The following is a 121896-nucleotide window of genomic DNA, read 5'->3' on the forward strand; positions in this document are numbered from 1 at the left end:
TCCTACGTTATTTCAGTAATTTGGAGGAAGCAGGAGAGAACCACCTGTCTCAGTTCTATTGGCCTGAATGTCCTCCCAACACCTGTGGCCATGCTTGTGTCCTCAGTTCTTGGTTCACTTACGAAGACAAGTCTAATGATCTATCCCTGGCCCCGTTCTACTCTGCACCAAACCACTGCACTGAACCAGGCCATGCCCAGCCACGTTCAAAATATAACACAAGATGGCCATGGAGCTTAAGGAGATAAAGTGAGAATGAGTTATTTGCTGATGTAAAGCTTGGGTCTGTTCATCATCTAGGATGAAGGACAAGTTTAAATAGACCCCAAACCCAACACCGTATTCTGAAAACACATCATAGTCACACACATAGATTTTATAAGATGGGCACCTGCTGCACAGAAGGCCATGGACAACCACAAAGAAAATTGCAGCTCAAGAGAGGAGACTGGAGCAGCCTTCCTCTGCCAGGCGTGGGGGGAAAAGCCCACCTAAGAAGCAGAACTGGGCACAGCTTGGGAAGAAAGGATTTCAAATCCATTACCTGTGTCTCCATACTCTCCAAAGATATTGATGAAGACATCAGCATCAGTCCCCGCACCAATGACATCACCAGTGTACACCTTGACTTCATACTTGTTCCCTGGAAATGAGGACAGAGAAAGCCTCAGCTTCTTAGGATCCTGAAGAGAGAAGAGCAAAGGCCCCAAGGTAGCTACCACACCACCTACCCATTCCTCCAACACAGCCTGAAGTGTCACCATTGCTGTCAAGAACACAGCAAGAAATGAGCTGCTTGACATTGGTTCCAAATTGTCATTGCCAGGATATATGTGTGTCAAGTTAGTGCACCACACACCTTAAACTTAGACAATATTACATGTCAGTTATATCTCAATAAAGCTGAAGAAAAAAGTCAAATGGTCATTGCTAAATGGTATACACAGCATACATCAGGTAGACGGAACTTCTGTTTTCATCTACTAACATGCTGCCTTGGGACACATGAATCAGTCCCAATCCAGATGCCTCACTGAACCAGACCACCAGCTGATCTCCCCTGGATATCGAACTGCTTCTTACTGGGCCCACTGCCCATCTACTCTGCCCTCTCCAATCTGTTACCACATTTCATCACAGTGTAAAAATGCACTGGGGAAAATAAATTCTGCGAATGAAAATCGAATTTATATGTAAATTGTCAGGACCATAACCAACTCAAAGACTAGAGGCACCAAGAGTAGCAGCAAATGCATGCCTAGTGGTTACCTCACTTAAAGATCTATATGGTTTCCCGTATCTTTCCCCCATTCACAGAACCCCATGCACTGTAATCCCCAAATGCCTCAGCCCCGGCCATGGCCTTGTGAGGGGGATGGGCTCAATGTAAATTAGACAAAAGGCTGAGCTCTGCCTAGGTCTCCCCAACTGGAGCCTGCCTTAGAATGGGGAGCAAAGGACAGGGGTTGCTGTGCTGTGCAGGAAGGAAAACTCCTCAAGACTCTCTTTGGGTGTTAACCATTCTAAGGCTGGGGCAATTTTCCCAACCCTTTCCCCTTCCTTCAGTGACTTTTTATATTTTATGTAGCAGAATTCTGTTCAGATTTCTTGTGCGCAAGATGTGAAGTTGATAAGAATTAGATTTGTTCCATTAACTCTAAAAGATATCTGTATCCCCATGTCTAATGCAGCATTATTTACAACAGCCAAGACCAGGGAAAAAAACCTAAGTGTCCATCAATGGAAGGAGAGATAAAGAAAGACAGACAGACAATCACACACATACAGGAATATTATATAGCCATGAAAAAGAAGGGAATCTTGACATTTGTAATAACATGAATAGAACTTGAGGGTATTATGCTAACTAAAATAAGCCAGTCACAGAAAGACATATGCAGCATGATTCCACTGATAACGTGGAATCCGAAAAAACAAACAACAAGAAAAAAAAACAAAAATACCCCTAAAAATCCTCTAAACAAAGGCAAACAACCCCAAAGCCAAAGATATGGACAACGGATTGGTGGTTGCCAAAACTGGGGCATAGGAGGTATATGAAATGGGCTAAGAGGGTTGAAAGGTGCAAACTTCCGGTTGTAAGATAAATCATGATCTGTAATGTACAACATGGCAACTATAGTTAATAGTATTGTATTGCCTATCTGAAAGGTGCTGAGAGAGTAGATCTTAAAAGTTCTCATCACAAGGAAAAAAATGTATAATTATATGTGGTGATGGATGTTAACCAGACTTTTTGCAATGCTCATTTCTCAATATATACACAGAGCAAATCATTATTTTGTATACCTGAAACTAATATAATGTTTTATGTCAATTATACCTCAATAAAAATAAGTTTGAACTGTTTTAATTGAGGCCCAGAGTTCCAGACCCTCTGCCCACCCACCTCCTCCCTAGGGCCTTCCTTGATGTCCTAGCCCCCAGGGGCGTTCTCCTCTGCATTCCTGGGCTCTGCCATATTGTCTGTGTCAATGATTTCTAAGTTCACCATCTATCTATTGCTGTTTTCTGCAGGTGTGGCTTTCAAGTTCTTGAAGAACTTAAAAAAGGTCTGGGCAGGACCTCCTTCTCATGCATAGCCCCCCCACCCAAACAGCCCCTAGCCTAGTACTGGGCAATACTAGAATCTCACCAAGTATGTTGGAAAGCAACTTGATTGGCATTTCCTAAAGCTCAAAGTCCCAGGGAAGTAACTCAGGACAAAGGAGTGAGGTAGGGGAGATAATGAGAAAACTTCATTTCCCCCAGTCCCTATCTTGAATCCTGCCCAGCAGCTGCCATCTAGAGATGACACAATGTAGAGTGTTGCAAGGCACAAAGAGAGACACCCCCACTTAGACACAGCCTGGAAGGCTAATCTTTAAACCTGTGAGAACCTGAGCCAGGAGGGAGCAATTCTGTCCTCAAACCTCACTCGGTGAGATCCAAAACAAGAGAGGGAAGACCCTCCATTTGTTTGTCCCCAACCAGGGATGCCAGGATGAAGTGGGGGCCTGGGGAGGACCTAAAGGCCACTGCTGAGCATCATGCAGTCAGAGAGGGCAACGGGACTCCAGAAAGAACTGGGCGCAGCACAGCAGGAGGAAAGGATGAGGGGGGCTGGGGAGCCCTTGGGGGAGGAGCAGCAGACATTCTGCATCATTCCAGAAGGCAGAATTGGACTTAGCACTTGAATTATAAAAAAGGATATTATAGCTCACCTAAAGAAACGTTTTCTAGTAGCTAGGGCTGTCCAACAAAGGCATGGAATGCCCTTGGGAGAGTGAGTTTCCCATCCCTAGAGACATCTCAGCAGTCACTTTGTGACAAACACACTGGTGGAGAGCCATCTGTCAGGGAGCCTATAAAGAAAAAGCCAGAGGTGAGAGAATGTGAGAACACTAAGGGTCCTTTCAGTCTGCAAGTCCTTGACATCTGACCAGGCAAGGCAGCCTGCAGACGAGAGAGGGAAGCCAAGAGATGGGGGCGGGGGGAGCCTCTCAGCAGGGGAGGAGTCACAGGCTGGTGTACACAGGCCTGGGGAGCAGGATCCCACACAGGGCTCTGGGAACACACAGCATCCCCGTCCCAGGAAAGTCCAGAGAAGTAGCATCAGGGTCTGAAATGAGGCAACAAAAGAGACAAGGGTGGAAGGAGCTTCCAGAACTTTCCAGCTGAGGTCAACAAGGCGCCCAAGCCCAGGGGTCAAAAATCAGATGAAGAGAATGCAGGAGAATGTCAGTTCTGGAATTAGGCTGGACTGTTCTCTAACCTCTGCAGAACTCTCTATGGCAAGATGGGGCCCTGGGTCCCCATGTAGCTGACTGGGTGAAGGGAAGAATGCCCGTGTGCCAGACGACCTCCTATCATGCTGGAGAGGGGGTGTGAGCGGCATCAGGGGGGCAGGCCCACCTCAGAAAACTGCTCTTTAAAGGGCCCTGAAGATGGACAATGAGGCTGATTATATTACTGTTCTCCCTGCTTTTCTTCCACATTTCCTCTGCAAGCAGAACCCCATCTTATCTGATGCGCCGTTTTTCCAAACAAGGCCCAGGGCCCCGCGCCAACCGTAAATTGTGATCAAGTGCGTATATTGTTGAAAGAGCAAGACGGGCTAAAAGCAAGGCTTCATTCTCTCATGGCTGGCACACTGTCAGCACAGTGCATCAAGCCTTCCTCCCAAGTGGTCATGAGAGCCCCCCAGGATCCCGTGACCAGAATTTCAATGAGCACAAACTTGCCATTCTGGTCACAAGCGGGTTTGTATATGTTCAATTCACCCCTTAGATCTGATGGTCCGTGTGAAAGCAAAATGCTCATCCTGGTGAAAGGACCAGCCAGAGGGAAAGTCCCAGCCCTGCAAAAATCCCTGCCCCAGAGGCCAGGAGGAAACAACTCGGGGGGCCAGAGAAAGCAGATGAGAGCAAAGAGTTCTAACAGGATGGCCAGGGCTGGCCCCCTTGCTCAGGGCAAGTGATACTCAACGGTCATGCAGGCCTTGCGGCTCACGAGGCCCCTGCATGTTCTTGATGTCATTGGAACCATACAATGGCCACACGATACGGGCAGGACAGATACTCTTGCCGTTCTCATTTACAGACAGCGAAACAGAGGCTCAGGGAGCCAGGCTCCTTGTCCAGGGACACACAGCTGCTAAATGATGCAAGAGGGGCCTCAAAGCCAGGGCTCTTGTCTCTGAAGCCAGGGCTCTTTCTAGAATGCGACATGGCCTCTCATTCTCTGTGCCATGTGTAGGCAATTTTTTTTTCTGTAAATTGCCAGATAGTAAATATTTAAGGCCTTCTAGGCCATCTGGTCTCTACTGCAAGGACTCCGCCCTGCAGGAGTATCATGGAAGCGGCCGTGGGCCATAGGGTAGTCCCCTGCCCCTTACCTGCGGGGCTACCACGGAGACCCCAGCGGATGCCTGCCACCCTGGCGGACAGCCAACCCTACAGAAACTAGGATATTTCCTATTTACTCCTAGACATACTGGGATACAGTTTAACTTCTACATTAGGCCTAGTGAGAGTCGACCAGCAATAACGAACGATGTTACGAGAACTGCAATAATCCGCTGTAATAAAAACGGTGGGAAAGCGGGCTCCCTCCCTCAGCATTCCTTCCCGTCCCGGACTCACCCCTCTGGAGCGGATGCGAGAGGACAAACGCCGGCGTCAGGACCCCGTGAGGAGAACGACGCAGGCTCCAGGACACTGAAAGCTACTACTACCCGCCTTCTGATCCCTGGTCACAAAGAGGAGCCTCCGGAGTGCCTGGGTGGCTCAGTGGTTGAGCCTCTGCCTTTCGCTCAGGTCATGATCCCAGGGTCCTGGGATCGAACCCCCAGTACGGCTCCCGGCTTAGCGGGTGGGGGGGGGCTGCTTCTCTCTCTCCCACCCCCTGCTTGTGTTCCCTCTCTTGCTGTGTCTCTGTCAAATAAATAAATAAATAAATAAATATTAAAAAAAAAAAAAAAGGAGCCTGCACTCTGGAGGCGGGCTGACCTGCAACCACCCACAGAGACGACGGGGGGGGATAAGGGGATGCTCTGGCGCAGGCGCGGCCCACGGCGTAAAACTACGTAAGCGAATGGGCGTGGCCTTGTGCCAATAAACTTTATTTATGGATACGGATGTTGGCACTTCTTAGGACTCTCCTGTGTCATCAGATATTATACTTGTTTGATTTCTTTTCAACCGTTAAAAAGTGTAAAAAATCTTTGTTAGCTCCAGGTCCTCGCAAAACTACACGTAGTCGGCCCACGTCCTGTTTGACGTTGGCCACCCGCTGCTCCAAGGGGTCTCCTTCTTTTGGGCACTGTTCTGTGTTTCTAGGCAGGGGACCGCAGGCAACCTTCCACTCGGTGGCCTGGAATGGGAGAGGAGCTGCTTGGTGCAGGCATGGCCAGCTGCTGGTCAGGGGGAGCACAGCACACTCTGATCACTAGCTTAAGCAGTGCAAGGCTCTAAAGACTGGGGAACTGTTACCCTTTTCCTGTCAGGCTGCAAGGGGTCAGAAGGAACATATCCTGTGCCCAGTGTGGGTAGGGAGGGCCAGTTTTCCCTGCCCCTACAATGCTGGGTAACTGGGCTGAGCTCAATGTTTCTGAGTGCAGTGGAGAATAGGGGCCCAGGTTGCAATGTCCTCAAGGTGGGGACAGATGGAAGCATCAGTTCTGCAACCTCAGGCATTGCGCTTTCAGCTCCCAGCCTGGTTGAGGGCGAACAAGGAGCAGAGATGGAAAGAGAGGTGGAAGGTCAGGTTGGAGGAGGGGCTGGCAAGTTCACTGTCCTTCTTGAACAAGCGTGGGACCAATAGGACCTAGTGATGGATCCCAGGACTTGTTGCCCAAGACAGTTCTAGAGTTGGCCAGTTCTCGCTTGAACTGATTTCTCTCTGGCCTTTCAGTGGGTAACCATTAGTTCATAGGGTGCCTTTCTACAAATTAGAAAAAGGCTTCCTTCCTCAAGACACTTTACTGCCATCTGTTGGATAATTGTCATAATAAATACACAAACCTACAACCTCTATGATGTGAAAAGTGTCTCCTTACATAGTCTCAGTTGTGCAGTGCACAACCTGTGTATCCAAACCCAGCAACACTACGTTTCAGAGAGTGGTTGCCTTTCCCTGAATATTAGTGAGAGCTCAAAGAAGCCAAAGTAGTTTGAGGATTAATGTGAACAATATATGATAAGGGAAACACACCAGAGCTTAAGATAATCCCAGGGTACCTTCCAGAGCCAAACAGAACTGCATTGGGGTACTACAGGGATGGCATTTGTTGCAGCTTAAAGACAGGTGGCCACCTGAAGGCCACAGCACAGGGTTGTCTGTGCCCTGCTTGCCCTGCCCAGGGGATCTACCAGCCGAGGCTTGCCCCCTCTTTCCTCAGCAGCCTGCATGGCAGAGGCACAGCCCTGCTCCCTCCAAACAGGAACCATGTCCTCTGTGGGCCAACCGGAAGCTGCCTGTGTGGGCTTCCAGAAAAGGCAGGCCCTGGCAGGCCTGAGCTGCCGCCTGCGCCTGGTGCGCCAGCCGCCTCCACAGCCTCGCCTGCGCTCTGTCTGGAACAGTCAGCACACATCAGCGACAGGACACATCTGAGAGAGCCACCCTGGGCGTCCGGGAAAGAGGGTGTGGGGAGGCACAGTCACAAGTGGGCCGGATCCCCCAGTTCTCGGTGCTGAGCCGCGCTGAGCTGCTCGTCACGTTCCCGATGACAGAAGTCAAGCAAATGCCCGGAAACGAAGCCTCGGTCCCGCTTGCCAAGGAAGGGACCATCCCACACCCAACGTGATCCGAGGCTCCCAGCAGCTCACGTGGCCCGTGTTTTTTTAGGAAGCAGGGAATCATGAATGGAGCGCGGCTGAGTTGACGCCCCGCGTTTCTCTCCGCAGCCTCGCGCCTTCTCGGGTCCTGCGTGGTTAGAACGCGCGGCTTCATTCCCTCGGGCGGGTGAGAGGGGGCGAGCCGTGGCCGGGGGCTGGCGGGACTTGACTTGGGCCCCCTCTCCCCCTGCACCCTCCCCTCCCCTGTGTCCACAGCTGCTCCCTGGCACCCATCGCTTCCGCTCAGCCCGAGCCAGACGCTGCAGAAGCGAGATCTCACCCGCGCCGCGGAGGAGGACACGGAACCGAGTGAGAGACACCGGCGGGGCTGCCCCGGGAGTGAGGATGAGCAGAATGTTCTCCCCCAGCCACGGAAAGCCCCTGACTCAGGCCTGCCCCGGTGCGGGGAGGAGTGTCGGGAGACCCCGGCGGATCCCGTGCTGGGGGCTGGGCCACAGCCACTGAGCAGGGAACGTCCTGCCAGGTCCAGAGCCTCGAGTCTACCACGCCCCTTGCTGTCTCCAAAAGTTTCTTCTTCCTTCCCTCCGGTCCAGAGGTCCACATCTCTCACCCAGATTCACCTGATTCTTCAGTTAGAACTGGAACATCTCTGCTTTCCCCGATAATGCACTCAACCTTGCGGCCCCTAAGGACACACGCACTTAGCAAAGCAGTTAAGAGCCTCTGATGCTTACGGAGGCCCGACATGGGCCCGCCACATCTCTTCCTCCTGTCATCCTCACAATGGCAGACCATATTATTACTGTGGTCACCACTTGCTGAGAAAGCAATGGAAGCAGCAGGTTAAGAAACCTAATCCAGTTGCCACAGCTGGAAAGAGTGAAGCCCAGATTTGGCCTCAAGAGGTCTGGGCAGGAAGGTTCTCTCTCAGCTGTCATGTCGCCCACCTGGCCAGGTTGAACATAAAACCCACCTCCGAAGCCCGAGGTCCTCCCCTCCAGAACTCTCCAGGCGTGTATCACTTCTTTGGCTCCTAACACGTGCTCAAGCCCATGCTGAGTCCTGTTACACAAGGACACTAAAATATCACTTAGTCATTAACGGTTGCTCCTGGGCGGTAATCAAAAAAAACCATCCCTTGTTTCACTGCCAAATCTCGGACAGCTAGTATATTTGCCTAAGACACTGTGATGTAAGCCTATTGTTATCAGGGGCTAAAAGGCGGGAGTAGGATGGCTTTCACTCCTTTTAGCTCGATGTGCTCACACCCTCATTCAATTCATTGCCAAGCCCTGGAGGGCCATTTGCACACGTCCCTTAGACACTCACCTTCCTCGGCTCCTGCTCCCACTGCTCTGCAGTAGACCCTTCCCTTCCACCTGCACACCCCAGCAATCTTGGCTCCATTTCTTCCCTTTCCACCCCAGACTCCACTCCACTGCTGGGAAACCAGCACTTCTCGTCCCCTGCTGGAGGAACCAGAATGCCACACAGCCTTCCTGGAGGGCAGAGTAATACCTGTCAGAAGGCTTACCATTCTACAAGCCCCTTGAATGAACAACCCAATCCCTGTGCATAACAATTCATTTACACTAGGAAATAATTGTGTTCATAAATGACCTATAAAGATGTCTATCACAGCATATCACAGCATCGTTAATAATAAAATATTGAGAGCAGCCTAAAAATACCTGAAATGGGCAATCACGGAGGTAAATTATCATATTCACCCATGCGACCATTTTAAATAATGGGTTAGAAGATTGTTCAATGTTATTATATAGTATTAAGTGGTAAAACCTGCTTACAAAGTTGACTGTAATATAGTACCATTGATCAGTAGGTAGTGTTTAATGCATTCATACATAAAAAAGAAAAGGAAGGAAATTTGCCAAAATGTTAATAGCAGTCTCTCCAGGGCTCTCCTACACAGCAATTAAGTTCAAGCCTCTGGGTTTATTCTTGGGTCCATCACTTCTATGCAAATCACTTCTCTGTGACTTAGTTTGCTTCCCCAGGAAAATGGGAATAATAGTAATAATACAATAATAATAATAATAATAATAATAAATCCATCATGGCAATGTTGTGAAGATTAGATAGAGAGTGATTAGAACAATGTGTGACATTGAGTGAGTGTCTGATAATATTAGCTATTATCATTTTGGGATAATGGGGTTATGGAAGATTTGAATCTTTTTCTTGCTTATTTATACATATGACAATTTTTACAATAGCCATGCTTCTTCCCTTGTAATTGAAAACTGAAAATTGAGGTCACCTAAAGCCAACACTTGAATAAGGAGCTGTTGAGAACCACAAGTCGGAAAGACCCACCTAAGGAAAATCTACACACTTGATAGACACCCTTCTACCCTTGAGCTGGCTTTGGTACCAGAAACCTTTGAGCTTGCTGGTCAGGGAGGCTAGAGGGAGGGTTGAGAACTGGACTAAGGCAGAGAAAAGACAGAGGCAGGGGCCCGCCAGATAGATATCCAGCCCAGGTAGGTGGGAACCCTTTCTCTAATACCCTGCTCCACTCTGGCCAACACTTGGAGCTCAGGGCAAGGGTCCATCAGGAAACCAATAGTGGCTGGAATGGTCACCCACAGCTGGATCATTGCCAAGGCAATGTTTGTATTAGAAGTTCCAATTTTAATGCATACAAAATGCAGATCTGAGAAAGTGCTCTCTACAAAAAGGAAAAAAAAAGGTTATTATAAACACCTATTTGAAAACTTCATTCTGTTTGGAAGCCCAACAAACTCCTTCTCAACTATGAAGTCTCAATTGGGCATCGCCTCCTCTATGAAGCCCTCCTGATTCCTCCTTCATCTATGCTTCCACTGGTCTAGGTAATTCCTTATTTAGAACATTCTATCTTTTTGCACTGATTATTTACTGGCTTGACTGTCTCTTTTTAGTCTCTAAATTCCTAGAGAGAAAGACCTGTACATATTTACCCTGAGCAAAGGATCTACCATACAATATTCCCAACAAGTTCCCATTGAAACCCTGAATGATATTGGAAGAGCACAAGGTGACATCTGGAGCCCAGGCCACTAGCTCTGCCCAAACTGGGTGACCAAGAACCAGTGGCTTAACTTCCTGAGGCTTCTGTTTTCTCTTCTAAAAAATGGAGGAAGAGTTGAGTTGATAAGGTCCCTTCCGGTCCTGAAATTCTCTGATATTCCTCACTGGAAACAGTTCTCTTCCTCCCACTCTTTCCGGAGATGATTTTCTGCAATGTTAGGTGGGAGCAGATGGGGTGGGCGGGGAGCTGCTGTGAAGTTCAGAGAAGGAGAGCGCTGTAGGACTGGCCCAGCTCCTCACCCCACCCCAAAACCCTCACAGCTCTGAGTCTGTGGGCCCAGGCCCAGCTCCAGAGGATTTGCAGGAACAATGACTCCCAGGCAGCATCCACACCAGAGCTCAGAGGGGTCTGGATCATGTGTGAGCTGGGGTAAGGGGAAACATCAGGGAGAAGGAAAAGTGTGAGGAAGAGAGGTTCTCCCTGCAGGCTTCCACTGAAATCAAGGTCATGAGTCTATTTCCAGTTGTCTAGATGAGCCTGGTGGATCCTAGAGGGGATCCTGGCACTTGAGGGCCTCTGAGAGGCCATAATCTTGAATCTGAGCATCTCAGAGTCATAATAAGCCTGGATGTGGGGGAAGAAGAAGGGAAAACATCAGGAGGGTAACAGGTACAATCACCGCAATGCTGGTGTCATTTACTGAAGCTGTTACTCTACGGCCAGCATTGCATTAAGTCTTTATGTTCACTTCCCCCCAATGAATCAGCTCAACCACTTTATGAAGTGGGGATTCACATTATCCCCATTTTACAGATGAAGAGATAGAGGCACAGAGCTTAAGACATCTGCTCCTGCCCTACCCAACTAGTGCAGTGGCAGAGCCAGGTCTGGACGGCAGAGAATGAGGGGTCCAGGGACCTTGCTCACAGCAGGGAGATGAGAACTGTGCAGAAGAAGGCTAAGTATTGGGGGGGGGGGGGGCGATGAGAAAGAAGTATCCACAGCAGAAGAGAGGACACCAAAAGCCAGTTTCCTCTGTCCCGTGGAGGAGGGCTAGCCCTGGATCCCTCCTGCTCTCTTCAGGCATGCACTCTGTTAATCCTAAAAAGACCCTCAGAAGCCACTACAGAGGAAGAAGCTGAAGATGGGAGCAGAATGGAGCTCTGCCCCGGGTCTCATCACTACTGGTGGCAAAGCCAGAGCTAGAACCCAGGGTTTATAGTTCCTTGTGCTTTCTGATCCAGAGAGCTATTTTTTTTTTTAAAGATTTTATTTATTTATTTGACAGAGAGAGAGATCACAAGTAGGCAGAGAGACAGGCAGAGAGAGAGAGGGAAGCAGGCTCCCTGCTAAGCAGAGAGCCCAATGCGGGGCTCAATCCTACCACCCTGAGATCACAACCTGAGCCAAGGCAGCGGCTTAACCCACTGAGCCACCCAGGCACGCCCAGAGAGCTATATTTTTAAATCAATTATTTGATTGCTCATCGGTATCGTTGATAGAATGTGGGAGTAAGTCGAGGCTGCTGGGTTATTTGGCAGAGCCGCCATGATGGGCGCTTTCTGCATCCATCAGCCGGGCTGCTTGCGTGCTGCGTTTGCTTCTGCACCGGGCCGGTCTCTAGCAAGCCCATCACTACCCACCTCAGGTCAGTGAAATTTGCCCATGCCCCAAAAATGTTAATCACGATCCCTCTCTTGTCCAATCCCTTCTTCTGATGCACTGTGGGCACCATGCCCAGCACAGTCTTGCCAAGACCGGGTGCACATCTGGAGCTGTGTGATAATCACTGTGCCGCACCGTGTGGGCTGTAATGAAATGATAACCCACTTGCCTGATGAAATCACTGGGAGTGGAAATAGTGATTATGCCGGACAAACACAATCCCATTTCTACCTGTTCCCTGGCCTCTGGGCAGCTTTCAGCCCAGCATTACCTGTCCCATTTGCTCCATCAAGAAGAAGGAGGAAAAGGACAGGAAGAAGAGGGAGGAGGAGGAAGAGGAGGAGAGGAGGAAGGGGAGGAGGAAGAGGAAGAAGAAAAGAAGGAAGAAGGGAAGGGGAAAGAAGAGGAAGAGGAGGAAAGAGAAGAAAAAGAGGAAGAAAAGAAAAGGAAGAAAGGAGGGAGCGGGGAGGGAGGAAGCCAGACTAGGAGTCAGGACAAAAGGTCATCCACGCCTCCCAACCTCCCGGCCACCCCCATGCTCCTGGCCCACCTGCTCAAGCCGATGCTACTTCTGCAAGCAGCCCTTTCGTCTCTCTGGGGCATAGCACAATACTGGCTCCAGCCACATTTACTATTAACACACTAAAGAAGATAAAACCTCCTTAAGGAAAGGGTTGTCCCAGAGGAAGCCTAGGGTACGGGCTCAGCTGGGAGAAGGGGAGGGGCAGGATCCACTTTCTGAAGCCAGCCATTCTGGCTGGAACGACCCAGCCATTCTGAAGACAAGGGCCTCCTCTGCTGCCTGCAAGGCCTGGGTCTGAAACATCGATGAGCTGTTGTGCCTGCTTTCTGACAGCCCTGGGGTGCGAACAGCCCCCAGGCCAGCTGGAACTCGGCTCTTGGCTTCGGAGGCCTGTCGCATTGCCAAGTTGGCAGAACTTTCCCCGAGTGATGTGGTGTGGGCTCAGTACTAATTTAAGCCACGTGATCTTCTCAGTGCTTTTTAAGGTGGGAGGGTTTGTGGGCGGGTGCTGGGATGAGGACAATTACTTGGCCGGAAAGCAGGAAGTGACATCATATTAGCAGTGAGAAAGCCAGGCAGGGTCTGTCCTAATCAGGTCTGGCCCACTCCGGCCTCAGAGATGTGTCCTGAGCCGCCCTGTGGCGGGAGGGATGGGCAGCCCTGTGCTCTCAGCCCGTGAAACTCTGCACCGTACTCACAATAGCACCTGAGTGCTGGGTCCCAAGAATGTCACACCGGAAGTAACAACATCAAGGTTTGGGGACTGAATTGAGGGAGCCAGGGAGGGGAGACAAGGAGCCATTGAGCTAGCAGAACACCAGAAGAAAGCCAGCGCTACAAAGGACCTCAGAGCACATCTAGTCCAAGCTTCTAGTAAGATGAGGAAGCAGTCTAGAGGGAACCAGTAACCTACCTAAGGCACCTAGTTATGGAAAGGCAAGACTAGAAGCCAGTTATCTGCCCCCATTCCCTGGTAGATCTCTTTCCACCTACCTCTGCTGCTGGTCTGCATACACGGTCTACATGTGACCCCCCACCAACCACCACACACACACATACACACACATGAACCTGTTTCTTACTAATCTCATTCAAGCCCCTGAGTCCCAGTGGCCAGGCTAGCAGATATGAATGAAATCACCGGGTGGGGAGAACCCAGAGAAAACTGAGCTTGGCTGGAGAACCCAGAGACACTCATATCCAGCAGTTAGCACCCAAAGAGGACAACAGCAGTCTTGGAGATGTGTATCCATCTTAAAACACCTTACAACCCACCCCTACAGCCACAGTGGCTTCTTCTGGCCATAAATTAGCCAGATCATGTCTAAATCTCAGAGAGCAGGCTGAAAAGTTCCTCCTCCCTGCCCGTGAGATTCTCTACACATCCCTGGCGGGCAGCTGGGCTGGGGGAACCCCTGAAAAAACACTTCTGTGGGTGGCACAGACTTCGATTTCTCCAGAGTCTGAAGGGGGAGAACCCAAGGCGAGGGAGCAGGCAGTGCTTTCCGGAGAGCCGGGGGCTTTACCCCCCCACCGCCCCCTTGCTGGAAAGTGAAGCACAGGATGAGGGAGAGCACACGGGTTGGGGGGAAGGAACTGGCTCTGATGTTTCTTCTCACCCTGAAATATGCTTTGTTGCAGTCTCCTCTCTAACTGGCTCAACGCAGAAGTCTAGGAGCAAGGTTAACCCTTCCAGGCAGCAGTCAAGTAGGACTCTAGGGCTCCTAGGTCCTGTGGGGCTTGAGAGGACAGGGCATGAACCCCAGAAACCTCTGTCAGCAGTCTGGCTTCCAGGACACCATCAGAGAGCAGGCAGGGAGAGAATGTCTCATCCTCAGACCCATTTCCTATGGGTCCCTTGAAACTTCCTCATGGTTTATGAGTGCTGGAGAGAACAGCTTTCAGATCCACAGTCTGCCAGACACTGGAGCCAACACAATCTGAGCAAACAAGTTGAGAAATGGGAACTGCTGGTCCAGGACTAAGAATAAGAGGGCAAGGTGGGAGGTGGTCTATGCACCCTTACCTTGACCTTGATATAGGTATAAAATGGGGACAATAATAAATCTCAACTCCTAGGGGCACTGTGGATTTGTACAGTGTATGCATATGAAGACCCAAGACTATAGAAATATTTTGTCCAAAGGTCACCTGGCTAGAAGGTAGTATTTGGAGGATTTGAACCTAGGACCCTTATGTCTCAAGACATGGAGCTCTGAACCATGTGATGCCCTCCCCTCTCCTTGAGGGTAGCTCATACTGTAGCATTCTGTAGCTCATACTGTAGCTCATACTGAATTGCAAGCAACTGGAGTGCCAGGACCATATCCTTACCCCAGACCCAGCATTTAAGAGCAGCTTGGGGAGTTAAGGGGCATGACCCATGACAACTGCTAATAGCAATGCCTCAGTTCAAGGCCTGGGAGACTGTTTTAAGATTCTGGCCAGCAGCCCTCAGTGTACAGATGTCAAGGCAGGTACTGTGCCTCTCTGGGTTCTGGTCTGTCAAGAGAGGGAAGCCTTTCTAGACAGAAATCCTCTAGGAAGAGTGTCAGACATCCATGGCAATGGGGAGATGCCAAGAGGCAGATGGAGGGATGGAAAATTCACTATAGTTCTGGAGCTATTCAATAGCCAAGACTGTATTCCCAGGGATAGTCAATCCAGACATGCTGAACGAGTGGCTGCCAGCCTTCTGCAGGCCCCAGAAGAATGCCAGGACCCCTAACACCCACTCTAAGCATAGAGATGACTTCTAATTCCCTAATGGGACATATGTATGTCTGAGATTATTAATCAGGAGGTGTGAAGTCTCCTGGACCATTCAGCTCAGATGTGGAGGGGAGCCAGCCAAGAATAGGACACCCACTCCTGCTGACTCACGTGGGAATGAGTCAGGAGAATCCAGGTTGTTTCTCCAGAAGCCTTGAAGTCCTGGACAAGAATTGAGGACTTGGGGTGGAGACAGCATTCTTGTCTTTTCTTCCAGGGGAGTAAGAGTCCTTTGACTGAAAAGTCAATGTGGTGTATTGTCACCATGTTATATTGGGTTAATGGAAAGGCAGGATTGGTTATAAGAAGGGACATGAAGGACATGAAGGGAGCCTGAATATCCAAACAATCTTAAAAGAAAACACTAAGGTTGGAAGTCTTACACATCATGGTTTCCAAACTTCCTACAAAGCTATAATAATTAAAACAGTTCAGTGACTTAAGAGCAGACATTTGGGTCAATGAACAGAATAGAGAACCCAGAAATAAGCCCTTGTGTATATGGTCAGATGATAATTGACAAGGGTGCCAAAACCATTCAATGGGGAGGGGACAGTCTTTACAACAAATGATGCTAGGAAAACTGGATCTCCACATGCAAAAACACCAAAATTGGACCCTTATTTCCTACTGTATACAAAAACTAACTAATAATGGATCAATGGCCTAAAAGTAAGCAGTAAAAGTATAAAACTCTTAGAAGAAAACATGGGTCAAGATCTTCATTGACATTGGGTTTGGCGATAATTTCTTGGATGTGACGTCAAAACACAGGCAACAAAAGCAAAAATAACAAATTGGACTTCATAAAAATTAAAAGCTTTCATGCGTCAACACAACTCTTTTCAACAGAATGAAAGGCAACCCACGGAATGGGAGAAAATCTTTGTGAATCAATCGTACCAGCTCAGAGGTTAATATCGACAAATACATTCTGGATGGACCCCTACAACTCAGCAATGAAAGCAAACAACCCAATTTTAAAATGGGCAAAGGACTTGAAGGGATGTTTCTCCAAAGAAAATGTACAAGTGACCCATAAGTGCTAGAAGAGATGGTCGACATCACTAGTCACGGTTATTATTTTTAAAAACCCAGAAAATAAAACACTGGTGAGTATATACAGAAACTGGGACCCTCATGCATTGTTAGTGGGAATGTGAAGTGATGCAGCTGCTGTAGAAAACAGTATGGCCATTCCTCACAAAGTTAAACATAGAATTACTGCCTGAGCCAGTAATTCCACTGCTGGGTCTGTACCCAGAAGAAATGAAAGCAGGAATTTGAATAGCTATTTGTATACCAACGTTCATAGCATGATTTACCATAGCCAGAAGAAAGAAACAACCCCAATGTCCATCAACAGCTGAATGGATAAACAAAACAGGGTCTATGCATGTAGTGGACTATTATTCAGCCCTACAAAGAAATGAAGTTCCCATACACGTTGTGACAAGGTAGACCTTAAAGACATTATACTAAAGAAAAATAAACCAGCCACGAAAGAACAAATAGTCTACGATTCAACGTATATAAGATCAAGTAGTCAAATTTATAGAGATGGAAGGTAGAGCAGAGGAAATGGGAACAGGGAGCCAATATTTTATGGGGACAGTTTCAGTTGGGGAAGATGAAGAAGTTCTGGAGATGGATGGTGGTGATGGTCGCACAACAATGTGAATTTACTTAATGCCACTGAATTAGACATTTTAAAATGGTTAAGATAATGAATTTCATGTATGTTTTACTGCAATAGTAAGTTTTTTTTAAAGATTTTATTTTTATTTATTTGACAGAGATCACAAATAGGCAGAAAGGCAGGCAGAGACAGAGAGAGGAAGGGAAGCAGGCTCCCTGCTGAGCAGAGAACCCGATGCAGGGCTCGATCCCAGGACCCTGGGATCATGACTTGAGCCGAAGGCAGAGGCTTTAACCCACTGAGCCACCCAGGTGCCCCAATAGTAATAGTTTTAAAAAGGAAGTAGGTTGATGGAGTCAGGGAGGCGTCTGCACTCTGTTCTGGGGAGGCCCCATCTGGAACACTATGTTCTCGTCTAGGAGGTCCATTCTCGGGGAGCACTGGCAAACCAGAACTGCTCAGGGAGGCAGGCGGACATGTGCCCCAAGAGGAGAGGCCAAGAGCAGCCTGTCTTCACGCAGCTGAAGGGCAGACAGGAAGACGTACAGGGCGTTTGTCGGCAGTGGACTGCAACAGACAAGGCTGTCTGGGGTTTAATTTCCGGCAGATCTTTCTGACAACCAGTGCCATTTAGCACTGGAATGGCTGAGCTCGGTGATTGGGAGCTGTCCACCGCTCAAGAAGGCTGGATTCAAGCCAAGGTCGGAGAAGCAACCGGTGCGGACACACGTGGTGAAAGGGATCCCTGTGACTATAGGAGACTGGTCCCCCTGCCCTCCAGGCGCCCTAGCTGTGAGCCCTCAGGCCCTGATCTCTTAGGGACCAGTCTGATTGCCCTGCCCAGGGAACAGGCAGGAAGCCTATTCTGAGAATTAGGAGCCCTGCATCCTAGTGCCAGCTGCATCTGTGGTCGGCTGTTTGATATTAGATGAATCACCCCCTCTCTGAGCGTCAGTTAATTCATCTGCGTAACCAGCACCTGCCCACCCTCCTTCACGTTGCCTCCCCCAGAAGTACGGTAGGGACGGAATGAAGCCAGGACTCAGGGAGAGGAGAGCCCATGCATCTTACAAGCCCTCCTTCCTTCCTCCCCTCCTCCCATTTCTACTTTCCCTTCCTCACAGAACAGGGCTGGTAGTGCTCCCCAGCATACATTTCGCACGCTACTGGCAGCACATGGGATGCTAATGGGGATCCAGGAGAGTTATCTACTGTTGTGCATTTGTTTTGATACGTGCTGATATATACCTGATATTTACAGCAAATGATAACAAGTGTTCTTTTTTATGATAGCAATATGCACTTTCTTTTTAAAATACACTTATAAGACAACGATAAGTTGTCAAAAGTGAGCTTAAGAAGAAGAAGAAGTAAGTAATAAAGGAAGTTGTTGTACTTGTATAAAGCAAAAATCTTGAAGATGGGATGTGAGTGGCTCCAGTGGTGGAAGGGACACAAAAACCTGTCTCCCCATGTCCAGCAACAGATGCCCAAGACCTGGCAATCAGACACACAGGAAACCAAAAGGTGAAATGTTTGGGTTGGCCCTGACACCTGGTTTCCTTAAAGTGTCAGATGTAGAGATTTTGACCAACCAACTGGGAACCACTGAGAAACTGAACTTGAATCTGGGATCTTCCATCCACACAACTCTGGCCGTCATCCACCCCCTTCTTTTGCAACCTCCTGTCCCTGTTTTTTTCTCATGCCCACCTTTGTCAGAGTGGGCTCTATGAAAGAAGAGGGTGACCCTGACCAGGCATCCGCCCCAACATCTTGGGAATATTTGGGGGCACTTTCTCACATTTAAAGAGAACCCCAGAGAGGTAAAAGTTATCTCCACAGCAAAAGTCAGGCACTACACCGTGCAGGGCGGGTGACACACTTGTCTAAGACAGCAGGCCAAAAGCTCCACAGCTCACCAGCACCCACAGGCAGGGCTAGCTTCCCTCATGTCTATGTCTTTAAGCATGTTATACGAGATCCCCTATGGAGGAACCATCTAGAAACCTGATCAAGGTCCAGCCCCTCCACCTCGGCCACTACCTGCTGATCAGCACAGTCAAAGGGTCAGTCGGTCAGCATAGAACACCTATCCTCTCTAAAGAGCAGGAATGAAAGAAGCTTCCAGCTAATTATCAGTCAGAACATCAGAAGACGGTCCTGGGAGTGGGGAGAGGGGAGCCAGGATACCCAATTGATGATCCACCATCTCTTGGAGGGTCATGAAGAGGTGAAATATACACTTAAAATGTCCCCTTCTATTATTGCTCATATCCCACATCTTAAAGTATTCTCATATATCAAACTGCATGGACGAAGAAATAATTATCTTCCCCATTTGGATCATCAGAGACCTTCTGCAGCAACCAAACATCAAGTTGGTATAATCCCAGGTGAAAAGCAAAGAGAGTTAAACTTTTGTTTACCAGCGCAGTCCACTGAATATTTGAAGATCCCCTTTGGAAATACTAAAAGTCCAGTGTCCTCCTACTCAGAAAAGGGCGGGGGGCCCAGGTGGTCTGAATGAGGGACAACGTCATCGGGTCTTGTCTTTCCCTCAAGGCAAGAACACTACCCTGGGTGATTCTCGTGGAAAGCTGGAGAACCTTGGAGTGATGCTAATTTACTCTTTTTTTTTTCTTTTTAAAAATTATTTATTTCTTTTCAGCGTAACAATATTCATTGTTTTTGCACCACACCCAGTGCTCCGTGCATGCTAATTCATTCTTAATGGTGACTTTTCAGAAGCTCTTCCAACAGAGGAATCCTGGATTTTCGTGTGGCCAAAGCAAAAGGTGGAATGAGGAACTAAATGGTGGGAAAATGTCCAGAGAAGGTGGGGGGGTGCTACAAGAGCAGAGAGGAAGATAGCCAGCTTGACAACTTGCTAAGGATTGATCCTAGTAAAGAGACTGGATCAAGAATCAAAGAAAAATCCTCTTTGGGAAAAATCTATGATATTCACCCCAAGTGAGAAGACATGCATGGGGCTTGGGTGGACAATTCTCTCTCTCTCTCCCTTCTTTCTCTCTCTCTCACACACACACACTATAAATAACCAAGAAATGTATAAAAAATGTCCAGCCTCACCAATAACCAAAGAGATCACATCACAAAGCCCCTGTTCCCATCCAGTTAGAAAATTAAACAGTACTAAGTATTGAGGGTGAGGAAAGTGGGTGCTCTTGCACAGCTGGTGGGATTGTGCACTGATGCACCGTTTCTAGGACAGTTCTAGGACAGAAATGCTCATTAAAAGTCTTAACCGTGTGCATTATATTTGACCTAAAAATTCTATTTAGGAATTTATCCGAAGGAAAGACCCCTTAGTCTGTGCAAAGATTTAGGTGTGTTGTTTATAGTAACAGTAAAATTGCAGAGGAGGACACAATGTAAATCAGACAATAAGGGGTTCAGTGAGTCAAAGGTGGTAGCTGCCTACCCCAGAGCACTCCACAGCCATAGCTAGCAGGAGTGTCAAGCAGTATTTAAAGACACAGAAACAAACGTGCTCTAAAACAAGATGTTGGACTAGCCCATTCTTTCAAACTATACACACACAGAAAAGACTAGATATGAGTGCACAAAAATGTCACCAGGGATGTTTATCCAGGTGATAGAATTACAGGTATTCCGTTCTTATGTCTGCATGTGTCTCTGTTTTATAAATTCTCTACAATGATCAAATTGGCTTTTGCTATGAAGAGAAAGATCAGTAACATATCTTTTTAAGAGAAGAAGCGGTGGGGGTGCCTGTGTGGCTCAGTGGGTTAAAGCCTCTGCCTTCGGCTTAGGTCATGATCCTAGGGTCCTGGGATCGAGCCCCGCATCGGGCTCTCTGCTAAGCAGGGAGCCTGCGTCCTCCTCTTTCTCTGTCTGCCTCTCTGCCTACTTGTCAAATGAATAAATAAAATCTTAAAAGAAAGAAAGAAAGAAACAATGACGTTGCAAATTATGATGATGGCGGCCACAGAGGAATGAGGCAAGTTCAAGGTCAGCTGGAAGGTAGGAAATCAGAGGCAGGCAGTGAGACATGGGATATGTTTTATTCTGCCCAGCTGGGTTGCAAGAGAGGATGGAATTTGGAGACCACAGAGCACATGCTGGAAGACAGAGTCTAAGGAGGGTGTCTGCCTTTGCTGAGTGACCTGGCAAAGTCACTTCTCCTGGCTATCGAATGCCTTTCTTTGCGATGGTCCATGACTCTGCAAGCAAGGTGTTATGATGGTGGTACCCACGTGTGATTTCTCCCTTTCTGGAAAGGCAGATGTGTCCAATATGAGGCAAGGTGAGGTCAGAGCTTTAGGGGACATAAGTGTGATAAAATAGGTCATGGGATAGGGTGTGTGTTTTTACATGATTTGTCCCCCTGCCTCCTGCTGAGCTGAAACGACTGAATTTAAGGCCTCTGGCCAGAGATGCACTTGGAATTAGTTGTTCCCTTCCTCGTAAAATCAATTAGAGATGGGACATCTTGATGGAGCTCTGGACGGGGGGTTCTGATTCCCAGCCACCATGCCCTGGCCAGAGTTCCCCTTCTTTTGGGCATCAGAAGAATGGCAAAGAAATAGGAAAACAGGGAAAACTGCCTTTGACCTCAGAGAGGACTCTCGGTGGATACCCATCAATCAGAGTTATTAAAACACAGGATATGCTCAGAACTGAGCCCACCCCTCCAAGAGGCCTCCAGGTCCTTTCGTTTTTCCCCTTCCCCAGAGCCCCCAGAGCACATAAGGTTGCTCTTGGGAAAGCCACGTGAAGAAGATGGGGCCTCAGCCAGACCCTGGCCAATAGGAAGACTCTAGAGGAGTGGCAAGAGGACAGGGAACTGCCCAAAGCAAGAGAGAGGCACAGGCCAGCCCTGGCAGGGAAGAATGGCAGGCAGGCCAGCCTTGGCACTGACCTCGGGGCATGTCCATGGGGTCGAAGCTGGCCAGCAGGTCACGGCACCACTGGCGGTCTCCTTCCACCTTGCTCAGCCAGGTGTTGCAGTTAAAGTAGTAGCGGAGGTGAGGCCGCTTCATGTCGGTCACTATCACACGATCCAGGTACCAGCTGGCGTTCAGGCCTGTGTTGTCGTGCTCAATCCTGGGGCGGAAGCAGACACCCACACGTCATTGGCCGAACAGAGACGACACCCATTCCACACTAGAATACCCAGATGTTCACTCCAAAGAGGGGTGCCATCAGTTCTTGTGGTTGCGTTACCCCTCAAGCCTCAGTTTCCTCATCTCCAAAATGGGAATACTGTGCAAGGTCGAATCACCAGCAGGATCATAGCACCTTCCACAGAAAATCCAGGATTGCCCAGGACCATCTTGAGCTTCCCTTCCCTCCCTAATCTCCAGACCCCAGACTGCCCCCCCAAGATCCTCGCCTTAGTCTCGCCACCCAGATGACCCCCCCCCGGCCATCTAGACTGATGTTGACCCGTGGAAATATCACCTGAGCTGCACGTGTGGGCCACATACATAAGCTTAGATTTTCTAGTAGCCACACTAAAAAAGAAGCAGAGGGACCGGTGAAGTTCATCTAAATAACATATTCTATTTCATCCACTTATTATTTCAACACGTGACCATGCGAAAATTTGCTAATAAGATAGTTGATGTTCTTTTCTTTTACTAAGTTTTCAAAAATCTGGTGTGTTTCTATACGTCCAGTGCATCTCAGTTTGGATCAGCTGCATTTCAAGTGCCCAGAAGCCACACGTGTCCAGGGGCTGCTGTATTGGGCAACATAGATCCTCATTCTTCAAAGTCTGGTCTCCCAAGTTCCCCTCACTTTTTTTTTTCTTTTTTTTTTTAGATTTATTTGTTTGTTTGACAGACAGAAATCACAAGGAGGCAGAGAGGCAGGCAGAGAGAGAGGAGGAAGCAGGCTCCCCACTGAGCAGAGAGCCTGATGCAGGGCTCGATCCCAGGACCCCTGGATCATGACCCGAGCCGAAGGCAGAGGCTTTAACCCACTGAGCCACGAAGGCGCCCCTTCCCGTCACTTCTTGCAGCCCCACTTGTGCTTTGGCAGCCCCAACTTTTTTCCTCTGAGGAGAAAGTTTTCTCCCCTAGACCTTCACCTCTGGATGGCCAAGCATCTTTGCGCCAAGCATCTCCTCCCTACCAGTCGTAGCGAGGCCTTACCTTCGCTGTTTGTGGGAACAAACACAGCTTAAGACAGCACAGCCCTGATGGACCTATGTCACACGTGACATACCTGGGGGTGTAGACCTCTGCCTGGCAGTAGGACCCCAGAGTACTGGTTGCCTTTCCCCACACCAACACTCTCTCCCTTACCCTCCTCTTCCCTGTTCGTCACCCGCCCCCTGCCCCCCCCCCCCACACAAAGCCAGTGCCAGGGCGCTCCTATGTCCCTTACTTCCTCAGGAAAGTTTATGGTCCTACACTTTCTAGTGGGAGGTAGATAAAACAGGACTCAACAGAGGAAGCATTTGACCCTAGCCTGGGGGCAGTCAGACCACATGACCTTGACCTCCTGACAAATGAGAATGAACTTGAATGGGCCTGGGTAGTGGGGGGAGGGGCTCTGCCTTAACAGCTAGGCTGATAGAGTTCTTCCTCCCCACATGCTCACACCAACACCCCCAGAGGGACAAGCTCTCTGTCACGAGGTGTCCTGCAAAGTGACTTGGCATCTCTAACCCTTGCTGAGCGCTACTATCTAAGCACTAACCTGTTGAGTCGTCCTCACTAACTCGTTATTACAAGTGAGGGAAGTGGGACTTGGAGAGGAACTTCCTGAAGTCCCACAGCTAGCAAATGACGGGGCAGACATTTGAACCACAGCGATCTGGACTCAGAGAGTCCGCTCCTGGCCACCGCGCTGGTGCCTTTCAGAGCCGATTTCCCAAGTTTGTGAGACATTGTCTCGAACTGTCTTCATCCAAAGAAGTGAATCTCTAATGGGAAAGTTTAGGGTGGGAGGGAAAGATCTGGGCCTTTGGTCACCCCAGAAATGACACTAGAGGGTAATTAATACTCAGAAAAGGTCAGTAGTGATGTTAGTTCCTAATCTACTGGACTTCCTCTCAGTCCCTCCCTGGTCAGGGTTCAGATTCCTACCTGATTTTGTAAATGAGGCCCACATTGTTGGTCCTCACCCGGAACACGTCAACGTTGGCTTTCTTGAAGGCAGATTCACTCCTACAATGAACGTGCACAGTTAGCACAGATCTGCACTAGGCTCACAAGCCCGGGAGGAGAGCCAAGGGCTGGCATACCTCTTCTTCCTCCACCGTCCCAGTCCCGGGAAGAGCTACGAGCAACCGCTCCCATTCTGAGATTCCTTCCTGACAGGGGGCAAGGTCGGTAGGTATCCGCTCCTTGTTTTCACAGTCAAGTTCTCCTGGGATGCCTGCCGTGTGTCGCTAAGACAAGTATGGCGGGCGGTATCAGCCCCATTTTACAAACAGGGAAAGTATCCGTTGGTAGCAGAGCTGGGACCAGAACCCGGATCTCCAGAGTCATGACCCAGTGGGCTCTGGTTGCTCTGGGTTGGGACAGTGGAGGAGGAAGGCAGGCACAGTAAATAGCATGGTGCTCTCGGTCTGCAGGCGCCCAGGCCTCTCCTCACTTGCCTTGCTTTTGCTCGGGGGAGTTGCAATGGCAGCCCCAAGCAGATGCAGACCTTGGGTGGTGGCCCACGGTCCTGCCATTCCAACAAGAAAGGAAACACTCAACCCAAACCAGCAACCAGGGGAGTCAGGTGGTGAGGGAATGCATATCGAGCATCACACAGAAGGTGTGAACAGAGGCAAGTACACCTGAGAGGTTCCTCAGAGCTGCCCAGGTGGATCCAAACTCAGCTGCATCCTGGATTCTATCCAGCTTACATGCAGGAGGCCCGGAGCGGCCTCCCCACGCAGTCCTCTGGGAGCAGAAGCCGGGATCTCGTGCCGACACTGCTGCATCCTCTGTGTGGGCCGGGACCCCGCCCGTGGAACCTGCTCACGGCTCTTCCTGCCCCCACGTGCAGGCCTCACAGGTCCGGAGAGCTTGTGGACCTCCCACCGGGCTCCCAGCCGGGGCTCCCAGCACCAGCACACAGCCCCCGCGAAAAGAAAAGTGTAGAACACACATGCCTATTTATTGGCCAGACAAAGAGGGAGGTGAAGAGCCTTCTGTCCAAGGCAACAAGGCTCAGACTCTCTCAGCCACAGAAGGCTTGTAAGGTTCTATGGACTGGGATGCTGTGGGCCTGCCAACAGACCCACTTTGGCAAACAGTCCGTCCTGAGAAGTCTCCTGAAGGTGGGCACACGGTGAAGCAGGAGGCCTCCGGTCCTCCCAAAGCAGGCAGAGACCATGAAGTCAGGTGACAAGCGTACACGGGGGCAGCCTTGTCAGGGGACAAGTTGAGGTCCGGCCACAGAGGGTGGGAAGGAGAAAATGCTAGAAATTTCTGGATTTCTGCTCGAGGGAAAGGACCCATTTTCAGGCTCGTTGCATATACTTGTCAGAGGCTTACTTCCAACAGTGAATAACCACACAGCCCACGTTGCATTGCAGTCAAAGCCATCGTGTGCCACAGTGTGGAACACACATGAACATTATTCTGTACCTCGGGATTGTGTGAATGGGAAAGAAGTGAATAGGAGTTATTTTCTGTTTCAACAAGAGACAGTTTTTGACCAAACAAGAGTGTCTCAGTCTCTACGTCAACCCAAGAAAGAGTGGCCCTGGGAAGAACTGTGGTCGAACGCCGTGCAGCCATCAAAAACGCCTGTTATCAAAGAGGAGTTAATGCAACAGATACAGGCTTACGATAGAGGCATAAAAGAAAAAGCAGATTAAAAATAGAATGTATGAACAGAACGACCAACACAACAGAATGCCAACTGCATTTAAAAACCACGGAGTGGAAGGATTTATTAAAAAACATCGCGTCTAGATGGTAAGACTACTATGAAGCGATGGTTGTTTATTCTTGTCTGTGTACATTTCCGAAGGGAGTGCGTTGTGATTTGCCGTCACAAATATGGGGCAGTCCCATTTCCTCAGCCCCCCACTCCCCACGGCCTACGGCCTCCTGGCGTGAGTCTGTGGGGACAAGTCTGAGGATGGTCAGGCTTCACCTGCTGTGAGGCCTGGAATTGGGGAAGCAGCCAGTGCCAATGAGCAGGGGGAGAAGGGGGCGATTTGAAAGGAAAGCAGCTGCAGTCCTGGGAAGCCTCTGACCACAGCCCCTTCTGGAGAAGCTCTGATAGCTGCCTTTGACCTTCAGAAATGCCCTATGGCCTTGACCAGGTGGGCTGTGAATTCAGACGTCCCAGTGTGTTTGTTAATAGTCGACCATAGTGTACTGTCCCGCAGAAAACAAATGTTCAAAAGCGAGGTGGAAGGAGGAGACCAGGAGAGAAAGGTCTATCAGGATGGGCAAAGGGGCTCCGCACCCCAGCGGAAGGTTCCAGCATGTCACAGGAGGTGTGGAGCAATTGTCCACGGAGCTCATGTGATGGGGCCCAGCATCTCCCTGGCCGATGAGAGGAAGGCCTTCTGGGGCCCAGAGCCTCTCCCCGGTGGAAGGAAGGGAAGGACTGAAGAGACACACCTCCCGGGACCGTCTTCTTCCAGAGGGGGGCCATGATAATCCCAAACAAGCCCCAGCCACCACCCGCCAGGTCAGATTCTGAAATTCCTGCTTCTGGGAAGTCAGAATGCAATAGAGGTTGATTTCAGAAAACTGACTGGGGGTGAGAGAGAAGTACCAAGGGCCAGAGAGTCCCCTCACAAAGGAAACATTAGAGATGCAGACGTCCTCACGTTTCCTTGCGGGACGCTGTGGCTTCCCCATGGCTCCTGGTCGCTCAGCAAATGAAGGCTAATGCAGTACACAGGCCCCTCCCTGGCCGAGCCCACCCATTCAGTGGGGACCCCTACCCAGGAAAGCCTATAAAGGCTGCACAGGGCATTTTAGCCACCAACATGGCCGAGCTAGTGGGCTAAAATGCCAGGCATTCTCTGACACTCAGATGGTGAATTCTCCACGGGAGAACCATGTTCCCGAAGATGCATGAGATCCCATCCTTTTGCCATATTCTGAACATGTGACCCAGGGCTGGGGGTGGTCCTGGGTGATGGGGAAGGGCACCCAGAACATGGGGCCTTCCTCTGGGAGCCACGTGGCTATTGATATCCAGCTGGTGTGGGGTCTGGGTGGAGGTCAGCTGGCAGGGGATCAAAGTGAATGTGCCACGCTCTTTGCTGCCTATCAGAGGACCTGGTGTGTACCGAGGAGTCGGACACTAGACCACGAAGGTCAGAACAGTCAGCATGCTAACATCAGGTGCCAAATAATTGAGCAGAATTCATTTGTATTGGGAAGTAAACATTCTGTTAGGCCAGATGGGAGGCAGGTGAAGTCCCGGGGCATGGGAGAAAAGGCAGAAGACGGAGCAGGAACAGAGGGGAGAGAGAAAAGAGAGGGTGCGGGAGACACAGGAGAGGAAGATGGGGTGCGGGAGTGCGGCCAGACACCGTGGAGAAAGCAGCTGTGGGAAATTCCAGGGGAGGCAGTGGCTGCATCTTCAGATGATGGGGTCTGTCTAACATTCCATTTCAAGCTGTTTGCATTGCTGTGCCGGGCACTCACTCTGGTGCCCCAAGTATTAGGGAAGTCTATACACTCAAGAACACCTCGTAGCCTCTGTGTGTGTGTGTGTGTGTGTGTGTGTGTGTGTGTAAAGCGAGGAAAGGGAACTTAGTTTCAGTTAGCACACGAGTTGGCTTTGGGGTCACACCGAGTAGTGAGGAGGGAACAGCAGCCCACAGTGAGCCGAGAGACTGGGAGCCAGACCCCAGGGCTGGGGTGCGGGCAAAGGGTGGGCTGGAACACCTCCATCTCAATGTCATAGAGCAAGGTGACCTCGGCAGCCCTCACATCTGGGGTCCTCCGGCAGCCCGGGAGTCCTTGGAAAGCGGTGCTCCCTCCCAGGCCCAAGGTCTCCGTCATGAACTGAAGGCATCTTAGATGGCGAAGAGTGGGTCTTTGCCATTCTCTCTGCAGACACTTCCCTGGATCTTACAGCGGCCAAATTAATCTTTCCCCGGGCATGTTGTAAGTTGGGCTCCTACTAATCAGCTTGCAAGCAGGGCCTTCTAAGGCCCGGCCCTCCCCTCGCAGCCCCTTGCTGCCTCCGTGTGTCTGCAAGCTATTCCCTGTGGTCTGAAGTACCCTTCCCCTGTCCCCTCTCATCTGGGTCTTTTTCACCACCCGAGGCCCAGATCACCTGCCTTTCCCTGTGAAGTCCTGCTCCGGCAGCCCTGACAGGTAACACTGAGCTCTGCCTGTTGGCAAGCAGCTGGGAGAGGGGCTGGAGGGACAAGCCGGCCACCCCTCACAGTCCTCCTCCCCTGGCACCCCTCTGTACATCTCCTCTCCAGCCTCCCAGGACAGAGAGCACAGGCTACAAAATGAGCCCCACCTCTGAAATCACCCATTCCCCCTGGGCTCCTACAGAGCCGTCCAGGCCAGCCCGACCGGGGTCCTGGCCAGACCCATGCCTTTGCTCCCCAGCCCGGAGCATAACACAGGTCCGGAGAGACCCACTGAGTCACAAGGAGGGGGTGCCCATTTCTGTCGATGGGGCTGGCGTGGAGATGCTGGCCGATGTGTGACGCCTGGAGGCCTCCCTGCCCTGTCTCTCTCTCTGCCATGATGCAGGCTTCCCTTCTGCACTGGGAAGGAAGGCTGGAATTCAGGCTCCTGGGAATGGGGACTCATTGACCAACCTTCCTCCTGGTTTATGAAAGGTGACTCTGGGGGCCTTCCTGGGAGGCTGTTTTGACAGAGGAAAATAGTTGGGGGTGGGCGGAGTGAGGGTACTAGGTGCAGAAAGTAGAAAAAACAGCAAGGAACCACCAAGAAAGGAGAAAAGGGTTCTTTTCGTTTAAAAAGAGGCAGGCTGGGGTCTCCAGAAACCACCCTGGCTGGTTTCCCAGAGCTTAGTGGCTTCTCCCTAGAATAGTGCGCTGGGTGGGGAAGGGGTCACATGGCAAAGAGGATGGACATTTCATGTCTTCTCTTTACCGTGCCCACATCACTGGAGAGAGAGACTTCCGCAAGCCAGTCACTCCACAGAGTAAGCGGTACAAGAAGACGGGTACCCTGTTCTGCAGAAATGGACAAAATCAGACGTTACACCTGCCTCGATGGGGCCATATTTAGGCCACAGCCCACGCTCAGGGCAAACTTGGGATGCAGGGCCGGGTCAGTCTGCAAAGCACAGAGTTCGGGGATATCCTGGCCTGGGGGCCCCACCCCTCCACAGCCTCCCCGACTGCCCCCCCACGCCCCAGGAGGTCACAACCCGGGGGCTCAGGAAGCCTGCAGGGGATGCGCACACACACCCTCTGGGCCACAGGGCCCATGCTCGAGGAAAGTGTCCGCATCTCCTGGGGTTTGAAGACCAGCTTTACCGTCTAGAAGCTCCATGGCTCAGAGCTATTGGCCCCTCCTCTCTAGGTCTCAGTTTCCCCATGAATGAGTTGAAATAAATGTAGTGGATTTTCACATTTTTCTTGGCTATAGAACTCTTGGCACAAATGAAATCTGACTCAGAAAGTCAGTGGGCAAGGCAACCTTAAATCGGGCTGCTCTGGAGGAAGGAAGGATAGGGGTACAGTGGGCTCAGAACCAACGGACCCATCCCCAGTTCCGTTCAGCACAGACTGAGAGCCAGCTGCCTACGACACTGCGGCCGCCCCTAGACAGCCCGGGGATTGCAGAACTCTGCTAAAGCAGCCCACATTCTGCTCGGGGGTATCTGTGTGCACACGCGGGTGGTCGGGGGAGAGGATTAAAACCAAGAGGCAGCAGCCCTGCTGTGAATGAATTACAAATGACACAGCGCATACACATGAACACACACACAGAGCATGTCTACATAAGCACACGTGCACAAGTGCACAAGCCCCCACATAGGAGGAGTCTATGTGTGCGCGGGCTAGCTCACAGGCGGGTGTTGTGAGGTGCTGGGCCCTAGGAGAGACACAGATCAGAGCATTGTAAACTCCTGGCTCCTTTGAATGCATGGTTTTGTTTCCTCCTCTCAACTGCCCTGTGAGGTTCCTAAAAAGGGGGATGATCACTCCTAGATGCTAGAGGAGGGAGCCAAGGCCCTGGATGTGAAGCGGTTTGGCCAAAGTGACATGGCAACTATGTGGTAAAGCTGGACCCAGACCCAGGGTTCCTGGTCCCACATCAAGGGACAGCTAATAGAATTCTTGGGGATTCTGAGATCCAAAGTAAGTATTACTTCACACGAAAACCTACAGGAAGGTTGATAGGAGGTCACTGGGAAGGACCCGGTTGACCTGTGGTCTGTTGTTAGCAGAAGCCTTGTGCCACTCAATATGCCTGTGGCTACACAGGTCTTCTCCCTGGCTTCTAGAACTGCATTAATCCCAACTAACAGTTGACGGTCCCACCAAGGCCAAGTTGGTACTCACTTGCTAGTGAGATGGAGCTTGGGAGAGAGCCCATTCTCTCCAAAAAGGGTGATGAAGACATTGGCATCTGTCCCTGCACCACGAACGTCCCCCGTGGCTGTGACCACCTCGTACACTGGAGGAGAAAAGAGGACAGGTTGCAGGCTTATCAGAAAACCCAGAATCCTACATGGGCTTGAAGAAGCCATAGCTCCTATCAGCTCCTCAGGGGGTTCCCAGGGGTCTCTATAAACCCCTGGTACAGCCCACAAGCCTCTGAGCCAGGGTCAGACCCACACCAAGTTCTCCCGTAAGACGAAAACCGCCTATTTAATGGTGCACACTCATTTTACAGGTAAGGAACCTATAGACAGGGGCAAGCCCAGGTCACACACCACACAGTGTCATCACTGGAGCCACCCCAGGGCCTTTCCAGCACAGCACCTAGATGCCTCCTAAATACGGCCTTCAGAGCCTGCACCTGCTTTCACATTCCTCTCTGTCCTCTATGAATGCAGTTGCATTGTCAGCCCTCACCTCCCCTGACCTCCTGAGCACCTCCCCTGACCTCCTGAGCACAGGCCCAGGAAGAGCTGTCCCAGAGCTGAGTGACGCAGAGCTTCGTCAGGGCTCCCTTCTTGGCAGGGACACAGATTTCCCCTCTCTTGGGTTCCTAGAAGTTTGTACTGTTTGCTTTTGATGTCTTTTCTTTGAAGTCCCTGGTTCAGATGAAGATCCTGATCACAGCATCACGAGGAAAGAGAGGAGGAAGTACATTTGCACAACTCCTTGTCTCCTGTGATAAACAAATCCTGAATTTTTCCCTCGTCTGCACCACAGGGGTGCCTGATCTGTAGACAAGCCTTGGATTCCTCCCTGGGAAAACTCCAGGACCTAAAGAGTTGCCCACGTGGCTTTGCACGTACGCAGGGACATTTCCAAACTGAATGTCCACAGAAGAATGAGCAGCGTGGTAGAAATTCCAGGACCACATCACATGAGAGAAGACACAGAGGCCTGGAGATGCATGGCTTGGAGAAAAGGAGAGTCTGGGGTGCGAGAGGAATGAGGAAGCTACCTCAAGGGCACACAGGTCCTTCTTAAATAGCACACTGGCCATAAAAAAAAAAAAATTGGTAAATTAAGACTTACTGAAATGAAGCCCATTATCTGAATGAAAAGGCAAGTCACAAACTAGAAGATACTTGGGCATGCATACACCTAACAAAGGACTCAGGCTCAGAAGAGATAAAGAATTCACACAATCAATAAGGAAAAGAGGTACCACACTCTTTTTTGAATGGGCAGCAAATTGTTTAAAGATAAACACACAATTACCATAAGATCCAGACATTCCACTTTTAGGTATTTACCCAAGGGGAATAAAAATAAAACATGTCTACACAAAGACCTGCATACAAATGTTCATGGCAACTTTATTCATAATAGCTCTAGACTGGAAACAACCTAAATTTCCAACCACAGATGAACAGATAAACAAGTTGGGGTATATCTGTACCATGAAAGACTACTCAGCACCAAGAGGGAATGAACCACCCTCATATGCGATAGAGGTGAATCTTGAGCAGGTTATGCCGAGAAAAGAAGTCAGATGCAAACTCTATGCACCATAATGTTACTCACAGGAACCTTTAGGAAAGACTAATCTACTTTAACAGAAAGCAGAACATGGTTGCCCTGGCACTGGAAGCAGAGGAAATTGACTGAGGAGGGACACAGGGACCTCTGGGAATAATGTAAATGCCATATGGTTGTACAGATGTGTATGTATGTCAATGCTCATCAAACAGCACATTTAAAATAGGTGCATTTTATTAGGGGATCATTATATTTCAATAAAATTGTATTTCTATAAAGTTGGAAAATGGGCAAAAGGCGTAAACAGGCATGTCCTCGGAGAAGATACCCAAGTGGCCAATAAGTATATGGAAGTGTGCTCAGCATCATTATTCCTCAGGGAAATGCAGATTGAAATTATGAGATACTACCATACACCTACCAGGATGGCTAAAACTAAAAAGACTGACAATACTAAGTGTTGACAAGAATGTGGAGCCCCTGGCACTCTTGCACATTGCTGGTTATGAGTGTAAATTGGTACAAACACCAGTAGCTAAACATATGCCCACTCTGTGACCCAGTGATTCTATTTCTAGTTACAAATCCAAAAGAAATGAGTCCATGTGTCCATCAAAAGATGTAGACCAGATTAATAGCAGCTTTATGCCTAGTAGCTAAAAACTAGAAATAACACAAATGCCCACCAGCAACAGAATGGTTAAATAAATGATGTATTTATAAAATACAATAGGACACAAAAAGACCAAACTTTCTAGCAAGTCACAAAACAGGTAAATCTCGAAGGTAGAACGTTGAGTGAAAAAGAGGAGCTAGATACAAAAAATGTGTCTACTGTATGGTTTTGTTTATCTGAAACTCAAGAGTGGTAAAAACTAACCCATACCGATAGAACCAGGAGAGCTGTTACCTATGGAAAGGAGAGTGAGGGAACTTTCTGGAGCCTTGAAAAGTTCCATGTCCTGATCTGAATGTTCATTCCACAAGCATGCACATACTTGAAAAGTCATCAGGCAGTACTTTTAGGAAAAGCTTTGTACTATGTATACATTACTTTTCAATTTAAAATTTTTAATTAAAAACTCAGTTCAGATAGCGAAGAGACTATCATGTGGGGGCCAAATATCCTGTGGAAAACACAAGATTCTGTTTGGCTCCAGAGGGGAGGACACAAAGTGCGCAGGGCTGCACAAAGAACTATTGAGGGCACCATAGGGTTCTAGCCCCAAGTCTGGCAAGCGGGAGGGGCCCAATAAATAATTACCTGGGGGAATGAATGAGCAAATGAATGAATGAATCAATCAATGAAATGAATGTAGACAACAGAACTAAACTGACCAATATTTGAATCCCAATTCTACCATTACTGGCTGTGTGATTTCAACTAAACTTCCCACAGAGTCTCAATGGCCTCATCTCTGAAGCAGGAATAATTTCTTCCTTGAAGGATTATGAGAAGGATTAAATCAGATGAAACAAAAATTCCAGTGTTCATGCTCACTGAGTCAAGTATTTCCACTTCTGGGAAGTTAGCTTACAGACCCCCTTCCACAGTGAGATGAAAGATCTATGTTCCTTAAGTAGTAGACTGCCAGCATCATCACCATTACATCATCTCCTCCATGGTCATCATTATCATCATCATCACCTTCATGGTCACTGTCAACATCATCACCATCATAACTATCAGCATCTCCATCGTCAACATCAACTGCATCATCATCATGCCTGCCATTATCCCCATTAACAACATTCTCAGGGAGGCTGCCTTGGGATACTGTACCCCCAAATTGCTAGGCAACCCCTGTCTGGGATGGACCAGAGGAGAGCATCCCAGGGCTGGAAGTTTGTGCAGGATGGCCTCCAAGATCCCTCGAATCTCAGGTTCTGATATAAGTCACTCTCTTCCCCTAAGGGGTCCTATCATAGCTAGGAAAGAGACCAGTGCCCTGGGCTCAGCCTTCCCTCAGGGCACTGAGGGAGCCACTCTGCTCCCTCCGGCTGTTGGTGAACTCCAGTGTAGCCCGGAGGTGGCCTGAGGAACAGAGAGGGAAACGTAGGCCTTTCTCCTTTTCCTTCCCCATCACACTCACCAAGAGTCTCCCAGTAATGCAACAACCCAGAGCTCAGGGCGAGAGAAAACAAATCATTCTAGAGAATATCAGTGACATGGCAGGTTTGGTGTGTGACTACTGTTAGTGTCACCCACATTTACTGCCAGTGTCCTGCCCTGACTGAAGAGCCTGTGGTTTGCTCCGCTCCAAGTGTTTTCACCACAGTCAAGAGCAAGGACCAACCAGAACAGCTCGACTCAAAGTTTGAGTCTGCTACTTACTAGCTCTGTGATCTTGGGCAGGTTACTTAACTTCAGTTTCCTCATCTGAGAAAGAAGACAAGAATGCCACCTCAACCTTGGGCAGTTGCGAAGGTTACATAGGTTAGTATGAGTGGAGAGCTTCTCCATGTACTTGGCACTCCCAGCGTCATCTGTGTGGCGGCCCTGAGGACGGAGTGGGGACTTGCCTTGAGAAAGGTTATTTGAACTTCTTGTTCTCTCTCCCACTTGCGACTTTGCTCAAGTCACTTAAGTTGCCAGGGCCTCCGTCCTTAACCTGTGAAATACAACTAATCCCATCTGCCTTGACTGTTCTCGGGAATCTTCAAGATTGAATGTGAGCCTGAAAGTAAAAGGACTTCACAAAGGGTAAAAAGAAGAGCAAACATGTGAGGGATCAGATAGTCACACAGGCACCCAGAGCCTGAGCAGAAGTGGACAGGGTGGTGGCTCCCGGAGACTTGAGAATGCACTCCCCAGCAGCCACGTGTGCTGGGGAGAACACCCCAGAAGCTGAGAGTGCTTGTCAAGGGTGCTACACGCACACTAGCCGCAGTCCCCTCCCCACTAACCGGTTTGAGTTGGGGCGCCTGCACTGGGGCAAGGCAGTACCCTGTGCTGGGGGAAGATGGCAATGCCTCACTTGCTCCAGGCCTGCCTTTTCTTCCCACAATGCCCACCCCCCACTCCAAGAGGCACTCAGAACACCATGCTGGGAAAGGAACCTCCTCTGAGCCACTGCCTTCATGTGATGACCACCTTCTCTGAGCCTGGGTCTGTGCTGGGAGCTGGGTGAGGAGTGAGGACAAATAAAGGGGGGGCCCGCCTTCATGGGGGACAGGATGGCCGAGGTTCAAGAAGTTAGAAGCCCAACACACCAGGCTCATGTGAAGCAACAGAACCATGAAAAAGTGGACGTAGGTAAGGAACTTATGGTGGACTGGAATTAAGGAAGTCTTCATGGAAGAGGGGAACCTGAGCTGGGCTTTCAGAGTCAAGATAGAAAGAGGGAGAAAGGGTTGGGTGAACAAGCCCATGGACAGGCACAGAGCAGGCATTCAATAGACATCTTTCTACTGAATGGATGAACGGGTGAATGAATGAATGAATGAATGAGTGGATGGATGGACGGACAGACGGACGAATGGAGGGACAGATGGATGGATGGACGGATGGATGGACGGATGGATGGATGGACGGATGGATGGATGGATGAGTGAATGAACAAATAGGTGAGTGAATGAATGAATCTGGAGCTTCCAGGAACTAGTGAGCCACTTTGGAGTAAGCCCTGAGAATGTAATGCCTTCAGGGACCAGGCAGGCAGCATCAGTGAGTGAAACAGATCTAGTCTGAGCGATAGGGAGTAGAGGAGACTGTGACAAACTGGCCGTCCATAGCCTACAGGCACTCACAGGCAAAATCTTTCAAAACATTTTAAAGACAAACACACACAACCAAACCAAACCAACAAAACTCCTCTTCAGGCCAAAATGAACCCCTGGATCCCCAGTCTAGCCGTCTCTGGTTACTGCTCTGAAGGAGCCCCCGTGAGCCACAGGGGAGGATGAGCCTGGAAGGACAAGCCCCAGGGTCTAGAGCAGCAAATGCCCTCCCCACATGGGCCCCAGACCCCTTCTCCATCACCAGGGTGGCAGCAGGCCCTACCCCCACCGGGAAGGTGGTGAGGGGTCACGCCTCTTCCCCATACCCCACACCCCACGCCCCTCTGCCTGAGCAGAACAGGGGGCTCTGGGCCATCAGGCTGCAGGGCGGAGATCGGGCTGGCACTTGGCTCTTGGGATGTATAGGACTGGAGAGTGTGGGCACTGCGGTTCTAGTCTATTCCATGCCACTGAGATCTGTGTCTGAGGGCAGCTGGCCTTGACCCTGTACAGGGGACCATGGTTGAACGCCCGCCCGTTACTCCGCGGTGATGGAGGACAGCCGCCGGGCATGCGGCTGCGTTGGAACCTGCCCTCCCTCCTCCGTGCACGGGAAAGGGCCGTGTGCCCCACTCGGCCCTCCGTCCGCACCTTTGGCCTTGTAGTACTCGTGCTCCAGCTCCTCCTCATCGTCCTCCGAGGCATAGTTCAGCAGCTCCTCCTCATACAGGGCGAGAAAGTCAATGTCTTTCTTTCTCCTCTTTTTCTTCTGGGGCATCATTTTGCCGGCTGGCCCTTCTCGGCACTTGCGGACTCACAGCGCCCACCTTCTCACACTTTCTTGGCCCCGAGGTCTTTCTCCCTGACCTCCATGCCCACCTCTGGGTGGCCCAGAGCCCAGGCTTGGGTTCCCTGTGTCCACAGCCTGGTCCTGCCCCCTCTCCTCTCTGGCAGCGGAACGGAGCCTCAGTGCCCTATCTCTGTCCTGCCTGTCCCTGGCCCCTCTCTCTGTCCCCCAGTCATCAGCCACCTCCTCCTGCACCTGCCCGGGGGTTTCTCCTCGGGCCTTATCCCTTATTCATGGGGACGGAGGGCAGGCCTTCCTCCTTACCCACCCCCTCTCCTCCCTTCAGGGAGAATCAGGTGACATCAAGCCCTTGGCATCTTTTTCCCACCTGGCTTCACAGCAAGGGGGCCCCCTGGGGCCCCTCCAGGTCACCCCAGGGACAGCTGGGAGCCTCCCCCATGGAGGTCCCCCTAACTTCTGAGCATTCCAGGGCTGTGAACAACTTCCCCAGGGCCTGGGGCCTTCCTGAGGAGGGCGGGCCCCCAATCCTCCAAGCTCCCAGAAGTCTGCAGCCTCCATTTCTCTCCATTATTCATGACCTCTCCTCACCTTACGGAGCAGGCAAGGCTCTTACTAGATCCTTCTCGTTCCATCTCTCTGCTTCTGTCTCCTTGAGACTGCTGGCTTCTGGAAGAGACCATTTGGCGGGCAGAGACCTGCTGCCCTTCAGAGACACTGCTCAGAGTGGCACTCTGACAATCCACAAAGCATTTTCTGAGCCGTGAGTTCCCAGCATTGCCAGGCCAGAGCCATGGACGCTGGAGAGGCCCACCACATTGGGGGGGACCCCCCACATGCTGGGCCAGGCCAGGCATGGTTAACCAGCATGTTGTTTTTTGTTGGTTTTTTTTTTTTTTTTTTTAAGATTCTATTTATTTATTTGACAGAGAGAGAGATCACATATAGGCAGGGAGGAAAGCAGAGAGAAGGGGGGAAGCAGGCTGTCCGCTGAACAGAGGGCCCAATACGGGCCTCTGGAACCCAGGACCCTGAGATCATAGCCTGAGCCGAAGGCAAAGGCTTAACCCACTGAGCCACCGAGGCGCCCCTAACCAGCATGTTTTAACAAGAACTCTCCATTTGCCCACGTTGCTCTCTGCATTTTCAAATGAAATGATACAAACCCTCAGAGCCCACTCCCCTCGGCCCTTCCTTCTCCAAGTGCAGCCCCACACAGGGGATTCTGAGCTAGGGCAAGAGAACCAGGGCCCGGAGGACCCTCCCCACACCATTGATCACCAAGAAAAGTTTCTCTTGGGACCGCCGGACTCCTCTTCCTTGCTTATTTTATTTTGTGAAGGTTTTATTAAGGCACTTAATTAAGATTTTATTAAGATTTCTTACAATCCGAGTTGTAAGATTGCTGTGTCAATCCGAAATGCTAGAAATTTCATATCTACTTGGAACTCATCCCTCTGACTTGGCAGTATGAGGTCTTCGGACAGAATTAGAACTGCTCAGCACCTGCTGGCCGTGTGGCCTCGGACAAGGCCTGGCTCTCCATCTGTGGAAGAGGGAAAATGACCCGTTAAGGCATATTGAGAATGTAGAGAAAGCGCTCAATCAGCAGAAGCCTCTGGAACAGAGTAGGGGCTTACTAAAGGCCTGTGACTCCTAATCAGGGTTTATCTCTTCTTTGGCACGATGTGTGTGTGTGTGTGTGTGTGGTCAGGGGCGTGACAGGTAAATGCTTTGCTATCATCTCAGATTGTTCCAGAAGCCCTCCTTTGGTTCCTATTTGCAAAGACTGGCTCCACGTGTCCTCCTCCCTCTGTGGGGCCCAGCTCACAGCAGCGCATCAGAGACCACGGAATTGTCTGTGTGCTTCCAAGTTCCTGGGAGGACTATCTTGTAACAGCCTGTTTCCTTGACCATCTTCCCCATGCCTCTCTCTGCCACGAGCTCTGTGGAGGGCAGAGGTCATGCCTCCCCATTCCCTGTTAGGCTTCCCTATCATACAGCTGGCACACGGTGGGCTTCGTAAGCATCCGCTGGACAGATGTAGGCACATGTGTACACAAGCACGTTACAGGCAGGCCTGTGAAACAACCACAAACACAAGGCCCACTGTCCGCACAAGGAAAACGCAAGGAACGGATACCATTCTGAGCACATTCAGCCTAGAGAAGAGGACGTGGCCTCCCCTGTAAACGACCGTCCCGTAGAGCAAGCTCCAGACTGGTCTGTGTGCCTAAAAAGGCAGTCTTAGCACTGTGGGCGGTGACTGCAGAAAGGCAGGGTTCGACCCAATCCAGGAAGAAGGACGGGGCTCTGAGTGCTGCCTGGGATGACATACAGTGGCCAGGTGGCATCGCTTGCCACCCTACAGCAGGGGACGCTCCAGCGGCCCTCGTGGGTTTGGCTTGGACAGCCGTCCATCTGGGAGCCGGGATGCGCTAGGACGCTGGATGGCAGGTGCAGGCAGACTGTGCATGAACCAGACCCAGCCTGGGGCCACCAGAATGCGCCAAGGGCCAGAGAAGAGCACTAGCCAGCTCCAGGCTCTGCAGCAAAAGCCAGGGCCAGAAAGCAGCTCTATCCCCAGACCAGGAGTAGGAAAGACCGTCAGCCAGGACTGCTCACCCCCTCCCCAGCCACGGCGTGACATGGGGTTTGGAAAGGAGAAGGGAGCTGGTCTGCAGCCATCATGAGATGTTTCACGCGCTGCTCCTTTGTCACCTCCATGTCCTACCACCTGGCTGCTCCGAGCTGAGCCCAGACCCTGAGGCCTGAGCTCCCAGAAGATGCAGGACATCTGAGCAGCGGTAAGCACTCACACCCTTCCCCAAAGTCCGTGGCAGCTTCATTTTCTGGAGCCACCCGCATCCCCACTACGGGGAGACATCTCTGACCCAAAACATCATGGCCCAGGAAAGATCAACTTCACCTCCTCCCCTGTTCTGCGGAGGGACATCCTCAAATGCGCTCAAAGTCCTGATGAAGGAAGCAGAGTGAAGTTCAATCATGGGTGATGCACGCCCCCTGCTGGCAGCATGTGCTTTGACCTCTTGTTAATTCTACCTTTAGAAAGAGACTTTAAATACAGGGAAATTACTAGGATTACCACAGAAAATAATTCCCGTCCAGATAAACTATAAATAAATAAATAAAACGCTCACTTTGCACAAGGGCCAATTCAGATAAAAAACAAGAAAGTGTTTACTGGGCTGGTTTTTTTTTCTTCTTCAAAAAACTGAAATCAAAATACATTTCGAGCATCCATGGCATTGAAACACAATGTTTAAGAGAACAGGGTCTGAAATGGCACCAAATGTTGACAAGGACACAGAGCAGCTCGAACTCGCATACCGCTTGTGGCAGTGGTAAGCAGTACAGCCACTTTGGAAAAGAGCTCGCACTTGTTTTCTAAAGCTCCCCAGACACTTCCCACACAACCCAGAAATTCCACTCTTGGGTGTTTCCCTAAAAGAGATGAAAATACATGTCTACATGAAAGCTGCATGTGAATGTTCATACAAGCCTTATTCGTATGAGCCAAAGGCCAGAAACAACTCAGATGCCCATCAACTGGCTAATACTTACTCAACCAAAAAAAAGGGAGAAGCAGTGTTACATGCTACATTCTGGACAAACCTCAAAGCACTAAACCAAGTGAGAAGAACCAGCCAGAAAAAACTGACTTCTGTCTGATGACAGTTATGTGACATTCCAGAAGACGTAATGCCAGAGCAGTGGTTGCCGGGGCTGGGCGTGGGGGCAGGGGGTTGACAGCCAGGCAGCCGGAGAGGGCAGTGCTTTGGCCCAGGGCTCCACCCCATCTCTCTTACTAGCCTGGCCCATCTGCTGGCTTTCCATGTCCAGGTGAGAGCCCATCTGCGTATGCCCCAGAGTGCAGCCTGGACACCGACCTGACCTCATCCCCAGATCCGTGGTGTTAAGACCCCGTGTGGGGTTGGCGGGGAAAGGGTGCTCCGAGGAGGTTTCTCAGACCCACTCTGATCCCAGGGAAGGCCATGGTTCTGTCCACCGCCCTCCACCTAGGTTGAGCATTCTCCAATCTAAACTGGGCAGGGTGGCTATGTTCCCTCATTGATGACGCTGATACTCCTATCGGTTTCTCATGTACTGATAAAAACACAAAGAGCAGACATGGTAATTACAGGAATCCCCAAGCTCTGATTATAGGGAAGGGGCTGTTTATCCCATGAGCCATTTGTGTATGTACACAAATACACACACACACACACACACACACACACACACACACACACACACGATCTCATTGCCCCAGGCTCATTCCCCCTTGAGTGCTTCCTCCTGCTGCTGAGTGGATTCTCCCAAAGCTTGCCTTTGGTCCTGTCTCCTCCCAGTGTGAAAACCTTCCCTTACACCTCAGCACAAGCAAATTTTGTCAGCCAAGATTCTGGACTGCGAGCAGCTGAAACGAACACTGGCTAGTTGAAGCAGAAAAATTACTGTTTGAAAAGTTAGTGTTGGGGAAGAGATCTCAGAATTTCCAAGTGGTCTTAGGGGCTACATCCTAGAAAGGAAGCCTGAAACTGGACTGACTGGGGAGGCCTCTCGTGCTCCCAGGACCAGGTCTGGGCATGCAGTCTGGACCAACCTTGGGCACTGACCTCTGCTGTCCCTGCTGGCACCTCCCCTCGCCAGAAGAGCCTCTGCTGCCTTCTGCCTACTCAGAGTCTGGGGCTTATGCATCTGATTGGCTGAGCCTAAGTCACATGCCTACACCTCACTGCAAAGGAGGCTGGGAAAGTGAGTATTTGGCATTTTCAACTCTTATGTGGGGAGCTGTCCTCTCCTCACATTTTAGAAGGGCACTCAGATGCTACATTGCCAAAAGAATCCCAAATGTCCCCAACACGACTTCTAACTCCTCTAGCTTGGAGGACCTTCTGTAATCAGACCCAACCTCCCCCTTAGGGGAGTTAACACGAGTCCAGCTGAAGACCTCCCTGGTGTTTTCCGTCTGCAAGCCCTACTTCACTCTGACATGAGAGCTGTCGCATGCATTTCTGTACCCGCCAGCTGTTGCTCCATAACAAGCAACCACAAGACACTCAGGGCTGTAAGCATTCTTTCCCACGTGTCTGGAGCTTGGCTGGGGTGACTTACTTACCCTGGGCTCAGCAGGCAGCTCTGTGTCAACCTGCAGGACTGGCCGAACTTGGCTAGGGAAAGCTTTGTCTGGGTGGGTCCCTCTGGGCTCTTCTCGTGGCCGTGGTGGAAGGGCAAGAGGGTGACTCTGACGTTGCGAGCACACTTGAGCCCTCCCCTTACATGTCGTCTGCTAGCATCGTCGGCTGCGCGCAGCAACACCCGTGGCTGGGTTCAGAGGCAAGGGCTGTAACATTTCATAGCAAAGGATGTGGACAGACCAAGGGGTGAAGAATGGGGACCTGTAATTCAATCTACCTCTATCCCTCTCTCTTCCACCAGCCTGTGCTCCCTTTCAAGGAAGTCATGTGTTCCCCAGTGCCTCCTAGAGTATGAATGTGACCCTCAAGACCTGCTACAGGAATGAGCCAAACACAACTGTGTGTGTTGGGGCGAGTAGGGTGTAGAGAGCACATGTAAGTACGAGCAATTCGAGCGTGTGTCCTGGAAGCTCTGGTCCCCACCTGTGGTTCCCCCACCACCGCGTGTCTCCAATGTCTCACCCAAGGTAACCAGCTAGTCTGCGATCTTGAAATGACCCAGCTCCTATTCTGGAAGCGGGACAGCTGATGCAGTGTTGAGAGGATGGTGGCTTTTCTGTTTCATGGAAACATTAGTTCCCACAGCCATTGTAGGCTCCCTGGGGTATTAGAAAACCTTGTCTTCAACCACTTCTGCCCCCTCCAATCCACTCTGCTCAGAGCCATCGAGGGATTTTACTTAAAACACATCATGAGCCTTTGATAAATGTTTATTAAATAAATAAATGAACTCCATTCAACTTCCATCCCCCAGCTTACTGATACATGCATTCATTCATTCAAAAACATTTACTAAACTCCTGCTTCCCTGAGCCCTGGGTTTGCTTCCTCCGATGATAGACTAGAACACAGTGCTCAGGTCTCAGCACCCCTGGATCCCACAGTTGCTTGCTTGAGGGTCTGGTATTTTACATTTGTAATAAGAAACGTTTAAACATCGTGCAGCTAGCATCCATCCAATTCATTCAGAGGAAGGTAAAAGGTGAGCTGAGATCCAGGCTTGGTGGGAGACCAAATGCACAGAGATACGTCCTCTGCTGAAGGGAGTTGAGGAGCTGGGGGCAGGCAGCCACAGAAGGGTCGGAAGAGGAGGGGCCAGAGAGGTGGGCTGAGGCTGGGGTGGCACAGCCTGTCCACACCGGGAGGCTGGGCATTTGAGGTTGCATATCCGGAAGTGATTTCCATCCCTTTCCCCTCCCCTCCTGCATTCCTCGGGGATGCATGATCCGATCACTGATATCAAGGAATGGTCTACGTCTAGTACCACGCTGGTTAAGGGATAGAAAACCAAATCACGCGGAGCAGCAGGAGTCTGAAGACAGAGGTACCGTGAAAATGTCAGGCTCTGGGAGTTTGCACGTTGTCTTCCCCGATGGGAAAGCACAAGGAAGGCTCTGGACTTGCCCAAGATGCAGATCTGGGGAGTCTTTTCTACAGGCTAGCCTTGGTCAGGCTGTTTGTGCATGAATTTTAAAAACTGTATATACGTTTTACATATATATCCCTATTTTAAACAAACCAATGGAGATTGGCATGGAAAGAACTTTTATAAAAAATGTTTATAAGATGGTAATTAGTGCTCAGATGACTTTTGACGTGACTCTAGACCCTGACAGCGACCTTGCTTGAAGAGCGGTAGGTAGGTCTCTGTGGCTTCCAGGTCTGAGCCCATCTGAGGCACCGCCTGCTCCGGCAGCCCTCCAGCCCTCCTGGACTCTCCCTCCTCTGACTCAAGCCTGTGTTCCCCTCTCCAGGTCCTCCTGTGTCCTTCAGAGTGTCGCTGCTGCATCGCACCCGGCTTGGCCTGGCTCTGGTCTCTGAGCCCGGCCAAAGAGCCTTTGCTGGATGAACTGTCTGGCAGGTTTTATCAGGTGGAAATGGAGGGCCTTTCAAGCACAGTGACAGGTAAGAAGTACCCTGATTATACTCAGGAGAGATCCGTCATCACGCACGGATCCCTCGGGGACAGCCGCACACTGCTAGCAGCGGGCTGCAGGGGTGCTTGTGAGCCCCGCTCCGGAGCGCGGGTTGCATGAAGAGAAGGGGAGGGCTGCAGCCCGGGCTCCCCTGCTTCCTGACTCCACTGGCTGCACAGGGCACCTCTCTCCGCAGTGATCAGGGCAGCAGAGGGAACAAGCCAGGAGACCCAGGGCCGGATGGTTTTCAGCTGCAGTCCATTCCACTCAGATCGCCTGTCCCCATGTCCCAGCAAATGACATCCAGTCTCCTGGTTCTTCTGCAGTGGGAAAGGCTTTCTGGAGCACGATCCAATGTGATTGGCTCCTGAGAGAGGACAGCGTGGGAGGCGTGGGGCCGAGAAGCACACGGAGGTCACGGCCACGTGGCCACTTTGTCTCCACACGCAGTAGGCCGCGCGGGTTGAGTCGGTGCCACCCCTCAGGGATAAACTGCTCTGCCTTCATGGGAGCCCTGAGGCAGGGCTTCCTGGAAAATGACCTGGAGCCTGTCTGACGCCGTGCACAGCTGCGAGGCAGGGAGCCACGTTTCCACCGCTCCTCTGCCGGACCTCCATTGTCTGTCATGGCTTCCTTTGGGGAGCAAGGGGGTGGGAGAATGACTCCAAACTGTGACACTGAACACCCCGCCTATGCTCATTTACATGAAGTGTTGTTTAAAAAAGAAATAATACATACACATATGTTTCAGTTCAAACAATACAGATTGGAAGAAGAAGTATGGCTTTCTGAAGGAAAGGTGGCTGGGCCCAGGAAGAAAATTTTGCAGGCCACCAAGATGACCCTGTCGTATCCCTAAAACATTTGTGCAACATGTGGGAGCCCCAGGGAGGACCAGCTGTCCCCCAAAGCAACCTGGGGCAGAAGGACATGCTCAGGGAAGGCAGCCACAGTGAGCGTCAAGGGTCCTGCTGAAGAAGAGTAGGGGAGAGCTGGCTCCTGGCTGGGCTGGTAGGATCTGTCGCTTGGGAACCCCCTGGCCTCCTCCCAAACAGCCACAGCACTAGGGGCTGGATTACTGGGTCTGATGTCCACTCCCTCCACAATCCCACTTTGCTCAGGCCTGTGGCTTTCGGTGACTCCCTGCCAAGTACAGCTGTCTCCACTTCCAGCCGACTGGGTACAACCACCGAGTGTTCTGACTCTGGGTACCCTGAGTGCAGGACCTAGATAGGAATGAATACCCAAGAGAGCCCTCCCCAGACCCGGACACTGCGTGAGGCAGGGGGTGCAGCCCAGGCCTGGACCAGATGCCAACCAGCCTGACCAGCTCAGAAGGAAGAAAGCAGAAAAGCCCCCAGAGGCTAAAGCAGGGACCCCTTCCACCACTCCAGCAGCTTGGGCTCCCAGCACCAGAACTCCACTGCCAATCCCAAGTGCCCTGGGGTGTGCAATCATCGTCTTTCCTGGCTTCAGTCAAGTGGGGACACCCCTAACTGCCCCAGCCTTCTCATAGGAGCACAGCCAATCCTGGTGAGAAATGGGTGATGAAGGTGTTTGGAAAGTAGAAAACTGTGTGGGCCGGGATGAGGTTCTTGGAGGCAGGGGTCATTCATATTCTTAAATTCACAGATAAATCCAGGCTGGGTCCCTGCAGAGCCTGCCCAGGTCCCAGCATGACCTGGGACCTGGTGGAAGTCACCACAGGTGGAAGCACAGATGCAGAAGGAGAATTCCCTGCTCCCCCGCAGCCCCTCAGCCACCACGCTGCACTTCCCTTGGAGGGGGAGGGGAGCTGCGAGGGGTGCGTCCCCCCCTCTTCTCGTCTTTTTGTTCTTAGGGGAAGGGGAAGCAAATGTCAGAGGGAACACGTGAGTCCAAAGAAGTGACTTTGGGGCACCTGGCTGGCTCAGTCCGTGTAGCACGTGACTCTCAATCTCGGGGTTGTGAGTTCAAGCCCCACGTTGGGTGTGAACAGTACTTAAAAACAAAGGAGTGACTTTGCCCATCTCATGTATCCTCTGTTGTCAGAAAATGAACTATTGCACCTACCTGAACTTAAGATGACCGAGGGCTAACCCTTGAAGCACCAAGATTTCTACAACGGTGTTTTAAGTTTTGGGGGTGGAACTAATTCCAAAATGGGTGAGTGGCTTCTCCGCCTTCTGAAACACAGTACAGTGAATGCTGTTTTTTCCTGCACTCTGTGTGGTTGCAGACATCACAGGGTGAGCAGATCGAAAATGCTTTGTTGCCCTCGGGGTTGTGGCAATGTATCTGCCCCTCCACTAAATGGCCTCCGATCACTGCTGTTTGCGGAGATGTAAAGATTTGGTCTTTTTAATGCGTTACTGTTGGGCTTTTAGCTGCCACTTCTTGCTGGGTCTAGCACCTGTTGTCATTCTCTTCGTTCACTTTATTATGAGAAACCAGAATCAGGTTCCCTAGAATTGAATTTAAAATTAAGGTGGACGCCACGAGGGATCTGCTGTTAGCAAAGCATTTGGTCTTTACTACAGAGCTTTTATAGCATCTATTTCAGGGGCTCAAAATTAATTTTCCTTCCTCTGAGTCCCTAGCGACCTAAGGGCTGAGTGAGCTTGCTTGGGTACTGGGAAGTGAGGTGTGCTTTGACCTCATTTCGGCAAGATGGTAGCCATATTCTCCCTTAACAAGTCTTCAAGGTGTTCAGGGTGTCTTGTAAACATTGCAGTTGAGTGCGGGATCCTGAGCTGCCGTGCAGAGAACGTTCTCACTGGGACCACACCTTTGTGGGCGTCTGAAGAGGGAAGGGGCAGGGGACTTGCCTCTCATGGGAGGGAGGAGACAGAGGCAGGATGCAGATATTAGGTAGCTGGTTTCTACTGGAGCCTTTTCCAAAGGCAGATGGAGAAGGAAGAGCCTAACGCAATGGGGAGGGACCCCTAGTCCCTGGGTCACACAGACATTTCTATGGGACGTCTCCTCATCACTGCCTTCCTGCTTGTTTTCCATGGGTGCGGTGGGGGCGGGGACAGATCACTGCGCCCATCTTCCACCCCCAGGGGCCCAGGAACTGTGCTGAGAGGGCAGGGTGGTGCATAGATCCTCCCCAGCTTCCAGCGCCGGTCATAAAACTGGTCACAGTTTTGGTTGTCCCCAGTTCCAGAGACATCAACCCCTTAGTTCTGATCACAAATGCATCCTAATTCCAGGCACAAATAAATTCTCAATTCGGCACACTCTGAGCCTCCTAACCTGGGAGAAGAAATCTATGTGACTTCACTTTAAAAATATTTCTTCATGTTTATTTCAGTGTTTAAAATGTTCGGAAAAAGAAAAGCTATTTGATACCTTTACGAAGCCACTGGCTTGAATCGGCTTTTCCCAACCCCCAATGAGGAAAAAATGTAGGAGAACAGGGTCAAGCTAGTTAGGTCTAAAGCAGTGGCCAGGGACCAGCATCACCATCCCTTGGGAGCTGGCTCAGAAAGGCCCCACCCCCAGGATGGGACCCAGGAGCCCGCCCCGCCCCCGCCCCTGAGCTCTCCAAGTGATTCGGACTCTGACTCGGGTTCAAGTTCAAGAACAGCTGCTCTAGAATAGCGGTTCTCAACCCTGGCTGCGTATCAGAATCATCTGGAGAGTTTGAAAGCCCCCAAGACCTCGGTCATACCTCAGACCAACTGGATCAGAGCCTCTGGGGTCAGGCAGCGGGTGGCAGGTGTATTTCTCAAAGCTCCTCGGGTGACCCAAAGGGCTGTCAACCTGCAGCCCCTCTGCCTCAGGGCAATGAATCTTCACTGCTGCGCAGAAGAGTCAAGAAGATTTTTAAAAATAAAGATAGAGAGGACCTGAGTGGTTGAGTCAGTTAAGCGTCTACCTTCAGCTCAGGTAGTGATCCCAGGGTCCTGGGACCGAGTCCTGCATCGGGCTCCCTGCTCATTCCGGAGATTGCTTCTTCCTCAGACCCTTCCCCCAGTTCTGCTCTCTCTCACTCTCTCTCTCTCAAATAAAAACAAAATCTGAAAAAAAATAAATAAAGATAGGAAGCCCTATCCCTAAGCCAACAGAATCAGACTCTCTGGGAGGGTGAAGTCCATGGGGGATCAGGGGGCTATTTTATAAAGATCCCCAGGTGATTGTATATGCACACAAGGCTGAGAACCACAATTCCGGAGGAAATAAAACTTTTACCCCAAAGCTGAGCAAGTCATTTTGTTGAAGGAAATGAGTTACTTAGTTGCCAAGGGAACCATCCCCCAAATGGAAAGAAAGACAGTCACTGATTTCTGGCTTTTGTGCCAAGAGCTAAATCACTGACTAAAGTGTATATTTCTCTCTTGCTCTCCCTCTCCGTGGTTTTTTTGAAATGAAAAGAAAAAAAAAAAAAGGTGGGGTGGGGGTTGTTAACAGAAGACACTACACAGGGGAAAATATCTAAAGACTTTAAAAAGGTGGGCAGAACTGCTGCCTCTGAGGACACTGTCTGGCCAGGACAGCAGAGACCACCAGCAAAGCAGACCAGGTCTGCTCTGAGCCTCCGCAAAGGCACCAAGATCATCATAAGCAGGGACAGACAGACCAAGGGCCCAGGACAGCTGCTCCAGACAAAAAGGAAGATCAGAATTCTATTACAGGGACACTAAAAACAGTTAATGTCATTTGAGAACAGCTTGTGCCTACCTAAATGATTCTCTATGAAATAAACCAGTCACAAAAAGACAGATACTGTATGATTCCACTAATACGAAGTACCTACAATAGACAAATTCACAGAGATTGAAAGCAGAGCTGTGGTTGCCAAGGGGCTGGGGCAGGAGAAATGAGAGTCATCCTTTGTTGGGTGCGGAGTCTTTTCTGTGACATGAAAAGTATTCTGGAGACTGGTCGCACAACGATGTGGACGTCCTTACCACCACTGGACTGTACACTTAAAAATGGCTAAAATGGTAAATTCAATGTCTTATGTATTTTATCCCAATCAAAAATAGAAAGAAAAAGAAATCTGATAGTGTCAAGGCCAAAACAGATTTCATAAATGTTTCAGATTCCCAATTATTTTTTTGATGGCTAGTGTAGGAGCAGCTTATATTTTATATTCATATTTATAGGAAGTGCAGAAGTTGGGTTGTGTGTCAGATTTTGACTTTCACTCTTTTCTCATCTAAGACCCTCGTCTGAATTTCCAGCCAGACCCCCTCCCCTGGTGGCAGCCCTTCAATGGCAGACATGGTGGGGTGCGGCTCCCCAGCAGTCGAGCTGACGTGGAAGGTGAAAGAGAAGGAAGAGCCTAGGGTGGCTCAGGTTTGTGGGGTGAGTGCAGGAGAGCTGTTCACCGGGGGAGGATTGGGGGAGGGTGGGGAGCAGCAGAAGCTGCACTCACTGAGTGTCTAGTCTATGCTGGGTTCTGTGCTAGGCATCGCCCGACCATACTTCCCTTGTCCCTCAGCACAGCCGGAGAGGCTGGTCTCCTGGCCTTGCCCCTCAGAGAAGGAATCAGAGCCCCCAGGGACTTCGGCAGCCCCCTCGAGGTCACCCAGCTGGTACATGGTAAGAGGCAAACTTGGAGCCAGGTTGTCCTTTCAACAATGCCCCCTTGAGGACATGATGAGTTTGGAGATACAAGTGCAGGCTCAGAGGCCGTGGTGAATGTGCTTCCGAGGCTCGAGGCTTGGAGGGAGAGCCCACCTGCCAGGGAGGGGGCTGAGACCCAGGAGTCGTACAGACAGGCTGTGAAGAGATGAGATTTCTGCAGGAGCGCTCCTGCGGAGAGAAGAGAGCCCCACTGAGGAAGCCTCACAGAAGGCGAATCGACAAAGGGGCCCGAGAAGGAGCATTCAGAGACAGGAGGAACATCAGGTTAGGAAACGCAGGAGGAGAGGACTTGAAAGGACAGTGAGGCCATCCCTGTCACCTGCCTTGTTAATGTCAGGGATGAGGCCTGAGAAGCAGCTGCTGCTTTGGCAATAACTCTGGCATGCCCTGTCCTCTCCCCCTGATAACTGTCCCTGAGCCCAGACTTGCCAGCTCCCAGCACAGCTCCTGAGAAGCGGGTGGGCTCTTGGGCCCCGGGAGGGCAGGGGCTAGGGCGGGATCGCTGGTCCCCGGCACCGAGGCAATGTCCTGGCACAAAGTGAGTGCTCTGTAATTCCTCCTTGAAGGCCTGGCTGAAACCAGCCCTGTGCTCTCCCTCACCTGGCAGGCCTGGCAGGCGGTGCGTCCCCAGGCCCCTACCCCACTGGGCAGAGGGGAGAAGCCACAGGCTCTCTGCTCTCTGCAGCAGCAGGTGATTAGCGGGCAAAGTTGCCTCGGCAGCACTGTGAAGCCTCAAAGGCTGCCTCTGACCTTGAGCCACCTTCCCTTCTGCTTGGCTAAGCACTGAGTCATTTACTTGGTTTTGCTGCCTCTCAACCCCGGAGCAGTGGGTTGAGCACAAAGAAGACATGACGGTTGTTTTATTTGTGGGGAATCGATTTCCCTTAAATAAGAATTTAACTGGTAGTCTGCACTGCAGATGGTGTTGGGGCTGCAAGGAACACGGTGGGGGCATCCTGAGTCAATGCCCAGGAAACAGTGGGGGCATGCTGAGTCAATGCCCAGGAAACAGTGAGCCTTTGGAAACCATGTTTTCCCCACAAACATGGACTGCTGGAGAATCAGCATGGCCTGGAAGTCGGGACACTGGGTGAGTCCCACCTGAGGCACTGGCTGGCCATGGGGCCCTGGGCAAGTCACTCAACATGCTGTCACTTACCGGGTACTCTTTCTGGGCAGCTCTCCTCACCTATAAGATGCCGAGATGACCTCACCTCCCTCCAGTGCCCAGATGGCACCCATTGGACCATGGGCGGCTGAGTGCTGCCAAGGTGCATGGTGGTGGGGGACATCTCCAAGCAGAGACGACCTCCTGGACCCATGACACCTTCCCAGAGCATTTGTCCCCAGAGCAGGGCCCCGTACTGCCCTGCAGTGGCACCTCCACCAGGATCCCTCTTGTTCCAGCCCTTGTGACACTGGCCAAGAAGCGGCTAAGACAGGTCGGGGCACAGGCGCTCCTCACTGGTCCCATGGGAGCCTTCTTACCTAAAGGGGTCTTGTGACCACAGGAGATAACTGCAAAGAAGGTGCTCCGTGCTGGGTCTGACACAGAATGGGAGCACACTACATGTTAGCTGTTATAATAATAAATACTACTTGGGGCTCAGAGCCCTATATCAGGAATAGCTCAAAAAAAAAAAAAAAAAAAAAAAAAACAAACCCATGAGAGGTTGTAAAGACCCTGGCGATCTTTCCCAAGGCTCTAGTTGCAGAGATGAGGAAAGAGATCTGTGGGGAGGAAAGAGACTTGCCCTAGGACCCACATACAGAAATGAGACCATGATTCCCCTGTGGGGTAGATCATGGCGTTTCATCCCCAGCTCCTACGAGGGCCCTGCTGGGGCAGACGCCAACCCGTGGCACCCTCAGGCAGTGGGAACCCTGATGCCTGATTTGCCACAGCTCCTGCCCCCAACACGGCCCTCCCTGGAACAGAAGTGTTAGCCAGGAGGCTCTGTCCAGAGCAAGCATTCCGTAGAGCCCCAGACACAATTTGACCCAGGCCACGTTCCCATTCTAGACCTGTTTCGTTAAATGGGACAAAACGGTCTTTAGGAGCCTCACAGTCCTGACATGCCACCGTCTCAAGAGCTGGGCTCCATTAACCAAAATGTGAGGCTGGAAAGCTCAGCCACCCGGAACCTTCCCCAGAAGTACCTTCCTTGGAGGAACAGGCAGAGCCCAAGAAAGCCTAGTCACCCACTGCCCTCGCATGGTTTTTCCAAGCTCATGGTCCACTAGGGTCTACGTTGTCCTGCTGGCTGCTTCCCTGCTCTACAGACAAACAGCGTGAGGTCTGCCCAAGTCAGGACCAGGGCTCAGAACAAAGGTGGAAGGTCCCATCCTGAACAGTGCTGTGCACTGAGTGTGGCCACCCACCCACACGAAACAGAAGTGGTTTTGTCAAGGACGGAGCCCTGGACCGGGAGCCTGGAGCTGAGCACGCGTGTGCCCCTGTCTCTCACTGGCAGGACCTGCTGCTTTGCCTATAAAAGACAGTCATCGGATGGCAGGTCCCCCTCCCTGCTGAGACCCCGCAGCTCCCCGCCCTCCTCAGGGCACCTACCAGGCTGGGCTGGGGTCTGTGTACGGTCTGCCCGCCATCCCTAGAAGAAAGCGACTCTGCCTTTATTCGTCACCCTGTCTTCCCAAGCCCACCCCCAGACCCAAGCAAAATAGGCTTCTGGAAAAAGGAGGGAGGGAGAGTGGGAGGAAGGGGCCTGAAGTCCCTCCAGAACTAACACGGCACGAGTCCGTGAAGCTAGGTCCTAAAGCAAGTCACCAGGGTGTCTCTTAGGTGGGACCACACTGATGGCGGAAACACCATGGGGAAAGCAAAGGGAATGAACTTCACAAATGAAATGCCATGTTAACCCCTTTCGGCCCAGGCCCAGTTGACCTTCCAAAGCACAGGCTCTGTGGGTCCATGTGTGCGAAGGCCAGGCTGCGTGATGTGGAAGTCCTGCCTTCCCCGTGGGCCCCTCAGTGATGCTGGTGTCAGAGGCCATGACGTACTTCCATCTGCAAAGCTCATCGGTTTCATCTCTGTGCTTTCCAGCCCGGAGCTGACAGTTCCCGGCCAGGAACACAATGTAGCAGGATTCCGGAGCAGAAAGAGGAAGGGATCTTATAAATAACTCCTGGTTAAAACGGAGCTGAAAATAAGGAGACAGGAGAGGAAGCAGATTGAGAAGCATGGGTTGAGTCAATACCATTGGTTTGAAGACCTTTGTGCAAACAGCTGGTCCTTTTCATGGGAAGATCGCACACAGGATGGGACCGGGAGGGGCCGGGACTGTGTGTGCGCCTGAGGACGTGTGTGAAAGAGCGCGGCTCCCAGCTCATGGTGTCGCAGCGGAGATGCTAAGACATAGGGCTTGCATTAGATCTCATGGTGTTGCTTGAGAGACTCCAATCCGTTGGAGTGACTGTGGTTAAGATGCTGGACCTCCCTGTGCCACTCTATCTTCACGGGAAGGTCTGGCTGCTGGATTGATCTGTAAGCTCTGAAATTCTAGATTGCAGTTCACGGCTGAAGCCGTAGGATAAAACCCTGGAAGCCAAAAGTGAGTTAAATCTTGACGGTGCTCCCGTGTCCTGTCTCCCTCGTTTCAGTCCTGGGGGGCCTTCCTTTAGCTGCAACAAGGCCACTGCAGTGTGTGCTCTTCCGAATGCCAAAATTGAGTGCAAATGTGCTTTATTCACTTGCAATCCCCCAGGCCCCCCATCTCTGGGTGTGGCTCGGCAGCATGCTCCCCCCCGCCGCCCCACGCGGAGGCCAAGGAGCTTAGCACGCAGCCAGCTCTGCTCCATGGGGGGAACCCCCAGCCCTGCCTCCGGGTCCACACCACCCATGCAGGAAGTCAAACGCCGGAGGTAGTGACCGCCTGACTGCCAGGCGCCCCCAGTAGCACCCGGCGCAGAAGGGAAAGGAGGTGCGTGCTTCTGCTCGCCGGGTGGCCAGCCGGCCAACCCGCGCTGCCCTCAGCAGCAGGAGCAGGTGCCTGTGTGCACGCGCAAGATGCCTCGGCTGTGCAGGTGCAGGAAGTTGAAGATCTCGGAGGGCATGGCGTGGAAGCCGGGGCGGGGCTTGACGTTGTCATAGTAGTGGTGGGTGATGTAGAGGCCCGAGGGGTTCATGGGGAAGGCCCAGAAGCCGAACAGGTGCACCTCCTCGCAGAGCTCGAGGGCGGCCGTGGCCAGGATAAGGCCGGTGCTAATGCGCTTGGCGCGCACCCCCAGGCTGAGCCAATAGCGCGACACGTTGACCAGGTACTGCGGATGGAAGTAGTACACGGCCTGCGGCGACTCGAAGTCATCCAGCACGTACTTGACGCGGATGGACACGTCAGTGTTGCGCGTGTTGTAGAAGGCAGGCAGCAGCACCGACGCGTTCTCGTACACCTGCAGCACCCGGTAGAAGGGCCGCCGCCACTTCTCCAGCTTGTGGAACCTGGGCGGGGCCAGAGCAAGAGGGTCGGCAGCCCACTCCCCAGGCCTGTGCCCCCCGGAGCCCCTGCTGCCCCCACCCGGCACCCCGGGACCTCTTTGGAGGCCGTGGGGGACTCAAGTGCACCCTGCTATTCCCCATCATTTCCTTCACCGCCGAAGATGAATGCCCTGCCTTTCTCGGGGGCGGCTATTTTGTGTAAGTGGACCCAGAGGGACAGCAGTGTGGGGACAGCTGTGCTTCACTCCCAGGGATGAGGGCGTCCCAGGGTGGCCTCGGTGGGGAAGGAGTAAGGAAGTGGAGGCTCCTCGGGCCATTCGTCTGTACTTTCTTTCCCAAGGTCCCCAATGAAGTATAGGGAAAAAGTCTGCCTGCCGCCTCTTTCCCTCCTCCCCCAAAGCCCCTCCCTCACCTCCTGCTTCACCTTAAAGTGTCCTCCCGGGGGCTCATATCCCTCCTCTCCAGGGCTCCCTCACGTTGCTGACTCTGTCAGTGACCTTGGGCATCGGACCCGATTTACCAGCTCCCCATCCTCTGGTCTCTGGCTGTCCCCCTTCTTGCTCCTAGCCTGACCTGGAAGGTGGGACTGTGTCCCTGCTGGAGTTTTAACCCCTTAACCCCCTTCCCCCAGGCCTCCCACACAGACAGAGCCTAGGAGGGACACTCGGTGGGGGCTGAGATCTTCACCTAAGGCTTCTTCCCAGAGCTGCCTGGACACACCAGCTTAGGAAGCTTCCTGCCCCCATCACACACTGGAAAGCTTTATGGCCTTTCCAGGTGAAGCCTGTCTGGACCAGTGCTGTCCAGGGGGAAATATAATACAGGTCACATATGGAATTTTCAATGTTCTACGGATCACATTTAACTAAGCAGAAAGACATGGGTGAATTAATTTTGGTCCTATCCTATTGAATGCTTGCAGTGTTTTCTTTAACTCGATAGACCCAAAATACTACTATTTCAACATGAAATCAATATAAACAATTGAGGAACTGTGGCCCAGTAAGCCTTTGGAATCAGGTGTGTGTCTCCTGCTACAGACAGCACCTGTCCATCTGGATGTCACATGTCCAGGAGTCATGGCTCACGGCTACTCTACTGGGCAGCAGGAGTCTGGAGGAGGCTCACTAACCTCTCTGTGATGATGCTGGGGTTCACAGTGACCACGTCCGTCTTCACGCCCACATCCATGGTGTACTTCTCCGAGATGGGGGGTAGGTTGCACCTGCAGAAGACACAAGGCAGCCTGGCTGTGCTCACTCACTCCTTCCAGAGGGAGCTGGAGCGTGGGCAGTGCGAGGGTGTGGGGAAGGCAAGATGGTGCTCCCACGGGCAGAGCAGTGCCTGGGCAGAGCAGTGCCCAGGCAGCCAGCAGGCTGGAATCTTGGTAGCCTGTGCATAGAGGGGAAAGTTTAACTCCTTCCCCCTCCCACTCTGAACGGCACCGTGATTATAGATCCCTGACCCGTGAGACCCCACTAGAGCCTCGATCCCAGTCCCTTTGCTTTAAGCTTTATTTTCAACCCATCTTCTTGATCCTAAAGTGAGGATCACCACAGAGATGAGAGGGCTCTAGCTAAGGAAGGAGAAAATACAAGGACCAGTCTCCAGCTTAAAGCCAGGGCAAAGCCAGCAGTGGTGTCAGCCACAAGGCTGCACGGGTTCCAAGCACTGCTTTTGGAAGATAGAATTCAGCCAGGGAGGTAGCCGCCCAGATGGCCTCTCCAGCAGATCTGCCCGGCCTCCGGGAGTGTTCAGTGTCCTCACACCTGCCAGGCTCTTCAGGCGCCTCCCATTCTGCAGATATGGAGACTGAGGCCCTGAGTTTCAGCCATTGGCCCTGAGCGACAGGACTGGAGAAGGTAGACTGTAATGGTGTGCAGGAGTGGGGAGCGGGGACCGATCAGCTGAAGGACGGGGGGGGGTGCCAACAGAGGAAAGAGCAGAGAGTGGGAGCACCAAGCCGGTAGCAGGTGCAGAGCCAGGGGGATTCTCTTACCGGAAGACAAAGTCAGCACTGTTGATCTCCCTCCCACAGCGGCTGTTCTTCAGGATCCCCCCATTGCCCACCACTGCACACTTCTTAAACTGAGACCGGTAGTAGGGCATATCCTGGGGGAGACAGATGCACAGCTGTCAGAGGCGACACCCTGCCTGCCTTCTCCCACTGCCCTCACCCCTGTACCCATGGCCGCGTGCCCAGCCAGCCTGGCAGCGACTATGGGGGGAAAGTGATTATCGCACTTTGCAGATGAGAAGAGAGGTCAGGACACTTGTTCCCAGGCCCCCTGGCAATTACAAATAAGGTGGAGGAGAAGCCAGGTCTCCACTGCCTTTTCAACCAGCCCTGGGATACCTCAGGTTTCCCGAAAGAAAGTATAGGTGATGGCCAGTCCTGCTTGCTTTTGGTTTTCCCGATGCTTGGAAGTTCATCTTCTGTAGGACTTCCCAGATGCATATTTTATTGGTTTATGCAGATGTTGCTGGGGGATGACAGCAGCAGAGACAGGGACAGGGGCCTAAACCCGACCCTCCCCCCTTTCAGCTCAGGGCCAGGTATACAGGGAGGACGCAAGCCTGGGACACAAAGAGACTGGGACCGATGCAGCAGCAGGGACTAGAGATCAAGGGCTGAGGAAGCCAGGCCGCCACCGGGAAGCAGTAAGGGCCTAGAACACCTCAAAGCTCGGCAGAAAAAGGGCTCTGAGGGCGGGAGAGCCTGGGTCTCACCCTGAGTGACAGTGGCACTCTCAGGAGCCCTGGGAGTAACGATCTCACAGCAATTTGACCTTGTCATGCCCTGACTGCTGGGGTTACTTTGGTCTGGGCTCTGGCTGCCCACAACGGCTCCAGGGACACGCCCTCCAGGGGACCACAGACAAGTTGGCAGGAAAAAGCAAACGTTGGCTGGCCTGACGGTAAAGTGTCCTGGTTCTGTCACGTCCCTGCTCTAGGTCATAAACCCCTCCTGGGCAACCAGAGGCAGATGGAGCCCAGCAGCCACACGCATGGCACAGACAGAAGCACAGAGCCAGAGTCAAGGGTAGGGTGACCAACCACCCCAGCTTGCCCATGACCGGGGAGCTTTGCATGCAATACAGGAATTTGCTTGGGTCAAACCAGAAAAGTCTAGGGCCAGCCAGGATTGGGTACCTGAGGCAAAAGCCCCAAGGCCAGCTCTGATTTTGTCCCAGCATGAGATGAAGGAGCTATGGACAAGTGTTCTGAGTTCTCAGGAACTCAGATTTTCCATCTGAAAATTCGGATAATAACATGCAAGTGTCACACTTTTCAATGCGATGGTGTAGAGCAGAGTGTCTCAACTTGGTGCTTGTTGACATTTGGAACCAGATCATTCCTCGTTGTGAGGGACTGACCTGGAGCTGCAGAATGTTTAGCAGCATCCCTGGCCTCTCCCCCTTAGAGGTCAAGGGTAACTCCCCATCTTGACAAACAAACTGTCTCCAAACACTGCCAAGGGTCCCCCACGGTTAAAAACCACTGGTGTAAATGAAAAGCCTACCCAGTGCGGTGCTTGACCCAGAGGTCCCTCTGCATGGGGACCAGGCTCCTAACACTGTCACGAAGCCCCAAAGCTCGCCCCTGCCCAGGAGCCTGCAGGGCAGCTCCCCCACTAGCACACTCGCAGCTGGCCAGCCCTGAACAACAGTAGCCTAGCGGCACCTTGGACTTCCAGTGGGGCCCAATGTCAGGTGGGGTCATAGAAAATCACACCACAGTGGACCAGGAAGGAGTCTAGGTCTGCAGGAGAGGCTGCATCCGTCTGTGGGAAGCTTTCCTGCCAGGCCCATTTTCCCTGGAGAGACGGGCCCAGAAGCCAAGAGGGGGAACAAGGGTATCTCAGAGCCAGTGGGGGAAACTGCACTGTCTGACTTCTACCAGGGAAAGGAAAAAAACCAAAGTTATCTTTGGAGAGATAGAGACCTTTATGTTCTATGTCAGTGCTTCCCAAACTTCTGTACATCAAAAACAACCTGGAGTACTTTCTGAAAATAGAAATTCCTGGGCTCCATCCCAGAACCATGGAATCAGAATCCCCAGGGTGGGGGCAGGAGCCCGAGAAGCTGTATTTTATACAAACCTGAAGAAAGACTTAACCCTGAGGCAATACTGCTATATCACAGGCTCTGAATCTGGGAGGGAGAGGGGTTCATTATGGCCAGTGGGCCACGTCAGACCTGCCTGTTTCTGTATACCCCACAAGCTAAACGTGGATTTTATCTTTGTAAGTGGTTGGGGGGGGGGCGGGGATCAAAACAAGATCTGGGACGTGTAAAAATTAGATGAAGTTCCCATTTCAGTGCCTAATAGGAGCTAGAGTGTTCCTGAAACCCAGCCATGCTCGTTGGCTTACGAAGGTCTGTGGGGGCTTCGTGCTGCTGCCATAAAGGAGAACAGTGGTGACAGAGAACATATGGCCGGCAAAGCTTACAATGTTTACTCTCTGGCCCTTTCCAGAGAGCGTTTGGCAGCCCTGCTCTAATTCCCCGGGACTCGGCAGTCTAAACCCATGGCCCTCCATGGACCCGTATGTCATAACCGCCCGCAGGAGAAACAAATCCACTTGCTGTCCCCCGCTTCCTGTCCCGGGCCTCGCAAGACCCACCTCGTAAAGGTGGCTTGTATCCATCATCCTCCAGCGCTGTGATGGGGGAGAGTCTGTGTGACATGTCCCCTCCTCCACCTCCTCCACCACCGCTGCCCCCACAAGGCCCAATGTTATCTGTGCCCTCTGTGCAAGCACCAGAACGCAGGGAGCCCTGGCTGTGGTTTATGAGCCCTTCTGTGGAAGCAGGGCAGCCCAGACCCTCAGATTCCATCTGGAAAGACCTGAATATGCCCCCATTCAGCATGTCTACACTCTGGACCCATTAAGTCCTGCTCTGGACCCAGCGCTCTCCAGAAGGTGCTTATATAGACATCCAGCGAAATCTTCCTCCTCTTTAGAGGGTAACCATCAGCGTGAACTGAAAATGCAGGTTACAGGGCCCCTGCTCGGAGAGTCTGAGGCCGCGGTCAGGCCCCAACAGAGTGCATATGTCGAGCCTTCAGGGACACATTCCATTCATGCAGGGGGATCACTTACCCTGGGGCCCCCCGCTGACCAGGGAGTCACTGTCCTAGCTTTGAAGAACAGCCTACATCCAGATTTCTTTTATGGAAAGGAGAACAATTAACATCTACCTTGTTTAAGTGAGATTTTTCTGCCACACCTGTTCCTAGCCCAGGGACAGGGAGACTGAGACCTTGGAAGATACCATAAGTGCCCAAGGTCAGCCAACATGAGATCAGTCTTTCTTGCTTTGCTTTCTACTGGTCTGTGATTTCTTGGGCACACAACCTTTGCATGAATGTTTTTGCTCCTGCTCCTGCCTCTCATGCGGGGAAAAATGCTTAATCACCCTCCCAGATAACTTCAGGCTGTCCTCGGCAAGCAAGGCAATAACCAAAATTTGACAAGCACTCTCCTGCCTGAGTCACTCAAAGAGTAGCCAGTTGGCATTCACCGTGCTCGGATGGTCTACCAAGAGCCTACCAGAGCCAGGACGGTGGGTGCAGAGGGCCCAGCAGGTGGATGCCATACCCTGTGGGCAGAGCCACTTAGGGCCACGTGGGGTTGCCCCTTTGCCCCGCCCAGGCGGCCCTGCCCAAAGCGGCACCTTGGGAAACATGCGGAAGATCTCCTGGTTGATGTGGTAGATGCCACTGGTGTCCACTTCGTACTTGAGCTTTGTCCCCAGGGGAGTGTTCTTCTGGGTGGTGAAGAGGAAGGAGGGAGCATTGCAGCACCTGGACAGAGTGGACCTGCCAGGCAGGAGACAGAGCGGGAAAGAGGTGACACGGGGCAGAGCCAAGCCTCTGGAAAATGGGGGGTCATGGAACTCAGGCCCCTCAAGATGGCCAGGAAGCCCCCACCCACACCTTCCCGCACTCACCCCCCTCCCCACACCTCTGCTCACGCTGTTCCCCTGCCTTCGACACGCCTCCCAATGCCTGGGCCTTTCCTCCTCTCCTCACGCTGGCCTTGCTCCCTGAGAGCTCCCGGCTGCCCACCCCACCGACCTCACCAGCCTCCGAAGACCTGGAGCACAGACCGATACCACCCACTTCACCACCTACAGTCTCTCTCCCCACCCGAACCAAAGCCCCTTGATGGCAGGGACCCTGCCAGTGGACCCTGCCTGGTGTTAGTCACATGAGTGTGGACAGCCAGCTGCTGGCCAGCCCTGGGCTGAGTCACGCCTCAGGCGCTCGTCAAGGTCCACTGGGCATTCTGCTACTCGCTGGAAATGCTGTTTCTCCAGCCTCGATGGAAATCTGGGGGTACCGAGCTCATCCTCGGGCCCCTGGCCCTGATCAGACTGTAAACAAGGCATTTACCCCATCTCATGGGGGCAGAAACCCAAGAAAAAAATGATCAATTTCAATCATTTAGAAAGTGTCTTAGGAAGGGGGGTGGTCAGAGAGAGGGGTGGTGGGCTGGTGCCTGTGGAGAGAGGAGTCTGACTGACTTCCAAAACAGGTTCTCAGGAGTTCACTGTTTCTAAAAATAAATAGTAAATAAGTAAATAATATAAATAAATAAATAAATAAATAAATAAAAATTAGATAAATAAATAAATAATAAATAAGAGCCCCTGGCTTTCCCTCACAAAAAAAAAACCAAACAAGCTACAGAAGGCGTAAAGCTCAGATGATGCAAGCAGGCATCACAAAACTAAAGAGTAAAAAGATAAAGGCTCCTAGGGAGAAGGTGGCTGCTGAGGCCGACCGGGGGCCGGCCTGGCGGGAGAGGGTGGAGTCATCTGTCATCCCTCGGGCCGCAGCCAGTGCTCCCCCTGGTCACTCCCTCTCCAAGGTCTGGTGAGGGGTCCAGCCCTGGGCCATCCCTCCCCCTGCCCTAGGGGCCCAAAGCTCTCCCCACCGGCTGCCCAAGGGCTAGACCTAAGGGAGCAGGCCAGCTGCTGCTCTTTCACATGGGGCTCTGAACCCACAAGGCTCCATTTCCTCCGGAAGCAACAGTGAGGTGCCGTGTCCACGCTGGCCTCCTCCCCCAGCACTAGCTCTAGGTACGGTCCCATGCAGCACCTAGGTGGTCCCAGGAGGGATGGGACACCTTCCCCAAGGAGCTGGGATGATGACCACCAACAATGTTTGAGGAAGAACTTTCTGGAAGCTTCCCCTCAAGGTCTGGGATGGAAACATGGGGTTGCCACGCCGCTGTCAAGAGGCTTCTGTTCTAGTTTCTGTTCTGCCCGAGTGGGGCCCGAGGCAGGGGTCTTCCCCAGACCAGACCTCAGCCTCTTTGTCTATAGAATACAGCCTTGTGGGGCACCTGGGTGACTTAGTCGTTAAGCGTCTGTCTTTGGTTCAGCTCATGATCCCAGGGTCCTGGGATCGAGCCCTGCATTGGGTTCCCTGCTCAGTGGGGAACCTGCTTCTCCCTCTCCCACTCCTCCTGCTTGTGTTCCCTCTCTCTCTCTGTGTCTTTCTCTGTCAAATAATAAATAAAATCTTAAAAAAAAAAAAAAAAAGAATTCAGCCTTGGCCCTTCCACCTCTGACCCTCTGTAATTCTGTGACTGTAGGTTGCCAAAGCCAGGAAGGTTATAAAATTATTTTTTATGACTTTCTCTCTTGCAAGGATTTCACTGGGGAGCTCAGCAGGCTGCTGGTCACAGAGAGAGGACTTTACTGTACAGTGTTGAGTTTCAGAATGTGACTAAGGCCTCCCAGACTGGAGGCCAGATGACTGGCCAGGTGGAGGCCATAGGTCAGTATTTAGTTTTGCTGGTCCAGAAACTCAGTCTTGTCAGGCTGCTGGAGAGTACTTCATTGAGGGGGAAGAGGGGGGACTGTCTCCCATTAACCAAGCTCACAAGTGACTGATATATAAACCGGAAGGCCAATGTTTCTATTTGTAGGCAGTAAGTTACAGGACCCCTCTCCTACAACTGGAAAACTCATGTCCATCTTCTAGCACACCCCTCCTAAGCTGCGCATTTCACTGTGCTAGGCTCTTACAAGTCTAAGTGAAGAATCGCATCATGGTTCAATGAGCCTGTGACAAGAGCAAAGGGAGGCAACCTTGAAGTTTTTCCATTTAGAGCCTAGCAAGGCCTGATGGCCTCTCCCTTCCCCACACCTGAAACTACTTCCCCACGCCCCAGAAGGGTGTGGGCTCCCCTGGAGCCTCTCCCCGGGATCCTGCTGACTGATCCCTGCTGAAGGGATCCTTGTTTTTCTGTCAATCATCTTCCTGTTGTTTCATTATTTCCTTAGACATGAGGATCCCACCAAGGAGTCTTCCGTGCTGCACTCAGCTCTCAGCCAAGAAGACACCCTTTCACATCTCCCTGACCTCCGCTAGGCAGGGTGTTGATGAGCTGCCTGGTCAGTGCAGTGCCCACCGTGGCACTCCTTGCTAAGTGGCAGATTTTGGGTGGGGGGGGGGCACCTGCCGCACAGGTCTTGGACCCATTCCCTCCTCCCAGCACTGGGCTGAAGTTCATGTTTGACTTTTATGATGGGGAGCATTGGGGGAGGGAGGGGGTCAGCAAAACACCTACACGGCCTCGGACAGGAACCCACAGTCTCACTGAGACCTCTGGGGCGACGCTGCCAGCATCTGTTCTTGAGGGATTACCACGTTAAACATCCACATTTCTAAAAACGTGCCACTTAAAGCTACAACTCGGTCTCTAGACAGGGCCTGGAATGGGGGCAAACTGGAACAAATGACTTTTAAGTTAAAGACAAAATGCTGAGTGTCATTTGCTTCTCGAAGCCTCCCGGGTAGGTGGGCCGCGAGCCCATGGCTCCTGGGTACGTGGGAACTGCCGCCTGACTTGCCCGCAACTGGTTCCTGCCCACGTTCCTCAGCTCCCCCCAATTCCATTCCGTGAGCTTTGTCTTGCACTGAAACAATACCGTGAACTCCCAGAAGTTCAGCGAAGGAGAGAACCCTACGATCAAAAGGAATTTGTGGACATCAGCCAGCTGCTTAGCTCCCCCAGAGAGGAGAACCTTAAGCTAGGGCTCTCGCCTCTCTGGGAGCTGATAATCTATTGCTTTGGGTTAGAAAAGAGACGAATCTGCAGCAGGCCTTGGGCCGAGGAGCCCAGCATGGTTCTGTGATGGGCTGTCAGGAGACAATAGCTCCGAGGCTGCTGTGGGGCCCAAGGGCTGTCATGTGGGGGACAGCAGCCAGCAAGGTGCCCACCTCAGCCTGGGCACGGAATCAGAACCTCCCCATGGCCCAGATCCCAAAGCCCAGCCGGGGCCAGCTCTGGGGAAGATGAGCCCAGGCTGGGGCCCTGCGGGACGGGGCTGCAGAAGGAGAACGTGGAAGGGCTGGGAAGGGCAGACAAATCACAGATACTTGAACTGGTTGGCTTCCGAGATATTCATCGCCCATCTGCACATCTGCAGGCTCTTCCATCTGTCGAACAGCTCCGACTGCTTCACCCTTGGGGAGTGGAGGACAGAAGAGCACCAATAAGGGCCAGGCTGGACAGTGTCAGCATTCCCAAGCCTCCCTTCCTGCTCCCCAGGTGCCGAATCCTGGTGTGGACCTTTACTTGAGCTCTGTTTTCTTATTTGGGGTATGCTGGGTGCCCCAGCATCTGGGGTCCTGCTCATTCCTAGACAGAGCCAACTGCTCTCCCGCAAGCCCGCTTGCCACCTGCAAACCAGCCAACGCCGAGCCGGCAGCCTCAACACCAACTTCGTCCACGGAGCCATCAATCTTAGGGAAACTCAGGAATGCTCCGAATTACAGACAAAATCCCCAGTCTGTCTGCCCATGTGCTATCATGGGGGAGAATCTGAAGCTTTCATTGGCTGCCTGAAGAGGTCTTTGGTTCACAAAATAGGGCAAATACTCACTTCGGTGTGAAGTAAAAACCAGGCTCATTCTGCAGAGCTGGGTCCCCTGTGTTTAGCTGGAGGGGAAACAGTTGCTCCCCAACAGGGCAAACCTCCCCCACAGATGCAACGCACACATGACTGGTGTGGAGAAGGGTGACTGCAGGAAGAGTCATATAGGAGAGTGGCCAAGTGCATGGATTTTGGAGCCAGAAGAGGAGCTGGATCCCAGACCAAGTTCAGATACTTCCTAACTATGGGACCTCAGACAGATAATTGACCTCTCAAAGCTTCATCTTTATAATGAACATAATAATAGATTATCATTCACAGTCCCAGATTTGTTAAGATTATTAAATAAAGTGATGCAATAAAGGGCTAGGCTTGGGAAGTGTGCACAGAAATTCCCCGAGACAGGTAAACTATTTTTATGGTCAAACAGCACCATCTTGATGACGCTCACTCACCATCCCCTGGATTTCCCCTTTTGTAAAACCCATAACCCGTTCCTACCCACTCCTGATCCTTCCCACAAGAAAGTAAATACTGCAGGGGCAGGGGGTGGTGCCCGAGTTCACCCCCATAAATCCAGCGGTAAGGCACATGGCGGATGTGTGGGACATAGGCACTGAGCCTATCAATAAATTAGTGAATAAAACCATAAGTCTGAGTTCAAATAGAGTCTGTAATTACTGGTTGAACTCCTCTATATGGCAGGAACTGGGGCTAGAGCAGGGAACAAAACCATTCGCTGTTCCCATGGACTTTAAATACTAGAAAGGAGGCAAATGGAAAACAGGTATGCATGCATAGGACAACAAGAGCACAAAAGACAAAAGCAGGACTGTGTCAGACTACAGCAAAGGACCACAGCAGAGTGAAAAGTCAACTTAAAGAACGGCAGAAAGTATTTGCAGACCATGTATCTGATATGGGGTTAAACCTCAAAATAGATAAGGGGCTCTTACAATTCAATAACAAAAACCAAATAAGCCGATTTTAAGATGGGCAGAAGACTTCAACAGACATTTTTCCAAAGAAGACATCCAGACAACCAACAGGCACATGAGAAGGCGTTCAATATCACTCACCATCAGGGAAAGGCTAATCGAAAGCGCAACGAGCCATCCCCTCACACCTGTTAGGATGGCTAACAGCGAGAAAACAAAAAATGATCGCCAGCGCCGTAACGGGGACGTGGAGAAAAGGGAAGCCTGGGACAGTGCTGGTGGGAACGCATGCCGGTACAGCCAGCACGGGAGGCAGCATGGAGGTTCCTCCAAAAATTAAAAATAGAGCTACCATATGACCCATCCGCTCCACGTCTGTGTCTATATTCATAGGACTTGCTGTCAGGATGGGAAAGAGCTCAGGACGCTCCCTATTCACGGTGGGACTACTTGGTAGTAAGCAGGGAATGGAAACCAGCTCAATGTCCCCCGATGTGTAAAAAGAATGTGTTACGGACACACAACGGAATATTCTTCAGCCTTTCACAGGCAGGAAATCTGCCACAGGTGACAAGCTGGACGAAGGCAGCGGACCTCGTGCCGCGTGCCATAAGGCAGTCACAGAACGATGTATATGGCGTGAGTCCGCCCATGGGGCATCTACACAGTCGATCTCTGAGAAACAGGAAGTAGAATGGTGGTTGCTGGAGGCTTTGGGAAGGAGAAAGGGTGAGCTGCCTGCCACCCCACGGGTCTAGAGCTTCAGGTTGAGGAGGTGAACATGGGCTAGAAATCTGCTGTACAACTTCGTGCAACATTTAACAATACTGGATTATACGCTTAAGAATGGGCTCAAAGGGCAGATCTCAGTTCAAGGGTTCTTACCCCAACTGAGAGAAAGAAAACAGATAATAATGCCATGTCTGGGAGAGGCAAGGGCTCTGAAGAAAAATGAAGCAAGGTAAATGAAGCAAAAAGTGACTGTTTCAGAAGGGCTAGTCAGGGGGGGGCTTCCCTGAAGAGACCTTGGCACAAAGAACTGAAACGATTAGGAGGGAGCCATGCAAACACCTGGGGAAGGAGCAGTCCAGGCAAAGAGAAAAGTGAGTACAAACACACTGGGGCAGGATCTTAGTTGGCCACTTTAAGGAGCTGGAAGGAACCCCTCTTCTTTCCAGGCTGATGCCTTCTTTCTGGCTTCCACAAACCTCTCACTGCAGCCTGCCCCTCTCAGGCTAATGTGACATCGGAGGAGAGGCATTACACAGCCCACCCCTGCCTCCCCCACGGCTTCCCTCCCCTGCTTTCCACAACCCCCAGGTCCCTAGAGCAGCACCCGACATGGCCAATGCCTCAGACACCACGTGGAAACAGTCCTCACAGGACTGTGGGCTGGGGTCCCAGGTCCAAGTCTTACCAGCATCTGGGTCCCATTCTCTGTGCCTCCAATACCTGTCACACACTGGACCAAAGCTGGGGCCTGAACGCCCAACCTTGAATCCTGGCTCCATCCCCGACTTGCAGGGTGGCCTTGGACAAGTCATTGAATGTCTCTGAGACTTGGGTGCTTTATCTGTACAACCAATATAACAACCTCTGTCCTGTTAATCTCCAGGGTTCTCAGAAAGATCAAATGAGATAATAGCTTTGCAAATGTGGAGATTGCCTTTCCTTTAAAAATGAAGGGTTGATCTCAGGCTCTGATCTCCTTTCTCTGCACACACCACTGAAAATCCAGAAGAGGAACAAAAATGTTATATAGACCTAGAATAGATTGATGGGGACAGGGAAGTCCAGAGGAAGAGAGAACTTGACAAGTGTGCGCAAGGAGGAGGGGGGACATATGGAGGGGTGACATGGCCCAGAAACAGTGTTCAACCCCAGGGAACACTTTTAAAGAGGGTGGAGGGTGCGGATGGGGCATGGTGCTGAAAATGAGCATCAGTTGTAAGTCTGTATCCAGAACCTTCAAACCACAGCAGCCAAATAGTCAGTGTCCAGCAGAGGGAGGGGAGGGGCTGAATCAGACTGTCAGTTCCTACCAAAAAATAAAAACAAAAACAAATTATCATTTTCAATGAAAAGATCTGGACAGCATAACAGCAAAAAGAGTAGTGTCTCCAACAAGGACTCTTGAGGAAGGCCTGCTCTTCAGCTTTTTGTTGTTCTAAATGCAAATATGAATCCGATGAGCAAGGGTCACCTGGTCAACCGGAAGGAACCAGATGAAGAGAAACCATCAGTTAAAATATCCAAAGAGAAAAATAGTGGAGGAACAAAATACAACTTTAAAAGAGTCTACTTAGTGTCTCTAGAGAGCCTAGAAGACATGACACCCTTAAAGATAGGAATAGATAGCTCTGAGGACAAAGAAAGAGCTCTGGGTAGGGGTAAGTTCGCTCAAAGAGCTGGAAAATGAAGTCAAGGACTTTTCTCAGGAAGTGGAAACAATGGGCAGAGACAGAAAAGAGGACATCGGACAGGGAATGCTACACGAGCGATCCAGAAAGTCGGGGGTGCGACTCTTAGAAGGACTGGAAAGAGGAAGTAGAGAGGAATGGAGAGAAGGGAATATTTTTAAAAATCCAGAAGAACATTCAAGAGTCTGGACATGAATCCCGGATGGAGCGGTCCGACAGGTGTCTGTCCTGAAACCCACCCTCCAGACATTTCAGAACTGTAGGATCTGGAAACACTGCAGAGAGAAGAAAACAGGACACCTCTAAAGGAAAAAGAAGCATCAGGCTCTCATCACTCTGGTTGCTAGAAGGGGATGGGGGAAGTCTTTAGCGTTCGGGGCGGTGGGGGGAATGGTTTTCTCCCAAAATTCCAACCCCACCAAACCAATAATCAGGTATATGGGAAGAATTAAGTCATTTAGACACAGAACTCAAAACCTGACCTCCTACCCATCATTGGGAAAAGACTGGAAGATGGTTAGAAACAAGAAGAAGCTATGGGTTTTCCACAAGAGTGAATCCCAGCTAAGAGGCAGGGAAGGGAATTTCCCTGGACAACAGCGTGTGGCCTACCAAGAGAGCAGCCTGTCCACACTGGAGCACGAGGATAAAGAGAAACCCTGAGGGGAAGGTCTGATTGGAGGAGAGGCTGGCAGAAACCCCAGACAGGGCATAACAGAGACAAAGAGTTCAAGGGGGAAATGATGAGTTGATGCTCCAGTAAAAAAGGGGGAGGGGGAGGATGCACAAGAAAGGACATAAAATAACTATTTCCTGTTCTTCAAAACTTGGAGTCAACCTATAGAGCAAACCCCAAAATAGGCTCATTATGGATACCAAGAGAATGTAAACGTTATCAGCCTTGACCTTTTAAAGGTAAATGCACTGATGACTGGAACCAAAACATAGGGATCATTTTAAAAACCCCATCTTACAAAGTACAGGCTCAAGAAATACTGCCAGTATTTGGCAGAACCAGAAACAAGTTACTCAGGCAATCTAGAGATGGAAGAACTAAAAATAGCAATTCTCCCCAACCCAGTAGGGGTGGGGGGTATCGTAAGGGGGCTGAACCCTCACCCAACGACACCCAACGAGACCCGACGTCAGTGCACATCGTGGTAAGTCAAGAAACAACCAGCAGGGGTGTGTTACTGAGAGCTGTGGCGGTAATGACCAGAAGGAACAGCCAGAGTCGAAAGGATCAGGACTGAGGGGGTGGGGGGCGAAGGCATGGGGCAGGGGCCTGTGGCTTCTTATTATCACCAGCCTCTCTATCCTACTTGATTTTTCCCACCATGTGCAAGAGATGGTGAGGATAGGAGGCGATCCTGACCGTCTCTCTTCTTCTTTCTTCCCCTTTCCTCCACTGGCCTCCTCTGTCTCCACCCAGCTCTCGTGTCCATGCCCCGCCCACCCATTCGTGTCACGGCCACATCCTGAGCCCGTGCACACTCGGGGACTCCGAGATGCATGGGCACGAAGGGGCCCCCAGCCTGGGTGGCCCTGGCTCCCAGACTCTGTTCCTGGGTGCAGCACTGGCCCCCCGCCACCGCAGAAAGATAGGGAAGGGGCAGCAGGAGAGGGCCTGGGGTGATGCCCCAAGCACCAGCCCCACTGGGTGGGAACAGGCTCAAAAACCAAGAGATTCTAGAATGACTACATTCAAACAAATAATTTGTACAAGTATTAGTGACAAGACACATCATAATACATCACCACAGAGTGACTCCTCCTGCTTCTGTCATCGTCGGAACTGAGGCCTTCTCCATGTGGGAATTTGCCGGCTGACTGGTTTCTACCAGCGTTTGGAGCAATTTTGGACCAGAATTATTCCCAGATGAATCCCACCCCTCCCTGTTGCCTCCCTGTTGCCTCCAAATGCCAGCTGTCATTCTTACGCCTTAAGGGCCTCCCAGCCCAGCCGTGCAGCCCCCTCCATGCCCATATGGTGACTTAACCTTCCTCCAATGACTCAGAGTCTCCACTGGGAGCAGCATGCATGGCCGCGGGCCAGTGAGGCCCGCAGGTACCCGGATGATGCTAGGACCATTCGAGTCCGAGGCTGGTCTCCGGGCTCTCTGATGTCAGCCTTGGAGGTCCCACTGAACCTCAGCTTGCTGACCCAGGAAAGGAGGCACAGACAGCCTCATGCCCGTGCCCCACAAACAGCCTCCGCCTTTCCTCTCAGAGCCCCAGGGCCACCGGGCCCAGGCTCCCAGGATCTGGGGACTACAGGGATGTGAAGGAGACAGAGTGGTGCAGGGCCCAGGGGTCACCAGCTGGGACGGAGCTCAGCTCAGGAAACCAGAGCGGGTGGCCCAAGGCAGAGAGAAGAGTTCAAGGCGAGCACCAGACATACATCCCTGATGAGGGACAAAGGTGGACACCGACTGTGGGAAGATTCCTCACCGCACCCCGCCCCATAACGTTGTGATGCAGGGCACGGTGGAAGCTGGGATAGGGACTCTCAGGGTCCAAATCATCTCTCCTTCAAAACTCTTATTTGCGATCCTGACCTCTGAGATCTCAGAATGTGACCCTTTGGAGACAAGGTCTTAAAGGTGGAGGTTACGTTGAAACGAGGCCATGAGGGTGGGCCCACATCCGGTCTGACCGATGTCCTCGTTAGAAGGAAATGAGGACGCGGGCAGGTACAGAGGGCAGTCCACGCGAAGGCCGAGGGAGAACACGGCCATCGGCAAGCCAAGCAGAGGCTTCAGCAGCCAGCCCTGCCAGCACCTTGATCTCAGGCTTCCCACCTCTGCAGCTGTGGGATCTAAAGTTCTTTGAGGGCCTGAGGTCTCTGAATTCCAGGAAAAGACAAAGGGTCTCTGCTGAGGAGCTGATGAATTTGACTCATGCCTGAAGCGTGGACAGCCACGCTTGGTTTGCCACTAAATGGCAACTCCTCACTGATCACATCACACACACCCCACTGCCACCTGCTTAAAGCCTTCCATGGGTTCCTGCGGCCCTCGGATAAGGACAGAATCTGAATCCTGGTCCACACTGCAAAGCCTCATCAGGTCAGGCCCTGGTCTGGCCCTCCAGCAACAGGGCTGCCCCATCTCCCCTCTCACGCTGGTATTCAAGCTGCCCTGACCCTTCAGAGCCGGGGACACAGTGGGCTTTCTCCTGGCACAGGGCCTTTGCACAGACTGTTCCCTCAGTCTGGAACCTGCCTGGCCTACTTACCTCTTATCACCCTTCCAACGGTAGTGCCAGCATCCCTTCCTCAGAGGAGCTTTGTCTGACAACCCCCTCCTCGCCCCAGTCCAAGTCCAGTTCCCTGCCATCCCCTTGTCTCCCTAGGGTAAACAAGTATTAATGTCTGCTTCCCTGCTGGGCTGGGAGCTCCATGAGGGCGGGGACCAGGCTGGCTGGGGCTGATGGGAGGGGGACCTGCCTCCCACGTTTACCTCTGGAGAGGGTACAGAGACCTTCAGTTGGTACCGGGGCCATAACGCAGCTAAGCCCAGGGGGACACATCCTGGGAGCTTTCCTGCAGCTATTAAACGTACAGATTCTGAAAGACAGCCCCGAAAAGCTGCTGCTGCTGGCAGTGGTTCCAGAAGCAGAAGAAAAGGGAGGGAGGCATATGAACATTTAGGCAACACCTATTACGTGTGCTACTATGGACGTGGACCGAGGGGCCATCTGCCCTCACATACGCTACTTCTTCTAGTCTCTGCGGTGACCTTTAAAAGTTGGGTAACAGTGTCCTAATTTCTATAGGTAAGGAAAGGCTCAGAGAGATTAAGTAATTTGCATAAAGATGCAGAGCTGCTAAGATCCCAGGTCTGACAACTCCCCAGGAGCATGCTCCGTCTGTGACCCACACTACACAGAAACTGTGTCAGATGGCAGAAGGTCCGGTGTCTCCTACCCGTCGGCCACGGACCATGGTCCCAGGGATGGCTCACGGGCCCACGAGAGCCCCCAACGCCACCGGAGTCTAGATTAACTATAGTCCTTTTCCATATCCAGGTAGAAATGTTTTCAAATACACACGAATTTTACTTCAAACCAAGTATCACGACGAGCGCGGCACATTCCTCTCAGTGGGTGGTGAATTTGTGGCAGTCCCACGTGGGAGGGGAGGGTGGTGGAAACCCACAGACACTGAAATGTGCTGCATCTAATGTGCTTTTTCTCCTATAGGTTGTAAAAAACCCATGGGTGTTGTGCTGCTCGGTGTTTGTGCACAGGTGCTGGTTGAAGCAGATTCCCAGGGGGAGTGCACAAGGACACCGTGCTGCCTCTGCGGGGAACCGAGGGGCTGTGAGACGGGGGTTTTTATTCTATGCCTTTTTGTACCATTTGAATGCTGTATTATTGAAATAATTTTAAAAATACTTAATTTAATGACTATAAAAGGTTGAAAGATGATAGCAAAAGAGCGCCGCTTAACCCTCCGCTCGGAGCGCTGAATTTTGGGTGAGATGCTCCTGTGCTCTCTTTGGCTTCCATGCAGGAGGAGCCCAGGGACGACCTCACAGAGCCTGGTAATTGAGACTGGGACTGAATCCCCTGAGTCACCAGAGGTGACCTTGTCAACTTGGCCTTTTTTCATAAAATGCACAATTATCCCTGCTCTCCAAGTGCCAGAGGCCCGGGGGAAGGAGATCTCATTCTCGCTCTATGGGGCGCCTGCCCCATCCCACGCCCCCTCCCCCGGTCCTGCCCCATCCCACATGTCCCGTTCCCCCCACCGTCCTGGCCACACTCACATGGACAGCACCTTCACTTCCAAGATTTCGTGCCTCAGCTCCAGGCATCTTGTGGAGTTATATTCAAATGGGCCCTCGTAAAACTCAAAGTACCTAGGAACCAACAGGGACAGAAGTTACTATATGAAGAAGCCAGGCAGACTTTGGGGGGACTAAGGGGCTCTTGATGGGGACAAGTCGATCCTGGTCAAATTAATAGAGCACACCAGATCCACCCCAGCAGATGACCTCATAGGGGGTCCCCAGGGCTGGTGGGACCCTCTGGCTTGATCTCGGGGTGGTTGGTTACTCCCAGCACCCCACTGCTGCAGGAGTGTAACCCTTTACAAAGCATGAACTCATCTCAGTAAATCAGGACATTCAGAAGAAGATTTGGCTGCAAAAAGGAAGGGAAGTGGGAGGATGCCCAGGGCCTGGTCTCATTAGCTTCGGTGATCGGTGCCTGATGGAGGCGGCACTGGGAGTCGGGGTGGTGAGACCCAGACTTTCAACTTGAGTCCTGCCCTTTCCTGCCCCTTTCTCCTCCCCCCAGGACACAAACACAGTGAAAATCTGCTGCTTTTTCCTCTTGTCAGTAGCTCACCCGGCTCTCGAGCTCACGCTGTGACTAGGTGAGGCTGACGTTTCTTTCTCCCCATTTGACAGCCGAAAAAGTGGAGGCTAAGGAGATGGAGCTCAGGTCCCACAAACAGGAGGACGGGGCCAGGCTTGGGCTGGGTCCCACCACAGGGAAGCCCAAGCCCTTCCCAACACCAGCTGTCTCCAGGCCTGCCAGAGCCACATCAGGGTCCTTCCTGCAACTCCACACAGAAGCCGATTCTAGCCAGTGCTTGCTGAGCCCTAACCTAGGACCAAGTGCTTGACGTGGATGCACCCACTTGTTGTCTTGCGAACTAGCCTATGAGGAAAGCAGTCGGCATATGCATCTGGAATGAGCTCTGCAGTTGCCCAAAGCCACGTAGATGGTAGGTGGCAAAGCTGGGACATGAGCCTGCACGTTGACTCGAGGCTGCTCTTGTCCACTCACCTGTAAGGACAGCTGGTGTCCCCTGAAAAGGCCCTGTGGCCTCCCACAGTCACTGGGTGAGGAGACCTTTAAAGCTGCCCCCTCTCACACCTGAAGTTCCCACAATCCCAGAGGAGAAAGAGCACCTGCAGACATTAAGCACAGTTCACTGCTGAACGCAGCCACAGAGACAGGATGGGGCCAGCCCTCGTGGCCTCTCTGTCCGGAAGTTGCTCAGAAAAGGCTGGGGGGCCGGATCCCAGAACAGCTCAACACCAGAGAAGCCTTCAGGGTCAAGCCACTCTAAAAGTGGGGTCAGTGGCCTGGGGACAGGTAGCTCTGGAGAATCAGATGTGGGAGTGGTGCCTCAGGGCTGCTCCTGGGCACTGTGTGCCGTGACCCAGGATTTAGAATAAAGTCATTCCTCCAGCACGTCCCAGAAACCTTCCTGGCATGTGGGAGCAGTTATTTTCCATGTGTTCTCACACACCTCATTTCTGTGTACCAACTCCTGGATGTGCTGCTCTATACACAGAAAGGCATTTTACCCAATAAAGTGACTTTTTACAATACCTGCATTTTAAATAACTTCTATAGATCATATCATATTTAATACTTTAAATATGTTTTAAAATATTTGTTCATAACTTTCATACAATTTAATAGTTAAGTGTTAAAGTTATGTTCTTAAGTAGTTTTAATTTATATATGTATGTGTGTGTATATATATATCATACGCATGTATGTGTATAATCATTATACCGTACAGGGAATGATTATACACATACATGCATATGATAGATGGATAGATAGATAGATTTAACAAAGAGAAACACAGTGAGAGAGGGAACACTAGCAGGGGGAGTGAGAGAGGAAGAATCAGGCTTCCAGTAAACTAGGGAGCCCAATGCAGGGCTCAATCCTAGGACCCCAGAACCACGACTGGAGCCAAAGGCAGATACCCAACAACTGAGCCACTCAGGTGCTCCATTAAATTATTATAACATTTTATATAACAAATTGTCTCTTACTGACAAAATGAAATTGACTCTTTATTCTTGTGTCGTGAAAGAAATGAAGCGGAGTTCATAAGAACTAGGCATTGTGGATTTCCAAAATATCATACTCACCTTTTTCTCCCTGTTTCCCCATGTTTTGGAATTCCTTTGTCTGTCTTTCTCATCTGGCAAACCCAAATTTATCCTTCAGTACCCAGCTCAACTGCCCCTACCTCTGAGATTTTTCTCTGACCCTCACTCCTGGGGTCCCTCTTACTTTGTCTCTTAATTAGAACAACTAACATTGTATTCTAACAGTCTGTTTATGTATCTGTTTTCCCTTCCAAACTGTTGTGAATATCTCAAAGACAGGACTCTGTCTTTGTTACCTCTGTACCTTTTGTACTACAGATGCTGTGAAGTGGAAAACTACATTTCCCAGACTCCCTTGCAACTAGGGTATGGATGCCATTTAGGTTTGACCAATCAGAAGCATTTGTATAAGACTGAGTCAGAGTTGTTATCGGTGAAGAATAGCAAGGCTCCAGGCACTGTTTTGCTGGTGCAGAATGTGGCAGAGGTGGCATATCTCTTGGAAATTGCAGTGGTAGCAGCAGCCTCATGATTATATTCTTATGTAAATATATTACATTTATTATTAGATATTATTTATTATTATATATAAACTACAGTAGTAGCAGCACCCTCATATTATATTTATATATAAATATATATTTATTATTATTATATATTATATTCTTTCCCCTAAATAAATCCCCTTCCGCTTTCACTAGCTCAATGGATTTGACTACCTATAATTAAGAACAAGAGGTCAGCATGAGGCCACCAGAAAAGTCCATGACCTTGGCTGTAACTGACATCATTTTCCAGTCACACAACTGTAAGTGAGGTCTGGTGTCTTATCACAAAGATCATCGTTTGCAACCAGAGCCACTGGCACTATGTCCTTTGGAATCCACTGGGTCATCTGAAGCCATGATCTCAGGCTGCTACTAAGAAAAGCTCCAGATTCAAATGGTGCAGGAGTTAGTTAGGAGAAACTTACCCCACTGGTCTTGGGGGGCTAGAAGTCTTGCAGACACATCTTTGTTACGCCTCTAAACCAGCTACGTGATGTGGGTCAATCACTTATCCTCTCTGGGCCTCTGCTTTCTCCTCCTTAAAATAATAGCCAAGGGCCCACCCAGCACACAATATGATCCCTCAGTGCTTCCCACTCACTAACCAAACCAGAATGTAACTGTGGAATGATGATCCACAAAGACAAGGAAGAAACTTGCAAAGACCAGCCAGAGCCAGCCCCTCCACGGTCTCCATCAGGCGCTCCCTCCTCACCTCTGCCAGACTCCACTCAGTCTCCCTCCCTGCTCAATCCCCAACCTTACCCCTACAGGGAACTGGGCAGTACAGTGATTCCAGAAGGTCTCGTATTGTGTGTTTGGTGCCCACTCAGTGGACAGGCTTTCAGAACGAGGTCACATTCCTTTCCTGCCCCTCATAAGCCACCCCAGGCCCACCACGTTTATGAGCCTTACTTTCCTCATCTGTCACATCCACACACACAAAAGTGCCATTCATGTGTAACAGGGCTGAGAGAAGATATTGATGAGAAATTTGGGGAAAGTCCCAGGATAGTGCCTGGCACACACCAAGCACCCAAGAAATGCTCGGTCCTTCCTTTCTCCTTTCTCTTGCCATCAAAGGGCAAGAGTCTCCAGGGAATCAGTGACCACTTATGGCCCTGCGGCTGGCTGATGGCAGAGCTGGGTCAGGCACGAGTAACCTCAGGAAGCTTCTCTGCCATCTGGACAGGCTGGCATCCTCCTTCCACTGCTATCAGTAAACCCCCTCCCCTGCCACTCAGCGGGATGAAGCCCATGCTGCGTTCCGCTTGGACGTGGGGATGTCCCTGGTCACTTCTCTGCTGCACACTCCATGGATAAACTGTGTTTCTGAGGCTTTAACATCTGGACCTTGTTGTCCCTGGAAGACCGGCCCCACCCAGGGCTAGCCGTTTCCTGGAGACAGGAACCACCTGTGAGCACCTTTCCTATGCAAACAAACCAGTGCAGAGCTCACACACACACCCCCCACCACTTCCCAATAGGGGCTGCTTTCCCCCTGCCCTGATCATCCCAGGGCCAGGTACAGACAGCCCCTTAGGCCCCGGAGCCCGCTGAGATCATTCAGACTGACGACTCCCAGGCCTGTGTACCTGCCTCACCTGTTTCTTCCAGAGAAACCACAGTAGAGGCTCTTGCCCACTTTTTCCATCACTCCCTCTGCTCCTGATCCCACCTCCCGGTGCTCCCCAGGGTTTGGTGTGGTGTGCCTCCTGCTTCTGGGCATGACTACAAAACCCTCTTCCTTCCTGCCAGTGACTTGCACGTCTGTGTGTCTCACCGCGCACGACTATAACGAAGCCCAGCCACCCTGAAAACAAGCCATCAAAACCACTCCCTGCCTGGGGCGAAAGCCCTGGTTTTCCCAGCTGAAAATGGAGATTATAGCTCTTGCCTGGGCTCTGCTTCTCTGGGCTGCACTTCTCCATCCCTGTGTCTAAAGATAATGAACTTAAGGAAAGGAGATTGTAACAAGGGCTGCCAAGTGTCCCCTCGCATTCTGCTTCTGACGGGACACCCAAGCATGGCATTCTGGGAAAAGCCGTGGTAATCTGTGTTTGGCCTGGACCCAGACTTCTATGTAGACATCAAAAATGAGGCTTCCAGTTTCTTTGTGGAATAACATGGGAAGATACTCACAGGACAATGCTGAGTGGAAAATGCAAGTTACAAAACTAATGTCCCAGAAGAATGGGACGTACATATGTGAATGTGTGGGGCAAAGGGACGGGCCGCAACAAGGCACTAATGGTGGGTTTCTTTGAGTAATGGGACAATGATCAATTTTTAAAATACTTCTCTGTATTTTTATGTTTTCTGTAATGGGGTTATGATTTTTGTGTTATTGGAAATCACCAATAAATGTCCTTTTATTGAAGTCCTAGCTCTCCCTCGACACAGCTCAAGCTCCCCCTTAACCTGCTACAAGACTGAGAAAAGCAGTTTCTCCAACCTTCTCAACTCTCAAGGTGAGTTAGTCACTGTCTCTTCTTCCAGTTCTCGAAAGATGATCTCTGCCTGGCTCAGAGAGGAGGGGCCCCGCAGCACATTTAGCACCTCGAAGGTATAAATAGTCTCAGCCGGTCAGCCCCGCAGTCCAGCTCATCTCAGATGCCATTTGGCTTCCGGCAGCCACCTCCGGGGCTGGCACCAAGCTGTGTCTGTCCTGCCCCTCCTCGGTGCCCTCAGGGACTTCGGGGGGGGGGGGTAGGGCAGCCCTGGCTGCCTGACCAGAGGGTGACAGCTTACCCTAAGTGAGAAGACAATGGCAGAGGTGACCACGATGGTCCTCCTCCTCCTCCCCAGACTTGGGCTCTGGGTTTGCAGGTGGAAGAGGCCTCATTGCAGCATGCCCAGGGCCCCATGTGCATCCCTGCCAGACTTTCTCTGCAAGCCTGCCCCTCAGCAGGCTCTCCTTTGGCCTGAACCCCCTCCAGAGCTTTGTCGGGGCCATGGGGTCTTTCCTGGAGGTCATGGTACTTTGAGCCCTGGCACCACTGGCTGGTACAAGATAAGGTTCGTGCATTCGGCTTCCTACCTAACACTGCCCTTCCTCCCCAGGTGCTGATGGTGTTCAAGAGAACAGGAGCCCAGGGAGATCCCAATGTCCTACAAAAGCTTCCACCAGCCCAGAAAGCAAGGAAGCAGCCCCAGCTCAGCAATCAGCACCCCTGGGCTCCTCTCAAACCTCGTGCAGAATCTCAGGGGACAACAAAATGGTTTATTTATTCCACACTGTGTAGGAACCTGGAAAGGGTATGACACCTCTGTGCAAATTAGGATAAAGTACCTTTTTCTCTGGGTGAATTAAGCCACAAGGCAGTCACATGACTTGTCAAGTGAGAGTGAGCTGCCTGACCGTTGGCTGGGTATCTTTGTGCAGTGCCCACTCTGCACAACCGTCTGTGGCAGGCTGATACTGGATTCCTTAATTTTGTCTTGTTTAATCCTCCCAACAGCCCTATGAGGTAGGCATTGTTTCCCCCATTTTATACCAAAGACTCAGATAGCAAGTGGTAAAGCAACCCGCCCAAAGTCATTCAGCTAGTAAAGAGGGGCACTGGAAAGGGGACCCAGAGCTTTTAGGAGCCCAGAATCCTTGTCCTTCCGTCACTGCAGTACACTCCCTCTCCCTGATTCTGACAAGCTACGGTTATGGGGTGCGGGGAACAGTTCTCAGCGAGCAGCCCCCTCCCCGTCAGGGGGCTCAGTGCGACTTCAGAGCCAGGAGAGCTGCCATCCCAAGACAGCACGCCACCCATCAGCGCACAGGCACAGAAATCAAAATCTGCAAAGTGCAGCCTGAGAATTCAAAGGACTGCCGTGTCTTCCCTAACAGGAAAGGAGAGACTCGAGAAGGGCTCAGCTGTCAACAATGGCAGGTCACAGGTACCAGGAGACACTCCCCTCCCAAGGTGTGAAGAGAGCTGGCTCGGACCCCTGACTAGATGCTGGCTCTCTGGGCCACGATTTCCCCATCTGTCCATGGGAATCTGCAGAGGTACGTGACTATCAGAGCTGGAAGCTAAGAAAGCCCAACGTTCCGAACACAACCTTGATAGTCCTTTGGTTAATCTGCTCCAGGTATGAACTTTGGGGCAGCGTCATTCCTGGCATCAGGCAGGAGCTGGGGTTGCCCCTCCTCCCCCCTGCGGCCAGAGGTTCTGCGGGGCCCCTGATTCAGTATCTAGACAGCCCCGGCAAGAGGTCGCATGTGGTGGCCTTCCCTTCTGGACCAGACCAGGGAGCCCTGAAGAACTCCCCTGTTAAAACCCAGCCCACCTCCCGGTGTCCAAACTAGCAGTGGTGGTCCGCTGCTCCTGCCCTGCTTCACCACCCTGCTGCCCCCAGGGGCCCCCAGGGGCTCAGCCACAGCCGGATCCGCCTGGCCTCCTCTTCCTTCAGCTCCCACCCAACTGATCACCCCTGCTCCCTCTGAGGCACTTCTCTCCCTTCTGGCACAAAGGGTGTGAGTCAGTCCTCTTTTCTCCCTGGAGGGGTGTCTCTGTCTGAGACCCTCTTCCTCGCTGTGTCTCTCTGGTTGCCACCAGCTTATCCGTCAGAGCCTTCCCCGCCCTCCCTCTGCAGTGCCCACAGCCCCCAGCTCAGTCCTTATTACACTGCTCTCAGTGCAACACCTCCACCGCCACGCCAGGCCCCTCGGGACAGCTCACCGAAGAGTTTCTGACCCACTACTACGTGCCAGGTACCCATTTAGGCCAGGATGCAGCGTCGACCCCTCCGGATAAAGCCCCCACCCTCAAGGACTTCCAGGACAGGAAACACATGAAATACAAATGCAACATAGGGTCAGGTAGGGACGAGCGTCATAAAAGTAAAGCAGGCGAGGGGACTGGAGGGCACCTGGAAGGGCGGTAGGAGGTCAAGGAAGGCCTCTCCGGACAGAGATGGAGCCATCGGCAGGGGTGCGGGAAGAGCATTCGAGAGGGAACGACAAGCAGACACCAACATGCTGAGGATAGACAAAGCCAGTGGGGCTGCAGGGACAGGGCTCTGGGGCCGGGGGTGCGCGGTGAGAGGAACTGAGGCCCAGGGGCGAGTGGCGCTGGGTCAAGCTGGGCTGGGGGAAGCACTCGATACACCAGTGCGCTGAAGCAGCAGAAACGCACGGCCTGACGTGAAAGTTCCCTCTGGCCGCCATAGGGACGTGGGTGGCATGTGGGCTGGTGGACTGCGCCAAGAGGCGGCAAAGAGATGCAAGAGACAGAGCAGGACACGAGTTCCATATAGAATCAGCAGGATGTGCTGATGGCAAGACTGCAAAGGTGAAAAGGAATGAGAGAAATCAATGGTAGCTCCTAAGATTTTATCTTGGACAACTAGTTGGTTCACAGAGACATTGAAAGAGGAGGGAATGATGGAGATGAACAGCCTGGGTCTAAACCAAATCTCCTCGGGACCCGTGAAGCTGGCCGAGACTGTTAGACATTCAAGAAGAGATCGTAGGTAGCCAGTCAGGGTCACATGTCTGCAGCCCAGTGCAGACGTCAGGGTCAGAGATACATGCTCCAGGGTCAAGAGACAAAGGGCTTAGCGAGATCTCACGGGAGGGTGGCGGGCAGAGGGCAAGCCTGTGGTCAGCTCCGACAGACTTTCAGAGGGTGGCAGGGGAGACAGGCACCAACAGAGTCTGAGAAGGAGAGTTGTATTAAGGAGGAGAACGTGGAGAGCCCACCGACACGGGAGCCAGGAGCAGAGAGCATTTCCAGGACAGAGGGTCAGCTCTGACCAGACCTAATGGACGCCAAGAAAGAGAAGGTCCCACTGACCTCACGACAAGGCAGTCATTGGTGACCCTGACAAGAGCAGACTCAGGGGAGCAGCGAGGCAGAAGCCCCACTGGCGTGGGTTGAGGTGAGAACAGAAGTGGGAGGTCCTGCGGACAGTGACTGTGGAAGTGTGTGTGATGAGCACTGGTGGCCATGAGGTGAGGTCTTTGGGGGGTGATGAGGTCATGAAGGTGCGGCTCTCGTGAATGGGATCAGGGTTTTTATAAAACGGACCCCAGTGAGCTCGCCTGCGGTCTTCCCACCACGGGAGGGCACCGCAGGAAGATGACAGTGTGCACACCAGAGTGGGCTCCTACCAGAGCCCAACCGCACTGTCACCCAGATCTCCAACATGCAGCTTCTGGAGCGGCCAGAGACAGTCTGTTGCTTACGATCCCCCAGATCTGTGGGCTGCCGTGGCCACAGCCCACCCGCACCGGGACAGGGAGTGCGCGAAGACTCGGTCCCGGCTGGGCAGCAAGAAGGGCATTTCCCCCAACGCGTGTAGAAGCAGCCAGAGTTAGAAGGAACATGCCTCAGTGTTCTCTGAGGTGCTGAAGCCCCCGGTGGGGGGTGAGGGAGGGAAGGTTTACAGGCCACGCGAGGAGGCCCGCATGGGGAGGACAGCCTCTGGGAACCCCACCACCCCCATCCCCTATGGCCCTTGCTGTAGGTGATGTAGGCTACGCACGGGTAGGCAGAGTAGGAAACTGGGAAAGCCCCATGTGCCTTACCATCTGGGCACCCCCTAAACTGCTTCCGGGTGGATGCTGGGTCCTCCCAGCCTGACCCCAGTCCCCTTTTCCTTTTCATCCTGGAAGCTGACCTGGGGCGAGGCCCTGGCAGTCACCATTGATCACCTGATCTGGAAATAAGGCCCACAAAGGGAAGTGCTCATACCCAGTGCTGTGAGTCGGGGTGAAGCTGGGGCCTGGCTCTATCCAGAAGGTCCCCTCAGTGGACCCCACTAGTGACTGAGCAAGACGGGAGCTTACCCAATGGAAACTGGGGCACAGAACCATTCACCTAAGTGGTTATTTGTCCAAGAAACTCAATTCAGACTCAGTCAAGGGCCACAAAGCTCGAGGACCAGGGAGACTCATGGGTCAACACCACTTGACGTGTCCCAGGACACCCACAACCTGGCCTCCACAGACAGCCCCCTGCCTGCTGGCCACCAGAGGCCCTCGTCAGGTACACGGGAGGAGATGGGGAAGCTGCTCGTCTTTGTTTGGCTTTTCCAGCATGCAGCCCAGAACAGTGCCAAACCTGATTCTCCACACTCTTCCCCCCTTGGACGGAGCCCGAGGACTCCATCCCTCTTTTATTTTGTTTTTTTTTTTTTTTGTTTTTGTTTTTTTTTGTCCTTTCCCACAGACTTGAATCTTGACCAGAGAGGCTTAGGCTAAGCCAGCCCACACCCACAGGTCAGGGGCCCAGACACAGGCCCTCAACAACAAGTCACCACACCTCCAAGTCCCTGGAAAATTCTTTCCCCTGGGGTCACCTTGCCCCCAAGGGCTCCTCTCTGAAATGTAGCATGTCCAGGAGCTGGTAGAAGGAAGCATTTGTTAGGTGTAGCAATCGAGAAAGCACTAAGCATGGGATGGGGGGGTAGGAGAATGACACAGAAGATGGGGGTGGGGAGAGGAGAGACCTTAAAGATGGAGTAGGACACTGAACCCTACCCAGGCTGACCTGTCCACAGCCCAGGAAGCAGCAGCCGTCTGTCTTGCACGCCTTAGCCCCGAGACTCGAGGGGAGGATATGCTGTGTGCCAGCTCCAACAGCCACCACCTCTAAGTGGTGACTCAGTTTCCTCATCTGGAAAAGGAAGGCACTAATAGGACCCACGTCAAACACTGGAGGGTGAGGACTGAGGGCAGGAACAGGTGCAGGCGCCCAGATCAGTGCCGGGCACACAGTCAGCCCTTATATCACTTGGCTGTGGCCGTCACCTGCCAAGATCCCAGCCAGGTCCTGCCCTTCCACAGAAGCACCTCTGACCTCCACGCTGAGCCCCTGGTGCACTCGCCATCTGTGCGGCGCAATTTATTGCCTGATTATACACCATCTTGAAACAACTATGAATAGCTGACTACAGCCTAATAAGTGCTGCACTGAAGCGCTGCTCTGAAACGTCACCGCCCCAAGGCCCACACCGCACAGTACCTGCTAGACACACACACAGAACGCACCCAGAGTGCAGGGCTCCGGCCCAGGCCCTGGACACACACCCAGCTCCCTCTTCAGTGGGGCAGAGTCTCCTGTGTTATCAGTTTGGGGCTGACTCTTTTCTCCCATGGCTGGTGCTACCCTCCCACTTGGGAGGTCCCCTTCAGCCAAGCCTGGAAGGCTGGCAATGTAGGGACAGTGCTGTCCCAGGCGAGGGCAACGTGGATGGGCAGCAGCCTGAGCCAGCTCTGCTCTGGACCTCAGAGAGAGTGCTCTGTGCACTGCCTCTTGGCATCGCACCACAGCCCAGGAGGGCCAAGGCTGTACAGAATCTGGGAGAGGGGCTGATGAGACTGACAGCCAGGCCACCTGTGGGTTGTATCTGGAGCAGGAGGGTCTGGAGGGCCCCGGCGATGCTTGCACAGGTGGTCCAGGCCAGTTCTCGGGATCTGGGGAATGCATGAGCAAACACGGAGAAGTTCGTGTGCACTGGCTGGAGAGCTGACTGTGTGTGAAATGATAGAAAACAGCCCTCCATGCAGATGCTTCTTACAGAATGTACAGTTAAGGGGGCTATCCAGGAAGGCTTCAAGGAGGAGGTGGAGTGGGAGGTGGATATTGACCGGACGATAAGGACTTGATGTGGAGCAGGGTCCAGGAGGCAGAAGCTGAGTGAAGCCCTTTGTGCTGTGACTACGGGCCTGATTCAGGGTCAGCACCTGAGAGGACTCCTGGCCCAGCCACCCTCAGCCCCTCTGACTCGGTCCTCTCCCCGGGACAGGCTCAGACAGTGGGTGCAACACCGCCCACCTTGCAGGACTGTGACTGCTAAGGGCGCTCCTGCCTCTCCCTGCCCTCTGGGCCCACCCTGGGAAGGCGGGCAAGGGGCCGCAGCTAGAGGACTCGAGGCACTGAGCTGGCCCTAGAGGACGTGGGCCCTTCCCTCCCGCTCATCTGCAGTGATGCTCTGTGGCATCGTTTGGGAAGGCTTCTCAGCCATGGCAGGAGTGGATACTCTGCCTTCACTGCCTTCTCTCTCCTTCTGAGCCGGCCCCCTCCCCCTCCTACAGGCTCCCTTTCCCGCCCAGCTGCCCAGATTGCTCCAATGGTCCTACTCCCTGTTCTTCTCAAGAGAATGTTCTCCCATCATTCCGAACTGGGAAGGAGTTTATGATTCAAAGCGCTTCCCCTCTGGGGATTAATTTTCAAAAACAGTGCCAGAGACAGGTTTATTCAAAGGAATACATCACTAAGGGAGAATTTGGGAACCCTGAAATGTAACTTTGCTTTTTTTTTTTTTTTTTTTTTTTTAAACCAACAGCCCTTACTCTGCGCCTGCTTAATTCATTCTTTTATTCCAGTAACATGCACTGAGCTCCTTCTGCATGTGAGGTGCCAGTCTGGGTGCTGAGGGCTCAAAGGTGAAGGAGCGCCATCACTGCCTCGTGCGGGAGATAGAGACACAGCATAGCTTGGACCCAGGGAGAACTGTCCTCAAAGACCTACCCGCTCACGTTCAAGGCACCCACTTGCATAGCAGCATTTGCGGATTCAAACGGCTTCCTATCTGCTCACTACAACAGTTCCCCCAAGGACTCTCACGGATGCTTCTAGACTCATGCTTGAAATTAATAAAGCCATATGTCGATGTATATTTTATAATGCACACACTTTCTAATTTGGCCTGGACTTCCCCCAACTCATGTCCAAGGGGAAGACCTGACCGCAACTGTTCTGAGCACTGTCTGGCCTGGATTTTCTTTGTGGTCTTATTTGGAGTTTTCCAGACCAATCGTTTGGACCTGCTCCTTCTCCCATGGCTCCTGTTTGAATATACAGTTTATGAGTCATTTGCTTTTTCTGCCTCTCTTGATCCTCTGGTTATATATGGTAACTCCTGACTTCCCCTCCAACCGTGTTAATAATAAATAACACACTTTACCACACCACGACATACCACACAACTACAGAGAGCAAAATATGGCCTGCGCTGAATTATTCAGTGGCTGAATAATACCACAAAGCACATCACATAATCCGGGCGTGGAGAGCTGCTCACCGCCATGATGTTCTTTCCACAGCGACAGGAGACACCCCCTGCCCAGCCCTGCAAATCTGCTGCCAGGAGCTGTCCTACCCATTATGAAGATGGCAGAAGCTACTCCTAAACCGAGGTTAAAGAAAGAAAGAGAGAGAGAGGAAGAAGGAAGAAAGAAAAAAAGGAAGGAAGGTAGGTAGGTAGGTAGGAAGGTAGATCTCCAACATATGGTTCAGTTCTAATGACATTAACCATTATTTCCCAAACCTGCGAACTGTGCACATGACGGTTTCTCACATGTGTGATAGTACTTTGGGGGTCAACTCGAAATGGCGATCTGACATTGGAACTGTCCCAGAAGAAGCTGCGCTGTGTGCTCGTCACATTTGTTCTGTGACGAAGGGGGGGTCTGGGTCAAACAGCTGCTCCCCAGGAGGAAATGAGCTCAGCGGGTGAGCACGCTGGAGAAAGGGCGGCTGAGTTCTAAAACCAAATGGTTAGAAGTTAGTGGTGGCTCTGACTCCGGGGGACCCTGGGTGACTGGGAACGGGGAGTGTCTGTCCAGGATCACTGGGAGGGGGGAGAAAATAAAAGGGAGGGGACGGGAAGAAGGGAGGTAGGAGGGAAGCAGGAACTAGGGAGCAAGAAAGGGCGGCAGGAAGAAAGAGGGGGAAGAGGTCAACGAAGAGGCAGAGAAAGCAGCAACACAAGGCAGAGAGAGAAGGAGAAGGAAAGTCTGCCGGCAACAGGAAAAAGGGCAAGTAGAGCTCTTGCAGGGTGTTCCCCGCAGAGACAGCTCCCAGGGACCTGTCCCATCTTGTCTTGCTCAGGGGATTTGCATCTTTAGCCAAACTCTTCAGAGAGTCCGTCCAGGAAGGCAGACACCCGCGGGCTTACCTAGATCACGCCCCCCATCTGGGTGGGCTAATCACACAGCAGAAAGGCCAACACCGGAGGTGCAACACTTAGAAGGGACAACTCTGGACACCCCGCTCTTCCCGGGTGACATCCCAGGGGCCGAGTGGCTGGCCAGGGCTCCACCACACATATATGGAAAGAACTGGCCAGGATAGGACCCGGGTCCCCGAGACTGACCCACACCCTAAGGCCTGTCTGTGAACACTGCCCCCGCTGACATTCTTCTGACATTGGAACCACATCCTTAGTTTTTCAAAGCAGCGAAGAGAATCATACACGTGGGAGGGGTCCCTGAAAAACACATTACTTCTCTTCTGCGTCTTCTGTGGGGTCAGTTTAATGTTTCAGTGTCAAAATTAACAGCAACAAAAACTCGGGCCATTTTCCCAGGGAAACAGACCTGAGAGTCAGTGCATCCTGAGAAATGCAAAACTTAAGGGGCCCGAACAACTTAATTGGCCCCTGGAAACCCTTAGCTGGCAAGTTCCAGCCACACCCAGAGAAAGTGTTCTGCCTTGTCTGAAAGACTTCCCCCCACTGCCCTCCCCGCCTTGAGTGTCCCCCAGTAGAACCCCCTGCATTTTATGTGTCCAACAAACCCCGAGCTCCTGGGTTTACAGAGTGTCTTGCGTTACTGTTTCGTGCCCAACCCAACAGCAGAGCAGTAAGGGAAAACCACGCTGTGGTCTGATTGTCAAATCTCAGCATTTGACATTGAGGGAATGGTTCTTCCCTAGCCAAGGTCAGCCCCAGCTGGGGGCAGAGTAGGAACAGCCTGTGTCCCACTGGACATCCAAGGAGCAGAGCCCAAGCCCCACGCCCACCCCGGATGCCACACACACACACACACACACACACACACACCTACACACACCTGCAGGCCGGCCTCCAAAACCCCTGCAGCAGGGGCGCAGCAAAAGCCCCAACTCCCAAGGAAAGCTTGAGACCCACATTCTGCACCCCTTCCTGCACCCCGCTCCCTGGCTGAGAGGGGCCGGGGCGTCCCTGCTGTGCTGTGGTTGGGTCCTAGCCCTCAGCCCTCATGTCAGAGGAGACAAGGCGGGATGTTAAAACGCAGTGAGCTTTGAGCCTGCTTCTTCCCTGAGGGTAGTTCTGGGGGTGGACCGCAGGGCAGGGGCTATGAGGCCACCTGGGGACGGGGTTACCCCCCTCCCAGGCCATTCACTGGGGTCTGTACCTGGAGCTGGAGTCACTGCCGCTCTGCACTGCTGGGTCGTCCGTGACATTAAAGAGCCCCGTCCAATTGGCCAGCGGGTCGCCACTCTGCCAGCCAAACTGGAGGCCTCTGGCAAGAAAATGAGGCAGTTGGTACTCAAGACTCACATACTCGATGAAACCCATCTAACTAACAGCGCCTCTTGCTGCTGCTGTGCCAAGGGACACGTCGCCCTGATCACACCTTCACTGGAGATAAAGCGGATGCCCACCCATGAGGGAGATGGTCATAAACCACAGCCCTGTATCCTGTTCTCTGCTCACTTACACCCGTGCCCTCCTTCCGCCTCTCCCGGCAGAGCTGAGGTTACACACTGTAAACATAGGGAAACTGAGGCTTAGCGAGGTCAAGGTCCTATGTGGTGCGTTCTTCATAGCTACCTCCCCAGACCTGAGAGAGTGGAGCCCGGCTGTTTATGGGGTAATCTATTCCCTGTGCACAACTCAAGAAGGCTCTGAAAATGGGGGCCCAGGGCCACCAAGGGCAGGAGTGCAGGGCTGAGCTGTGCCCCCCAGTCTACTGTCTGGATGCCAGGAGCACCTCCTTCCCCACTGTCCCACTGGGACGATCGCAAATGTCTGCAGAGGTTACCCTGCGTCCCCAGGGGGGTCCACATGCCCCCAGCGGAGAACCACTGTCCTAAAACAGTGCCCACCTCACAGAGCTCCGGTGAACCTTCTGGAGACTGGCTTGCCCTGAAGTGTGAACAGGCAATGAAAGGCCACAAACCAGCAAGTGAGAAAACCTTAAACTTCAAAGTCAGAGAACAAAACAAATAGCAAAAATAAAGGGGGGGGGGGGTGGCGAGCGGAGGTAAACTCAGGGGAAAAGAGACAAATGAAGGAGAAAAAAATTTTTAATAAAACTCTTGATAATAAATAGCCTCTAAGCTGAGGGGAAGGGACAGCGATGGTTGTCGGAGCTGCTGTCCCATCGGCCCGGAGCTGCCCCTGTTGAGCCGAGCGACCTGAGGGAAATCTGCATAACTCCCTGGCATCTTCCAAGCAAGGAGCGCTGTCTAGGATGTCCCCCAGGGTCCTTGACCAACGTATCAGGGAGGTGAGCTGTCTCCCCGATGCCCACCCAGATCCCTCCGTGGGCATCTAGGTCACCCCAGTGTTTAAGTGGGTTCATGAGTTCTAAGTGGGGACACTGTGCAGACCACATGCGCAGTGCTGGCTGAGGTCCGGGGACCCCCGCCCCCACCCCCACCCCTGGGGGCCCCTGTCCATAGAGGGAGACAGTGTGCCTCATCTGTCGCAGCTCAGGGGATGTCCTGGGTCCCATCGCAGGAGTCTGCTGCCCGCAGCACATCTGAGGGTCTTCTGTCCTGGGGGCTGGCTCAGGCAAAACAGACCAGCTCAGCACCGCGGGGGGCGCCCACCTAGGCAGCCCAGGGGAGAGCGGTCCCCGGAGCCTGTGACCACCCCTTCCCCGCCCCCTCGCCCACTGGCAAAGCCAGCCATAGGACTGTAAATGCCTGACCTGCTATTATTGCCAGGACAACCTTGAGTTGACTCCATGGGGGAAAAAATAATAAAAGAAGAAAGTCATTCAGAAAACAACAGTACTTAACTTTTGTGGGAGGATAATCTATTGAATTATTCATTCCCTCCCCCATTCCAAGAAGGGAGCTGGGCTTTTTATCCTCTTACTTTAGGGCCCTGTGGGTTGTGGGGGCTGAAAGCTTCCCGGCTCCCTGAAGAAACTGTGCTAGGCGTCCAGGAGGGGAAGTCACGGCCTTCTGGTCTAAGAGGGGGACAGAAGATGCCTCAAGTCCAGGAAGCCTGCCTCCTGCTTTGGGGCTCCACCACCACATCTCCCTCTAAACAAACAGCAGGACCTTAGAAAGACCACAGCGTGGGGCACCCCCGGAGGCTGGACCCATGGCTCTGGGAGCCTCCGGAGAGCAGTGAGCAGACTGACTAAGGCCGGTGTGGCCCTGGGAGCCCCCAACCGCACTGTTCTCCACAAACCCGGAGCAGTGGCGGGGAAGGGGTGGATGGAAGCCCCTTCGGGGATGATAGACTCCGTTTCCCACCAGCTGGTGGATAAGGCTCAATTAAAAGAAGAGAAGGAAACAAACTCTTCCTTTCATACCAAGTTTGTGAAATCAAAGGTATGACTCCTTTTCTATCAATCATCAGCAAGTCGCTGGTGTCGTACCTCACAGCTGACTGAGGATATGTTTCCTTTATCTCCAAGCTATTTTTATTCTATTATACAGGCAGATATATTTCAAATATTTATTTTATTATTCTGTATTTATCAAAGAGCCCTGCCAGGCTGGGTGCCAGGGTTCAACAACAAACCAGTCGAAAAAGGCTCTGCCCCAATGACAATCGCTACCAGAGGGAGACAGATACAGTGACAATAAGCCAACAGGTGACACGATGTTTAGTGTGTCAGATATGGATAGTGCTGTGGGAAAAATTAAGGGTGGCAAGGGGGGATAAGGTGTTTGGAGTGGTGAGGGTACCAGTCCACACTGGGCAGTCGGGGGGCCTCTCTGGGAGGTAAAATGGAGAGGACGGGAAGTGGGTGATGAGGCAACAGGTGGCTCCTGAGGAAGAATATTCCAGAACCAACACCTGTGGTGGCCCTGAGGGGTGTGATGGCTTCTTCTGGGGCTGGCAAGAGGGTCTATGTAGTTGGGGCTGAGTGAATCAGGGCAGGTGACAAGGCCTGGGCTCAGAGAAGCAGCGCCACATTTCTGCGCTCCCTCAAAGTCATCTAAGAGGGAGGTGGGACCATGTCATCTTCTGAGGAGCCAAGAATTCCACTGGGCCACCTGGGAGCCTGCAAGTGCTAGGCCCTCCCCTACCTTCCACCGCTCTGGGTCTCCAGAAGGAGCTGGTCAGAGCTGCCAGGACCTTCCCACCCAGATCCAAGCGGAAGTGCCTGCCAGCTGGGAAGCCTTTTCAGTGGGATTAATGGGCATAATTATCAGGTTCCACATACTCCTTTGCCTGTCCCCATTCCTGACACACCAGTGACTCATGGTATTTCTCTGTGAAGGGCTGGATGGTAACATACTCCCCAGAAGAGCCTGGGGGGGGGGGGGAAGGGAAGTAGATTCATCCCTAGGGTTCACCTGTGGGGACTTTCATTTGGGGCAACAGAAAAGCTGCTGCAGGTGGGGACTTGCTGAGAGGGGAGAGGAGGGGGGCCTGTACTCCCCAGTGGCCCTGTCCAGAGGTGGCAGAGGGCTGCCCTCCTTGAGAGTCCCCAGGCCTGGAATGCATGGGCCCAGGGAGCAGATAGAGGCTCCTGGATTCGAAGACCGTCCACTGCCCTGCAGAGGCCTCTGACTAAGGAATGGCTGGGCCGGGGCCCAGGGGTCTCAGTACTGGCAGTGCTAGGGCAGTGACGGGGGTGGGGGGTGATACACACGGGGACACCCAGCCATGGGAGGGGTCCAGAGAGAGAGAAACCGGACAAGCTCCAGGCATAATTCTGAGACCACCTTGCCACCTCCCATTTAGGCACCGCAGAGGAGTCTGGGCCCCCCCAGGCCCACGTCCAAACCTTGTGCTCCCTGGGCTGGTGCTCCAGACCACCCCTTCCAAGAGAGGCTGTTGCAGGAGGAACACAGGGTGAGGGAGGGGTTGGGGGTACACCCACAACCTTCCAGCTGTCCTCTGGCACGAAGGCCCCCAATGGTGGACACAGTGAACAGAGTGGGGACCCCCTGCCCCCTCGGAGGGCAGTGGAACGAGGAGGACACATGAGGGGCCCCCCAACACTCATGCGTTCATTCACTCCAACTACTCTCTTACGAGCTCCCACTAATTCAATCTCCTCCATCTTATGACACGTCCCAGATTCTCCGAGGTTAGCAGCCCGCACTCTCCCCCCACGCTGGGGAGCCCCCTCCACCTGAACTTCTCCAATCATTTCGTGCACCAGCCTTTGCTCCTGCTCATTCCTCTGGCTCTTATGGGTTGAACTGTGTTCCTCCAAAATTCCTATGTTGAAGTCCTCCCCCACCCCAGTCCCTGTGAGATAGGGTCCCTGCAGAGGTAATTCGTTAAATTAGGATGCGGTCATGCCGAAGTGCGGTGGGCCCCTAATCCAATATGACTGACTGGTGTCTTTATAAAAAGGGGAAATCCGGACACAGGAAGAACGCCACATGAAGATGAAGCCAAGGAACGCCAAAGATCACAGGCCAACCAGTAGATGCCATGGGAGAGGCATGGAACAAACTCTCCCTCATAGCCCTCGAAGGAACCGACCCTGCCGACACCTTCGCCCCAGATATCTGGCCTCCAGAACTATGTGACAGCAACTCTCAGTTGAAGCCACCCAGTTCGTGGTACCGTTACAGCAGCCCTGACCCTACACTTGGGGTCCCTCTCTAATCCTCCAAGGTGAGACCTTACTCTTTCTTCAAGATTCCATTCAGATGCTCAGCCCTGGCCCCTGGTTTCCAGCTTGGCTCTGTGGGGCACTGGGGGACCCTTTGTGACTCTGTAGAGGAGGGAAGGGACATGGCAGAGGGTGGGGTTGAGGAAGAGGCACCCGGGTGGGAAGGACTGAAGCCCCCACTCTGTGCCAAACGAGTACCCACTTTTCTCCATGTAAGAGGCTTCATGTCATCTGAGGCCCTGGGGGTCTCTCTGTGCCCGAACCCCAGCCCACGTGGCACTTAGCAGAGTTCCATACATCTTGGCAACCAGAGACTAGAGTACTATCCAACAGAAATACACCAGGAGCCACAGATGTCATCTAGAATGTTCTGATAGCCACATTATAAAAAAATTAAAATAAAAATATCAAACACATCATAAAATTCCATAGAACGAGCTACACACAGACACAAATGAGTACATGTAAAACTAGTATAATCTGAGTAAGGTTGATGGATTGTATCGATGTGGATTTCCTGGTTATAATATTGTACTGTAATTTTGCAAGATGGTAGCAGCTGGGTAACAGGAGTAGGGTACGCAGATTCTCTCTGTATAATTTCTTACAACTGTATGTGAATCTACAATTCTCAAAATAAAAAGTTTTCTAAGAAGTAAAAAAAAAAAAAAAAGAAGTTGAGGGGCACCTGTGTGGCTCAGTGGGTTAGGCCGCTGCCTTGCTCAGGTCATGATCTCAGGGTTCTAGGATCGAGCCCCGCATCAGGCTTTCTGCTCAGTGGGAAGCCTGCTTCCCCCCCTCTCTGCCTACTTGTGATCTCTGTCAAATAAATAAATAAAATCTCTTTTTTTTAAGTTGAAATGAATTTTAATAATATATTCTTATTAACCTCATACATCTAAAATATTGTCATTTCAATATATAATAATTTAAAAACCAATGGGATGGGTTACATCTTTTTTCATATTATGTCTTTGAAATCTGTTTTTAAAAAAGATTTTATTTATTTGACAGAGAGAACAAGCATAAGCAGGGAGACAAGCAGAGGGAGAAGCAGTCTCTCTGCTGAGCAAGGAACCCGATGTGGGACTCAATCCTAGGACCCCGAATCATGACAAGAGCCAAAGGCAGACGTTTAACTGACTGAGCCACCCAGGCTCCCCTATGTCTTTGAAATCTAGTATGTATTTTATACTTAACAGCACATCTTAGTTTAGAGTAGTGACATTTCCAGGGTTCCATAGCCACACATGGCGAGTGGCTATTATACTGAACACCAAAGGTCTGGTACATGCTTGCTGGATGAACAAACAGATGAATGAATGAATGAATGAATGAATGAATGAATGAATGAAACAACCAACCAACCAATCACTCAACCTTACGTAAGAGGAGGCGGAGACTGGACGTGCAGAATGGCACCTCCACCAGCTGGAGGCCCCGGGAGTGGGAACATCAGCTCTGCAAGCCCTGGTGGGTCAAGAAAACCCAGAGTAATGAACTTGTGTCAGGACAGCAACCCAGCCTGACACTGAAGAAAGAGGAAACACTGGGGGGAGTCTTGAGTCCTCTAAGCCTTCTTCTGGAGGGTTGCAGCTTATTTCTGGGGAAAGAGCAGAGTTGGTCCCAGAAATACTGATCCTCAGCCTGATGGGCCGGGAGAAGCGTGGAAAGCTGGTATACTGGGGGACCAGGGAGAGGCTTGGGTTCCTTTGCTCAGAGGCTCAGCAGGAGGAACACAGATCGGATACGATCTCAAGCTGGAGCAAGCACAGCACATTTGATTCTCCCAATAACCCTGGCACCCCCAATGCATGGTGTCCCACCCACATCTCCTGGCTTACCAGCCTCATTCCCATCTCCCATCTCTGCAGGACCCGTGGCTCCCTCACAAAGAGGACTGGCAAAATCTGGCCCAAGCCTTTATGCTGAAGGGCTGGCCCCCCCTCATCAGAGCTGGGAAAAACAACTAACCTCCCACTCACCCTCTCACATTACAGAATACTAAACGGGGACCAGAGAGGGCCCTCCGCCTCACAGAGCACCAGGGAATAAAAGGAAATTCAAAAGCCTTCTGTGACTCCCATCCCCTGCACCTGCAGTCTTAACACCCCAGCCTGTCCCCCAGAATCACCCCCTGGAATACACTAGCTCCCCAAAGCCCACATCAGGTCCTGCCAGGCTACTCATCAGTCAACTGCTGTCTCCTTTGAACCCTACAAGCTTTATCACTTATGCCACACAACTGCAAGTTCATTTGTACAGTTTTACATATTTTTCAGGTTTGTCTCTTTATGTGTGCTCTAAGCTCCTTAAGAACATGTATTTTATCTAATAATTCCTTATCACATCACTTTATCCCCCCAGTATTAAGCTGAGTGCACATTTAATTGATGTTTGACAATAATTAGGAGAAGATTGGGGGTTCCTTTAAAAAAAAAAGGTATTTACTTATTCATTCATTCATTCATTTAGAGAGAGCTGGAGTGGGTAGCAGAGGGAGAGGGACAAGCAGACTCATGGAACCCGAAACGGGGCTCCATCTCATGACCCTAAGGTCATGACCTGAGTGGAAATCACGAGCCAGATGCTGAACTGCCTGCATCCCCCAGGAGCCACGAGCGGGTCCCTCTGTGTGCATCCATTTGTCCAGCAATTAATGTCAGGCACTGTGCTAGGTCCTGGGAATGCAGAGATGGATAAAACGTCTCGTTTACGGGTCTTGCAGGCTATGTGACCTTATACAAGTTACCCGCCTCTCTGAGTGAGTTTTAAAGGAAGATGATTGTATCTGTTTAACAGGACTCCTGTAAGGATTACATGAAACAATCCTCACTTAGGATTACCTCCTCAGGTCGGAGACTGGCTCATGAACACTTAAGGAATGTTAATAATGCGTATCATTACCTGATGGATCCTTCAGCTGTGTGGTGGGGAGGGGGCAGGGGTCCCTACACATAGGGTTAAGGCCCAAACTTGAGAAGTTTTGGATGAGAGGGTATTAGAGGAGAAGTGAGTGGGGCCTGGATAAGTCACAGAAGAGATGCTAAGTCCTTTAAGAGGTACAATTTGCCTGATAAGTAGGAATGTCGGAAAGAAAAGAATGGGACCGAGAGGGGGGTGGGGAGAAGAGTGAGAGGACAGCACTGCATCCCTGGGGGTCATCTGGGGAAGGGAGACACAGCTGACAGATGACTAAGTGCAGCCTGGGCACACAGCAGGTCAGGGTTGGGACTGGACTGAGGCAAGCAAGGTTTCCAGGGGCCAAAACTAAAGGCGGCCCCTACCACTCAGACTCACACGGGTGCAGGGCACACCCGTAGAAGGGAGGCCTCCTTGAGTCCTGTCCCCTGGGTGCCAGGCTTCCCTCACCCTAATCCCAGCCCTGCATCAGATTCTCAAGACAAGCTTGCTCTGATCAGCAAAACAAGAAGGTCATCCCGCCGGCCAAGCACACACCCCGGTGCCAGTCAGCTCAGAATCCCTTCTCCTCTCTGGGGGACCATCCATTCCCACCAGGTCCCCGCGCGGCACTCGTCCCCTCCAGAAGGGGAAGGTAGATGGACCTTCCCACCCCCGCTGTCCCATCTCCTTTGCTGTGCCTGTTTCTCAGGGCAGTCGAACAGGAGGGTTGGTTCTGCGAGAAGAGCCTTCGCACACAACTTCAGACTAAAGCGTGGAGTCAGGCTGTGCTTTTCCTTGACCCAGTTTCATATCCTCAGGTCTCAGGCCTGCACCAGCCATGTGCAGGCAGCCCAGATTGGCACCCTCCGAGCACAGGAGAGAGCAAGGCTGGAGGAAAGGCAGCAGAGAGGAGAGCCGGCTCTACAAAAGGCAGGATGAAATAGACCCAGCCTCGGCTCCTGTGTGGTTGGAGAAATCATCCTTAACCATTAAGGAGATGGAATTAGTAACTTACAGTCTTCCCACTAGGAAAACCTTAGGTGTGGATGGCTGTACAGGCAAGTTCTACCAAACTTTCAAAGAATAGATGATCTCAGACCTGTATAAATCATCCCACAGAATGAAGAGGGAATATTCCCAACTCCTTTTACAAGACTGGTTTTAAGACCAGAGACTGCATTCTATAAGAAGATGAGATGCTGATATTATTCACTAAAATGAGATATAATACCGTACATAAAAATACTGGCCAACAAAATCTCACATCGTAGAAAACAAATAATACACCATGAACAAGCTAGGTTTAGCCCCCAAATTATAAGTTGAAAATCTATTCATGTAATTTATCACATCAAAAATTACATGCAAAAAACTACATATCACCCGATAGAGGTAGAAAAAGCATCTGATAAAATGAATATCCAAACACGGTGACACAAGTAAACAAAACTCATTAGCCTACTCCAGAAGGGAGTCTTAATATCTTAGAGGTTATCTACAAAACATAAAAAAAAAAAAAAAAGAAAATTTTAAGCAGATAATTCAATGGGGACACTTGTACCATAATTCTCCTTAAAATCAGGTTTAATCATACACTAGACAAAAAATAACTCAAAAATGGAGCAAAGACCTCAACATAAGAGCTGAAGTTATAAAACTCTTAGAAGAGGGTGGCTGGGTTATGGACACTGGGGAGGGCATGTGTTATGGTGAGTGCTGTGAGGTGTGTAAACCTGGTGATTGACAGACCTGTACCCCTGGGGCTAATAATACATTATATGTTAATAAAAAAGGGGCACCTGGGTGGCTCAGTGGGTTAGGCCTCTGCCTTCAGCTCAGGTCATGATCCCAGGGTCCTGGGACCAAGCCCTGCATCGGGCTCTCTGCTCAGCAGGGAACTTGCTTTCCCCCCTCTCTCTCTGCCTGCTTCTCTGCCTACTTGTGAGCTCTCTCTCTGTCAAATAATAAATAAATCTTTTTTTTTAAATGTTAAAAAAATAAAAATAAAAAAAATTTTTAAACTCTTAGAAGAAAACACAGGGATAAATCTTTGTGACACTGGGCAGTGTACATAGGCTGTGATTTAATGGAAACAGCCCGTAAAGCACAAGCAACCAACAGCAGCAACAACTATATATATATATACAGACATACATATACATGAATTACAATTCATCAAAACTAAAAATTTTCAAAGGATATCATCAAAAAAGTAAAAAGACAACCCCTAGAATAAGAGAAATGTTTTGCAAATCTTATTCTCATAAGGGACTTATATTAGAAGCTATAAAGAGCTCTCACAACTCAATCAGAGGAAGACAAATCATCCAATTTAAAAATGGGCAAAGGATGTGAATGGACATGTCTCCAAAGAAAACATCCAAATGGCCCATAAGCACATGAAAGTATGTTCTACATCATTAGTCATCAGAGAAATACAAAATCAAACCCACAACGGAATACCACTTCAAAACCACAAAGATGGCTATGACCAAAAAGATAACAATGAGTGTTTTTAAAAATAGGGAAAAACTGGAAACTTCATGCACCTCTTGGAGGGAGTATAAAATGGCAAAACCACTTTGGAAAGGAGTGTGGCAACTGGAAAAGTGTGTGGCAACCAGATGGTAAAACACAAGAGTTACCATATGACAGAACAATTCCACTTGTAGGTATATACCGAATAAAAAGGAAAATGCATGTCCATACAGAAACCTGGACACAAATGCTCATCACAGCATTATTCATAACAGTGAAAACAAAAAGCCAATTTCCATCACTGAAGAACAGACTGACAAAATATGGTATATTTATAAATGGAATATTATTCATCAATAAAAAGAAATGAAATATTGGGCACCTGGGTGGCTTAGTCCATTAAGTAGCCAACTCTTAATTTCAGCTCAGGTCATGACCTCAGGGTCTTGAGATCAAGCCCCACGTCAGGCTCCACATTTAGCACAGAGTCTGCTGGAGAGTCTCTGCCCCTCCCCTCGCCTATGTTCATGTGCTCTCTCTTTATCTCAAATAAATAAATAAATATTAAAAAAGAAAAAAGGAAGGTTAGTACTGACACATGCCCTAACATGGATGAGCCTTGGAAACCTTATGCTTAATGAAAGATGACAGTCATATTGGACCACATATCATATGATTCCATTTGTAGAAAATGTCCAGAACAGACGAAGCTATAGAGACAGAAGATGCATTAGTGTTTGTATATCCCTACAGCTAGAAGTGGGAGTACTGGGGGAAGATGGTTAAGAAGTCTAGTTTCTTTTTGGGGTAATGAAAATGTTCTAAAATTGACTGTGGTGATGGGTACACAGTGATGTGACTATACCAAAAATCATCTAATTGTACACTTCAAATGGGGAAATTATATTTAGAGAAATCTATTTAAAAAGAAAGTTAAAGGGGCACCTGGGTGGCTCAGTGGGTTAAAGCTTCTGCCTTCAGCTCAGGTCATGATCTCAGGGTCCTGGGATCGAGCCCCACATCTGCTCTGCTGAGCAGAGAGCCTGCTTCCCTCTCTCTCTCTCTCTCTGCCTGCCTCTCTGCCTACTTATGATCTCTCTCTCTGTCAAATAAATAAATAAAATCTTTAAAAAAAAGTTTAAAAAAATCAGAATTAAGGCCAAGATATTCATTATGGCATTTTTACTGAACCTTATATCAAAGGTCCTCACCAGCTCAATAAGACAAGAAAAATAATTAAGGTATAGGGTTGCGATAAAAGGAAAAAAAGTCTATGCAGAAATCCCAGAAGATTTTCCAGATAAACTATTGTCATTATGTATACATTATCCAGTTGCTGTTTATAAGATCAAAACATAAGAAAATCAAATTTATTTCTATATACTAGCTACAAATGCTATACAAATTCTGTATGAGACACACACACACACACACACACACACACACACTTTAGTATATGTTTTTGTATATATACTATATATAAATGTTTCAAAAATACAATTTTAAAAAATAAATTTTTACAATAGCAGTTAAAGCTATGTAGCCTGAAAGAAGTCTAGCAATGTTCAAATTCTTTATGAAGAATTATAAAATTTCACTGAAAGACATAAAAAGAGGACATGGGAGGCCCATGCCTATCTGGTCTTCCTCCGAGATTAAGTTTAAAAGGCAGGTTGATGCCAGATTGTAAAAAAATAAAATAAAATCTACAAGGACTTTTATTTCTAACTAAAGGAGAAACAACCACAAAACAGAAAAAAAAAAAAAAAAAAACGACTGCCCTTTCCTGCCCCTCTGTTAAAGTGTAAGTACTTTTAGTCCTCAGCACTTTAGGGACAAAAGTTTATGTAAAGATTTTAGCACTAATAAAGGAGCTTGGGGGCAGTGGGAGGCTTAAAGGAAGAGGGTACCATTTCCATGACCCTGATTCTAGAAAATCCTTTTGACCCATCACTCCCCCAGACCTGTCCTTACCCACACAGCCAAATCTGGATAGGTTTTATCTTACCTGATCCCTCTGCAATGTGTGCCACAGGGGACCACTCTCTGCCTGGCACCATCATCCCTTGGTTTCCTCAACAGCTGTTCCCCTCTACCTCTCTGCAGCCTCAATTTCCAGAGACAGCTCTCCGCTCTGGACCCTTAGATGCAGGGATTCCTTAAGGCTCGCCACTGTGCCCTGACCTTCATCGTCCCTTACTCTGCCTTCTCCTGGGTGATCTCATCCAACCTCATCATGGAACCAGTGCTTTTCTAACAAAGGGTTCCAAACCAATAAGTTATAAAATCAACTTCGTGGTTTACCCCTAGAATTTATTTTAAACTTTCATATTGCAGTGAAATAGACATAACAGAAATTTACCACTTTCACTATTTTTAAGTCTACAGTTCAGTGGCATTAAGTGTAGCCAATCTGTTAGGCAGCCCTCACCACCAGCCATCTCTAAAACTTTTTCATCTTCCCAAACCGAAACCCTATACCCACTAAACACTAACTCCCACCCCACCTCCAGCCCCTGCAACCACCATTCTACTTTCTGTCCCTATGAATTAACTAATCTAGGTGGTTCGTATAAGTAGAACCATACAATGTCTGTCATTTTGTGCCAGGTTTATTTTAGCATAACATCTTCAAGATTCATCCATGTTGGGAAAAAAAAAAGATTTATCCACATTATGTATCAGATTTCCCTTCCTTTTAAAGGCCGGATTTATTTGTCAAATGAAATGGAATAGAAAATATTAAAGCAGGTTTCTTATAAGAAGGTCAAATATTGTTTCACAGAATGGCTGTTTCAAATGGATGTGTACGTGAGTGTGTTCTAGATCCCTGGGTGTAACATAGTTCTTACGGCGGCTAACGATTATAAAAGTTGGGAAAACACTGATTTTGGTGGTGACTAAGTAATCTCCATTGCTAGCCTGGCTCTTCTCCGCCCACAGTTCCGGAGCTCACTTCCAAGGAGCTGCTGGATAGCTCCCTGTCAGCTCCTTGCAGTGAGTTTCCTAACAGATCCAGACTCAAATTTGTCCCTCTTTCCCCCAGACATGCTTCTTCACACACATCTCCTTGATTCTCCACAATCAGACCCTGCCTGCCTCACCTTGCCCCCAGGTACACAGCTGTGATATCTGAGTTATGGTGAATTACTTAGCTCTCCCTGGCACTGGCTATCCTCATTCAAGCTGGCTCTCATCCCCCTTCCTTACCCTTCTACCATGCCTACGGGTCATTTTCCTTTCTTTAGGACCCATTTCAAATGCCTCCATGCACCTTGAAGCCATCCTGATCCACTCTGGGTCCCTCCGGATTTCTGGAAGCCCTTGCTCACATCCCCAATTTGGCTTATGTTTGTATTACCCCTTTCCGTCTTCCTAGCAGACCACAAGCTCCCCGGAGACCGTGGACTGTGTCAGCCTGCCACACCACTGTCCTCAGCACTTAACGTGGTGTTCGGCATAGAGCAAATCTTCATTAAGTACGTGCTCAATCAAGTACGGATAGGAGGAAGCCAAGAACATCAACGGGAAACTTCAGTTTTGTCCCCAGAAGGGGCGACCACACAGCACAGACAGAGACCAGGGGTCCAAGGGAAGAACACATACCGACTCACATCCCCCACTCCCTTCTGGTGAAGTCTGGCCCAAATTCTCCCTGAAATAGCCTGTCATCTCTGTGCTCCTGAGCTCTCTGTGAGGTGGCAAACAATGGAGGCTTTGCTGAATACATCACCAACTAACCCAGCTCGGCACAGAAGCGAAAAATGGCAGCCTTCAGGAATCCCCAAGGTCTAAAGTAGATCTGCCTTCTGCACCAGAGTCTCCTCACTTTGGACGAGGCTGTCACAAGAGCCTCCCAGGCTTTCCCCATCACTCACCTCTCCTTACAGAGCCTGAATAGCCTTCCTCCCCAGAGGCTTTTATCCCATCATTACCCTACTCAAAGACCACATGCGGCTCCCTGTGAGTGAAGGAACCCGGTTCAATCTGCCCTTCCCCATCCACAAAGCACCTCACAGAAGCTACTCACCCAACATTAAATCTGTCCCCGTTCTCCACATTCTCCCTTTTACCAGTTGGATCCATTTCTTCACCGTGTCTTCCAATTACCAGGGGCGCACGTGGGCAAACAGGTGCATGTGCACACACACCCCACCCCCACGTGCACGTGTACGAACACACACACCCAACTTTCAATCATTTCTTCATTATCCTGTATTTATTGAGAGTTTACTATGGACCCGGCACCATGTTTGGTGCTCAGCGTGCAGGTGGGACCCAAGTGTGGAGGACCCTGCCTCGTGGAGGTTCCGGTCCAGAGCGGGGGTTTCTCCATGTCAGCCCTATTGCTATTTGGGGCTGGGCAATGCTTTCCTGGGGGAAGCAGATGATGCAGTTGTAGGATCCTTAACAGCAGCCCTGGCCTCTCCCTGCAAGACGCCCGCAGCTCTCTCCTTTCCCAGTGTGAGAAACAAAAATGTTTCCAGGTACTGCCTGGGGTAACACTGCTCTCCCTTGAGAACTGTGTCTAGAGCAGCAGGGGGAGCTTGCTAGGAGCCCTGTGGGGACCTGGTAACAAGCATGAACTGGACCCACCCCCCAGAGAATCCAATCCTGAGCCCAAGCACCTGCGTATCAGTGGCCCCTGCAGGTGATTCTCATGAGGCTGTCCCAAAACGTGTTTGGGGAACACTCAAGTGGGAAGTGTTCCTAGACCGGACACAGACCAATAATCACACCCAGGTGGTTCATTACAATTGAGTGGGTGGTCCGGGCATGGGAGAGCGGAAGGGAGGCGGTGCCCCATCTCTGCACGTTTGCTTACATGCTCTTTAGCTCTGGTTCTGCATGTCACCACCCCCCCCCCACCCAGACACACACCTAAATTTCACCCTTCCTACATGGACCCATTCAGGTTCTACCTCCTCTAGGCAGTCTTCCCTAACTACTCCAGCCCATTCATATGTCCTTCCTCAGACAGGTTAACACTCACTACTTAACTAGCTCATCTGTGGCCATTTGTTTCCCCAAAGAGACCTCAGGCCTCCTGAACACCAGGACCACACAATCTGCTTCTCCACAGACCCCCACAGCATCCTTCCCGTATCAAGTACAGGCCAGTTTTTCTTGCTTGACTGGACTGAACCTATGTCCCTGGAGTGAGGCCCCAGAGGTGGCATCTGAGATTCAGGGAGTCACGATCTGGGTGTGAGGGAGGGATGGGAGGCAATCAGCATGCCTGCTGAACTCTGGGTGGCTCGCACAGCCACCCAAGACCAGGGCAGGTATGGCAGAGCAAGCAGTTAGGAGTTGAGCTGGTGCTGACCATGAGCACGGATGTTTTCTCACTGTCGACCAGGCAGCATGGATCCCAACAGGCCCAGCAGTACTGAGTCAGTGCCAACGGGGCCCAGGAACCCAGAGTGGGCCTGCTGAGGAGGAAACAAGTGCAGCAGGTGGAGGCCAACAGGGCAGAAGCAGGCCATCTGGGACCTGCCAGTCCTTGCATGGGCTTATCTTGGAGTGGCAGTAGGAGCCAGAAGGGGAGGCAGACCCAAGCCAGCCAGGGGACTCTGAAAATGTCCTTTAAAACCAGCAGCACCATGCAGAGCTCATCAGCTGCCTTCCATGAGGGAAGAATGCAGTCTGGGGAGGTGGTGGGGGGGGGGGGGGGTGCATGGCTGGTTAAATGCAAATGTCCCAGGCAAGGAGCCTCATACTCCCCAGCACAGGGATAGGGACAGGGACAGGGAAGGGAGTAGCCTAACAGCAGCAAAGAACAAAACTCCAGGCGAAAGGAGAGCTAGGCTACTTCCAAAAGGGGCTCCCATGTGGGAGCATCCTAGGGTCAGCGCTATCCCCAAGCTCTGGAGCTAGGCAGAGTACCCCGAAGCATTTCTCCTGGCCAGCAGAAGGAACTGGCTGGCATTTTCACACACGCAGGGACCCAGGCTGTGACACATCCTCCTACTGCTCTTTCTCTTAACAAGAGTCGGCGGGTGGATGGGGTGGGCTGGGAAGAGAGCCCAAGGAGGGGAGAGTTAACTTCGTCTGCCGCTCTGACCTTCTGTGTAAGGATGAAAAAGAACCATCTGCTACAGGAGGAATCAGGTTGTGTTTCGCACGCACCGTGGTTACCGGTTTATGAAAACTGACGATTCCAGTCACGGTCCCAACCCATTATCACTCCCCACCTAACCTGCCGCTTTCCCCCCAGGAGCCCCCACAGAAGTTCTGGACTCAGGGTAATCCTGTTCGGTTTTGAGCCCTCCACACCAGGGAGCCTCCCCTCCAACCAAACGGCCATGGCGCCGTAGATTTGGGGGTGACCTATCTGACTCCTGTGGCCCCCCTCGGGGCATTCGGATGGATTCGTCATCGGCGTAGCCACTCGGAATTCCAACCTGTCCCCCATTTACACAAGAGAACAAAGTTGTCGGGCCCCTCCGGCCCACGCAGGGCAGGCGCTCTCCTGCCGCTGGGAGGAGAGATGCGCTTCGGAGCGCCAGGACCCAACCCCAACGCGGCCGTGCTCGCGGCCAGGTTCCCAACCCGGGCCCCTGACTCTGGGGACGCCCGGGCCGACGCTGCTGCCGCCACCTGGGGACTGGCCCGCGAGCTCCCTGCACCCTCACCCGCGCTCGGACTTTCTTACCTCTTGATGTAGTTTCTGCCGTACAAGATCTGTTGCAGCAAGGTCACCAAGGCGAAGGCGCAGATGAAGATGAAGAGCAAAGTTCGGTTCCCCAACAAATCCCGGTTCGCAGAGGGGTCCGCGTAGCGCATCCTGGCGGCCGCTCGCGCACGGCGGGGCGCGGCGGGCGCCGGACGCCGGGGAGCCCCCGCAATCACGCACGGGGTTTCGGGGCCCCGGCGGGGCGCGCGATCGACCAGGTGCCTCTCGGCGCTGTTAGCCGGGCGGGGGACTTGGCGGGGCAAAGTTTCCGCCTGGCGGGGAGGGAGCAGGGGGCATCCGAGCGTGACCGGCTCCGGGGCGGCGGGCAAGGCAGAGCTGATCGCGGGGAGCTCGGCCGCGGCCCGGGGCCTTCCCTCCGGACGCCTCTACCTCTGGGCGCCCGTGCACGGCAGCCGCCGATTTCCCTGCGGAGAGGCGACTCCAGGTGCCCCGGGCTCGGGGCGGCCCCTCCCCGCCGAGGTGACGACCAATGAGGAGCGGGGCCTGGATGCCGTCCGCTGGTGCACCCGAGAGCGCGGCGCACCGCCCCCTCCGGTCGGGCTCCGGATCGCGGTCGCCTCGCGCCGTGCCCTGTCCGGGCCGGCCACGTCCGATCCCAAGGCCCGCAGCGAGGCAGCGCGAAGGTTGGCCTTCAGTTCTGTAGATGGGAGGTGGGGGGACCAAACACCCGGACAGGCTGGCGAATGACTGGCGGGCGGTGGAGAGGGGGAGGGGTGGAGCGGAAAACGCCAGGTTTGAATCGTGGAATTAAAAAAGGGGGCAGGAAGGGGAAGGCGCGGCTGCGAAGCTGGGCATGCTGGAAGGGAGCGTTTGCTTGCGGCGCGCAGGGTACTGAGTCACCGCGGTGGCCACGTCCTCACGCTCGGGAGATTTCTCCGGAGAAAGCGGAGCAAGGTCAGCGGGCAACCCTTCAAGGACGGGCGCGCGCGGCTCCTGCATGCTGATGGCCTGCGGGGCTGCCCGCCTGCGCTCCGGGCACCCAACTCTTGCAGGGAGAAAATTCAGAGGCTCTACACCCCAGCCACAGGCCTCCTTCCTCTCCGCAGCTGCGGCCCGCGGCTGTTTCTCAAAGACCTGGTTGTCACCGAGACACTGGGACCATGTCTCATCCTCGGAGCCGCTCATAAATCTTAGGTCAGGCAGCCGGCCGCCTTAGGGTACCACGGTCCCCCAAAGCTTGAGTAAGTCAGCAGGTCTAGAAAGGCTGGTGCTTCAGAGGGCACAGAAAGGCAACGCCAAAGTCGTGCCTCTTCAGAAATCCAAGCCCCTAGATGCGCTCCCCTTTTCCTAATCCCCCTCACCCCCCCACCCCCGCCCTGCAAGCCAAGAGCCAGCCCTGTCACCTTGACCCCGCAGTCTCCCACGTCCTGGAGAGTCACGCGCCCACAGCGTTCACCCCTGAGCCCTCCTGGATTATTTCAGGGCGCCCTTTCCAAGGGCCCTACAGCCACTGGGGACGTTCTGGAGTCAGGGTGAGGATTCAGCTCCCAAATAGACGGAAACTATAGTCGCAGCAAGAAAAAATGGCTTTAGTGACGGGCCTCCAGTGCTCTGGCCTTACCCTTTAGTGCTTTGCTCTGGAGCTGGAGAGAGCAAGGAACGGGATGGCAGATCTCATGATTAGGGATTCACCAATAAGCTTGGAATGGGTTTTAATGCACAAGGTGGCAGCGGACCTTGGGCTGTCAAGAGTTTATGTACCAAATAAATACCTGTGAGGTCCATTAAATAAAGAACACAAACATTAAGATGGCCCATTATTATAATAATCCCCATATTTATTTGGTGACTTACTCATCAAAATAGTGCTTGCTTTTGCATATTAATTGAATTAGTGCCTGCTAGCCTCTAACTAACCCTCTTTACAATCAAAAGAACCAAAGGTCTAGTTGTCCAAAGTAACTCACCTAGCAAGAAGTGTTTGGAATGGGAGTGTGGCATTTGCTCCCACAGAGGCAGGGGAGGGCTTTATTGGTGGGGCCAGTGCCCTGCCCCACCCCACCTCACCCTTGGCTTAGAGTTCCACTCTTGCTGTCTTTAATAATTGTCTCTTAATAATTTTGAACTAGGAGGCCCTGCACTTTGCTTTCCACTGGAACACACAGATTATGCGGTGGGTCCCGCACAGTGGTCCAAGTTGACAGAGTCTAATTTTTCACCTAGTTGGCCCTCCCCTGCGGAGGTCACAGGCTACGGTCACTGCTGGAGAGGCACTCTCATCTCCTTTCTTTTCCCGCTGGTTCCCCACCACCATCAAGTACTCTGCCAGATAGTTGTCTTTGAACGCATAGTGCCTTGGAAAAACAAGACGGATCTATTTTAAAACAAGAAATCTAAATTATTCTAAAAATGTACAGCTTGCTGAGTTTCCACAAGCTGAACACTCTCGTGTAACCAGAACGCAGATCGAGACACCAAACATCTTCAGTCCCCCTCCAAGACCCCTCTCCTGCTCCTTTCCAGGGACGTTGTGCTGAAGAGTAACCATTATTCTGACTTTTAGCCCCAAAGATCAGCACTTCCCATTCTTGCATTTTATACAAACAGAATCATACCTCATATATTCTTTTCATGTCTGACTTCTTTTGCTCGCCACAGGTTGGAAGATTCCTCCATGTCACTGTGTATGGTAGGGAGCATTCTAATATGGCCCCCGAGATGCCTCATCCTCTCTGGCTCTTGCACTTTCTCCCAGTTACTCAATTGAACATCCATCTAGGTGTTGCTGTAAAGGGATTGTGGGATGTAATTTAGGCCCAAATCAGTTGGCTTGAAGATAGGGAGCATATTTTCAGTGGGCCCGATCACATGAGCTCTTCAAAGGGACTAAGCTCTTCCCAACGTAAGAGATTTTGAAGCCATGAGACAGACGGACTTGAGGGAAGCTCTTCACTTTTGGCTCTCGTGACAGAGTCCACACGGCAAGAGCTCTGGACGGCCTCTGAGAGCTGACACCGGCTCCTGGCTCACAGGCCGCAAGAAAATGGGGGACCTCAGTCCTCCAGTAACAAGAAAGACCATAAATTTCGCCACCACCTGAATGAACTGGGAAGACAGTCCTGAGCTCCCGGCCTGTGAGGCTGTCTGAAGAGAAGCAAGATTTACGAGCTGTCCCACCGTGAGCTGGTAAGCTTGTGCTGTCCTCAGTCCCTAAGTTGGTGGTCATGTGTTTCCCAGAGCCAGAAAATGCACGCTTCGCACACTCTGGATTAGAGGCTGATGGATACCATTGTTTGTTCTATCTTCTGTCTATATAGAATGTCATGGCTGGACTGTAGCACAACCGACTTATTCACTCTACTGTTGACAGAACCCCAGAGAGTTGCGGCCACATACCTTCCAGTGTGTCCTTTGATGAATATATGCACACCTGCCTGTGGGGTAGCGGTATTTAGGAGTGGGATCGCTGGGTCACAGAAGGCTCAGCTGTAGTGATTCCTGCCAAACAGTTTTCTAAACGGCTGGGTTATTCTTTTCATAGGTATTTGATTCAAACTTGCCATGACCTGATGGGAATTGGGCCCCACCCTAGATGACGCTACCATTAACCAGCTAATCTAACAGCAAAAAAACCCACCAAGCGAAGAGACAAAATAGTCCAGAGAAATGAATTACTTAATACTGGGTGTGGACTCTCTCCGTGGCCAGGTAGCTTGCAGGAATCTGCAGCAAGGGCCAATGCTGACTTTGGCCACAGCTGGAATGCTGGGGTAGTCTCCTGTGTGCGATGCGTTTGGGTCACTTGATCCCCAGCAATAGTCCCTTACACCTCTGCTGACAGGGCCTTCCTAATCCTAACGGTGAATCCCACCATCTTCGTATCAAGTCGGAAGGTACCTTTAACATACACACAGACTTAAGCATCGCGGAGGAGTCAGAGACCAAAGATATAGAGACACGGAGGTCTGCAGTCCCTGTTGTTGTTATTAATATATGGATCTAGGTTCCATTTTAAGCCAAATCCATATTCCAATTGGGGAACTGCTACAAACCCTCGGAAGGCCTTGCAAACAAAAGAGTAAACCGTGGAGAGCTGATCCCTGTGCCAGATTCAGTGCACACCATTTTTATATCCTAATTGCCAGCAACGGGGACAGCTGCATCATTGTTTAAAACACACACGCACGCACAATTAAGCCAAGAAGAAATGTCAACACTGGCACAATCTGCTAAACTGCTGATAACTGATGGGCATTACTCATGCAGGGAGCATTGTCTCTGACAGAAAACGGAAAGATTCCTTTAAAAAAAAAAAAAAAAAAAACCTCAGAGATTTCAACTGGTTTAAGAAAACCGGGGTTGGTAACATTATGGCACAATTGCAACCTGCCAGATTATGTAAGTGACATTCCACCCATGCGTTCGCAGAGTCTGTGATAAGTCCAGGCTGTTCTTCTGCCTCTTCCTATCTGTGTTCGCAAGGCGGCTCCAAGAGGCTGATTCCTGGTTCGGGGACACTCTGTCTGTGCTGAGGGTGTCTTGCAGCCACCGAGCAGAAATGCCCAGGGATAACCTCTGAATCTAGAGAGCCAGAGCTCGCCATTGCTCGGGCATCTGTGGACGCTGGATCCTCCTGGTTTTCACTAAGCTGTTATTATAGAATAGAACTAGAATTTAAACTCCTCATTCGGTTCCCTTATAATGCACCAAGCATGTTCGAAATAACTTATTAAATGATCCTGAACGAGGCTATGAAGTAACAGTGTGGCCTTCCTGTGTCTCACCTGAGAGACAACTTCCTTTTGTCCTCGCACTACTCCCCCCCCTCCCCCAGGGATTCTCCTTCTGTATCTGCCCTGGAGGACCCAGTTTGCTTCCAGAGGCAGAGACAGGCTTCTCAGTATTAATCCACAAAGGCTCCTGCATCTCAGGGCAGAAAAGACTCATTTCCCCCTGGGGGTTGTCACATTCCCACAGGTAGCCAGAAACAGCTACACTCTTCATAATGAGGTCACTTGGGGACACACTGAGATGACACAGTGTCTTCTTTGCTCACCTTCAAGGCCAGGCCCTGGGCTAGAAACCCCTGGGATCAGGTTCTGCCCTTTGAGGAGGAGCTCTGACAAATTCAGCTCAGAGAAGGTTTCTCATTTCCAGTCCAGGGCAGGCTCCTCGATGCGTTTTGCTGGTGGTCTGTGTAATGCTGAGACTTCAAAAGAATGCCTGGGAACACAGCGGCTTGGAAATGTTTAATGTTCCTTGGGTACCTGTAAAGAGAAAAGCAATACGTGTCCTACTATGATCATCCATTTCTAGAACACCAGAGATTCCCGGTCCTAATGTCACAGCCACAGTCAAGTAGGTTCACTTAGCCTCTGTCCTGGTTTCTCAAGGTCCAGGCTTTCAGTGCCTGTGGTGGGAGTGTCTACTATGTGGTAGGTATTGCATGATGAGCCAGGGAAATGAGGATCTGTAAGTCATAGTCTGTGCCCTTGAAGGAGTTTAGGTGGCAGTGAAGAGGGCATACACTACCCTCTAGTAGGAGAAGTAAGCCTCTAACCAAGTGGGAAGATCGTGGGTTGTTGGGAGGTAGGGCAAAGAATGGCAAGGAAGGGGTCGAGACGAGGTGGTCTTTGAGCTGAACTGTGCCAGGGAAGGATGATTAGCCAGGTCACTGAGTGGGGCAGGGGCAATGCGGACAAAGCCCAGCAGCAGGAGACGACGTGACCTGGTCAGCTCAGGGTTGCTGGAGAGATGAGGCTGGAGGAGAGGGCAGGAGCCAGAGCACAGGAGTGGGGCTCTGATCCACCATACCATTGCAAGATTTTAAGTAGCAGAACAACATGATTAGATTTGCATTTTGGTTAAACCAACCTCCGGGTTGGTAGAGAGCAGCTGGAGGGAGAAATGCCTGAAAAGGCACAGACGTGAGAGCCTCTCTCTCCTCTGGCTGACAGCACCAGACCCCTCCCCACTGCTGTGGCCTCACCCACACACCCCCAGAGGCAGGCAGCCCCACCGCTCCTGTCATTGTTGTGCCAACCTGAGAAAGAATACCCTGCCCCCTTCCAGGGGAGCAGGCAGGGAGCAGAGGCACAGGCTTACTGCCTCGGATGTGATCGCTATCTCTGTATGAAGGGCGTCATCAGCCCTCTTAGTTGGTATTCATGGACATTGGTGAAGCGTGGTTGGGGCCAGTCCACCGCACACTGGTACAATCCCAGAGCATGTCGCCAGGACACCCTTTTTGCCATTTTCTGGGGTTCCTTCTACTCCGCAGGTTTCTGGTACAAAAACTCTCTCTTCCTCCTCCCTTTGACAACCCTGCCCTTGGAGAAGGTTCTGGTAACTTTCATTTATATCTTACTGTTCCTGATGGGGAGAAACATAAACTGAATTGTCCTCTGGGCCTGTAGTAAAGGTGATGTCCTATTAGAAATGCACACAGAGACATATGAAGGGACCTATGGGTGACCACCACCTGACCCATGTGCTCAGACATCGCAGCCTAATGGGGAGAGGGTTTTCTAGGAGAATACATACCTGGTATTATAAATATGGAGTAGTGGAAATGGGATTTGTTTCTAAAAGAAATTTCTTTTTTTTTTAATTTATTTATTTCTTTTCAGCATAATAGAATTCATTGTTTATGCACCACACCTAGTGCTCCATGCAATCCGTGCCCTCCATAATACCCACCACCTGGCTCCCTCAACCTCCCACCCCCCCGCCCCTTCAAAACCCTCGGATTGTTTTTCAGAGTCCATAGTCTCTCATGGTTTATCTCCCCTTCCAATTTCCCCCAACTCCCTTCTCCTCTCCATCTCCCCATGTCCTCCATGTTATTTGTTATGCTCCACAAATAAGTGAAACCATATGATAATTGACTCTCTCTTCTTGACTTATTTCACTCAGCATAATCTCTAAAGGAAATTTCTTGTCATCTACCCACATCAGTACTTACATTGGAAGAGCAACAGCATTGGTGTCTTCCACCTGAACACCCTGAAAACAGATCATTGTTGACAAGCGTGGTCACCGGTGTGACAGCCTTCGCCCAGCTACATTGTGGATTTGCCCAGATGGCCACTGCTTACAGGCCAAGTGGACAGTGCTGTGTACGGGGGTCAGCAAACTGAAAGGGCTTTGCGAGCCATACAGTTTCTGTTGCACTCAGCTCTGCTGTTGTGCTGTGAAAGATAAATGATGCAGAAACACATGAGCGTGACCAGAGTTGGTCCACAGGTTACAGTCTGTTGCCCCATCTGTGGCCACACCACGTGATTTGCAGAGCCCCGTGCAAAAGACCCACCCCACTGAACTAGAGAATCACTGTGAAAGGGAGTCCCCTGTGTTCGGGCATTATGTCTACAAAGGACTGATAAATTACAACATGCGAATCCGTTATCCACTGTCAACATGTTTGCACAGATTCAATTACTCCTGAAGTACAGCCTGGAGATCATGGGATGACATTTCCACAAAGAAAGTGCCCCCTAACTTGGACCACTTGTTTCATAGACATATGCCCCTGGTCACCAGGGACTCCTGAGCACAAATATGGGCTGCTTGATGAGACTCCATCTCACTTCTGGAGACAATAAATTCTTGTGTCCTAAAGGTCATCGTGTCAGTTAGGAGCTTTTGACTAAAGTAACAAAGACCACAGAGAAATGTACTATCCCACCTACCAGAAAAACTGGAGGTGGGGTGGGCTCCGCAATTGGCCAATCAGTCTTTCTAGAACCCAGGTTCTTCCCATCCTCTGTTGCATCATCTAAATTATAGGCTTCTTCTCAAAAGTGGCTGTCCTCATGGCTCTATGAGAGCTGCCATTAGTAACTGGGGAGAAGCAGAAGAGGGGGGTGTGTAGAGAGAGAGAGAGAGACTCCTCCAACCTAGGACCAATAATATTCAGCAGAGGGATGCCATGCCTTGACTGGGTTGCACCGGGTCCCTGAACCAGTCACTGACAAGGGAGGGTATTATCCTAGTTGGTTTAATCTACCAAAGAGGCTCCCCAGGATCCAGGATCTATTCCAGAAACCATGTGGCTGCTTCCACAGATGGAGATAGAACAGATGTTGGAGAGTCAACCTGATATCATTGAGGGCAGCACTTTTTCATTTATGTTTCCTTTCTTCCTTTCAACAGGGCACCACTGCTGTCATTGGTTAGTGCTGATGACAGACAAACAAGAGAGTGAGAAAAGGTGCCCCTCCAATGTCCCAGAAATGTTTCAGAACCATGAAGAGTATCACAGGTAGCCCTGTCTCCTGCCCATTTCCCCAAACACACACATGTTACTCGTTCACTGACGGTAGCACGTATGACAATACTTACAAAGCTTGTAGGAAAAGAGAGAAGCCAGGCAACGGGTCAGCTAAATTGTAAGAGTGGAAACAGATTATGTTTGTGTCTGAATGCCTTGGTGTTTGGCTGCAAAGACAGTGACAGGCTGGGGAAAGTAGCTGCCAGTGTGGGAGTGGGGAGGTATTACAGGTTGGTGGGAAGGAGCTCAGTCTGGGGAGTCAGAGGAGACATGCTTTAGGTCTCAGGCCTAGGAGTTCAGGAGAGACCCCTGCCTTCTCTAACCCACTGGTGTCCTCATATGGAAACTGGAAAATATAATATCTATCCCTCAAAGTAGGAGTTTTTGAAGATTAAATATAAAGCTATAAAAGCATTCTGTAAACTATAAAGCCATATGACTCTAAGATAAATTAAACCACATTATTTGCAATGGCCTGGGAGAGAAAGATTTCACAAATGTTGAGTTTCAGCAGATTCGTGAAGGGGGCCAGGTGTCCTCAGCAGCCTCCCTTGTCCCCATCAGCCCTGCCTACTCCAAGTGCCCAGGACTGTCTACTGCACATAACTCTGCAGCATCCCCACTGAAGCCCAGACTGGGATGTGCCCCCTTTGTTCTCCTCCCATGGAAACTCACTCATCTCGACTCTCACTATCCCATCTCCTTAACACACATCTGCAACTCACCTAAGGAAGTACGAAACGGTGGTGAGCATAGTCCTGAGTCAGAATACAGAATTGTAGGCCCTGCTCTGCCACTAACTAGCCCTCTGATTTCAGGCTTCGTTAACCTAGTGGCAACCTTGGACTTTGAACCTACAAAATAAAAAAAGAGTTGTAGTTTTTAAAACTCTATCCAGCATGGAAACCAGGCTTCAAAACACAATGGTGCTCCATACCCTCCATCCAGCCTTCCCTCCTGCCCGTCTTGACCTGAATGGCAGCAGAGAGTTACCATCATAAAAATGCAAGGGCTTTGCCGAAGTGTATTTTGAAAACCACTGAGCTAAATGATCCCCCAAGGGCTCATTCATCTCTACAATTCTCTGTTTCTACTTCTAAGATAAATGACTTCATGCTAATGTGAGACAGAATATAATATGGTTCCCCCACCTAGAATCATTTGTATCTAAGTAGGAATTCTCAGAGATGCATACTCTCCTGAGTTCATAAATGAAGATGGAATTTCAGGCACCCTGCATGTGAAAGGGGTAGTTGAGAGACTCCCCGAACCCCCTAAAATCACTCAATTAGGATTATCCACTCAGCGTTCATGTGGGACCTCATCTTGAAGCAGTTAATGGCATTTTGGGGGGTGGTGAGCAACCTGTTGGCTTCTCAGTTTGGGACCTACCAGAGCATGGCTCCCATCAGCTCCATGGTTAACCACCAAGGAGGACAAGGGAAGTCACCATGTTTTTATGGGGCAGGGCTGGGAAGAGGATGAGCTACAGCCGGGTTCAGCTCTGGGCACAGAAATTCCCCAAATGACAAGACTTAATATACACAGGGTTTTTCTTTCCTGTGACATACCGGACATTCAGAGGTGAGCGATTCAAGGCTCAGAGGGTGGGTCCATTCAAAAAAAGTCTTCAAAAATTCAAGCTCCCTCTAGCTCATTACTCTTTTGTTCCAAGGAAGGAGGACCCATGACCAATGGTGGGTTCCATGTCAGGAGTTCGTCAGCCATAAGGAGGGGAGAAAACAATCCCCAGAATTTCAGTTCTGGGATCTTTATGTTGGCCTAGACGCTTGAGTAATTTACCAGAATATCTTCAGATTCTTCAACATAACTTTTCATGTCATTTGACTAGATGTAGATGAGAGCTGCATAAGTGATAGAGTGTGTGAACTTTAAAAATACATTTGTACTCAATAACTATATGCTACAAAATTCCTATTTTCTTTTTAACCGTTTTAAGAAGGATAACATATGTACTGATAGGTACTCAAATCTTGCTGTACGGCCCCATGAATGACCACAACATGAAGACACCCACGGAACCACCGCTAAGATAAAAGAGTGAAGGAACTAAGATAAAAGAGAAAAGGAAACCACCAGCCCCCAAAACCTGCCTTGGGCTCCTCCCAATCTAATATGCCCTGTCCTTTTCTCTTCTTTTCTTCTCATCCTCTGTCCTATCCTTGTCTTCTCTTGTGCTCCCCTCACATCCCAGGCCTCTCAGAACCCCCAGGGCACAGGGGTGCTGGTGGCAATGGTAATAATTTGAGGCTGTGTTGCCTTCTGGCACACAGCATGTGGCAAGAGCAGGACCTGTGGAGCCAGACTTCCTAAGATCCAGCTCTTAGCTCCTCTGCTCACTAGCTTTGTGAATCCAAGCAAGAGATATATCTCTGTCCCGTGGGTCCGATCACAGTTTGGCAGTAGGCTGGGCACTCCGCGCATGGTGACCCATGTGAGGTCACTGCATTTTCATTTTTATTCCTTGGGTTGGATCTTTTAAAAGCCCCGGGAGGTACTTGTTATTTCTACTTCACTGAGACGTCCACTGAGGCAAAATGACTTGCCCAACACAGCACGGTGGGTCGGAGGCAGAGGAAAGGCCAGCCTGTGAGCCCTGAGGCTGCACCGGCACGTGTCTTGGAGCTGCAGGCCTCCTACCCCTTTGGGGCTGAGATCAGACAGGTAATTTAGACAAGCCCACAGGCGCCCGGCCATCCAGATGCTTGTTTGACCCAGGGGTGCTTGGTTCCTTAACTGATTCACTCTCGGCTTCATGCTTCTCTCTGCTGCGCCAGAGAATTTCTTCAACAGACGCACAGACGCCAACCTTACAACACCTGCTAATAAAACCTTCCTTGGCAGGATTGGGTTCCGGTGGTGTCTAGTAACTCCAGACATGAAGGAGTAAATAGCTGGTCATGCAAAGAGTGTGCGGGACCCTCCAGGAGCAGAGAGAATGCAGAGCGATCAGGGTCAAGGCAGCATCTATGGCCAGGACAGGGACAGGGCTAGGAGCTGGCAAGCAGGGCAGCTGGTGGAAAGAGGAGGACAGTGAACCAAAGTCACGCCCCAGCCTGGCTGTGTTGGCAGTGCTGGGGCCATTCCTGCCGTTACCTGACAACTGCTCCTGGATAATACCCCTGGGACAGGTGCTGGGCAAGACAGGCGTCTGTGTGGTTTGGGGGGATCAGGGGGAAACTCCTTACCCCTCCCTAAAGGGGTATTATTATTTAAAGGGTCCGGGCCTTTCCTTCTATGAGATACAGAAGACTGTCAAGCAAGTAACCCTAGGAGAAGAGGCCCAGGGATATGTCCAAAGTGATGTAGGTAGCATAGGGATGAGAGCCTCCCCCTGGAGGCGGTTTGACCAAACCCTGCTTCTCCTATCCCACTTGGGAAGCCTGTCCTTGGCTTGCTCACTGTGTTACAGCTCCCTCCCTTCTCCATGGGGGGCTGTGAAACAACACCATCAAGGCACTGAATGCTCACTGTGTGCTAGGCACTCTTCACAGAGCTTCCCTGCTCTTAATGCATTTAATCTCCCTTGAATGAAGGTAGGTGAAAGGGAGGAACTCTTTTCAAGCCTACACACTTGGGGATGGAGAGGCCCCAAAGGTTCAGTAACTGTCCAAGGTGCTGGATCTACGTAGAGGTGGGAGTGCGATCTGCACCCAGGCCCCCAGGCCCTAGAGCCCAACCTTCCACTTCTCACTGCAGGCTGCACATTCCCTAGACTCCTTGTTGTCTCCCAAGCCACAGGACCCCAAGGCCCAGGGCAGGGTCAGTTTGCTCCTGGGTAGCCAGAGCTGAGCCCTTCATACCCTTCCAAGGCTTCCATCACTGATGACCTACATTCCCCTCAGACTGCTCTGTAAACTCAGTGTTTGGTACTGAGGCTGGCTGCCTTCCCCTTATCCTGGGCTCCTACTTCCAGGCTGGGGTGTTGGGGCAGCATCCAGAAGATGCAACCAGGAGCCAGCCTCAGAGGCCTCCACCTCCCTGCACCTGCACGCTTCTCCTCCCTCTCCCGGGGAGCCCCCAGTGTGGGAGGCAGAGTAGCCTGTCCAAGAGCTCGGGCTCTGGAGTCAGGCTGCCTGGGTTCTAATGGCAACCCAGCCAGTGATGTTTTATTCTCCTTGAAAAGTTTCTTGAGCTCTCTGAGCCTCAGTTTCTTTCTTTATGAGATAGAGTAATAAAAGAAACTACCTTCCGGAGTTATGCTGGGGACTGAGATTCAGCAAATCCTTACCCACTTAAAAGCCAGCCAGCTGCACAGGAAGCATTCGGGCAATGTTAGTACGTACTAGGACCGCATCTTGTCAAGCACATTCTGAAACCATAAAGTCAGAAATTCTACTTTCTAACCATAGCTTCCTACTTTCTCTTCTTAAAGCTCTTCAGCCCCCATAGCCTGCTCTGCTGAGTTAGTGTGCCAAGGGCTGGAGTCCCTGTTCTTCTGTAGATGGGCCACCTCCTGGCTTCTTGTCCTTTCCTACTTCATTAAATAAAACCCCATGGTCAATCACTTTACTGACATTCTTATAATTACTCACAATTTTCTCATGCTTGGTCTGTTTCTCTCAGGATCAGGTTCAGTGGTATATAATAGAAAACCCAAAATAACCATTCTCAAAATAGTTAAGAGTATATTTCTCTCATATAAAAGAAATCCAGAGGTAGTAAGCTCAGAGGTGGGGCAGTAGATCTGAGTGCATCAGGGACACCTGCTCTTCTTCTCTTGCTATTTACTCATGTTCTATCACACTGTGTCGGAGTGCACGATGGCTGTGGGAGCTCCAGCCGTGGTGTCTACATTCCAGAGAGCACAATGGAGGAAGACAGCCTCCCCATCCAACATGTTCCTCTTACATCCCAACAGCCAGAACCCCATCACATAGCCTCACCTGGCCACTGCTTACTTCCTGTCCCAAATAAGAGGGAGGAGGTGGAGGGTCCCCACCACCCCCACCCAGCCAGTCCCCAGACAGTGATGATTTTGCCACCCACTCCCACTTTGAGGCTGGCCTGCTGCTGGAGAAAATCACGTGCTGACAGGCACCTCTAGAGGCCGTGGCTTCCAGCCCCACTGAGCCCCCCACACTCCTGGATGAGGCCATTCCCCTCTCTTTTGCTTGCCTCCTGGTAGTCATTCCAAGTAGTCAGTCACTCCCCTGAAATGCTCCCTCCCTTCCTCCCCCTCGTCTGTCTTCAGATGTCCTTTTCGTTCCTCTGCAGCTGCTCCAGCTCCCCTCAGGGGTGACTGCCACCCAGGAAGGAGGGAACTTGCTCTTTTCCCTTGAATCCTACAACCAACAGAGATGACCTGGCGAGAGCTGAGGTGCTCCTGACTAACCGCTTCATCCAGACTCTCTCCCTGGGCGATTTGTTTCTAACGGTGGTATTGATGGTATCGATGTTTCACTTGGAAGGAGGCTCCCAGGGGAAGTCGGAGGCTCCAAGCAGGCTGACTTGGCTTGTTTTGGGGGACACGGTCCCCCCAGCAGTCCCTCCATCCTTCCTCACATCAGCTGATGGGCCTTGGAACAGAGAAAAGTGCTCCCTGAAGAAAGCTTAGCATCCTGAGGCTCCATGAGCCCCAGACCCCTCCAACAGCCCCACCAGGCCAGCACATGGGCGCCACACACTCCATCCACCTCTAAAAAGAGGGAAAGTGGCTTGAGAGAGGGAATTCCCCCATGCTAAAGGAACCGTGTCTATATTCTTATGAAAACGTCCCCTTTGCATTCCTAGCTGCTTGTAAGGAGCAGTCTGAGAGCAGATGTCCCCAGGTTTGGGGACTGGCTGAGGCAGCCACCCCATCCTTCAATAAATGGAGGGGAAACCACCAACCCGCTTCCATACAGAACCTTGGTTTCTGCCCTGCTGGGAGGACTGGAGTTGGGGTGCGGGTCTGGGGGCTCATGTTGGTTCTTGGGGCCCCGTCAGCCACCCCCCTTCTCTGTTGCCCCTGTCAGGGCTAATGAGGGCTAGGGCCGGGAGACTGCTCAGGAGCTCAGTGGTTCCTACTTAGTGTGAAAAGTCTGCCTTCTAGGTTGCTATAAAAAGGAGCAAAAATAACAGATGTGCCTCTTCGTCTGTCTTTATGTTCCCTGTTTCATTTATCACACACATCTTGCAATAGCTACTCATTTTCACATTTCCCTCACTTCCTCCCTCCAACGTGAATTACTTAAAATAACAGCTACCACTCAGGGTCAGCCCCAGCCAGGACGAGGGAGGTGCTCAGGGATGAGGACTGTGCCCGAAAGAAGCCTCAGGTGACCCCTGCCCTCATCACCGTCCCTCAGACTCCTCAGCTTCTCAGAAGCCCCTGGTCTTTCCTTCCGAAGCCAGAGGCAGTACTGAGTGAGGCCCCCTGGGAACTCATCTCCCACTGCAGAGGCTTCGATGACACTGGAAACTTCCCTGAGAACAAGGTTGGCTGGGAGAGAAAGAGACAGATGGACATGACCCATGTGGCATGGAAGGAGAACCTGACCAGAGACATGACCGGGGTTCTGGTCCAATACATTCTCTCAGCATGCTGTGCACCATGGGCAAGTTGCATCCCCTCTCTGAGTCTCAGACTCATCATCTGTAAAACAAGGGGTGTGAGGGCCCATCCTGTGCTGGGTTCCTGCCTGGAGCCTCTTCAGGATTCAGTCCTGACCCCTAAATCTCTCTTCTCCTTCCCTCACCAGTTATGTTTGCCAATGCCTTAGTTAGCTGCCTATTCACATCACGCCTGGTCTAATGTAGTACACTCTGGACTGCTCTTCCAACCCCGCTGCCAGCCTCTAGAGTCTGTTCTCCATACTGCCACCAGACTTCTTAATGCTGATCTCATGCACTGTTTAAAACCCTTCAGATGCCTTCCTGCATTCGACTCCTTACCCAGGCATGCAAGGATTACCACTGTCCCACTCTCTTTCCACAGCTCCTGACCTCATTCACAAATATTTATTGAGCCTGCTCCATGCCCAGCCCTGTTCTAGGAGCTCAGAATATAGCAATAAATCTTCAAGAGTCAATTCAATTGTCACCTCCCTTGAAAAGCTTCCCTGCACTCCACTCCTTCGTGCCCACCAACAGGGTGAGTTCATTGCCTCTTCCTCCTGTGTGTGCAAACTGCTAAACATGACAGACTGGGAGGGAGCTGAGAACAGCAACCTCTCCTTCATGGCTGTATCACCAATGGGCATACCTAGGGAAGTTGTGTTCAGTTAATGTTTGTTCAATATCATGGTCAGTTTTATGTGTTGACTTGGCCAGGGCAAGTACCCAACATTTGGTCAACATTACTCTACATGCTTCAGCGAATGCATTTTTTTAGATAAGATTAACATTTAAACCAGAAGACTTTTAATAAAGCAGATTACTCTTCATAATGTAGGAGGGCCTCAACCAATCAGGTGAAGGCCCTAGGAGAAAAATGATTGACTTCTTCCCAAGGAAGGGGAACTTCTACATTTGGACTGCCTTCAGACTAGAGCTGCAACATAGCTTTTCCCTGAGTTTCCAGCCTGCCAGCCTGTTCTGCAAATTTAGGACTCACCAACCCCCACAGCCATGAGAGACAGTTCCTTAAACATTCTCTCTCTCTCTCTCTACACACACACACTCTGTTGGTTCTGTTTCTCTGGAGAATCTTAACATACTGAGTGAATTATTTCACCCCACCACTACCACCGCCACCCCTACTTATCTGATACCTGTGGCTAAAGAAGGTGTAGGAAGAGGAGGAAGAAAAATGTGTAGCTTTTTCATATGATTATTAGCCATTTTTTAAATCTTTCTTTATGAAGAACCTGCATAGGTCTTTTGTCCTTTTCACAATGCTGTTGTCTTTTATTATTGATTTGTAGGAGGTTTTCAACATTCTGGACACATGTTCTTTGTCAAATGGAATGGCTTACAAATGTTTCCTCCTAGAATGTGGTCTGTGTTTTTATTTCTTAAATGATTAGAATTTTTTTTGATCAATAGAAATTTTTAATTTTGATGACTCTACCCATCAATCAAATCTACCTATTTTTTCCTGCTATGATTAGAGCCTTATGTGTTTTAAGAATGTTTTCTCTAGAAGCTTTGTAGATTTACCTTTTGCAATTAAATTTATGACCTATTTCAAATTAATCTTTGTATGGCATGAGGTAGAGGTCAAGGTTCATTTCTACTCCATAAGGACATTCAGCATTCCAGTCCCATTTTTGGAAAATTCATTTAGTGCTTTTGTTAAAAATCAAGCTATACGCTATGGGTTTACTTCTAGATTTGTTTGATATTCTGTTCCATTGATCTATTTAGTTATCCATATGCCAATACCATATTGTCCTATCTATTATAATTTCATAGTGCATCTTGAAATCTGGCAGTATAAATTCTCCAACTTCAATCTTTAAGACTGTTTTGCTTATTCTAGGTCCTTTGCAATTTCATGTACATTTTAGAATAAGCTTTTCAATTTCTGCAAAAAGTCTAATGGGACTATAATTGGGATGGCATCTTAACAATATGACATGTGGACAAAATTAAGTCTTCAAATCTATGAACATAGAATACATCTCCATTTATTCATATCTTATTTAGTTTCTCTCAGCTCTATTCTGTAGTTTTCAGCATACAGGCCTCCCACATCTTTTGTTAAATTTCTTTCTGAGTATCTTATGGTTTTTGATGTTATTGTAAATAGTATTTTAAAAATTACTTTTTAGAACAGTTTTAGATTTGGGGCACCTGGGTGGCTCAGTCAGTTAAGCATCTGACTCTTGACTCAGCTCAAATCTTGATCTCAGGGTTGTGAGTTCAAACCCCACACTGGGCTCCACGTTGGGCATGGAGCCTACTTAAAAAACAAAAAACCAGTTTTTAGATACAAAGAAACATTGTAAAGGTAGTACAGAGAGTTCCTAAATAACCCACACTTAGTTTTTCCTATTGTCAACAAATTATATTAGCATGGGACATTTATCACAATTAAGGAACCATACTGATATGATGTTATTAACTAGCATCCAGCGCTTATTAATATTTCCTTAGTTTTACCTAAAGTCGCTTTTCTGTTCCAGGATCCCATCCTGAACACCACATTACATTTAGTTGTTATGTGTCTTTAGGTGCCTTTGGACTGTAACAGTTTCTCCGAGATTTTCCTTGTTTGTGATGACAATTTTGAGGAGGTATTTTGTAGAATACCCTTCAGTGGGGTTCGTCTGATATTTTTCTCATGATTAGACTGAGCTTCTTGGTTTTTGGCAAGACGACCACAGAGGTAAAGTGCCATTTTCATCATATCATGACAAGAGCACATACTATCAACATAACTAATCACTGTTGATTTTGACCTTGATCACCTGGCTGAGGCAGTGTCTATCAGCCTTCTCCACTGCAACGTTACTTTTCCCTCTCTCCATCCTATACCCTTTGGAAAGAAGTCATCACTATATATAGCCCCGCTTAAGGAGTGGAGAGTTACGCTCCAAATCTTTTAGGGTAGAGTATAAATTATTTGGAATTCTTCTCCATGGGCAATCTGTCTGTTCTCCCCCACTGATTTATTCCCCATCTACAGCTGTGCTAATGTATACATTATTTGCCATCCGTATCTATTCTTTGGTGAAATTTCTGTTCAAATATTTTGCCCATTTAATAATTGGGTTGTTTTCTTATTCTTAATTAAATTTTTGCCCATATATATTTTTGTCCAGATACAGATGTATCTTTTGCAAGTATTTTCTCCCAGTCTGCAGTTCCTCTTTTAATTTTTTCAGTAGTGTGTTTCAAAAAAATCAGAACTTTATTTTAGTGAGGTTCAGAGTATCTTTGTTTCTAGTGAGTGTTTATGGTGTTGACTAAGAAGTCACTGCCAAACACAAGATCATAAAGATGCTCTCACTGTTTCCTTCTGTAAGTTTCACAGCTTCAGGAATTACATTTAGTTCTGGGACTCATTTTTTTTCCTCTTTTCTTCTTTTTTGGGAGAGAGAGAGAGAAAGGGCTGGGGGTTGGGGCAGGAAGTGGGAAGGGCAGAAGGAGAGAATCTTCAGCCCCAACTTGGGGCTCCATCTCAGGACTCTGAGATCATGACATGAGCTGAAATCAAGAGTTGGACGCTTAATAGACAAAGCCATCCAGGTACCCCTGGGACTCATTTTCTCTTCATAATTCCTTTGTTTAGAGGCAACTACTGCTAGTTAGCATTTCCATGCAGTTTTTTTAAGCTGAGGAGGTTCAAAGTGTTTGTTTGTGTAGGTTGCCTTTAAAAAAACAAACAAACACAATTTTATTTTTTCAGAGCAGTTTTAGGTTCACAGCAAAATGAAGCAGAAAGTACAGAGTGCTCCCATGTACCTGCAGCCCACCCCCTCCCCAAATGCACAGCCTCCTTCACCATCAACATCCCCTGCCAGAGCAGAAAATATGTCACAATCCATGAACCTGCATGGGCACACCATTATCATCTGGAGCCCACTGTTCCTATTACAGATCACTTCGTGTTGTACATTAGATGGGTTTGGACAAATGTATAATGACATGTACCCACCCTTGTAGTATCTTACATAGTAGTTTCACTGCTCTAAAACTCCTCTGTGCTCTGCCTATTTGTCTCCCCTTCCCTATCCCCACCCTTACCAACCCCTGAGCTTTTTACTGTCTCCATACTTTTGCCTTTCTAGAAGGTCGTATAGTTGGAGCCACACCATATGTAGCTTTTTCAGATTGGTTTC

At 50.9% G+C, this 121896-nt stretch overlaps 2 protein-coding genes and 1 long non-coding RNA gene across 9 annotated transcripts in view; 1 reads left to right on the forward strand and 2 right to left on the reverse strand.

Moving 5' to 3' along the window:
* The window catches only part of LOXHD1 (lipoxygenase homology PLAT domains 1), a 149399-nt gene extending 112921 nt beyond the window's left edge, over positions 1-36478 (reverse strand). For both annotated transcript variants that reach the window (XM_059410058.1, XM_059410056.1), the window contains exons 1-5: positions 36349-36478; positions 30400-30514; positions 24014-24094; positions 21838-22022; positions 545-643 (exon numbers count right to left, since the gene is read on the reverse strand). In XM_059410058.1, the coding sequence (XP_059266041.1) occupies positions 545-643; positions 21838-22022; positions 24014-24094; positions 30400-30514; positions 36349-36478 (610 nt within the window). The remainder of the gene's footprint in view (positions 1-544; positions 644-21837; positions 22023-24013; positions 24095-30399; positions 30515-36348) is intronic.
* Positions 36479-42424: 5946 nt separating this feature from the next.
* Positions 42425-103484, reverse strand: ST8SIA5 (ST8 alpha-N-acetyl-neuraminide alpha-2,8-sialyltransferase 5). 3 transcript variants are annotated; one of them, XR_009406001.1, is made up of 9 exons: positions 102913-103484; positions 86466-86573; positions 71700-71792; positions 63073-63159; positions 59352-59496; positions 55670-55782; positions 54803-54895; positions 52236-53673; positions 42425-44273 (listed from the first exon to the last, which is right to left on the reverse strand). XR_009406001.1 is itself a non-coding variant. In XM_059409591.1 (8 exons), the coding sequence occupies exons 1-8, from the start codon at positions 103041-103043 to the stop codon at positions 53205-53207; spliced, it is 1239 nt and encodes a 412-aa protein (XP_059265574.1). In that variant the 5' UTR covers positions 103044-103484; the 3' UTR covers positions 42425-53204. The 3 variants fall into 3 exon arrangements, 2 of the variants coding, with proteins under 2 accessions (XP_059265574.1, XP_059265575.1); XM_059409591.1 differs by having other exon boundaries at positions 42425-53673; XM_059409592.1 differs by lacking the exon at positions 86466-86573 and having other exon boundaries at positions 42425-53673.
* A 2-nt stretch (positions 103485-103486) lies between these two features.
* LOC132023602 (uncharacterized) lies at positions 103487-110517 on the forward strand. 4 transcript variants are annotated; one of them, XR_009406003.1, is made up of 3 exons: positions 103487-103577; positions 105866-106080; positions 109810-110517. It is a non-coding gene; the product is annotated as an uncharacterized LOC132023602 (long non-coding RNA). The 4 variants fall into 4 exon arrangements; XR_009406002.1 differs by having other exon boundaries at positions 103495-103577; positions 105553-106080; XR_009406004.1 differs by lacking the exon at positions 103487-103577 and adding an exon at positions 103613-103848 and having other exon boundaries at positions 105553-106080.
* The last annotated feature ends 11379 nt before the right edge of the window (positions 110518-121896 follow it).

This window comes from Mustela nigripes, chromosome 8, assembly GCF_022355385.1.
Source record: "Mustela nigripes isolate SB6536 chromosome 8, MUSNIG.SB6536, whole genome shotgun sequence".
In the NCBI taxonomy this organism is placed as follows: Eukaryota; Metazoa; Chordata; class Mammalia; order Carnivora; family Mustelidae; genus Mustela; species Mustela nigripes.

Excerpts from the sequence above, each read along its gene's own strand:
- ST8SIA5 (XM_059409591.1), bottom strand. The coding sequence starts at position 103,043 with ATGCGCTACGCGGACCCCTCTGCGAACCGGGATTTGTTGGGGAACCGA. Across the intron at positions 71,793-86,465 it reads GGCAGTGACTCCAGCTCCAG|GTACTTTGAGTTTTACGAGG; the intron begins GTACAGACCCCA and ends GTTGGTTCCTAG. Across the intron at positions 53,674-54,802 it reads CCCAGCATCATCACAGAGAG|GTTCCACAAGCTGGAGAAGT; the intron begins GTTAGTGAGCCT and ends GGCCCCGCCCAG.